This window comes from Miniopterus natalensis, chromosome 14, assembly GCF_054644295.1.
Source record: "Miniopterus natalensis isolate mMinNat1 chromosome 14, mMinNat1.hap1, whole genome shotgun sequence".
NCBI lineage: Eukaryota > Metazoa > Chordata > Mammalia > Chiroptera > Miniopteridae > Miniopterus > Miniopterus natalensis.
Window position 1 is genome coordinate 12,227,125 of NC_142094.1, and position 144,179 is coordinate 12,371,303.

Consider the following 144,179-nt stretch of genomic DNA (forward strand, 5'->3'; position numbering starts at 1 on the left):
TAGGAGCATGGAACAGATTGATGAATCTCAGAGGGAAGGCAGGGGTGGGGCGGGTGGATGGGGAGACAATAACCTAAGAGCTTATATACTTATATGCATAACCCATGGACAAAGGCAATAGTGTGATGAAGGCCTGGGTGGTGGGGTGCAGGGAGGAGCGGATCAAAGAGGGGGAAAGGGGCATTTGTAATACTTTCAACACTAAAGATAAATTAAAACAAAAAAATAAATTAAGTTTTTAAAAAAGAATGTGGTTGATCTATAGCAGACTTAACGACAGCAATAATAGACAATAGAAGACGCCAGAATAATATTTGCAAAGTGATGAGAGACTCCAGTACAAATATAGAATTCTATATTATGTAAACTGTCATTTAAGAGGAAAGCTAAAAGAAAGACATTTTCACACAAAACTGTGAGAACTTTTATTAATAGACCCTTGCTGAAAGGACTAACAAGTGTGCTATATTTTAGGAAGAAGGCAATTGAACCCAGGAGGAAGTGAGATGAAATAAGAATGGTATAGAAAAATGCTGTAAATAGATGGGTATTTCTTCAAAGCTTTAGCTAATACAGCAGTACTAATAATATAATAGTGATTATAATAGTAACAGCTTTGAATGAATAAAAACAAGTGGGAAAGCTGGTCAGAACTAAATAGCTTAGACTCATTTTTCTTGACCCTTCCCTCCACATACAACTATAAACCATGGAAATAAAAAAGAAGCAACCAGAGGAGAACTCTGATAGATGGTAGCGAGGGGGTAAGCTGATTTTGACCCCAGAAATGGAGGGACAGCACAGTGGCAGAGAGTCTTAGGTCCCTCGCCAATCGGAGAAGGCTACTTACATCCAGCGTTTCCAACCCCCAACCTTGCCATAGAAGGCAGCCAGAGGAGGCTCGTTCCTCTCCTTAATCTACAGGAGTCTCTCCAACAACACCTGATGTATTAGTTCTATATGGTTGCTATAACAAATTACCACAAACTTAGTGGCCTAAGGAAATGCAAATTTATTGTCTTCCGGTTCTGAACAGCAGAAGTCTGACACTGGCTTTACTGGGCTTTCTCAAGGTGTCAGCAGAGCTAGGGCTGCATTTCTTCTGGAGGCTCTAGGTGGGGATCACTCTCCATGCCTTTCCCAGCTTCTAGGGGCTACCACACTCCTTGGCTCATGGCCTGCTCCTTCCATCTTTAAAGCCAGCAACATCAGACTGAGTCCTTCTTATGCTTCTGCTTCTCCGACTCTATCCTGCCTTCACCTTCCATTCATAAGGCCTTTGGGATTGCATTGGATGCTCCTAGATAATGCAGAATGATCTCCCCATCTCAAAATCAACTGATTAACACCTTAATTCCATTTGTAACTTTTGCCATTTAATAGAACATATTCATAGATTCTGGGATTATGATGTGGACATTTTCATTTGGCGGGAGGGTGTTATTCTGTCTGCCCTCTGCCCCCAAAGATAAACATCTATCCTGCATGCAAAATATACTCTACCCTAAGGCCCTCTGGATTATAAACCCATTACGGCATCAATTCAAAGTCCAAAATCTTATGTAAATCTCATCAGCTCCAGAGTCCCAAGTTGCATAATCCAAATCAGGTATGGGTGAAGCTCTGGGGAAGATACATCTTGAGACACAATTCCTCCCCATCTTTGAATCCGTGAAACTAAAGAAGCAAGTAAGGGTCTCTCAAAATACTGTGGTGCAACAGGCATAGAATAACAGTTATAGACATTTCTTTTAAAACGAAGGAAAATAGAGTCACCAGTCTCAGGCAATTTCAAAATCAAGCCAAGCAAACTCTTTTCTGTTTCAAGGTTTAGACTAATCCTCTGTGCCCTCAAGACTCATCCCTCTGAGCTAGTGGTCCTGCCCTCAGAGTCATCCTTTCTTTATGTTAAAGAGGAGTTTTATCTGCCCACATCTTGCCTGTAGAACCGTGGCGGTCCAACAGCCTTCTTTCATTCTGTATTCTCTCTGAACTTTTCAGTCCAACTGGCGGTGTTTCTACCGGTGTAACATCATCCAGAACCTTCTGAGTCTCCCAGGCAGTTGTGGGAATTCACACCATTAGAAAAGAGGCTCCCTCATGGATCTTTCTTGGAACTCAGCACTACCTGCAAGGAGGGCTGATGGGAGCCCACCATCAATAAGTGGCCAAGAGACGTGCTCACCTTCTCTGCAGGCCTGAGACTCACCCCCCTGTCCAGAAATGGCAGGGAAGGGAGTTCATTTCTCTTCCACTCATATCCTACCTCCTGCAGGGAGGACCAACCACCCCCGCTGGGCCAGGATGGAGCGCTTTCCTGACTCGAGGGACTTTCAGTGTTAACACCGGGGAAGTCCTAGGCAGAGACTTTCTATGCCCACGGGGTCCCCCACCCCTGGTCTTGTGCTAGCTGTTGCCTTAGCCTGGATCACCCTCTTCCCTTCGAGGCCTGCTCATCCTGTCCCAGGACTCACCCAGGGGAGCCTGTTGCTCCCTCCCCGAGGGGCAGGGTTACAGTGTGCTCCCACAGTCCCCAAGAACTTACTGCCTTGTCCCCATATGCTTTGGTTCCTGGGAGAAGGGGCCATAGATTTTAACTCTGCTCCCCCCATCTGGTTAGTGCCACAAGCACAAGAAGGCGTCACTTACAACTCGTCTAATAAGCATGAGGCTGAATTTGGTGTTTCTCTGACCTCAGCTCCTGGTCACCTGTGGGAGAAGTGGAACCACGGAGAACGTGGTACAGCTCAGTGCTGGACCCTCATGACTCGCATCTACCTACAGGGGGAAGCTCAGCCTAGGCTGTGACGCCTCAGAGCCTGGGAAGGGGTGAGGCCCAAGCGAGAAGTCCCAGTGCCTTCAAGGATGGCTCTGAGTCCCTAGGTTTGAGGCAGATACAAGAGGACAGGACCACCTGTCTGCCCAGAAAATGGCAAGCAGCCCATGACACAGATCTCAGGAGGAGATGTGGGCAGCACAGGGCGGCCGGGCAGCTATGCACAGGGGTCAGTCATCTCCATCTCGCCCTGGCCACAGCGGAGGACAGGACCAAACGGAGCCTGCAGTCAGCACACAGGGCTGACTCTGCAGGGAGTAAGCAGGGTCTTGTGCACTCCAGACCACACTGTCCTCTGACATGAGGATGTCCCCGGACAGCCTTAAGGACACTGGCCTTCCATCCCTGTGATAAGCCCACCTGCCACTATTCCCAGCACCCAAGGGACACTTCCAGCTGTCACCACTTAACTAGTGACAGGGGCATGGGAGTCAGGATGTGAAGACAGGAGCTGCCCCTTGGATCTCCCAGGGGTGACTGCAGGCCAGAGGCAGGCTAGTCCTCAGGTGATGCCCACTGAGGTTGCAGCAGGGGCTCATCCCAGGCACCACACCTGTACTGAGGGACTCTTGAACTCTCCTTGGCTAAGGCCTTATGTCATTTACCAGGCCCTCAGCTACACTCCTGACACCTGCTAGGGTCCGGGCAGACTGCAGGTAACAGCACAGTAACAGGTGAGGGAGTACAGCTGGGCACCCTGAGGCTGGGTGAGAAGCATGATACTGCAGTGTGGAGAGGAAAGTGGAAGGGGCTCCAAGGAAGGGAAGGGAGGGCGGGATACTCCAGGCCTCGGAATCCACAGGCCAGAGACCCAGGCGCTGCGAGGCCTCGGGGCCTGCCGGCCTGCCCCGGGGGGTTTCTGCATCAGCACCTCCTGGAAGATGCAGTCTGTCAGTTCAGTCAAGCGCACTGCCCAGGGCCACTCCTGGCAGGGCTGGCAGCTCTCCCCAGCCCTGCTGTTCTGTAGGCCTCCCAAGCTTTCCGGTTTTCCCACCTGGAAGCTGTCTCCAGGAGGCAGATGGCGCCCACCGTGCTCTGGCCTCTGTGCCCTGTGCAGATGTCTGTCCTCAGCTCCCCACTGCCGGGGCCCTGCTGTTGCCTGCACAGTGCCCACCTTCGGCCCTTCGCTGCTCATCCAACAGTTCACCACCTGTCTCCCTCAAGAACCCAAGCCCCACAAGGACAGATGGGTGGCTGGTTCACCCCTGGATCCCTGGACCAGGGCCTGGACCTGGAGGTGCTCAGTGGGTGTTTGCTGGATGTACAAACTGGGACGATTAGTGCTTAGAAAGTCTTCCTGTTTAATTCCAACGAAGATATCTCATCTGTTTTGTTTTGTTTGTTTCCTTGAGTGACTAGGCTGTGTTGACCACTTTCATATCGTTATTAGTCAGTGTTCTCCAGAGAAACAGAACCAATAGGAAATCACATATGGAAGGAGATTTATTATGAGGAATTGGCTTATACAATTTTGGAGGCTGAGAAGTCTCATGATCTGTCATCTGTAAGGTGGAGACTCAGGAGAGCCAGTGGTGTAGTTTCAGTCCGAGTCCAAAGGCCTACGAATCAGGGAGCTAATGGCATAAGTCCCAGTCGAAGGGCAGGAGGAGACCAATGTCGCAGCCCAGCAGGCAGGCAGGAAGGGAACAAATCCTCCCTCCCTTTACTTTTTGTTCTATTTAGGCCTTCAACTGATCGTATAAGGCCCACCCACACTGGGGAGGACAATCTGCTCTACTCAGTCTACTGGCTCAAATGCTAATCTCTGCTGGGAACACCCTCGCAGACACACCCAGAAACAATGTTTCATCTGGGCAGCCCATAGCCCAGTTAAGTTGACACATAAAATTAACCACCACAGTAGTTAGTTATCCACCTCATGCCTCATGCTCTTGAGTGTCTTGGTGGACTGGCTGTCCTGCTGAGACAGGCTGTCAGATTTTCAGGATCATGAACAACCAAAGGACCCTCTTCCATTAATCTAAACAACAGTCCCAACACCGCATACTCCAGGCTCACGTGGCTCTGAGAGGACAGCACTGAGAGGGTAAGTCAGACAGCTCTCTAGTGAGGAGCTGCGGTCTGACTCAGGTCCAGCTGGCTTCAGAGCCAAAGCTCCCAACTGCTGGGCCCCTGACTCAAGAGGCATGCCCACCTGCTGCAGTTTGCAGCGTCCCCTGGCCGCCTGACAGCACTGTGCCAGGCAGAGCGCAGCCCGGAACAGAAGCATGCCCACGGGGCTCTCACACGCCTTCCGGAATCCTGTAGCCAGGCACTTAGATATGTTTATGTCTTTATTTATCTGAATGAATTTGTGGCAACTTACGATGTAACACAAGCATAAGGAAACTGAAAACCATCACAGCTAGACAATGGCTTGTGTATGTTTATGTAATCGGTCACACAAGTACCTATTTGTTGGCATGTGGAGGCACGTGTGTGTCATCCACACACCCACACACACAGCTCCGCCCGGGCCTCTACCAGGAACGGTGCAAGTACAGCTTCCGAACAGCTGGGAGATGGCTGTCACCTCTGGACTTGCTTCGCATTTGGAAAATGCATTTGATGGGAAGGCCTCGGAACAGAAAGTGCCATGTGGGCTTCAATGATTTCTTAAGGACATGTTGCTGAATGATTTAATCCCTTCCTGAGACACTGCCCATAAATCGATGACCTCTGCGCTTCCTTGCTCCAGTCTGATGAGCAATGGTTTTTCTGACAGGCCAGTAAATTTCTCCCATCGCTTCTGCTAAGAAATTTTTTTAAAAGATGATGAGGAGAAAGTGCTTTATTGCAAAGCACCCCGCCCCCAGCCCCCTTCCGTCGCGGAGTGTAAAGCTATGGGAAGAAAGGACACGCTGGTGGCAGCGCTCCCAGGATGAGCCGAGTGCCTGCCGTTAAATTAAAACAAATGAAAGCGACTTCCAGATGGTGACTCACACACAAAGGAGGCCGGAGACAAGGGGACGCGACGGCTGGCTGCCTTCCTGAGCTGCGCCCAGGCTCTGAGTTGAGGCAGGAAGGGAGCACCTCAGCCTCCCACCCCACCCGCAGCACCCTCAAATGCCACTTGCACACCTGAAGGGGGACCAGAGGCGAACCTCACTTGCCTGCAGGAACCTGGGGTCTAACCATTCAACACACGAGTTCAGTCTGACAACCTCCCACTGCGCCTTTCTTTGGGCCAAGTACAGAGCCAGCTGTGCCTACAGGGACACCTCTCCCAGGAGTCCTCCGGGATGCAGCACCAGGAGGTGCTGTGCAGAGGCCCGGAGGTTGACAGCAGCAGCCAGCAAGGGGGGGCTCCTGGAGGAGGGGATGGTGCTTGGGCAGTGGCACTGACAGGTAACCAAGGCACCGGAGAGGAGAGCACAGTGGTCAGGAGGCTGAGGAGATGCTGAGTGTGAAGGTCCTTAGTACAGGAAGAGCTGGGGGTGAGGGGTCTTGCTCAGCACCTTGACAGGCCCTTCCCTGTCTCTGACCCTGCTTCACAAAACCCTCTGTTGGGGGCATGCTCCCACCCACCCCAGGGTGACCCTCCTGGTTGCTGAGGGATATATCCTTGGGACCTCCCTTCTCATGCTTGGATGGGTCTTAAAGAGCCTCAGAACCAGGTGAAGGAGCCTGTTGTGGCTGCCCTCCTGGGGCTGAGTTGGGGGTTCACCCATCCTGGCCCTTCAGATCTAAGGATGGTGCTTCCCCCAAATCCTTGTCTGCATGTGAGCGTGTCACAACTCCTGGGCCTCTGAAGCCCAAGTGGCAATAAAGCACAATGCAGGGCCCAGGTATGGGCCTCAAATGCACAAGACCTGCCTCCAAGACCACTCCCAGCCAGACTTGGCAGCCCCTGGGTTGGCCTAACAGGTTGGAGAACTGCGATGGGACAGTCCCCTTTCACCGCAAAATCAGGGCCCTGACTTGACTGGAAAACAATCTGAATTTCTGGGGGGGGAACTAAAATAAGAAGGAATACAGGTTAGACACCTCTTTATATTAAATGTGACAGACCTACCTACAGCTAATTTTATAATATTTAAACATTTCCCTCAAATTTTAATGAATTCATTAAGTCTTTGATTGATAAAGGTGCAATGAGTATGAACAGATAGCTTATGAAAATGAAACACAAATAGCAAAAAAGAAGGCAAAAATGAAAACCTAAGACAACAACATCAAAAGACATAGGGAAGACAGTCAACAATGTTGTAATAACTGTGTACGGTAGCGGGTGTCCTGGAAATCTCAGGGGAGCACTTTGTAAAGTATATGATTATCTAACCGCTGTGCTGTACACCTGAAACTAATACAAAGTAACACTGAATGTAAACAGTAATTGAAAAATAAAATAGAGTGAACTGTTCAAGCACGTAGCAAAGAAATTCAGATTGAGTGATAAGTTCCAATTTAATACCAAATTAATGTCTCAGTGCCAAACCCAACAGTGATGAGATGGGCGTGCAGGAGAAAGGCTCTGGGGCCAGGGCCTTGGGAATGGCCTGGTCTTTCAGGCCAACCTCACACACTAGTGCATTCAAACACTCTCACTCCGGGTGCTAATTCCACATTTGAGAGATGCACAAATGCCCAGGGGCATGATTTAAAAGAAGGGAAAAGCTATACGTGCATAGCAGGCTCACTGCAGCACTATTTTCATCATTAAAAAAATAAGGATAGTCTAGGTGAGTCCCAGCAAGTCGTTGGCTCGTGCAGAGCCTGGGCTTCTTTCTGCCACAAGGCTAGTAGGGGAGGCCCATAAACACAGTCACCACCGCCTCAGGGACAGGCCAAGAAGCCCAAGGATATGACAGCGGCCACAGCAGAGCAAGGGGCTGTGGACGGTTTTCCCGTCTGCACGTGAGGTTCATGCTAACTTGCGACACGTCTGTTTACTTTAAGTGTCCGTGTCACACGACACGCCATGATGTCACCACAGGTGTGCGCTCCCTGCTTGCCAGCACTGAGCCCCTCTGCCCCCTCTCCTCCCGGCCGCACGCCTGCCCATCCCCTGCAGAGCCCTCTAAGGACACGGTCGCCTCCCCTGACTGCTTTCCCCCATCTCACCCCCTTCCACTCAGCGTGCCTCACTCCAGGGGGACTGTCCCACGATCGGTGGTAATGGGCACTACGTACAAATAGTACAGACAGGCTCGTGCAGCGAAGGGGAGAGAGACCAGGGCTGTGCCTGAGAACCAGCCAAGGAAAGCAGGTCTGGGGTTGAGTATGGAACTTAGCACTGCGCCTCCTGGAAGCCAGAGTGAATATATTGTAGCCCTATTATCCCGGACAAGACGCCGTTCCACTTGCTGGGAAGACCACTGTGCCCCTGCCCCTGCCCCAGGAGGCCCGTCACTGTGTTTGCGCATACAAAGCTCCCGGGACACCTCAGTCTCCAGGGGCTCCCTGGTGAGGTGAGAACACGCTTCAGGCGGCCAGATCTCCCCTCCGCCTCATCAAAAGGCCGTGGTGAGCTCTGGTTCTCCGACTCGTTCCTGTGGGAACTGCAATGTCATCAAGGTGGGGCACTTTCTGAACCGATCCAAATGTGAAAGCTGTCAAAAATAATGACTGTCCTGGCCACCGCCCCGGCTCCTGACACAGCCTTGTTTTCATTCCGTGATAGGCATGAACTCCAGGGAGGCCTGAAAGGACAGAGCCGCAAGTCACTCTTGGGCTTCTGGTCCAGGAGGTGGAGGGTTGCCTGCCACTCAAGGGTCCTGGCTCCTTCTAGGGAACAGGATACCTTGCCATCAGGAGGCCTGAAGGTGCCGGAGGTTAAGGTTCTCGGGTGGGAACTGCCAGGCCCTGAAGCTGTCCCCATGAGCCCCACTGTGAAGCCGCTGGCAGGATACAGGGACATGGCTCTCCTGAAGGAGCTGGTGCTGCCCTTTGCTGACACCCCCTTTCCCCTCACAGCACAGCCCCACGGAGAGGAGGGAGGTGCCTGGAGAGACCTGGCTCCAACCCCAGTGCTATTTCCCCACTGGCTGTGTCATCTGGGATGGGTCACATGTAGTGGGCCACTGAGCCTCCTGGAGCCCCGTGTCCTCCTGTGTCACCTGAAGGGTTAGGGAGCATAATCTGCATGACTGGCTTAGGGTTTTGATGATTTGCAAAGCTCCCGGCATGTAGTATACTCTCAAGATGTGGTAACGGTGTTTTTTTCTAATTTCCTGGGTTACATCTTGACCCACAGAGAGAGCAACTACCTCCACCCCCTTCTCACCACAGGCCAGGAGGGAAGGAAGGGGTCACAGGAGGGACTTAAAATGAGTTGGGGGAGGATTAGCAGAGAAAATTAATGAAGATGTGGCCGTGTCATCAGCATCCTCACCATCATCTCCCCCGTGTCCAAGGCCCTGCCAGTTCTCCATCCAACTAGCAGCTACTCTGCATGGCTGGACAGCGGGGCCGTCGGTGAGTTTGCGGGGAATTCTGCTAAAGTCATTGAATCTGCTTGGGGACCCTCACCCATGGGGCAGATCCAGACGTGGAGCCCAGCTGGAAGAAGCCCCTGGGGACTGCTGACATCACTGGACATCTTCCTGCCAGCTCTACTCACAGAAACCACAGGGGGCCTGCCAGAGGGACCAGGAGCACTGCCCAGCCCCACAGAAGCCAACCTGGAGGGAACTCCATTTGGTTCACAAGGCCTGGGCACATGGGGCAGGTGAGCACATGAGGGGGGAATCAGGCCTCGTGTGCCTTCTGCACGTCCAGCCACTTGGATGCACTTGGAGAAGCGGTTCTTGGGCAGCTACCTGGGAAACCTGCTCTCCTGCAGCATCCTCAGCTCGAATTCTAGTTCCTGCCTCACTGGGAAAGCCCACACCCTCCACTCGTCCCCAGACCCTGACTGATCCCCACCTGCACCTGCCACCATTCATGCTCATCCCTGTCTGAAGGCCCCACCCCCACAGTTTCAAACCCCATGACAGTGAGGTGCCTCCGAGGTCAGTGCTGGGTGCAGAATGGGCTGGGGGGGGGGGGCACAGCAACACCAGGGAGCAAGGTGTATCCCTGGTCTTCTCTGAATCTACTTCCTGAAACATTTGACCTCAGTCCCCTCCCACCCTGACTCCCACAGTCTGCTGACACATGCTAGGCCATCCTGGGAGAGAAACCACCGGAATTAACAAAACTCTTTGGTTCTGATTACAGCTTATTTCCATAGCGGAGAGAATTTTTGGACTCTCCCCAAATTTCCTCTAGTCTTAAAATTTTCAATTAACCTTGATGGAAAATAACTTTTCTGGACTGTTCTCCAAAGTGCTGATTCCTCATTGCTGAGTGTTTTTCTAAAAGAATGAAGACTCTCTACTTACTAAAATCAGAACCAAGGACCTCACTCAAAGAGGAAGGGTGGGGGCAACCACAAGGCACTGAGGTGAGGCGGTGCCAGAGCCGGCCTCTCCCTGTGGGCACCGGCCTAGTTAGGGGGGGTCTATGAGGCCCTCCCCGCCAGGAGAGACGCTGTGAGCCCACGAGCAGCGCCGGCTGCAAGTGAAGCAGCTGGAGTCCTGAGGAAACATTGATGAGGTGGCTCCACCAAGGACATAATCAAACTTCTCTGGAGGACGTGGCTTCCGGAAGGGCTGCTGCTCACACCTGGGAGAATTAGCGCCACCGGGGCCAGCCAGAGTGGAAGGAAGGAAATTCTGTGCTCAGACCCAGGGCAGAAGGTCAAAGAGGCTGCCCCACTGAGGCCCCTGACAGCACAGGGGCCATGAGCCGCGCTGGTTCCGGGCCCCAGGATGCAGCCTTTCCCAGCAGCCAGTGCGGAGGCAGCTGGCACGCAAGACCCTGTTGCCTGCGTGTCGGCCCCATGTCACAGGTAAACAAGGGTGCCTACAAAAGCTGCACGCTGCAGGTGGGGGTGGCTCTGAGCCCACTCTCACACCAGGGCGGGGTGGGGCGGCTCCCCTTTGTGCTGGGGAAGAGCTCTGCACTCAGAGACCAAGGGAGCAGCGCCCATTCCAGCTCCATTGTCCTCGCTCCAGCAGCCTCTGCACCTCAGTGGGTCAGGGCCAATCACATCTGCTTATCAAACTGCTGTGTGGACCACATAAAGCCCTGCACAGAGGCTGCAGGATGCAGGGCTGTGGGTGTAAGCGTCAGCTCTGCAGGCTGGGCCGACCGTGGCACTGCCACCTGCTGGCTAGGAGAGCCTGGGGGCTCTGCTTACCTCTGGGGCTCAGTTTCCTCAGTGGGGATCATCAGAGGGCTGCTTCGAGGTTTGAAATAACAGAATGTATGCTAAGCACTAAACACAGAGCCTGGCCTGGAGAAAGCACCCAGTGGATGACAGTGGCTGTTGCTAAGTTGACTGTTGTTAAAAAGACAAGATGACCATTCCCACCAGAGTTGGTGGCTGGGGCAGGGTGGGGATGATCTCAAAGTCTGACCCCTTTGCTTGGTAGTTCCAGCACCTCCCCAGGAACACAACTTCAGCTAACCCAACCACAGGATACTGAGGGGTACCCCCAAGGCCAGGGTACCACAGTGATGTCTCCTGGTTTCTTCTCTGAGAATGAAAGTTCAGGGGCAGCTAACTCTGTATTCCTATGTCCCGACCATGGATATAAGATTATATGAGAGTTTCTCAGCACAGGTTCGTCAAACACATATACTAATGTGCATGTGTGTGTGCATGCAGAGATAAAGGGACACACAAGATACGACACAAGGCGGCTCAGCAAGCCTGCTGCTGTGCAGGGGGGCGCACTGTGGGCCTCCATTCCTGCCAGCACCCCAAGGCCTGTCCTATCCAGCTTAGCCTCTGTCACCGGGGCCAGCCTTGTCCTGCCTTTCCCACCTCTTACTCCTCTGGTTCCTGCTCTGGGACTCCAGGAGGCCTCCCTGGATGCCCTCAGCTTTCTGCTGTCCGCTGGCACAGCCCTGGAGCCAGGCGCCTCCTGGAATGGGCCTGGGCCCCACCCCCCTGAGTTAGGGGAAGGGCATTTGTCCTGCTCACTTGTACACAGCAGGGGCCTGAGCAGGGACCCGGTTCTGTTAGCAGCCTCTCTGCCTCCCTCTCCTCTGTCCGCCGAGGACCACCTCATGCTAGACTCACAGAGGAGCCTGGCTTGGCACACACACGCGTACATGCAAACACACGTGTACATGCAAACACATTCACACGCAGTTATGCTTTTAAAAATCTATTTTATGTAGAAGAACCGCAGGCTCAAAAATATGTCCAAAGTCACACAGCTCCTGCGTGGCAGAACTCGGATCTCTGGCACGTTCAGCTCTCCCCTGGGTGTGCTTCAATAACAAATTTACAAAACACGGGCTCGGAATCCTGGGAAGTAGCGAGGGACCGCGCGGCCGGCCTGGCGCCCTAGCTGCCCTGCCTGACCATTGCGCTTCCCACTGTCGGGCTCCGGCGTGGGGGGGGGCGCCCCCAGCCCCGGGCCCCGCCCCCCGCTGTGCCTCCGCGTCTGCTTGTCTGTGGCGCCCCCTCCTGGTCGCGAGCAGAGCCGCAGCGCAGCGCCGCTGACTCCAGAAGCGGGGCCCCGAGCCGGCCGGCGCCCCTCCTCTCTCCCCGGGCCTCGCGGGGGGGTCTCCGCACCGCCGCGAGCCGGGGCTGCCCCGTCTGAACCCACAAACGAGCGCATTTACACGCGCGTGCGCACGCCCCGCTCGCGCGCTCACACTTGCACTCACCCCCCCCTCCTGCGGGCTCAGCCCCCGCTCGACATGGCTTTTACCATCACAAAGGCGCCCAGCAGGATGACCCCATTTGTTACATTATAGGTGGGGAAACTGAGGCCGGGAAAGAAGACGCCTTGGCGGAAGGCACCGGGCCGCGCGTCAGGACAGCTGGGCCCTTGGCACCGGGGCGGGGCCGCGGCAGGGAAGCGCTGGGGCCCCGCGGCTGCGGGCTGCGCAGCCGAGCGATCAGGGAAGTGCCCCCTGGTCTGGGCCCGTGACAACTGGGGTCTGTCCAGGACCTGAGCACTCAGGGGAGCAAGCAGGTGTCTCAACAGACAGATGCGACGTCGCGCGCTAGGAGCGAGAATGGACACCTGCGCGGAGCCCGCTGGGCAGGGTGGAGGCACCTCTAGGCCAGCTGGGGAAACCTGTCAGAGGAGGCGGCGGCAGGAGGGCTGCGCGGGAGGGGTGCTGGTGCCCTGGCAGGAGCCCCTGTCTTCTCCATTCCTGTGTCCCGTCTCCTCGCTGTGGGCCTGGGCGCGGCAGGAGCCCACACCAAGATCTATCAGGACGCGGGAAAGAGGGTATCGTCTCAGCTGCAAAAGCAAATAGAGGTGGATCCCCCACCGTGCCCCCCAGGGAAATGCACCTCAGCTGTAACCACCGCCACCTGCGCTCACTGGGGTGTGAGACCGGAGAGCACTTTCCTGACAAGGCACAACTAGAGCAAATGGAAATGTACCAGCCCGGCCACAGATGCCCGGTTTCTCTCCACTCCCTCCTTCATCCTAAGGGTGCACACACACACCCTGGATATATTAAAAGATCCACTAGCTCCAAAGATCTCAGCAAAGTAAACAAGTGAAGCTTTTAAAAACAGGAGAACAGGCGGTAATATCTCTAACTCGTTTTACAGAAAGGTTTGAACCCGTACCCAGCACAGGATACATGTTCTCACCGAGCTCATTTGGAGCGTTTGGAAACACTGACGCTGAGCTGGATAAGCACGGATACCTGACACCTTCCACCAACCTCACCCTTACCAGGTTGCAACAAAACTAGAAACAATAAGAAAACTATTAAAAATGCATTTTGGAAGCAACATTTCTACAATGAAAATAATAAAATGTTTGAAACTCGATGGCAATAGATGTTTATATAAAAATGATGAAATTCAACAAAAATGGTATTTAGAAGGAAATTAAATCCTCAGATGGACTTGTGATAAACAGGATAAAAGGGTCAAAGGAGAAAGCTAATGGCAACTTGGGTGAAAGGGGGAAAAAAAGTGAAGTGAAAAGCTCTTCAGAAACAGACGCCAATAAGAACACGACCTATCAAAACTAATGGGATGTGTCCAAGTAAGTGCTCAGGGGCAACTGCACAGCCCTGAGTGTATGTGCAGGTACTTAAATAAATGGGAGATATAACTGAGCAAATAGCACAAGAAGCTTTTGTGAAAAGGAATAAATGAGACTTAAACTAATTTAATTTTTTAAAAAACATAATAAAAGCAGACTTGATAAATAAAACCCCGAACCAATTCTTTGAAAACACCATTAAAATAAGCAAATCTCGCCTGGCCATTGTGGCTCAGTGGTTGAGCATTGACCTAGGATCCAGGAGATCAAGGTTCAGTTCCCAGTCAGGGCACATGCCCGGGTTGCAGGCTCGATCCTCAGCAGGGGACGTGCAAGAGGCAGTTGATCAATGACTCATCATTGATGTTTCTCTCTCTCTCCTCCTTTCCCTTCCTCTCTCTGAAATTGATAAAAACATAATTTTTTTTAAAATACTAAAAAAAAAAAAAAAAAAAAAAGCAAATCTTGCCCAGCAGCATGGCTCAGTAGTTGATCAGGGACCTTGGATCCAGGAGATGGAGGTTAGATTCTCAGGTGTGCAGGAGGCGGCGGATCAATGACTCTCATCATTCATGTTTCTATCTCTCTCTCTCCCTCTCCCTCCTCTCTCTGAAATCAATAAAGATACATTTTTTAAAAATAAAAAATTAGCAAATCCCTGGGAAGTGAAGCAAAAAAAAAAAAAGAAAAAGTAAAGTTAGGTTAAAAAAAGTGACATGACTACTGCTATGAAGCAGATGTTTTAAACCACAAGAAGATAGTAGGTACAGCTCCATTCTGGTTGGTTTTGTTTTATCTGGATGAAGTAAAAGATTTTCTTGGCATATACATACCACTAAAGTGGCTTAACAGGAAAAAGAAACCCTGAAAAAACAATAAACAGAGAACAAACTAAACAAGTAACAAGGTGTCAGAGTGGGTCCATCTGCCCTCAGAGACAGGATTTCTGCAACGGATGTCACAGGAGAAAATGGGACGCTCCGCAGTTCTTCCCAGGAGATCAGCAAGCTGAGCGAGGGCTCCACACACCCACATGCACAGACTGCAATGATACAGGAAATCTCCCAAGATACTTATAATAGTCAAAAACAGTTTCCAAATTTAAAAATACTATTTGTGTGTGTGTTTTTAAGACCCTACATGGAGGAAAATAACAGAGTGTGACCGTAAGTGCCCACTAGAAAGAGATTCATCTGAAAGGTACACAGGAGACAGACCAGCACAGTTAGTAATGGAGACGGAGAGAGATGAGAGGTTTGGGGGAGAGTTAAAGAGGAAACTATTCCTATCTTGCTGGGATGCTTACAAACTAAATATATTCATATGCTAATTCAAAATCATTAGATGAAACTAAATGTAAATCAATCAATAAAAGTAAATTAATATAACCAATAATTTATAATAATATCAATGTGAAAGAAGAAATAACACTCCAATAATTGCTAATTAAATATTTTCAAGCTAAAGAATAAAAATTAAAAATTTAGAAAAGATGTTAAAGAACTTTTACAATAGGAGGATATTTAAAGTAAAAGGTCATTTTTGTAATGAGAGAGGTAGGAATGATTCACCCAAACAGGATGTAAAAGCCTAAAGCCATAAAGGAAAATACAAAATTTGATTGTATGAACATTCAAAACCTTTATGCAAAGAAAGGCACTGTCGACTTGTCAAAGGACAAGTGTCACACTAGGGAAAAATATTTATGAGATTTCCAAACAGCCACAGGATTTATATCCGGAATAAAAGGATCTTTGACAAAATCAATATGGTACAAAACCCAATAGAAAAATGAACAAAGGACATGCACAAGAGACAGGAGATGTTAGGATGGCTAATAAACACTTGAAAATATGCTAAAGCCTCCAGTTATCTAATAAAAATGCAAATTTAAACAATAAGGAAATGTTCCTTGTGCCTACCAGACTGGCAAAAATGAAAAGCATTGGGCCCGCTGGGCCTGGCAGGCCCTGGGAAAGTTCTGCTGTGCGTCAGGTGTTTCCTCCGTCTGCTGAGCGCGTCTCCCCCTCCGTCCCTCTAAATTGACTCTCGGCCTCACCGGCCCCTTCCCGTGCCCCTGACCCGCAGCGTTCATTTGCTCTGCTCTTGGCCCTTCCCTCGAGGTCATCCGCTCCGCCTGACCCGCTCGGACCCGCCATCCCAGCTGCCTCTCCGTGGCTGCCCGTCGGGCCTGGTTCCCGTCCGGCACATGCAGCTGCTTTTTCTGTCTTGTCTGTCTGTCTGCTTCCTCTGATGTTCAGCTTGGGGTCTTCCTCCGAGTTTCCTCCTCTTGCGCCCCATTTTTCCCCTCTGGCCACTCACTTTCCAGGGAAGGTCAGCCACCTTGGCTAGTCGGGTGGACGTGGGAGGAGGGGCAGGAAGCCTTACCCCCAGGCGGTACCTCCCCTGCCAGGTGCCCTGAGGTCAGGGCAGAGGGCGAGGTAACAGGGGTCAACCAGCCTTTTTTGCATCCTCACGGGGCTATTCTGGCCCTTGGGAGCCTCCCTGTCCTTTTAGCCTGGGTGCTGCGTTTGTCCGGGGCTGCCAGCCTGCACTGTAGCTGACTGTCCCTTAGTGCAGGGCGGGCAGAGGCAGCCAGCTAACCTGGGTAGGGTGGCACTCACTCCAGGTGGGCTCTGGAGCGCTCTGGCACTGCCTGGACCCCTGTGTCTGGTACAGGGTCTCCTCACAAGAGCAGTGCTGGGTGGGCGGTGACCGCAGGGTAGTGCAGGTAGGAGAGGAGTTGCTCCAGCCTGACCCTGGGTGGGCTGAGTAGCCACTTCCACTCAGACATGTGCCTCACCACCTGTCCTGGACCACACTGGGCTGTGGCTCCCCAGGGACTTCTCTTGGATTTTCATCTTAGTTTCTGGGATTTCATCTTATGAGGAACCAAAAGCAAAATTTAAAAACAAAAGTAGGTTAGATGTTTTCATGGGTGAACGGAATGGACGCATACAGACATTGCCGGCGGGAGTATAACTCAGCATGCCCTCCTCAGGGGACGTTGTAGCAGCACGTGCCAAATGCTTGAAAACTTGCCTGGGCGTCCACGACAAGATGGTGTGGACTTGCCTGTCCCTAGTCCTTCCCTCTGAATGGCTACATGCATGGAAATAGCCTGACAGACAATCCTAGCAGGACTCTGTGAGGTGGACAGAGGAAGGCAGGCTGTCCAGGAAGGATGGACGTGAGGAGTGACCCTGCACTGAATTCCTGGGTTCTCTTCTCCCATTGTTTCAGTCCATTCCATCTGCTATAATAAAAACACCATAAACTGGGGGACTTGAACAACAGAAAGTTTTTTCTTTCCGTTCTGGAGGCTGAGAAGTCCAAGATCAAGGCACTGGAAGAAGATAAGGGGTAGGGAGAGAAGGGAAGGACTAAGCAGGGTTTTTAGACTTGACACCAAAAGTACACATAAGAAAAAAATTGATAAACTGGACCACATTAAAATTAAAATTATTTTTCTCTGCAAAAGATCCTTTTAAGCCCAGCTGGTGTGGCTCAGCAGTTGAGCATTGACCTATGATCCAGGTCATAGGTCAATATATATATATTTTTAAATCCTGTTAAGATAATGAAAAGACAAATTAGACTGGGATAAAATATTTGCAATCACATATCTAACAAAGAACTTGTGTCTGGAACAGATAAAGAACTATCAGAACTGAACACTAAATAAACAAAATGGAAAATATACAAAAGATATGAAGAGATATATAACCAAGGAGGATATACAGATGGCAAAAAAACACATGAAACTATGGTCATCATAGTTATCATTAGCCACTAGGGAAGGGCAAATAAAAACCACAAAGAGATATGACTACACATCTATTAAAATTGCTAAAAAAAAAAAAAAAAAAGTGGTAACACCAAATGCTGGTGAGGATGCAGAGAACCAGAGCTTTCATACAAGTCTGGTGAGAGTGTAAAATGTGCAGTCATTCTGGAAAATAGACAGTTTGGCAGTTTCTTTTAAAAGTAAAAATAGACTTACCATATGGCCCAGAAGATGCAATCTTCGGTTTCCATACTGAAGAAGTGAAAACTTATTTTTACACAGAATATTTCACATGAATATTCATAACAGCTTTATTTGTAATACACCAAAATGGGAAAATATTCAAATGTCTTTCCATGGTGAATGGTTAAACAGGCTGTGGTACATTCATATTATGGAATACTATCCAGGATTTAGAAAGAACAAACTAATGATACATGCATGTAGCAACTTGGATGAATTCAAGGAAATTATGCTGAATGAAATAAGCCAATTTAAAAGGGATATATAAAGAATCATATATATGTATATATACACTTTATGATTCTGCCTCTATGAGTTTTAAAGTAACATAATTATAATTTCCATAATAGATGGAACACAGACTAGTAGTTGCTAGAGGTTAATACTGGGGTGAGGAGTGTGTGGCTATAAAGTGGTAGCATGGGGAAGCCCTGTGGTGATGGTAGTTATGTGTCCTGACTCTGGTGGTGGGTACACAAAGCCACACACATGATAATATTGCGGAGAGCAACACACACATACACACAAATGAATATAAATAACTTGTGAAATCTGAGTAAGTTCTGTAGCTTGTATCAAGGTTGATTTTCTAATTTTGATATAACATTATAGTTACGCCAGAAGGTAGCATTGGGGAAAGCTGGGGAAAGAACACAAAGAACCTCTCTGTATTATTTTTGTCAAACTTCCTGTGAATCTATAATTATCTCAAAGTAAAAAAGCACTTTTAAAAAATGGCTTCAGGATCTCAATTGTAGGAATTTATTTTAAGAGGGGGAAAGGACAGCATTCAATTCAGGGAAAATGGAGTCAGCCCATTTCACTGTGTTTCCCACTGCAATGCAACTATAACATCCGGATAGGATGAACGGCAACGCTATTTGAGGTGTTTTAAAATCAAATAACAGCATGAGAAGTGGGAAAGGAGAAAATAATTCAAAGTAAAACTGAGCTGGTGGTAAGTTTTACCATTTCCTTTCCCCACTATCCCACAGCCTGTCCTCAGGCAACCTTAACCATGAAGGTGGCATCAGTGGAAGCAGACAGCCAGGAAAGCCCTCCATTCAGGGTGAGCAGAAAAGTGTCTGCAAATGCCCAGAGAGACTGCAAGAAACTGTCCTCCCAGTCCCCCCTTATCTTTATATTTTCATGCCTTAGCCCCCTGCAGCCCACAGGCACCTCCTTTTCTGACAGCTAGAGCTGTGATCCAAGTAGGGTGGGTTTTTTTAAACTATTGTTTTTTTACTCTCTCTGTTCTTTTACTCTCTTGACCCTGGATGCAGGCATAGTCTTGGTAAGGACGTTGCAGAGTGAGATAAGCAAACCCCCAGTTTCTTGGATGCAAAAAGGGAAGCCCAGGGGCCTGGAAAGTATCAGGAAAATACAAGAGTGGGAGGTTTTCAGGACATTGACCCCAAAATGTTGTCTATGAGCTCCTGGGCCCCCTCCTGAGCTGTGCCTGCATAGATCAAAACCCTAAACAGCATGTCTTTGAGCATGGACCTAAGAGAGATCCATGTCCAGGTCCCACTGGACCACTGGGTAGCACACACATGGGACTGACCCAAATAACAGTGCCAGGGCTTTTGTAAAGGGAACTGATATTGTGACCACAACCCACAGAAGGCTGGTTGCTACTTACAGCTGAACCGCAATTACAGGGATATGTATAGAATTAAATGTTTATGTTAGAAAAGAAGAAACATCTCAAATTATTAATCTAAGCTTCAACCTTAAGCCATTAGAAAAAGTAGAGCAGAATAGAATCATGGCATGCACAAAAAAGGAATAATAAAGAAAAGAAACCAATGAAATTAAAAACAGAAAAATCAATGATACCAAAGTTCATTCTTTGAAAAAAATCAATAAAATTAATAAACCTCTAGTAAGACTGACAAAGAACAAAAGTAGAGAACAAATTACCAATATCAAGAATGAAAGAGGTGATAGCACTAAAGATCCCAAAGACAATAAAAAGATTGCAAGGGAATCCTAAAATTAATCTATGCCCCGAAAACTGATAACTTAGATGAAATCAATTCCATTTCACAATCTATCACAATTCACTCAAGGTAAAATAAATAATCTGAGACTCCAAGATGGTTGATGAGTAGGTGGAAACTACACTCACCTCCTCCAGGCCCCAAACCAGATTTACAGCTAAATTATAGAGCAATCAGCCTGAATAACCAACAGAAGGCTGGCTGAACTGATTACATTAGAACCAAGGATTTGCAGAATAAGCAACATAGAGACTGGTAAGAAGGGTGGAAAAGTGGAAAGGGGTGGGCCCCCTCACCCAGGAGCAGCAGCTGAGAAGCTGGGGGGATATGGTGGCTTCAAAACTCCCTTTCCCCAGGGATCCCCAACCCAGAGCAACAGAGATGGGAAGAAGAGCGCTCATAGCATCTGGTGGTGAAAATGGTGGGGATGCAGTCCACCTGGGAGACCCAGACGCCACCTTCCAGGGACGAGCACTCCTACTGTTACAGCACCAGTCTTGGGAGTGCACTGCCAGGCCCCCAACTGCTGGTGAGGCCACTCTGCCATGCTTGGGGGCCCTGCAGAGGGGGCTGCTGGCTGCACCCAGCGGTGCCTTTTGGGGCCCTTTTTCTGGGGAGGCTCTTGGCAGAGACTCAAACAGTGATTAAACTGTGGCTTTGGAAAGAGGAACATCTCCCCTACCTCAAGGGCACAGACAACGCCCGGGCCCAGCCTGTTGAATCACTTGGCCAGCCCCCTCCTGCTGAGTTCAGCCTCACAGGGGGACCAGAGTGCCATACAGAGCTGGGACTTTCTGAGTGTGTCTCCTGAGGAAGCTTTTGTCCAGGAACCAGACAGGTGGGTGCTGGGGTATGTGGCTACATCGCAGGGTTGGGGGCAGCTCAGCCTATACTACCCCAGTAAGGGGAAGACGCGCCCAATCCTCTCCTACGGGCTTGCAGGCACCACCCCCTTGGGAGACTGTTTGGATCAGCCTCCCCAAGTCCCGGATACCATATCCTGTGGGCTCAGTTCCATGGAGGGAAGGGGCAATGGCTAAGAACCAGGAGGCTATTGCCTGGGACCGGGATGACGTGCTCAGACTCTCCGGCTGGCTGGGTGTGCACTGTGCGGGTCTGCTTATACATGTTTTTTTTTTTTAATAAACACCGTAAATGTATTTTCTCTTCCTTATGCTTTCTTACCATTTTCTTTTCTCTAGCTGACTTTGTTGTAAGACTACAGTATATAATACATATAACATACAAAATGTGTTAATCAACTGTTTATCGGTAAGGCTATCAGTAGTTAAGTTTTGGGGGAGTCAAAAGTTATACGTGGACATTTGACTGCATTGGGGGCATTGGTGCCCCTAACCCCCACGCTGTCCAAGGATCAACTGTACTGGCAATACCAAGGGTTGGTGAAGAGGCAGAGTTCTGGAACTCTCCATCATCGCTGGTGGCCATGTAAAATGCACAGCCAGCCCGACCAGGTGTGGCTCAGCGGTTGGTTGAGCATCGACCTAGGATCCAGATCAAGGTTCAATTCCTGGTCAGGGCACCTGCCCGGGTTGCGGGCTCGATCCCCAGTAGGGGGCGTGCAGGAGGCAGCCAATCAATGAGGACTCTCTCATCATTGATGTTTCTCTCTTTCTCTCCCTCTCCCTTCCTCGCTCTGAAATCAATAAAGATCTATTTTAACAAAAAAATTAAACAAAATAAATAAAAATAAAAATAAAATGCACAGCCACTCTCCAAAATCTGACAGTTCTATGAAACCATATGACTCAGCAGCCCTACTCAGGGGTATTCATCCTGGAGTAAGAAAAACCTATGTTCACATACAAACCTCTACACAAATGTTTATAGCACCTATATTCTTAATTGCCAATAGTAAAAAGAAACACAATGTTCTTCATTGATGAATGGACAAGCAACTGGGGCCTATTTGTACATTTGGGTACTGTTTACCACTCAAAAGGAACACAGCATTGATCTACAGAACAATCAGGATGAATCTCAAAGGCATGATGCTTAGTGAAAGGAGCCACTGACAAAGATTACATACCGAACGGCCCCACTTACATGCCATGCTCAAAACGCCAAAGCTGTAGTGATGAAAAATGCATCAGTAGTTAGCAGGAGTTGGGGGTGGCGGATGGTTGGACTACATAACAGGAGGGAGCACTTCAGAGATGGGACTGCTTAATCTCTCAGTTATGGTGCCAGTTACATGAATCTATATACGTGTTAAAATTCATAGACCTACGCATCTCTTTAAAATGACACAGGAGGGGAAATAAAATATTTTAAAAATCTGTTTTGTACTAGACACTTTGCACAGTCTCATTAAATCCTCACAACCTGCAAGACTGGTTTCTTATCCCATCTTACAGACAAGAAAGCTGAACCTCAGAGATACTCAGGAACTTGCCCAGTCACATCCTAGTGAGCCCCTACCCAGACCCTCAGTGCACCTCAGCCCTGGGATAGCCGTCTGTGTGTTACTGAGTAGCTTAAGACGTTGGAAAGACAGGCTTCCATCCCTCTTGAGATCACTTGCATGTCTGGCTTCTGTGCACAGCCTTGCTTAGATGGACTTGCTCAGCTTTCAGTCAAGTGAACCTCGAGGGGCTCGCTGGGGTTTCTTGAGCACTGGTCTGCATACATGGGTTGAATTTGGAATGTGAGGGTATTGAACTAATGGAAAGAATGCTGGACTGAGAACCACATGTGTTCAATCTCGACCCCTCCCTTAGATGATTTCATCCAGTAGGAACTGATGTCTGTCAGAAGTGCATTTTAAGCCCAAATAATATATCAACCTGAGGTTCAAACAGTATTCCTGTCTCCACAGATGTCTCCATATGGCTATCCCACAGTTCTGTCCCCAGTGCAGATGGGAGTGCTGGGGTCTTCCCTAAAAAGCTCTTGTTCCTCACAACCCCCAGATCCAATACACTTCCAAAGCTACCTCCTAAAGCCCTAGCATCCACCACTTATGCCTCTCTGCAGCACCCTCCAGCACTCCTGTGTCAGCCTCCTTCCAGGAGTCATGCCTAGACTCCCTCCAAACTATTCTCCACCCAGCAGTAAAGGGAATTTTTCAGAAATGCAAAGCTGACCATCTTGTCCTAGCTAAGTGTCCTCTGAAGGCTTCCCAGTATATTGGGATAGATAGCACCTTAATTCAGCCTCATAACCCCAGGCTCTCCATCTCCCTCTCTCCAGCTCCCTTCAATCTCTGCCCTATCCTGACTCCACCCACACTGGTTCATGCCACAGGACCTTTGCACAGACATTCCTGCTGCCTGACACACTACACTCTTCCCCTTCCCCAAATCCTACCCTTTGCCAAGTTAACCTGCTTCTTCAGATCATGTGTCAAAGGCCACTTGCTTCCTTTAGGGAAGCCTTCCTGACCTATACTATCTACAGCCACACTGTCCTCAACATAACCTCTGGCCACACTGGCCATTAAGAAATTGCAATGTGCAACTGCTGCTGGGAACTTAATTGTGCTTAATTTCTATTTCAATAAAAACTGGTACTATGTTGTTATATTTGAAATAGCTAGGGTTATGTGAATCTTACTTTTTCAACAGCAAATTTTATGAAATCCACGTACAGCTCAATTATCTTCCCCAATATTTAGCATCTGAATTGAGAAGTGCTGTAAAATACACACCAAATTCAAAGACTTGACAAAATATACAAATGTCAAATCTCACTAATGTTTTTGTATTGCTTATATGTTGCAATCCTATTTTAGATATATTGGCATAAAAATAAAAATATTAAAATTCATTTCACATGTTTCCTTTTCCCACATGTTAATGTGATAGCACTGTGTCCCTATCAGGTGGCAGGCAGAGGCCATCGTTTAGAAGGGAAAAGTCTGATCATGCGGGTCCCCAGGCCGCGGCTCAGCAGAAGGCAGCGTTTGAGAGGCTGGGCTCTGTCTCCTTGAGTCAAGCCAGCTCTGTGCACCAGGGCTGTTCTCTCCAGTCGGGATTCTTTGAGAGGGAAAGGAAATTTAAGACAATGGTGAAATAGCTCCACTTAAGATAGCAGCTGCCCTAAGGTCTTCCCTCAATGCTAGCTTTGCCAAAACTTAAGGTTTTTAAAGCACACTATCACATTCAAGCCCTCCCTTCAACCCTGAGACTGGCAAGCCCCCCACTGCATCTGGGATCTTGGGCAGGTGGAGCACGCTCAGAATGGCACGGGGGGGAGTACAAACTGGGTAGCAGCTCGTTCTCCTGTGCACGTGCTGCCAGGCCGCAGCATCCTGACAGGTAGGGAAAAACCGAATGCACTCAGTGACAGAGCAGGTGCACTGCTTCATCCCTGCTTCATCCCTGTTTATCGCACACCTCTGAGGTCCCCGACACTGACAGTGAGGTTCTGGAGCCTGGTGGTGAGCAGCAGGGAGCGCCGCCTCAGGAGGGAGTCGGTCAGGGCGGTGGTTCCGACACTTGGATCTCAAGGTTGTTACTCTTAGATGATGGAGGTCCTCAAAGAGTTTTTCTTCATGTAGGTTCTAGCTATCAATTTTTACTACGTAAGAAATTAGAGCTAAGAAAAATTTAGCGATTTGTTTTAAAAGAACAAAAAATAGTCTATTATATGGTAACATAAATAGCATATTCTTGAGAAAAATATTTTTCAAAGCAAAAACCATTTGCAGGAAAGTACCAGTTTTACATTTTTGCAAGTCCTTTAAGTCTGGCCTCAGAGAAGCAGCTGGATTCCCCTACCTGTAGTTGGGCTGCTGCACTATTGCACACCGCACAGCCCTGCACCCACGGCCTTCCCCAACCTTACACCCTTCTTTACGGCTGAGGTGTCAAGTTAACGTTCTGCCCCCTTCTGGGAGACTCACCATGGAGGTGGCAGAATAAGTACCCACAACCATCAAGCATTCGTCCCTAATGAAAACTACTAAGCCAACATTCACGGGAAAATACTTTAATGATGGTTTATAGTACAAAAGAATTAAACAGACGTAAGAGAAATGTGAGGGAGCCTGCAAATCCATAAATTATATTGCTTTAAATCTTGACGTAACCGAGATGCTGAGAACAAACAGGTGTCCCATCAGCAGGTTTCCACTTCTCTTCTCAACGGCAGAGTCTGGGTGACGAGTCCAGCAGAGACCTTGCTCGGCTCCAGTGCTCTGCGTATCACTGACAAGTGCTACATATCAGAAAGCACCCATCTCTGCAGACCCAAGCGACAGTCCATCTGTCTGCAGCTCACTTCAACTGCTCCGTAGGCCCCTTCAGGCTGGACTTCTGATTTCTTTTTTCTTTTTGACCCTGAATTCGAAAGAGCTTCTTCCTGAGCTCCTTCTGCCGCTTCAGCTTCTCTTCCTCCTCCTTCTGCTTTGCTCTGAAGTGCTCTTTATTGAGCAGGTGCCGCTGCTCCTTGGCCTTCCTCACCTTCTCGCGGTGCACTGTACTCAGGGCGTCCAGCAGGGCGAGGACCTGATAGGGACAGGGCCAGTGAGTGCCAGAATATTCCTACCGTTACAGCGTGCTCTCCTCCTAAGTGTCACGGGGCCTAACCGCCTCAGCTGGATCAAAGCTAAAATCAATTCGTGATACGAATGACTGTTAACCTAGTGAAAACTTCTCCTTAACTAGGGAATTAAAATCTGCATGAAGATACACATAGGAGCCTAGTTACTTAGTAAAATAATAATGGCCTTACCACAAAACTACCTTTGTTAATCACTCTTGGATACTATGTAGAAACAATTAAGACAGAGTGACTGGCCAGCTGGGTGCCTATGACTCCCCAGCAAAACCCGTGGGGCAGAGCACCGCTAAACAAAAGGCGGGAAAAGGGCCCAGCCCTTCCTCTAGCTTCCAGCTCTAGTGCCTTGAATTACTCTGGCCCATATCCTTTCCTGATGAAAAGCGAAAATATGGTGGAAATGCCATGTGCTCAGAGCATTATTTTCACACCTAAATGCAACACTCAGAGGAAGCCATTCGTTGACAGTACCTTTCTTTCGTGAGGTTCCCGTATGACGGCTGGTCTCAGCCGGTCCTTTGGCACCTTGCCTGCCTTTGCTTGGGTCTTAGGCTTGTTCTTAAAGGGCAGGGCCTTCTGCAAGGCTTTTGGAATGTGCAGTGAGTTAAAATGTTTCTTTTGCCTCACAATCAGCTGAAAAACAAACAAAGACATAAATTATTATCTATGTGCATTTAAAACTTGCATTAAATCTTCTCAATGGATTGTTGACTTTTTCCACAAGATCAGTAACATCAGAATCTGCTGACCATCAGAAATAAGGATTCACTCATCTATCAAACATGGACTGCCTTGAAAGACATGCACAACTCTAGGCAAAACAGGGAAATATATAGAATATTTATAATTCTTCTAAGAATTCAAATGTGCCCACTTCTACAGTATGGACTATGAGAATCTCAACAGAGTAGATTAACAGATCCAAAGTTTCTTCTAATGGAAAATTCAGGCCTTACCTTTGGGGCACCGAGGTGGTTTTTTCTGGCCTTACAAGAATAATCTAGCTGTTCATCTTGTCTATCAATCTCTCTGGATTTAAAGACACAGTTCTTCCTCTAATCAGAGCCAGTGACCCCACCCCTGATTCTCACTGGGAAATTTAACTTTATTCTGTTTCTAATGGAAGGCCAGCTGAAAAATTTGAGATTTAAACAACAAATGAAGGCAAAGCACACTCTACATTCAATTTTTAAAGTAATCTAAATTCTGTGCTTAAATTGAAATGACCAAAATCCTTAACTGCCTCAGAAATAGTTAATAAATAGAGAGTTTTGACCTAAGCCTTTGCCAAGGTCAACATCAACTATAATAAAGAATATTTCTACCCAGCCAGTGTGGTTTAGTGGTTGAGCATCAACCTATGATCCGGTCAGGGCACATGCCAGGGTTGCAGGCTCGATCCTCAGTAGGGGGCGTGCAGGAGGCAGCCAATCAATGACTCTCTCATCACTGATGTTTCTATCTCTCTTTCTCCCTTTCCCTTCCTCTCTCTAAAATCAATAAAGATATGTATATATTTTTAAGTATTTCTGCTATGTCCTTAAATTTATTATTAAAGATACCATCTACAATAATATTCAATACGCTGTTTTAAGAACCTAAAATGCTTTAAAAATGAAAGAATCAGAGAAATCACCTTCTAAAAGGAGTAAGCACTATAGACTAGACAAGAAGTACCACATCAAAATTTTATTAACTATTTTATAGGAAAAAGTAATGGCTGGAAAAACTTTTGTCTCAAGCAGAATGGCAGACTGATATCCTGAACTACCATCTTATTACAAAACAATTAAATACTCTGCATTAAAAAAAAAGCAAGTGTTTCAAATGTACTGTTAACCTGTGAAGAAAATAATGAAAGTTTTGAGAACAAAATCTAAATGAAAATGAGACTCTAGACAGATACTAAGAACTTAAAATAAAAAAATAGCGATGAGGCCAAATTGGCAAGGACATGGACCAGCAAGAAGGTAAGCTGCTAGTGGGATTCTCACCAGGTATGACTTCAGAACACTATAGGCATCACACACTGAGGTTGAACACATGCATACTCTGTGATCTGTCATCCTTGGGGATCTATGCAACCAAAATGTGTGCTCATGCACACCAACAAGTCACATATATGTGTTCAGGGCAGCATTTACAATGGCTAAATATTGGAATTAAAGTGCATCAGTATATAAACTGACATCATCACATAACAGAATTCTACTCAACAATAACGACAAATGAATGTCTGCTATATACAAGAACATGAGTGAATTTCATAATACTATTTAAAGGAGCCAGGCAAAATATACGCTGTATTTTATAAAACTCAAAAACAGACAGACCTAATTTATATGTCAGGAGTCAGATAGTGACTATCCTTGAGGTAGAGAAGGAGTAGTGACTGTGAGAGGTCGCAAGGGGGCTTCTGTTGTGCTGGTAATTCTATTGCCTCATCCAGGTGATGGCAATCTGGGTGTCTTAAAAATTCACTGAGTTAGCCCAGCTGGTGTGGCTCCAGTGGTTGAGCATTACCCCATGAACCTGGAGGTCACAGTTCAATTCCCAGTCAGGGCACATGCCTAGTTGCCAGCTGGATCCCCAGTAGAGGGCATGCAGAAGGCAGCCAATTGATGTTTCCCTCTCATCGATGTTTCTCTCTCTCTCCCTCTCCCTTCCTCTCTCTGAAATCAATTTAAAAAAATAATAATAATAAATGTATATGGTCGAAAAAAATAGTCCAAAAGAATAGTAAATGAAAAGTTTAAGTCTCTTTTCCAAATCACAGAAAACAACTACTACCACTTTCCATGGTTTCTTCTAAAATAGCCTATGACTCTACAACATGTTCATTCAAACTTAATGTTAGACTTTCTATCTGAAAATTCAAAGCGCAGGAAATATTACATACAAGGCATCTGGACGACCCATACAGAGCCCATGTGTGACTGTACCTTATAGAGAGAATCCTTGTTGGGCTTTAGTTTGACATGATGGGCGAGCCGGAGTTGACCAGTTGTCCGCATTCCTGACCAGGTGTCCTTCTCACCAACTGGTTTCAACAAAGACGTTACTGGATTATAGAAGGTTGGAATGGAGACAGGATACCAAGTTCTCAGGAAGACAATGTCTGGAAAGAGAGGAGGAAATTTACTTTTACATTTTCAGAAGAAGGTTCAGATCCATATGTCAAACAAAAGAACAAAACACTTAACCCAAACTTCTCTAGTTGGCTACACAGTACTTGGAGACAGATTTTACCAGGTGAGCTACTCTTGAATATCACAAAACTTCTACTGGGTGTGAACCACGTGGCTCCAGGTACAGTGGGACTTGGCACACTGCCCAAGATCCTCCAAACCAGGGAAATCTGGAACTGACCTCAGCTTTCTATAGACCTGAACTATACCCTTAACCCACACTAGCTAGAAATCAAGAGCAAATGGTAACACGCTGCTGTGAACATAGCACCGGAGATATTTACCGCTCATCAGCAACTTATCCTCAAAGGTGGCCCGGAAGGCTCCTTCTGGAGTTCGGAGTGCTTTCTTGATCTGTCCCCTTATTCCGCTGACAGTTCGAATCACAGCACCTTCAAACTTGGCAACTTCTAAGGCAGAGTTAAACATTCCCTACAGATATATATATTAAAAAATATATACACACACAATCAGATACTTTACTTTTTAGTTCATAAATACATCCTTGGTTATAAGACATAGAACAACTCATTGAGGGATGATAAAGGTAATAATCAAAATGCATGTCCCCCCTTAAAAGTAGAATTACTAGGTCAAAAAGAATACAACTCTAGCTTTGGCTGGTGTTGCTCAGTGGTTAGAGCATTGGCAAGTGCACCAAAGGGCCATGGGTTCAATTTCTGGTCAAGGGCCTGTTCCTGGGCTGTAGGTTTACTCTCCAGCCCTGGTCTCTCACACATCGATGTTTCTCTCCCCACCCCCCAACTCACTCTCTAAAAATCAATGGAAAAAATATCCTCGGGTGACGATTAACAAAAAATAATACAACTCTATTTTATTTTCCCCAAAATAATGTTAATTAAGACTCTACTGTGCACTCATTAATGTGCACATCACTGACATCGCTGTAGAGTAGATCAAAAGACAACTGTTAGACTGAATCAGCCTAGACAGCCTCTGCTGTCCTCTCACAGGGCTGGACTGCAGCTTACTTCCTATCACTTAGGTGCACACACTCAGAAAATAGAGAGCTACATAAATGCTACATTATAAGAACATTTTATCACCACCTTAACTCTGTGTTAAAGGAAACACCCCCACCAATGAAATTTTCAATAAATGTTCAAGTCACCCTCCTGTGTTATACTGCATAAGGGTCCGTTTCTTTGTACACTTGCCAACGAGTATTTTGAGAACTGCTTTGGCTATTTTTCTACTGATCTGTTTGACAAACCTATGATTTTTCTCTTTTCTTAGCACAAACCAAAAAGGCAAGAAACAAAGCCTAGTGAATGATTACACATTTCAATGTTAGCTCTATGAGTCTCACATGGAAGTAACAGTAACAGCCTCAATTACTAAATATCTCTATTTTACTTCACCTTAAGATTTCTGAGCATATTTAAGTAACAGAAACCAAGAGAAAAAACTAAACTAAAAATATCAAAGACCAAGTTTATAAAAAATTTTAAAAGCCTTTTCTGAAAACATTAGACCTACACTTCAGAAGTATTTCATTCCTCCTTTAATAACACATTTATAAATATGTAAATATACAAATATATATTTATACAGGCCTTACATAAATATACAGACCTTAATGAATGAAGTATTCTTGAAAATTTTATATGGAAAACCAGTTAGCTTTAATTTCTTCACAATTTTTATGGATTTATCCAGATCAAGAACAATTCCTGTGGCAGCTATTCGGAAATCGGGCTAAAAAGGAAACCCCCAAAATTTATGTCAGCAAGAGAAAAACTACAATCCTCTGTGATACAATAAATTACCAAAGTACATTTCAGTTACAATCAGCTGAGAGAAAACAAGAAAGAATATCTGAACATGCAAAACAGTATTTTAAAAAAGCAATCTGAAACTATAATAAACTAACTAAAGCTGATGTCTTCAGTATCTTCCTAAGGGTGATCTCCTAGTAACATAATTTCATGACAGTGACCTATTTGGGATAAAAAGGAACATGAAAACTTGGTTATAATGTTTAAGAAATTGAACTGTGGACCTCCAGGGTGGGTTCCATCTGCTCATTGTTCTCTCTTCTTTTCTGTTAAATGGGGCCACTAAAACCTGCTCTGATTGATCAAAGGAAGACTCAGTGAACATGCTCTGTTAACCCAGCATTACAGGGGGAGTCTTATGTTTAGCTAGTATCTGATATATCCCCAGAACCTAGTATAGCACTTAGCACCTGGTGAACACTGCTTAAATATTTTTAGAAAAATAAGTCCAAAAAGTGCATAAAAATATAAAAATCAGTACCATTACAATTCTTCTGTTATCTCCCTCTTCTCCACTCCCTCAATCTACTTAAAAAGATGTAGGAAAATTTTAAAAAAAGATAAATTTACTATACACACTAAAAATAAGCAATTTTCCACTTAAAAGTTCCATATACATATTCCATATTCAAAATATATCTCAATATGTAAAATAAAACATCCCAGATACTTACTGTTACGCCATCAACAAACTGTATTGCCAAGAATCCAGTTCCTTGTGGAGTGATAGGACCTTAAGTAAACAAAAAAATAGTGAACCACAAAATTCAGAATCTGTTTTACAAAAATACACACTCCAATCCAAAAAGAGAATTGGGATTTCATAAAATGAAAAAAGCAAAACTATAATGATAAAGCCTAAAACGTTTAAATTACCCTAAAGGCAAATTATTCTAACCACATCTCACCCCAAAAGGCTGCTCCACAATGCATGTGCTGCGGCGTGTACTTCAGAAGCCTCTGTCTCCCGTTGTGGTCCTCAATGTAATAGAGCGGGATGGTCTGAAACCTCCTCCACCCCACGGAAAAAATGAGCGGATCTCGGCACTTGAGAATTTTCTTATACCAACGATGTTTCTTCAGACGCATCTGAGAAGAGAAAATTTTTCAATAGAATTATTCAGTGAAAGTATGTCCAAAAAACCTCACTGTCAAGTCACACAGCAAAGGGTACCTACCTGTACATATCCAACACTGCCCTCGCTATTGCCCAAACCACCCAAAATAATTGGGTAATGGGGGTCAAAGTTAAGCACGAATTCACAAGGGATGTTCTCTATCTCAATTCGGACATACATCCCAGGTCGAAAACCCTCATATTGAACTCTTGCTTCATCATCTTGATCTTCAAATTCTGCCCGGTTAAGCTATATATGAGAGGGGGGAGAAAAAGACAATAAAAAACCCACCACGCTGTCATCTTTAATAAATGTAAGATTAATATTTAAAAAATGAGCAATTTCAAAATAAAGGAACCATAAACAGAATTATCTAAGCTTTATCCCAATTAAAAATAATATATATTGTATCTGTACAGTTTGTTCAGAGTATGTCCCAATAATTTTCTTCTCTGTTATTCCAAGGTATAGTAAATTGGGCAACTCAGAAAGAAGCCCTAATGCTGGTCAGCAAACACCCTCAACTTGCCCAGTCCACACTTTCTTACTCACCAAACAATTATTTCATACTCTTTATCTTTTCTTCAAACACCCAATACTCACCCCCTCACCCTCATTCTTAGCTGTTGACTGTTTCCTAATTCTCCCTAAAGTGAAGCAATCTACAAGAATTTCAACAGTCAATCCCTCTACCTGGGTTTACTCCCACATCTAGCCTTTTATTACAGCTCTACACTGTTCAATATGGTAGCCACAGATGGCTTTTTAAATTGAAATTAATTAAAATTAAATAAAAAATTTTAATTCATTTCCTTAGTCACATTTCAAGTGGCCAGGATCAGCATGTGGCTAGTGGCTACAATACAGTACAGCAGAGAAATACATTTCCCTCATCACAGAAAGTTCTGCAGGGTGGTTGTTACAGATTATCCATCAGTCTATTTAATGTCGAGTTTCACTTGCACACTAGGTATCACCTACTCTGGGACATCATTACCTGTTTTTCTCTCATCTTAAAACCTGCTTCCCACTTCCTTCAACTAGTCTCCCATTTTTCTGCTTCTTTCTGAGAAAAATGCCCCAGAAGTTACCTATAGTTGCAGTCTCCATTTCCTTTTCTCCCATTCTCTTAAATTCCCTAAAACTGGACTTGAACTCACACTCCATAAAAATGTGTGCCAGAGTCACTTAAAGGCCTCAACATTCCTAATCCAGTGGTCGATTGTGTCTTAATTGCAGTTAACACATCAGCAAGATCTGAAATAACGTATCACTTCCTTCTACAGTGGCTCTCAGCATACCTCGGATTCTCCTAGATTCCTTATGCCTCCTGAGCACTGCTCCATCCCCACTGCTGCTTCTTCCTCTGTCCAGCCTCTTACAATGGAGTACCCAGGGTCAGTACCGGTCCTCTCCTCTCCTGTCTCTGCACTCACTCCCCATGTCATCCCATCCATTTCATGGCTTTAAGCAGCACCTAGACCTAAGTCCTTGGACCCAACCTCTCTCCAGAACTCCTCACCGACTACTTGACACTTGTCTGAAAGATAACCCAAAACTCAAACACAACAGATCTAAACTTCATCTTCCCAGACAAACCTAAACCAACTAGCTTTTCCATCTGACTTATGAAAACCTAATTCATCCTTATTATCTCTCTCACACAGCTCACATTCAATCCATCAAGAAATCGTATTGGTCTACCTTTCAAATAAAGTATACCCAGAATCTGATTCTCTCTTTCACCTCCACTGCCACACACCTCCCCATCCCAAGTGTGAGTTACTTTAATCGTACTGAACTCTTGCCACAACAACCCTCTCAAAGGTCATAACATCACACATATCCATCCTCCGCTCAAATGGGCCCATTTCACTCTGAGTAAAAAAGTCAAGTCTGTTAAAATAGCCCACGAGGTTCAAGGTGATTTTAAATTGTAAATGCCTGGCCCTAGCTGGTTTGGCTCAGTGGTTAGAGCGTCAGCCTGTGGACTGAAGGGTCTTGGGTTTGATTCTGGTCAAGGGCACATACTTTGGTTGCAGGTACAGTCCCTAGCCCTGGCCAGGTGAGTGCAGGAGGCAACCAACTGATGTGTCTCTCACATCGACGTTTCTCTCTCTCCCCCTTCCACTGTCTGTGAAAAAGCAATGGAAAAAATATCCTTGGGTAAGGATTAAAATAAATTGTAAATGCCTGAAGAGAAGACTTCAGAACTAGCTTTACACTTCTTAGTCACTTTTGTTAAAGGCCAGTACTGACTTGGGACCACTAGGTTAATGACTAACCAGCAGATACTTCTTTGACGATATGACGGCCTACGTTGAGAAAAGCCTGTTGACCACAGTTTCACAAATTATATACTTAACTTGCATAAGGCATACTGGGGTATGTTCCAGCTTACAGAGATCCTTGGTGCCCCCACTTGTCAAGGCACCCACCATCAGCTGCATACACATCTTTGTGGGTCTTTCAGAATGAGTTCAGCATCCTAGGCAAAGAGGCTAGACTATCTCCCTTTCAGCATTCCACATGGCCTCCTTATTTCCACATCTGACCTTAACTTGAAATATCCCCTGAACTCTGACCAAGGTAAGTTTTCAGAAAACCCTTCCTGAAGAACACTAGTGTGTGGATCAGCCACACAGGCCAAGAATCACCTACCCATTCAAATGATCTGATATGGTTCCAGGGAGCAGTCATAGGAATGCTAAGGCAATGTTGGAATTTACATAAACTCACTGTCTCAAATAACTACACTGTGAGATCCTCAAAAGCGGTGGGAGCATCTCGGCATTTCTATTTCCTCAGCACTTAATGCTTGGTACAAAATAGGCTCGGATAGCTTCTGATTTCTTCTGACTGAAGAAACAGATGACTGCATGAGTAAACATGAACAAACACACTCACCTCGGAGTCCACACGAGAGGCACAGAAGGAGGTCAGAGAGCAGGGAGCTAAAGAAGGCTAAGTATGCACAGCACTGTCTACAGCCTTGAAATAAGGCGGACAGGATCTGAGTTTTCTTACCTGCGCTTGTTTCTGCATTTCCCCTTTAAGGTCATCAAAGTACGTGCTTTCTCCTTCATCATATTCTGCATCAAACATCTCCTTCAATTTCCTCTTCTTATCCAAATGCTTTTTCTTGGCACTTTCCTCTGCATCAGGGTCAATTTCTTCCTTAACTTCTTCTTCTGTATCTTCAATCTTAAATTTCCAGAAGAGAAAATTTTGCAAAAGTTTGTGGAGATGTTTTAAAGATTTAAAAAGTTTTATTGAGCTGCAAAAATCTAAGTTATGATCATCACGAAAACAAAACAAAACATAGCCTTGGGCTCTAAATAACATGTTCTGTTACAGAGACACTTAGACATCTGTATTACAGTGAACTGCTCTCCTCAATCCATCTGGGAATGCCAAGTGTGAGTAAAGGAACAGCACATGTCCCCAACCCAGATGCCTCCCAATACTGTTCTAAAGAAATTTTAGGGAGAACAGGGAATTCGTTTTTCTAAATGGCATTATTTATTTTTGTTTAGATATGAGTATTTTCTTTTTTCCCTCTTTTTATTGAATTTACTGAGGTGAAATTGGTTAATGAAATTACATAGGTTTAGGGTGTATAATTCTGTAATACATCATCTGTATATTGTATTGTGTGTTCACCACCCAAAGTCAAGTCTCCTTCCATCACCATTTACTCTTCTACCTACCCCCATCCTCTCACCCACCCCCTCCTCTGGTAATCACTATACTATAGCCTGTGCTCAAGAGTTCTGGAGTTTATTTTGTTTTTACTCAATCGCTTTACCTTTTTCACCCAAACCCCCTCCCCTCTGACAGCTGTCAGTCTGCTCTCTATCTACGTCTGTTTCTGTTTTGTTTACGAAGAGGCGGATGACAAAAGGAATGGTGGAGAGAAGACAGTGACCCAAGAGCTAAAACTTTCAATGACTGAAGAATCATAATGACAAGAAGAGGTAATAAGTGTTATTTCAAAGATAAAGAGTAACAAGTAAACCAATAACCTCTGACCTGTCCCCACCCTCCATGTTTTCAGGAAGGAATCCATCCAGTCTCTAATCTACACAGACAACAAGGTAAGAATTTTTCAAAATAGGCCTCTTTCAGAATATACTGACCACAGATGAAAGACCAGTGGCTGACAGCCAGCCATGGCAAAGTCATACCTGAGTATCCAGACCTGATTTTCCCTTGTGCACGTCTCCTGTTTCCAGGTCTTCAAAGTCACCATAGAGCTCCTCTGGGAAAAGAACATCCAGATGACTGCTCTGTGAACAGGGTCTGCATGTGACAATCTAGTACCCAACTCCAGGTGCAGCGTGTTCTGCATCCCAAACTTCATTTTTACTATTCCCACCGTTACACACCCCAGAAATATCCTGCACTTATAGAGGCAGGATTGTTAAACTGTATTTCATCACCTGCTTGGGTTAAGTAAACAAGCCCAATCCACATTTCCAAACTTTACTTCAACATCCCACACAGCCAAGAGCTACTTTTCCAGTATAAGTATAAGACACTGTAGCAGAGATGCACAGAGACATGGTACGCATGGCCCTGCAGGTGAGACCCAAAACCCAAAAGTTCAAAGAGTGACTTGAAAAGCCACGGCTTAGATAACAGCACATGTGAAAAAGAGCCTCACCAGTAAGCTGAACACAATACAACTGTGTGACACACCTAAGGAAAAATCAGATTACAAAAGAGCAGAACCCAATACAGCGCTGAGCCCACATGAAGGGCCCATTCATTCATTCAGTTGTTTTTGAAGCTCTAAGTTTAGTTATGAATATTACCCTTAAAATAAACAGACAAGTTAAAATTCTTCTGGGGGGCAACTTTAGAAGGGTATTAAAACATTTTCATATAAGAAAGAGTCAAAGAGCCAAAGAGCCAAAGGAAATAGACAAAATGGGAAGATTCCATTGTATTAGAAACAAAAAATATTTAGAAATAATAAATGTGCTAGATCTTTAATTAAGTATTATAAAGGTTTTACTATGTTACCAAAGGACACATGGAATAACTGGCTAACACTTTCAAGCGTTTTACACTCCAGGCACTGCTCGAAGTACTTTACATGTCTTCACTACATTTTCCAACATGATCCAGAGAAGAAGGTATTATTAACATTATCTACTGAACAAATAAAGATTACCATGTGTTTGGAAAGGAAGACTCAGTATCACTAAGATGCCAATTCTCCCTTTAACACAATTACAAGAAAAATAACCACCAAGGCCCGGCCGGTGTGGCTCAGTGGCTGAGCATCATCCTATGCACCAGGAAGTCACCAGTTTGATTCCTGGCCAGGGCACATGCCCAGGTTGCAGGCTTGATCCCCAGTAGGGGTTGCACAGGAGGCAGCTGATCGATGTTTCTCTCTTCCACGTTTCCATCTCTCCCTCCCTCTCTGAAATAAGTAAAAACATATTTTTTAAAAAAATAACCATCAAGGATTTCTAGTCTGGAAAAGATGGTGTAGACACATTTCCTTTGTTATGTATGTAACATCAGCTATGTACATAACATTAACTCCAGAAATAATAAAAGAGCACAAACAATTGAAAACCTCAGGGAAAAAACCTGAAGAACCACATGGAAATTACAGAACTGAAAAATACAATAACAGAAAAAAAAAAAAGCAAAACCTAGCGAGATGGCTCAATAATAAGAGCAGAGATAGAGGACAGAATCAGAGAACTCGAGGCCCAATCAATAGAACTTATCCAGTCTGAACAACATAGTGAAAAAAAGCCTAAAAACAAATGATCAGAGCCCCATGGACCATGGGACAGAAACAAACGATCCACCACTTACATCATCAAAGTCTCAGCAGGAGACTGAAGCTGGAAGAGAGAATGGCTCAAGATTTGGTGAAAGACACACTTACAGACTCAGGAAGCTGAGCAAATCTCAAATAGTAAATCCAAAGAAATCCACACCAAACTTCTGAAAACTAAAAACAAAGGAAAACAATCTTGAAAGCAGCCGTAAAGGAATGACAGATTACTTGTAGGGGCACAAAATTCCATTAACAGGGTATTTCCTCTCAAAAAAGTGGCATGTTTTTCAAGAGCTGAACGAAAGGAACTGTCATCTATGATGAATTCTATATCTGGTGAAACTACCGTTGGGAAATAAAGACATTCTCAGACAAAGAAAAACTACAGGAATTTGTCATTAGCACAATCACCTTTAAAAATGGCTAGAGAAAGTTCTTAAGCAGAAAAGAAATTATAACAGGAGAAATCTAGGAACACCAGGAACAAAGAAAAAACAAACAAACAAAAGATCAGAAATATGAATACCTAAACTATCCTTCTCGTAAGTTTTTAAAATCATATTTGATAACTGGAAAAAAACCAAACTATAGCATCATCTAATACTCAAGCCAATGAATGACATTTTAAAAAGGGGTCTGAATGGAAGAAGCAAGGTTTCCACATGTTACTCAAAGTGGTAAAATGTTGGTGCCAGTGGGGTATTATATTACAATATATATAATGTAATACCCAGAGTAAACATTACAAAAACCATACAAGGAGATACACTAAAAAACACTGTAAACAAATCAAGATAGAAGGAAAGAAAAAGGAAACAGAAAAAACAAAAGAACCAGAGTAAATAATAAAAAAATAATAAAACAGACTTACAAATTACATAAGCATAAGTACCTTAAATGTAAACGGCATAAAAACACATTAACCTACAAGAAACTCACTTTAAATTTAATGACCTAAGTAGGTTGAAAGTAAAAGGATGGAGAAAGATATACTATGCAAACTCAACTTTTAAAAAAGCAAAGTGCTATATTGATATCTCACAAAATAACTTAAGAGCACAAAAAATTATCAGACCAAGAGAGGCAGTCCAGTGTCAGGTGTTGGCTGTCTGACCATAACCCATAACCTTAGGGCTGGAATCCCTCCCTCACCAATGGACTGACTAAAAGGAGACCGTAACATATAATGACAAAAGAATCAATCCACCAGGAAGATGTTACGATCCTAAATGTGTATGCACCAAAATAGAGCAAAAGCTGAGAGAGCTGAGAGAAGAGACAGATAAATCTACAATTACACTGGGTGACTTCAACATCCTCCTCTCAGCAACTGATAAAACTAGACAGAAAATCAGCAAATTTACAGAAGATTTGAACAACACAGTCGACCCATCAGAATCTAACTGACATATATAGAACACTCTACCCACCAAAAGCAGAATACACAATTATTAAAGTACCCACAGCACATCTACCAAGATAGGGCACATTCTGGGTAATACAGCAAATTGCAACAAATCTAAATAGTCCGAAATCATAAGAATATGGCCTTAGAATATAATCTAATTAAACGAAATCAATAACAGAAAGACAATTGGAAAATTTCTAAACATTTGATAATTAAACAACACACTTCTAAATAAAGCATGGATCAAAGAGAAGTCACAAAGGATACATAAAAATGCATAGAACTGAATGAAAATAAAAATACAACTATTATGAAAATTGTGGAGCACAGCTAAACAGTGCTGAGAGGGCAACTTACAGCACTAAATGCTCACATTAGGAATTAGACAAGTTTTCAAACCAAAAACCTAAGACAACTTAAAAGTGCAAAAAACCAGAAGTAAAGAGCAGAAATCAACAAAATTGAAAATTAGAAGAGTGCGTGCACCAAGGACAGGCCATGTGAAGTGGCCATCTACAATCCAAGGAGACAGCGCTCATCAGACGTTAATCCTTCTGGCACTTTGACCTTGACTTTCCTGCCTCCAGAACTGTAAAATGGAGAATGATAAATCTGTTAAAGAAAATCCATCAGAGATGGATTACTTAGAAAATACACTGTGATGATAAATCTACAACAACACATAGCATGGCCAGGCTTGAAGCAAGCAGAACACTTAGAAAGCGATCACATCTTCTGACCTGAAAGAGTATACAGTAAGTACTACATTGTTTCAGTTATTTGGAGAAAATGCCTGTTTGATAACTTTTCTTTCCCAAGTACAGCTCTTTTTATTTTTCTTCTATTCCTAAGGCAAAGACAGCATTTATTGTTCCTTACTTCCCTCTTTCCTTTCTTTTCTCTCTGTTTAGCTAATCCTTACATCTGTGAGTCTGACTTCATTTATTCATCCCAGAGGCTTACAAACTATGGCCTACCCTTGTGTTTTTTAAATTGTGGTAAAACACACCTCCTTGTTTTTGTAAACAAAGTTTTACTGGAATACAGCCATGCTCATTTGCTTACATACTGGCAGCTTTTGTGCTACCAAAGCAGAACTGAGTAGTTGGTACAAGGAATATATGACCTGCAAAGCATAAAATATCTACTATTTACCAAAAATAAAATATTTACAAAACTACCACTTTGTCCTTTATGGAAGAAGTTTGCTGGCCTTTGGTTTATTTACTCATCAAGTAGATACTGACTGCTTGTTATGTTCTAGGCAATGTGCTAGGCATTGAGCACTTATTGGTGAAAAGGGCAGTTTCTGCCCATTAGAAGTTCTCAGTTCATCTGGAGAGACAAAAATGATCTTCCAGACGCCCTCCTTTTCCCCTGTGCTCTTCTCTCTTTCCCTCTCCTCTTTCTCCTCCTGTATTTACTGAACATCTGTGTATTAGGACTGTTCTAGCCGTTGGTGCCTTTTCCTGAGTACCAATTAACTTCTTTTTTATTTTTAATCCTCACTCGAGGACACGCTTAGGAAGAGGAAGAGGAAGAAGAAGAGGAAGAGGAAGAGGAGGAGGGGGGAGAGAGAGAGAAACATCAACCAGAGACAAACATCGACTGGCTGCCTTCCCTACATGCCCTGACCGTGGACCAAACCCACAACCTGGGTATGTACCCTGACTGGGGATCAAACTGGCAACCTTTCGGTGCACACAAAGTTGCTCAACCAACTGAGCCGCTTTCTTCAAGGTCCGTATCTAATGAGTCAGTTGACCAGGGAAAGAAATAAGATCACTATGAAAGGAAGAACCAGAATATTAACCATAACTCCTGTCCGTGTTATCCAAAGCATCTCCCAATTGACTATTATTTTCAACCATTAAACATATGAAAGAGCCCGGCCGGGCGTGGCTCAGCGGATGAGCATCAGCCTAGGATCCAGGAGATCGGGGTTCAATTCCCGGTCAGGGCACATGCCTGGGTTGCGGGCTCCATCCCCAGCAGAGGGCGTGCAGGAGGCAGCCGATGAATGACTCTTTCATCATTGATGTTTCTCTCTCTCTCTCTCCCTCCCCCTTCCTCTCTTTGAAATCAATAAAGACATATTTAAAAAAAAAAAAGATATGAAAGAAATGACAGAGAAGGTGGCCCCACTGAAGAACATGGCCCCTCCTTACCATCCTCTGCCAAGAGCTTAGCAGCATCTTTGTCGTCGTCCCACTTTCCGGTCACGAAGCAATCTCTGATGCTGTTCATGACCTTACACAGAAACATGGACACTTAATTACACACGGAGAGTCCTACTAGCCACCGGCCTCATAAGTAAACAGATATTTACTAATTCAATGGATTTTCAAAGTTTATTAGTGTTCTTAAGGCAATGCAGTTAAACAGCATTTTAGAAAGTTGATCTTACTATTTGCTACTTCAGACTTATTGTGGCTCTCTGAAAACTTAATTCCTTTGACCAATGACAATACTCTGACAAAGAATGAATGTCTTGTATGGGCATTGTAGTGTAAAGAATACTGATGAGGGACTCGGTCTCAGATCTGCCAGGCCATCTAGTATACACACGTAGTGGGTGTTTGGTGCACCTCTCAAATATAGAATTAAACCTTGTACACAACTCTCCATTTCAGAGTCTGTCTCCTGGGGAACCTGACATACAAGACAGCACATGTCGTTCACTGCCCAGGCCTCAAAGCCACACTTGCAGAAACCTTACACAGGTCTGGGCTTTCATGTGAATCATATTTTGGTTATGAATCACACTTTTCATACACAACCTAACTCTCAGAGTAGCCTCAAGCTACCATGATTACAATGGGTGCAAAGGCAAATCTGTCGCCTTACTCGCTCCTTTATGGCTACAATTGTTCACGAAACATTTACTGAATACACCCATTTTAAGACAAGAAATTCTGTAGGCAAACTGTTCCCAAATGAACCTTAGATCATTAAGCTTACTAACTGACAGGGGAAACAAAGATCAAACAAATTTTTTAAAAATTAGAACTTCCATGAAAAGCACTCAACTTACTAGGAAAAGAATGGAACGTCCTCAACGTCATAAAGGGCATCCATTAAAAAACCCACAGCTAGCATCATATTTAACGATGAAAGACTGAGAGCTTTCCCCCTAAGATCAGGAACAGGACAAGAATGTCTGTTCTCACTTCTATTCAATATTGCACTAGATGTTCTAGCCAGGGCAATTAGGCAAGGAATGGAAATAAAAGGCACCCAGTTTAAAAAGAAAATCTGGGCCCGGCCGGGAGTGGCTCAGGGGCTGAGCGTCGACCTAGGATCCAGGCGATCGAGGTTCGATTCCCGGTCAGGGCACATGCCCGGGTTGCGGGCTGCAGCCGATCAATGACTCTCTCATCATTGCTGTTTCTATCTCTTTCTCTCTCCATCTCCTTTCCTTTCTCTGAAATCAATAAAGATATATTTAAAAAATAAAATAAAATAAAATCTGTCTCTATTCACAGATGCTATACTCTAGTATAAAGAAAATCCTAAGGAATCCACTGAAAAACTATCAGAACTAATCAATCAATGAGCTCAGCAAGGTTTAAAATATGAGATTAATATAGAATAAATTTTATTTCTATATATTACCAATAAAAAAAATCCCAAAATGAAAATGAGAAAAAAGTTCTTTTTATAATAGCAACAAAAATAATAAAATGTTAGGAATAAATTCAACAAAAGTGCAAAACTTATACTGTGGTAACTACAAAACATTCTTGAAAGACATTTAAGATCCAAATAAATGGAAAGGTATCCCATGTTAATGGATCAAAAGGCTTAACATTGTTAAGATAGCAATACTATCCAAAGTGATCTATAGACTCAACGCAGTATCTATCAGAATCCCAGCTGGCTTCTTTGTAGAAATGGAAAATTGATCCTAAAATAGAGAAAATCCAAGAGATCCAGAATAGACTAAACAACCTTGAAAAAGAAAACAAAGTTGGAAGATTTACACTTCCAGATTTCAAAACTTACTACGAAACAATGGGAATCAAAACAGGATTGTGCTGGCATAAGGATCAATGGAATTCAATTAAGAGTCCATAAATAAGCCCATGTATCTATAGTCAAGTGATTTTTTTGTCCTGGGTGCCAAGGAAAGGCACTGGGGAAGAAACAGTCTTTTCAACAAATAGTGTTATAGGGCAACTGGATCTCCACATGCAAAAGAATATAGTTATATTCATCTCACATCAAATACAAAAATTAACTCAAAATGGATCAAACACCTTAATGTTAAGAGCTAAATTATAAAACTTAAATGAAAACATAGGAGTAAATCTTCATGACCTTGGATTTAGTAATGGTTTCTTGGATATTATACTAAACACACAAACAGCAAAAATATAGACTGGGACTTCATCAAAATTTAAAACTTTGTGCTTCAAAGGACACAGAAAAAGACAACCTACAGAATGGGAGAAAATATTTGTAAACCATTTCTATTCTGAGTATATAATCTACTCTTACAACTCAACGACAAAAGACAAATAACCCAATTTTTTAAATGAACAAATTATATGACTAGACATTTCTTCAAATAATATATACAAATGGCCAATAAGCACATGAAAAGGTGCCTGACATGATCAACCATCAGAGAAAGGCAAGTGAAAACCACAATAAGACACCACTCACATGCCTTGGGTGGCTATAATCATCATCATAATAATACAGATAATAGCAAGTGTTGGTGAGGATGTGGAGAAATCAAAAGCCACATACACTTTTGTTAAGAAATGTTAAATGATGTAGTCACTTTTGAAAAGAGAAATGGGAGAACATATGAGGAAAACAACTTTAACTGTTTTAATCATATTAACAGTAACATGTAATGTCCTGCTGAAACTGTCTCATGTATAATGTATCAAATAAAGCAAATGAGTGATTATACGATTTTCTAATTTCACCAAACAGGGAATAATTTCTCCAGTGAAAAAACAGTTACAAATGTAAGATAAAAGAGATTCAGTAAAAACCCTGTAGTTCTGAATCCTAATTGGAAATACCTGTATGGAGCCTCTTCAATTTGGCCACTGAAATGGCCTAAAAACAATGACCAACCTACAGCAATGACTATTCCTATGTCTAGACTGTGATGCTGAAATGCCATTTTGTACTAAAAGAAATCAGGGCTTTTTATGACTTCCACTTCTGGCATCAGAAATATAACAAGGTGATGCTGGAACACCTTGTCACATCAGATAGTAAAAAAGCAATCAAGGATCAGTAGGACCGTGTCAGAACATAGGGACCAATGTGAAAAGATTCCCACTGGGCACCGATGGAATAAACCTGAGCATCAATCAGGTTAACAAGTGCAGTGGAAGGAAACACTCAACTATATTTAAGTCTGTGAGTTCAAAATGACACTTAAAAAAAAAAACTGAGTCATTTTTGGAGAATCATTCTGAAAACTGATAAAGAGAATCAAGCATTTATCCTGCTTATATGCGACTGGACAAGCAAACAGTAGATGAGGGGAAGCTTCTCTTATAGAGGTATGCTAGGTAATACACACCACAGAGAAACTTGAACCATTTTACATCCTCATAAAATAATGGATCTAGGCACCAAGGATCAACAGCTTTTAACATCACAAGATGATTTTATGTGCCTCCTAATGAAAAAACATCACCAACTAGGAAGCAGTCTTGCTGAAAATAAAAATCAAACCTAAATCCAATCAAACTTCTAGATGTGTTGTCCACAGGGTAGCTACAACCATGTGGTTATTTAAATTCTAATTAATAAAGATTACATAAAACTTAAAATGAAAAATTTAGTTCTTCTGTCTCATTAGACATTTAAAGTGCTCAACAGCCACAAGTAGCCACATTGGACAGTTCATATATAGATTATTTCCACCATCACAGAGTTCTATTGCTATTTCTCTGTACCAATTTATAGGAAAGACAGAAGAGATAAACTGCACATACAGTTGCAATGGAATCCATAAAGTCCAGAATATGAGAAACTCTATACACCAAATACTTGGTTCCTTAAATTAAACGTAAGGGAAGGGAAAAGATGAACAGAGAAAAGGATTGCGTATTTAAAGACTTAAAAGGCACAGTGAAAACCAACCCCCCCCCCAAAACCTGGTAAAAGTAAACTATGGTGTATATGATGCAAATGTGGAGCATGAAATGATGAAGGAAATGATTACCACAGAGTCGTGGTTCCTTCTGCAGGGAGGGGAAAGATCAGGACTAGGATGGGCACATGGTGGTCACAAAGGTCCTCACCTAGTAATCCGTTAAGTTAAACAACTATTTTATGTAGTCTTCTAAAATCTGCGTTAAATTTTACCATAAAAAAAGGTTACATGATATCTCATAAAGTACATAAGTGCTACTCAGTAAATTAAAACAGCTAATGAGATAATGACTGGACTTCTCTGAGGCGTGACATTTAAGCTAAACGGAATGATCAAAAGAAGCCAGCTTGGGAAGATCAGAATATTCCAGAAGAGAAAACAGAGGAGCCAGAGGTGTAAGATCAGATTAAGCCTGGCATGTTTGAGAGCTGAATGAATCCAAGTGTGACTAGTGATGAGCAAGGAAAGAAAATTTACCACCAGTGTCACAGATTCATTTGTTTACAAACAGCATAAATTAGAACTGCTAACTCAGGGACACTAGATTTATTCAAATTATAAAACAAAATACTTTAAATGTATAAAACTTAAGTGCAATGCATCAAATACTATCCATACTAAAAGCAGAACATTTTCCTTTTCTCTATCACATAGGCACATGGTCTGACTAAACTCAGAACATTTCATTGCTTAGGATGCATGTAATAGTCACTCCCACATCTGGGAAAATATTCTGTTATCTTATAAAATAACAAGTAGGCAAGACTGAAATCACATCATCTTCTTTTACAACAATTCTCTAATTCTCTCATAAATCAAACACACTAACCATATTCAGCCTTACCTCCTCTAAGTCCCAATCATGGGGCACCTCCAAGTGAAATCTGGAACAGTCCAAAGAGTCAGCCTTGTACTTACACTCTCTGGCAGGCTGGCTGACACGAAACAACCCTCCAAGCTCCTCCTTGGCGTCACCATCTTCTTCATTATCCTCTGCCACTAAAGAGAACACCGAGATGGAAGAGTGAGAAGAAATCTACAGCCTGGAGAACTTGGGACTGAGGGTCCCTCCCTGTGGTAGCAATGAATGGTGGTGCCCTGAGCACGAGCCAGAGAAAAGCCAGGGAAGTGCTGCTTAACATGTCGGGGTGACTCCTGCCTTCCTGCAAGGCAGCAGCAGAGTCCACTGAGGAGGGAGAACAGGGTTGGGAAGGGAAGCGACATTTACAGGCAGAACTTTCAGTTATCAGTTCCTCTGGAAGAATGCTGAGTCTCTAATCACTAAGAGTAAGTAAGCAAACGCTGAATGGAAATCAGTCCACACCAACCTCTTGAGTCAATGTCCCTAGCTCACACAGACTCCTTTAGCCTTGTTCTAACCATGTAGTAACTAGGGACCACAATATAAAGCCCACCACTTTACATTTCCTTGGCACTAAATTCTACCCAAAAACATTCTCATGAAGGACTTCGTACAGAGGGTACAAGATGACGTAATGAAGAGTATTCTCGTCACGGTCTATGGCAAACCCAAAAATCTGTTTCATACGGCCAATTATGGTTCTCATAAACTGATCATTAAAAACATCTGCCAAATACAAACTATGACAGCCAGAAATATCTTATGGAGATGACAAGTACCACTCAAATCTCCTGCCAATTTCCTCATTGCCTTTTCAGAAAAGTCTAAGAAATTATAATGCTTCTAGATCCGAACCAGAGCTCTTTTACCTGTCCCATAAATAAGCTTTTGAAGATTTGGAGTTACTTGTTGCTGCCTCAGAAAGGCCTCAGCTGCCTTCCTGGAGAGGTCTTCCTTCCACTTGAGGGCACCTGAAAGGACCAATGCCAACATCAATTAAGTCTATTGCCTCTGCTTCAAGCTCACTGCTCATTCATTCTGAAATCCTTCCATGAGGTACAACATTTGAACAGTTAATATCCAAATCAGCAGATCCTCAAATGCAGACATTCTATTTGTAGAACACTTCAGTGCCAAGCTTATAATGGCAGTGAAATTAAATTTAAGCATACCTGAAGTTTCTGTGGAATAATTATTTTCTTCCTTGTAATCTTCCTCTTTGAGTAAGTCTTCTATATCACTGGTCTCATCAATTAAGTCCTCTGACCCCTGTTTCTGACCAATGACCACTTGAGAAGGCTTCGGAGACTTTTTCCTAATAACCTCTTCATTTTCTGAACCCTTTTCCTCTGCACTGAGAGAGGAGCTTTCCTCAGACTCATCTTCAGATGCAAATGCCTCTTCAGCTGCGCAATCACCGGAATCTGAAAAGGTGAGGGCTGCTTTTTTCATTTTCTTCTCAAGATTCAAACTGTGACTCAGACCATTACTTTGTAAAAGACATGGTTTACTGCCTTTTTCTGTCATCTTAGATTGTAAAATATCCCCCTCTTCCTCTGCAGTGGAGCCCTCATCTTCACTGCTTTCATCAGCTTCCTCTACTTCTCCCTCATCCTCTGAGCTCCTCTCAAGGTCATCGTCACTGTCAGCAAATGCTGGCAAATCTATCTCAGTGTCTTCTTCCACCTCAAGTCTCTGCCGTTTGACACCATTATCAGCCATATATACTTCACCAGTCATCTCAGCATCTTCTTCCTCTTCTGTTTCATCACTAGAGCTATTTTTCAACCTGTCACCTTCAGACATTTCTTCATCATCTTCAGTATCACCACCTCCAGACTCATCTCCCTCACCTCCAAAAACAGCTTTTCGACGTATTCGACCAGTTTTTAAATCCATCTGCTTTTCCTCTTTTGGCATCCACAACCTACATAACCAAGTAAAGCAAAATAATTGAATTTGTGCAACAATCCACTAACCTAGAAATGTCAACTCAATAAATATGCAAAGTAGAAAACACTGTCAAGGAATGGTTTTAAATGACATAGCATAGACAGGAATGATTTGATAAATACTACAATAGTTAATAAGCAAACTCATATATAGTTTCCTAACAACACTCTTCCAAAAAACTTAGAGAGAGAATAAAGAGATAACTTAAAAAAGAAAAAAAAGACAGACTAATTTTAGGGGAAAAAATGCTCAAATTGGAAGTATTTAATAGATTTTTTTAGAAGATTAATCACTTCCAAGCTTGAAACAGATGATCTTGGAATATGGCTGACTCCAGGTTCAAGGCAGGTCCAAAGCAAGCCTGGAACATCCTGTTGTGTCAACAAGCCGGGAAGTGCTCAAGGAGCAAAAGGAATATGCCAAAAGGACCCGAGACAGGCTAAAAGGATGATATAGGCATCAGAAAGAATAATAATAGGAACAGGACAATAACAAATAAAATAAACAACAAAAGTCCACTAGTTAACAGTGATACTAAAATAAAGGGGTGGAAGGGAAAGCTCCTTGTTAAAGAATGCCAGCTAACAAATACAGAAGAATAACATTAAGAATATTGCCATTTTGGCCATTTTGCCCTGGCAGGCTTGGCTCAGTGGTTAGAGAGTCGGTCTGTGGATTGAAGGGTCTTGGGTTCAATTTCCAATCAAGGGCATGTACCTCAGTTGCAGGCTGGATCCCTGGCCCCGGGCAGAGCACCTGTGGGAGGCAAACAATCAATGTGTCCCCCTCACATTGTTGTTTCTCTCTGTCTCTTCCACTCTCTTCTACTCTCTCTAAAAAAAAAAAAATCAATGGAAAAAATATCCTCGGGTAAGGATTAATACACACAAAAAATCATATTGCCATTTGCCCAGGCCAGGTGGCTTGGTTGGGGCACATATAGGACGCAAGCAATAGATGCTTCTCTCACATCAATGTTTCTTTCTCTTTCTCTCTCTGAACATCAATGAAAGAATATCCTCAGGTGAGGATTTAAAAAAAAAGAAAGAAAAAAGAATATTGCCATTTTGAAATCACCAATGCAGTACTTGATAAAGAATCACTAAGACGCTAAATCAAGTCCTGGCCAGTGCGGCTCGGGTGGGCATCCGTGCACTGAAAGGCTGCCAGTTCAATTCCCAATCAGGGATATAGGCTTGATCCCCAGTAGGGGGTGTGCAGGAGGCAGCCAACTGACGTTCTGCTCTCACATCGAAGTTTCTCTCTCTCCCTAAAAATTAATAAAAAATATTTAAAAAAGTAAAAGATGCTAAATCCACAGGATGAAATAAAAAATTATGAAGCTATTTAATGTAGTTTATATAAAATTGTGAAAAAAATCAGGAAAATACTAAAAATGTATTAAGAGAGAATGGACAAGTTAGAATACACCAATAACAAAATGATGACTATATAAAAAGATTGCAGAGAAAAAAAAAGAAATACTCACAATACAGACATAGAAATTTTACATGAATTATGACTATGTTAGAAAGACTGTCCATGTAGATGAGGAAGACCAGAAGAGTACTTAAAAATAGCTAATAACACTGACCGTAACAACAGGAATCTTTTAGTTAATACTTGTTATCTGCATCATGAGAAATAGTTTATGTACACTATTGTATTTAATCATCACAATTCCTATGAGATTATGAAATTGTGGCTTAGAGAGAAGTTTTCCCCAAATAGTAGGCCTACTATACTCTACCATGCTATACCACCTGTTAGTTAAGGGGCAGCAGACGATTTTCATTTGTATTTATTTATAGTAAGTTATAAACTAGATAATCCGAATCATTTTCAGAATGATTTTTATTGAGAGTCACAAATCACTACATTAAAACCTAAATGCCCACTAAGTACAAGGTATACAAATTCCCAACCCAGACTGAAAATAATTCACACACATTAATAAGCCACACGGTACTGGAAACTGACCCACAGGAGATACCAACACAACGTAAGTAAAACTTTGAGAGATAAGGTGTGGCTTCTGGACAGCCACATGTACAAGCTCCCTGACTCTGCTTGTTCTACTATCATGACCACTAAAAGAGCACCAAGTGGCATCAGGTCTTCTAAAAAGCAATCTACGGAAAAGGTTTTGTGATAGTTAAGAATATTCTGGGTCTCTCCCGACCGGGCGTGGCTCAGCGGTTGAGCATCGACCTAGGATCCAGGCGATCGGGGTTCGATTCCCGGTCAGGGCACATGCCGGGGTTGTGGGCTCAATCAATGACTCTGTTATCACTGATGTTTCTGTCTCTCTCTCCCTCTCCTTTCCTCTCTCTGAAATCAATAAAGATATATTTAAAAAAAAGAATATTCTGGGTCTGTTAAAAACGGAATTCTCCATATTCTTTCAAGAAATGTCATGTACCAAAAAAAAGGTAAAAGTCATGTAATGTCACCTAAGGGAAGAGTATATGCACGTACAAAACAAAGCCAAACAAAACAACCTGGAATGAATTCCAAAGTGTACTATGATGGCAGTTATGGGTGATATAATCTTCTGTAGTATAGTTTTTAAAAAAATTAAAAACAGAAAAATAGCAAACTTACCCTTGATTATCTATATCCTCTGACCCCAGTGGTCTGGAATTGGAAAAAAGTGTCACTCTACTTGAAGCCATCTTGGCATCAATGGTGGAATGGGTGGAAATGAGACTCTGGACCAGTTCATGGGTGGGCTTAGTCTCGTCCTGTCAAGGTGACAAAGAAAGGGAAAGTGAGGAATGCACAAGGATTCTCAAGAGACACATACTGGTTTCAACTACTTTCTCAAAATTACCCTAAACATAACTCCTGAAAACCCTTCTTACTGCCTCAAAAAGAAAATTCTTTCAACAAAGCCTAAAATTGATTTGTCTTCATTTAACTTTTTCAAAGTGCATGCAGTATTCAACGTGGTAACCTAAATACTTAGCTAGGAAAACCCTAGGTGCTGATGCTACAGAATGCACTCATCTTAGCCCAATAAAAATCCCATTTTAGAAAAAGGAAAGAAATAAAAATCTGGAGTCCATTAAAAAAAAAAATTTGCTACCTTTGACCCCAAAATTTCACTTCAATGAATTTATTGCACAGAAAGATCCCTCCCAGTGAGCAAAGCAGTATGTACAAGGTCTCACTGTATCACTGTTCAGACTAGGGGACAAGGGATGAGACCATCAGCACTCCAAAAACTGCTTCAGTAAATGAAGTTTATCCATGCAATGCAATACTACACAACTGAACAGAGACAGAGGCAGCTCTGCAAACACTAACAGGGAACAGAATTACATATTCGTAGGTGCCCCCAAAACTTGTAAAAGCATTTATATTTAGATCCTCTATAACAAATATTATTTCTCTCTCACACATACACACGCACAGATAACACATTATGGTATTTACATACAATATATAATAATCTAAATAAACAGAGCTATGAAACACATTGATTTTATATAAGGAGAGATGGAAGTATAGGCACTAAACTGCTTACAGTGCTCATGTTGGGAGATGTGGGATACCCTGTGAATCTTGCAGCAGGGAGGTACAGAGTACATGACTTTTACTTTCTGCTTGATGCAGTTAAATATTCTGCGTATTTACAATGGGTATTATCATAAATATGAATACAGATTAAAAAGCTCTGACTAGATTACTTCCTGTGACTGCCCTCACCAATTCCTGGAAGCCATGGCTGCCACCAAGGTCGACATAGACAGCATCTTTGTCATACAGCACACCACCAACTCCAGAGAGAGGGGCATAAACCAACTTCTCCTTTTCATTCAAACAGCGCTTCTTTTGTTGTTCAGGAAGGGCACAGGGGTCTGGTAGGAAACTGATGTCACTCACAGCAAAATCTCCTACACCTGGAAGACAGACAGGAAGATGGCTTCAGCTGACAAATCTATCAACCGTCGGCAGAAATGGCCATAGTCGAAAGGCTTCAATCATAAGGGCATCTTTGACACTGGCACTGCATCTCTCTAGCTAAACATCAGAGCAGAGGGGATTTGGTCAATTCAATATGTTTGCTGGCCAATGCAGAGCTGAGTTACTCTTAAAACGTTCAGCAAGGTGGCTCTACCTTGTTTGGCCATTTTTCAGTTTTCCTCAGAAAATGTAATCATCTCAAAAATTCTACAAACATAGTACATTTTACAATGAAAGAATACCTGGTATGTGAATCTGGCTTTTATTTTTCAAATGTGCTCCTCTTAAATAACCATAAAGAGACACCTTTCGGTCACACTTGATGTTTGTTCGGATATCTTCTGGGTTTGTCAAATCTTCCATCCTAGAAAAATAAAACCCAATCACATGGCAGAAATGAATGTCAAAGTTGGCGTACCCCCTTCACGTGTCAGTAATTTATCACACTCACTAGTTCACCAAACACGTTTAGAAAATTATAGAAAATAAGAAATAAGGAAGCCCAGTTCCCCACTCGCCAGAGGAAAAGCAACAAACATATGACTGCCTATCTCTTAGGCTCTATGTAATACACACTCTACAAGATCCCAGAAATGGGAAATGCATGGCCCTGGGACCAGGGAAAGATAAACAACTTATCTAGAAAACCCTTTATGGAAGAAGATTAAGCTTTGACCTGGGTTTTTTTTAGTGTGGCTTGGGTTCTGGCAGATGGAATAACAGTATTCCAGGCTGAGAAAACAATATAAAAGAAAGCATAAAGGAAGGAAAACCCAGGATACAACTGAGTGACTGGAGCACCACGGTCCAAATTAAAGTTAGAAAAGCAGGATGAGCCACATGCTGTAGCCTTAAATGCTTCAAAATCCTCACATTTTCCTAAACATTTCAAACTTTATTCCCAAAGCCACAGCATCTTTAAGTAATGATATAAAAAAAAAAAAAAAAAAGCAGGTATTTTCCATCAACCACATTTCTCCCCCTACTATTCAAAAATAAGCACAAAATAAACTCTATTACTGTTCTTTTCCTAATTTCCTTAGCTTTGAAATACCCGGGCAAGGAAGAAAACATGCACATTCACTTTTTACCTGTCTGCCAGGATGTAAGGGTGAGAGGTTTGCCACGTGAGAGGCCTGAACTTCATAACTGTAATAAAACGGCCCAGATTGTGAATTTCTTGGTTTTGATATTCTCCATGTACCATTCCAGAAAGGTAGAACAGCTTGGCACCCTAAATATTAAAAAAAAAAAATGAAAAATTTTAATTTCAACTAAATGCTTGTTGATACTGCAGTAAAATAAAAGCCTCTAAATAAGAAGAAATTCTAAGAAAGGGAGACTGCTAGCAAACCAGTGCCAATGCTTCCAGAACCTCTCTGGCCTCTTTCAGGAATCATCGTGTTAGGGCTTTATAAGGGCAAAACTGTAAATACATTTAATTTCAAGACTGTTCTGCTGTCAAGCAGTGGCATCTGTCTGGAGTACTGCAGTGAGTCTCCTGGGCACAGAAAACATCCTGTGACCAATGGGCCACATCAGTGTGAGGGGAGGGAGGAGTGGCAGTATGTGTGCACTATAATTCCTGGTCCTGTAACTATGAGAAACTTTAGACAAATGATTTAAGCCACAAATCTAAAACACTTAGACCCAGACACTGCCTGGTGCTCGGGAATGGAGTCGAAGGAAACACACCAAGAGGTCCAGAATAAAGACTATCTTGAGGGCCTAGCCAGAGTGGCTCAGCTATTGAGCACTGACCTATTATCCAGGAGATCACGGTTCCATTCCCGGTCAGGACACAAGCCCAGGTTTCGAGCTCAATCCCCAGCAGGGGGCATGCAAGAGGCAGCCGATCAATGACTCATCATTGATGTTTCTCTCTCTCTCTCTCTCTCTCTTTTCCTCTCTCTGAAATCAGTAAAAATATAGTTTAAAAAAAAAAAAAAGACTATCTCAAGGAAATATGCCAGGGACTATCAACAGATATAATGGAAAGTCAGGAGGTGGATCCTACAGAGATGCTTGTTAATCTCTCCTACTCATCCAGTCTATTTTTACAGGATTACAGTGTTAGTATTCAATAATTAATTCTCTTCCTACCGGGTAGACCTCTGTCCAGAACCTGTGCTTTAATCGCTTCTTTGCCTTCTTCAGTTGTTTATTATACTTGAAGGAATCTAGATGAGTGAGAACGCCCATAATTTTAGGAAAGCCGTGTACTTGACAGATGTTTAGAAACTCAAATGTTTCCATTTCAAACCCAAAGCTGGCATCTATGAGCATCAGAACCTAAAAACAGAAGACACAATTTCTCAAGGAAACACCCAACACACACCATCAGCAAACTATGGCCAAATATGACCCATCACCTGTTTCACAATTAGAGTTTTACTGGAACACAGTCATGTTAATTCATTTATGTATTGTCTACACCTACTTTTAAGCTACAGCTGCAAAATTAAGTAGTTGCAACAGAAACTATGACCGACAAAGCCTAAAATATTTACTACCTGGCCCTTTACAGAAAAAAGTGCTAACTCCTGCTCTAGGCTCAATCAAGTGATTAGTTAGGGATAAACATGAGAGAGAGAAAAACCACCCTCTGACTTGCTCGAAAAAGCAAACATAAAACAATATCTACCAAGATATAAACTTCCATTTCAAGAATTTCAATGTATGGGAAATAGCTCAGAAAAGACTGGATCTAAGCCCTTACCTGAAAAGTTCTTACTTCAAGAAATAAAGTGATGCCTGGCCAGGCGTGGCTCAGCAGTGGAGCATTGACCTAGGATCCAGGAGATCCTGGTTCGATTCCTGGTCAGGGCACATGCCCGGGTTGCAGGCTCGATTCCCAGTCAGGGGTGTGCAGGAGGCAGCCAATCAATGACGACTCTTTCATCATTGATGTTTCTATCTCTCTCTCCCTTCCTCTCTCTGAAATCAATAAAGATATATTTTTAAAGAAGAAAGAAGGGAGGGAGGGAGGGTTTGGTAAGGTGTTTTTAAGCCAAATAACAGGTCTCTAAAAAGGAAATCAAATAACAGGTCTTTGACATCCAAAAGATGGGAGGAAGAGGTAATAAATGAAAAATATAAAAAAATGTAGAAAAAACTAAGTATTTTTGTTTCAATCTTCTCGTATGAAAAACAAAAGTTTTTTGCTGGGAAGTATGTAGTAGAAAATCTCTACCTTATATATTAATTTATAACATGCAATTGCTCAGAAACTAAGAAAAGAAGGCTACCAAATTAGAATGGAGTCAAAGGATAGTAGAGTTATAAATGGTAACCTATAAGAAAATATAAGCAGATAAGATCAATTTTTAAAATGTATGACCCTTCAGATAATCAGCTGATTCCTAGAGACTTAGAGCTCTAAGATATTACATCCATGTCCTCATCCTTCTGTAGCTAATTAAAAATAATTTAAAAAACCCAGAGAAACTTATCTTTGATTAAATTATGGGACATTCATAATCCTGAAGTGCAAATTACATGAAGGTGGGCCACTGAGCACTGGCACAGAGTTCCCCCAACACTGCAGCAGCTGAAGACAAGTGGGCCGGCTGTGGCTACCCCCATACACCATTCGACAACATGGAGCACCAAGGGGCAAGCAATCAGTTGTAGGATCAGAAGAATAGGTGGCAAACACAATCTTTGTCTTAGCTACAACCTTTGTCAACTGAAGATAAATGAAACCTGTATAACTCCTCCAATGCACACGCATGGGCATGCAAACACAAATTTGTGTATTATGCCAGTGCTATGACTTAGAAGGCTTTATAACAACCCAAAGCAGAGCAACCAACATAAGCCAGGTTAAATAAATTATGGTATACACAACCGAACACATAGTAAGGTTGAGCTACAGAATTATATACCTACAAGAAATAGTAAATGAAAACAGCAAAGCACACAAGTATAATAAACACTGTGTGCTTTAAAAGGGTTGCCTGTGTATTTATAGATGTATCTGGAAGAATACTGCTTTGAGGGGAACTGAGGGATTAGGGGTCAGATCAAGGAAAGAAAAAGCATGCATTGTCTGTACCCTGTAGTACAGTTTGAATATTTTACCAAATGCTTGTGTTCCTTTTCAAACATTAAAAAGATATCTATGAAAGGCATCACTTAATGAGTATGCTTCTAAAATTAGGACTTAGTATATTTTACATAAGAGAAACTAATGACTCATGCTAAACTTTCGGTCATTTCAAATATACAAGATTAATAAGTCTGTACTATTTTGGTTGACAACACATTTTTATTAATGGTAGCATAACATGTTGAAATGTGAATAGCATTTAGCTTTCTGATATTAAAATGGGACAGCCATAACACCTATACTAAATTACCTTTATTCTATATTTTAGGAGATTTCCTGGGCCAAAGAACAAAATCTGTAGCTCCGTCACCAAACATGTGTTGATTCAGAGTGCTGAATCAAAAAAACCCACCAAGGTATCTGTTACCCCACACTTTCTAATCAATATGGCTTAACTTTTTTCTCTTTTGCTTTATTTTTGCTAGTTTAAAAAATAATTAACAAACAATACAATTTCTGTAAATTCAATCAAGGCTGCACAATTTCCATTTGCTGAGTACTGTATAGATATTTTAAACTCTGACAACTTCTCAATGGCAAACCACATATTTATTTTTCATAATCATTTAGAATAGAGGTTCTGCCCGGCTGGGCATGGCTCAGCGGTTGAGCACTGACCTAGGATCCAGGCAATCGGAGTTCGATTCCCAGTCAGGGCACATGCCCCCGGGTTGCGGGGCAGCTGATCAATGACCCATCATTGATGTTTCTCTCTCTCTCTCTCTCTCCTTTTCTCTCTCTGAAATCAATAAAGATATATTTTTAAAAAAATAGAATAACGGTTCTGGCACCATCCAAGAGCAGAGTTCCCACCCTTTGACAAATTATTTAACTTCTGGGAGCCTTGATTTCACCATATGTAAACTGGAGATAATACCTATTTACCTCTGAAGCATCCTGGGGGATTAGATGAGCTAAATTTGTAGAAAGCTGTTAGCACGGTACCCAGTAGGGGTCCAAGAAATGGTATGGTACTTACTATTATATGTATGTATGTATGCATGCATGTATGTGTATATCTTAATGAGCTTTTATTAGCTATGTTCATTAAAGGTTTTCTCTGTCCTGTGATTTGCTTTTAGCTTTTTGAATACATTTCATTGTGCACATTCCACTTTTATTATATCAATAACTATTATGGTCATCCTCATCAATTCAAACATATCTACTGCATCCCTGATAATACCACTTCTTTAATAATTATAAACCTTTCTTCCCTTCAACATGGGATAAATATCCTACCACAATGCTATAAGTCCCTGTCAGAAACCCACACAGCCCACACTAACTTACCAAATCTGCTACTTTAGCCAGGTCAATCATCATGTTAATGTCACATCCACATTCAATAAAGGTGAGTCTGCGCTTTTTACCTATAAGTGAAAAATTGAAAATTATACTTTTTTTAAAATCTTGAAAAAATATATATCCATTAACTCTAATATTTTTAACTGCATTAAGTAAAGAGCCATATACACTTACAGGAGTATGCCAATTCAAATTTTCATAAGAGAAAACTGATAAAATATATTCCATCTTGGTTTTCTTGCTACGGTTCTCTAACTTTAAAATATCACCAGAAGCCTACTCATATGAATAAAGTGCTCAAACAGGTAAAATTCCAACTAGAACGGGCAGACAAGTAGGTTTCATGATGACCCTGATCCTGCTGTTCGGCAGAGGGCCAGTGCTTCTATCTCTACCAAGCTTCCCATGTTTCTGATAGCTAAGAGCATCCTCAAACCTAATGTAACAGAATGTTCACGGAACAGTCATTTCTACACTAAGTTTAAAGAAATCGTCACTAAAACAAAAATGCCTTAAAGACAAAGAAAAGCCTCAGTCTGAACTACAGTTGACCCTTGAACAATGAGGGGGTTAGGGCTACCAACACCCTGTGCAGTGGAAAATTGCATATAACTTCAACTCCCTAAAAACTTCAGTCGTTTCTTGGTGTCCATGTCCCCTGGTATCCAGGAGGATTGGTTCCAGGACCCCCATGTATATCAAAATCCAAAGGGGCTCAATTCCCTTACATAAAATGGTGCATAACAATGCACAGAGTTGGCCTCTGCATATGCAGACTCCCAAATGCAGATGGAAAGTACTCTTTTTGATCTATAGTTGGTTGAATCGGCAGATGTGAAACCCAGGGATACAAAGAGCTAACTGTATATTTATCCAAAAAAATTGACATAAGTAGGCCCATGCAGTTCAAGGGTCAACTGTATATTATTGCTAAAATGAGAGTTCAGATTCTACCACTGTCATTTGGGAATCTGTTTCATCTTCCCTAAAATTTAGAAAGGTCATCATCTCCCAAAGCAGATAAATTCTCACAGGAAAAAGAGAGAAAAAACTCCCTTACTTCCACAAGAATGGATAGCTCTATAAAATGAAGGTGCTCACCATGATCAAGCCAGCCTGCCCAAGCCAGCCAGGCCTTTCAGAGAAGCAGACCTAGCAAATCCATGCTGCAGTCAGAATAAGATATACATCTGTATCATTATTATCTCTAGGAATCTATCTTTTTCTGAAGCTACAGCCAACTCAGTAAAACTACAAGAGAGGTAATATGAAGTGACAATATTACTTTGGCATTTAGCAGTCAAAAAAAATGTTGAACAAAGACATGCATGCTTCTCAGATGACACCACCTGCCATGTCAATGCGAGGTAGAACCCTCCTACCTGACACAATTGTTACTGGGCCTCTGATCTCCGTTAGCTTCTGCCTGGTGAAGTTCCGAATGAGGCACTGAATCAAAGTGCTCTTTCCAACTTTTGGAGGCCCCATCACCACCACCACTATTGGTGGAGGCTCCAGTGGAGTTCGATCAACCACTGGAACATGATGCTTTTTTGTCTTCAAATCCTGAGTCCTATTTGTCAAAAAAAATAAATTCATTTTCAAAATATAAAAGGCATTATCCTTATAAGTAAAGATTTTAAAGAGAGCAGAACAGACAATATATAGATACAATGAACTTGTTAACTACTGGCTCCAATCCAAATAACCACTGCAGTAAATATATAACAGGTTGACTTCAACAGTGCAAACTGCTGAAAACTATACAAACCTTAAATCTGATTGCTTTATTAGTTGGCTACAGTAGTTTAAAAAGAAAACAAAGCAAACATGGAGACAGTGAATCATAATAAATAAGAGCAGAGGCTATGGAATTAAATTTGGCTCTCCTACTGGGAGAATTTAATTCAATGTTTATAGTCCACTGCTTGGTATATAATAAGGATTCATTAAATAAAGCTATTAGTATTACATATTGCAATTATATAAAACATCCAGAAAAAACCACAAGCACACCTATTATCATAGAAACTGTTTGAAGTTTATAAACAAAAAGGTCTATTAAAAAAAACTCAAGCTTTTTCCTTAAGCAGTAAAAGCCAATCAGTATATGGATGTTGGAGACAAGGCAGCTTCCACAGGAAAGACTTCTTATGTTTTAGTAAAGAAATATGGCATGCATCTCCATGTCCTTCAGAGCTGAAAAGACTTGTGACTCCAAACATCATCTGGAGACACTCCTACTGTTTAAAAAGAAAAAAAAAATGAAAGAACCATTAGAATCCAGCTAAACATACCTGTGAAAGGATCGAGCCATCCGCACAGCAGACTGCACTGCAAAAGCTTTGGGGTTTCTTTTCCGGGCATCTTCCTCATCTCCAAGTTGGAGATCCTGCAGATGCCGTTTCTTTTTCTTCTCAGCTTTGGGCCCGCTGTTTTTCTTTCTGTGTTTCTTCTGGTCTTTGGTCTCCATAGTGGCTTTTTACCAATTCACAAGTATCTCTAACCTACACTGAATGAGATGAGGGTGGGGGAAGCATTTTATAATCCAGACAACACCCAGGCAAAAACAGTAAATTTCACTTATTTCTTTAAAAACAGATATGTATTTGTTCACCCGGAAGGGGTAGGGATGGCTTAATATTATGCCTAATTTCACTGCTCTGCTATGTTATAAATTAGATTAGTTATCTCTGCTTAGGTTACTACCTATTCATTTTAAGCTTCTACATCAGCACTGTCCATTTCTGTAACGATGGAAACATTCCATAGCTACACTTTTCAACACAGTAGCGACTAGCCATGTGTGGCTACTGAACTTAAAACGTACCAAGTAAAACTGAGAAACTAAAATTTTATTTTAATTAGTTCAATTCTAAATTTAAATTGTCATTGTGTCTAGTAGTTACCATATTGGGCAGCTCAGCGCTAAATATCAATTGGACTAACGAAGTGGCTTCCAAACTTAAAACTATTTTTAAGATATTTTATTTTAAAAATTAAAGCATTTTAATAACATGATAGCAGTATTACTTTTAGTTTTACTCTGTAAAACTTTCAAATTGTAATTACCTATATACACTTTAAAAAACAGTAATATCTACCTGTGTGAGATATGACTGGTTGTGGATGATGCCTGGAGACCACAGAGATTTGCAGAAACCTTTACGATTTCTGAGTGTCCCAGGAATTCATAGCCCATAAACTGGGAACCACTGGGTTAAGTTTTTTAAGGAAATCAGGCTGCATGCAATAACAGCACATGGCTAACAAAAAAGGGGATCAGGTCATCCAATTAAGGTACTGGGATAACTTCAGTTCAATAAATATGCCTGCCCTCGATGCGCTAGGCTCTGTGCCAGGAGACGGCTACACCTATGATCTGACTAGCGGAGGGAATTCAAGCTCATGTCTTGGGAGCCGTGCAGTAAGGGCCACATCGGAAGGCCGCGCTGTGGTGAGTTCGACTTCCCACACACACCGGCGGAAATAGTCCATATATACCAGCATAATGTCAAGAAATACTACTCGGGAGGCAGGAGAGCTGGGCTCTAGGAGCACTTAGAAGCTAAATAGCTGTGTGGGCCAGGACACTATTTTTCTTGTCTACTGCATTTTGGTTTCGAGCTTGTACGTACTTGATCCTTTCTCCTTTTCGGGTGGGGGAGAGGAAGCACATTTTGGAAACAACAGATGCGCTCAGGTCTGTCACTGGCTAAGGTTACTCCGCACTGAGACGACCTCTCCGCGCTCCCTGCCACCTCCTCTCCGGGTCTAGACTCTCAACGCGAACCCACTAGTCACTCTCCCGACGACCTCGGAGCACTGGTCCGGCGGGTACGAAATCTGCCCGGGCAGCGCCTGAGGCACTCCTCGGGGCCGACCGCCCCCCACACCGAGGCGGCCCTTACTGTGCGCTTGTCTCGCGATCCTCCCAGACCCCGGCCCGGCAGCCCGCCCCCAGCCCGCCGCCGCGGTCGCCTCCCAACCCCCAACCCGCCGCCGCCGCCCCCCAGCCCGCCGCCGTTACCTCCTTCCCAGCGGCTCCTCTCAGGCCCGCATGGACCACACCGGAACCGGAAAGGCGCCCTACGCGTGGACCCTACCGGCCCGCGGGAAACAAGGCGGGCGCAGAAGAAAGAGACCGGCGGAGGGACGGCTTTCCGAGCCGAGCCGCAAGGAAGGCTTGTGATTGGCCAGTGGTGGGTCCGGCGACGGCCGCGCGTGGGGGTGGCTGGAACCTGTGCTCACAGCCGCGCAGCGTGCGCCGGGGACGCCGGAGTGACCCCGGGGGCCCCGGAGTGACGGCCTGACACCTGTTCCTTGTTGCGGGACAAAAGCAGGAAGCAGCAGTGTGGTCACCCTTGAGTCCCCGCGGCCGTCCGCCGACCGGCCTAATGGACTGTCTCTCGGCTGGGAGGCGCCGTGGCTCGTCTGCTCGCTCGGCCTTATAGAGGACACAGCTGGACCTGTCTCGGGCTCCGTTCGTACTAAGATTCCCGCTTTTGCCGGGAGCAGCGTACTCCGAGGGCAGGGACAGGCCGACCCGGCATGAAATGCCTCGCCTTTCTCTGTTCCTGGGAAAGGGGCTTTCCATCGGAGAATGCGGCCTCTCGGTTTTCTTCGAGCACAGGGTTGCCCATTCCCACCTGAGGGAGTGCCTTGGGGTTCATCCATCCCCCATCTCGGGTGGCCTGGGTGCCCTTGTGCCTACAGAGGTGGTATCTCCCTGTTGTCTTGGAGGTTTTCTTTCTGGTATCCTACCAGTGCCCCCCAGGGCTCAGTTCTTCTCCCTCACTGAACTAGGCGCACTCTAGTAATTGAGACCCCCCTATACTCCATGCCTTTACAGCACGCTTGTGTTCTCCCTCAGTATCCCGCAGGTATTCCCTCCGCATCACTATACACTCGGCTATGCTAGGGAGGCTGCCCTCCAGGGCACACACTTCCCTCATCTGTGCAGAACTTATAATTTTATAACACTGCTGCTCTTCTTGTAGCTTTCAGTATACAGGTAGATCAGGGGTCATTTGGATATTTATATTATTATTCGTGGGCCATACAAAATTATCAACTTAAAAATTAGCTATGAAAAAACCTCCTAGATTTATTGAATTTCGAGCCCTGCCCGCAGTTGCCTTGGCAGGACCAGACGTTCCCCACCCCTGATGTAGAGGTATTGTGTAGTTTTATTTTGCTTTTGTGTCTCTGTTTGATTTTGCTAACAAGGGAATCTAGGCCTCATAAAATTAATTGGGAAATGTTGCCTCCTTTTGTATTTTTTGGAAGCAAGTGTGTATGTAGAGTTGGTGTAATTTCTTCTTTAAGTGTTTGGTAGAATTCACCAGTAAAACCATGTAGTTTCATATATTTCTTTGTCAGAAAGCTTTTAATTATGAATTATGTGTGATTATAAGGGGGTTGCATGAGGGAGATCTTTATGGTAATTGAATAGTTCTTTAACCTGATTGAGGTCAAGGTTACACGTGATAAAATGCACCGAATTAACTTTGTAACAATGATAATATTTTGGTTTGGTGTTATTACATAAGATCTAACTATTAATGGCAACTAGGTGCATGGTAAACGGAACCTCTGTGCTGTCATTACAACTTGCTGTGACTCTATAATTTTTTTTTTTTTTTTTTAAGTTTTAAACAATGTTGTAAGAGGTTTTGGTTGAGGCTCACATTTTGCAATTACAAATAGAGCTCACGTCCAGCATTCTGTGTGAATGTAAATTTTCATTACAATTATTTCATCTTGGGTGACTTTTAATTGCTTGTGGTTTTTGAGAAATTGTTCACTTTCATTAAAGTTTTTAAATGTATATGCCAAAGTTGTTTGTAGTATTCTTATTTTTGTAGTATTTCTTTTTCATCTACTTAACACCTGTGAGGTCTTTGGTGTTATTCCCTCTTTATTCCTAAAATTTCTAATCTGTCATATTTTTATCAATTTCATTCACTTTTTTGCAAAGAACCACCCTTTTTCACTAATTTTCTCTACTGCTTCTTTCATTTTAATTTCACTGATTTCTGCTCTTATTTTTCTTATTTTCTTTGTTCAACACACGTAGGTTTTATTTTCTTTTTCATATTTCTTAAGGTGGATACTTTGATTATTGATTTGAGATCTTTCCTTTTTTCCTAATATAAATATTTAATGCTTTAAATTTTCTCCTAAGGGTTAGCTATTGTCAACTGATGGTCATTGGCGCCAGACCAACACCAACAGAAATTCCCAATTAGGGGTGCAGTGAAGAAGGAAACTGTTCAGTGCAAAATTTCAGTTGCAATACAGCATGGCTGTAAAATAGCATGGCTATGAACAGGCCCCAGGGTGAGGTAGCCCTCCCTGGCTTGGCAGTTCTGCTCTGCCTTGCTCTTCTCTACTTTCTCTTCACTGCTCTGGTCCTTCAAGCTGTCTTTGGTATTTCATCTTTGGTTTTTCAGCTCCAGCCAGGGAATACAGTCTTCAGTCTTGGGTGAAAATGGAAAGCATTCTAGGCCCCAGAGGGGAGCTAATTTATATAGATAGAACTCCCTGATTGATCTGTCCTCAGGCAAATGAGGACTCCAAATCTTCAGTGTGATTGGTTCGAAAAGGCACTGTCTTGATTTGTCAAAATGGAGCTGCTCTAACTGGTCAGTGAAAATGCTGATGGGTATGTAGCTGTGGCAGCTCAGATTGGACAGGAAAAGCCTCAGTTTTATTCGTTAAAATACAACTCCAGGAACTCCTTTATAAGGGCTGGCTCAGATGTCAGGAACACAATGCAGGCAGGCAGTTCAGTTCAGGCTTCTTCCTGAAGTGTGATTTGTGGGAGACGCCCCTGTGTAGAAATGGCTGCTAGGCTGTTTTTTAAATTTGATCCCAATTAGCCACAAGGAGCTCTTCTTAGTAGCTATCTTCTTTCTCAGGGTCCATACTATATACCACAAATGTTGATATATTTTTATGTTTTTCTGTTCCAGATAGTTTCTAATTTCCCTTCAGGTGTCGCCTTATCCCGTTGATTATTTAGAAGTCTTTAATTTACAGGTATATGAAGATTTACCCATTATCTTTTGTAGTTGATTTTCAGCTTGGTTTTATTTGTGTCTAATAACATACTTTGTGTTTTCAATTTCTTTTAAATGTAATATTTGTTTTATCTTTGTAAACTTGAAATAAATGTTATTTAACTGTTATTGGGTATAGTGTTCTGTAAATCAGATCTAGTTTGTTGATGGTATAATTCAGTTCTATGTCCTTGCTGACTTTTTTGTTAACTACTTTCATCAATGGTAGACAAATATTGAAGTCTCCAAATATAACTGAGGATTTGCCTACTTCACCTCTCAGTTCTTTTAGTTTTTGCTTCATGTGTCTTGGAGCCCTCTTGTTAGGTACATACACATTTAGAATTGATATGCATTCCTGTTTATTGACTTTTTTATTATTATGCAATGTTTCTCTTCTGGTAATTTTCTTTCCTCTGAAGTCGTTTTTGTCTGATATTAGCATAGCCACTTGAGCTTTATACTGAATTGTGTGTACATGTTATATCTTTTTAAAAATCTGTTTTACTTTTGATTTACTTATGTAATTATATATTGAAAGGAGTTTTCTATAGACTACACATAGTTGGGTTGAGCTTTTTATTCATTCTGAGAGGGTTGTTTTGTTTGTTTTTTAAATTTTATCTTTATTGTTGAAAGTATTACAGATGTCCCCTTTATTCCCCCATTGATCCCCTCCATGATGTACCCCTCCCCTTAGGCCTTCACCCCACTATTTTCTGTGTCCTTGGGTTCTGCATATATGCATATAAATTCTTATGTTAATCTCTCCCCACCCACCCATGCACCCCCTGCCTTCCTTCTGAGATTCATAAGTCTATTCCATGTTTCTATGGCTCTGGATCTATTTGGTTCATCGGTTTATTTTGTTCATTAGATTCCACATATGAGTAAGATCATGTGACACTTGTCTTTCTCTGACTGTCTTATTTCACTTAGCATAAGTGAAATACTCTCCAGGTCCCACCATGCTCTCTCAAATGGTAAGGGATCCTTCCTTTTTACAGCTCCATAGTATTCTATGGTGTAAATGCCTGGGAAAATGTTTGATATAATTTTAATCTTCCTGAACTTGTAGAGACATGTTTTGTATCCTAACATGTGGTCTATCTTTGAGAATGTCCCATGTGCACCTGAGGAGAATGCCTATTCTGCAGCTTTGGAATGCAATGTTCTGTAAATGTCAATGAAATCCATCTGATCTAGTGTGTCATCTAGAGTCACTGTTTCCTTGTTGATTTTTGTCTGGAAGTTCTATCCAGTAAAGTCAGTGGGGTGTTAAAGTCCCTACTATCACTGTATTGCTGCCGATCTCTCCTTTAAAGTCCTCCAGAAGTTTTTTGGTGGGTGTTTTTTTTTTTCCAGCCTGTGTGAATCTTTTGTTCTGAGGTGAGTCTCTTGTAGACAGCATATATTTGGGTCTTGTGTTCTTATCAATTCATCTACCCTCTGTCTTTTGATTGGGATATCTAATCCACTTATATTTAAAGTTATCGATAAGTATATTATCTATTGCTGTTTTAATTCTTTATGCCTATGTTTCTCTTTCTACTTCTAATTAGAGCAATCCCTTTAACATTTTTTGCAGTGGTGATTAACTCCTTTAGCCTTTTTTTGTCTGGGAAGCTCTTTATTTCACCATCTATTTTGAATGATAGCCTTGCTGGATAGAGTATTCTTGGTTTCAGATCCTTGTTTTGCATTACCTTGAATACTTCATGCCATTCCTTTCTGGCTGTAGAGTTTCTGATGAGAAATCAGCTGACAGCCTTATGGGAGCTCCGTTGTAGGTAACAGATTGCTTTTCTCTTGCTGCCTTTAAGATTCTCTCTTTGTCTTGAATTTTTGGCATTTTAATTATGGATGTGTCTGGGTATGAGCCTCTTTGGATTCTTCTTGCTTGGAACATTCTGTGCCTCCTGAACTTGTGTGACTTTTTCCTTTACCAGATTAGGGAAGCTTTCTACCATTATTTCTTCAAACAGGTTCTCTAACCCTTGCTTACTTTCTACCTCTTCTGGCACTTTTATGATGCAAATACTGTTACATTTCATGTTGTCCCACAGCTCCCTTAAACTGTCCTCCTGTTTTTTAATTGTTTTTACTTTTTGGTTCTCTGATTGAGTGATTTTTTCCTACCCTGTCTTCTAACTTGCTGATCTGATTCTCAGCTTCCCCGAATCTGCTGTTCATTCCTTCCAATGTTTTGTGTTTTTTTTTTATTTCTATGTCATTCTTAATTTCCTTCATAGTTTCTATATCTTTTTTCATGCTGTTGAGCATCCTTATTATCAGTATTCTCTGAACTCTATATCTGATAGATTTCTTACCTCCATTTCACTTAGCTCTTCATCTGGAGAATTCTTTTGTTCTTTCACATGGGGCTTGTTTTTGTCTTCCATTTTGTCTGCCTGTTTGGATTTGTTTCTATATATTAGTTAGATCTGCTAGGACTCCCAGTCTTTTGGATGATCTCTGGTGCAGGCCAACGTCAGATGCTGTTTGTGACTAGCCTTGAGTACCCTGTTTGAAATTTTCCACACTCCACAGCTTTTGGTTTCTTCTGCTGGCACTGGGTGTGTTTGGACAGGACCAAGATATGCACCAAGGACTGCTTTTCCAAGCCCTGGGTCCAAAAGCAAATCAGGCAAAGACTCAAAACACCCAGAGGCTGTTATTCAGTCACTGAAGGAGCCTCAAGCTGTAGAAACGCCATGGGGTGGGATCAGACGTTTTTCCAGCAGGGTGGGGCAATTGCTTCCCCCCAGGGCAAAAGCTGCGTGGAAGCTAAATATCTACCTGAGAAAGATGTCCTCTGCCATATAGGGGAATGGCTCAGCACCATGGTCCAGATGAGCACCTTCTGATAAATATTCCCCCAGCCAACCTCCCCGGATTCTTTTCACACTGCTCTAGCCCATTCTGCCTTCCCTCTCCCAGAGCGCCAGGTGAGCAGCTGCACACAAAAATTAGTGTGTTGCCTCTTTAAGAGGGTGCCCGCATTTCCAGCTCTCCCTGGCACAAAGAAACCTGGCTGCCTTTCACAGCCAGATGTTATGTGGGCAACTTTCTCAGTTCTGTTGCTCTGGGCTGGGGAGCCCAGCTTGGGGTTTAGGCCCCAGAGTCCTCAGTGGGAACTCCCCCCCCCCCCCCAGCTGAGATATCCCTCTGGACCTTTGGCTGCTGCCTCTGGGAGCCCAGCCAGCACCTCCACACTTTTACTGGTCTCTGTGTGGTTTCCACTTTTCCTCCTTGGTTATGACGGTGCTTTCCAGCTCGTCTTTAGTTGCAGTTGATTATTCAGGATGGTTTTTCTATATCTTAGTTGTAATTCCAGTTTGGTCCTGGGAGAGTGTCAGTGTAGCTTCCACTCAGTCTGCTGCCATCTTGGATCTCTTCTTACTCAAACCCTCTGATTAACATCTATAATCAGATACTGAATATATCCTTTGTTTCCAGAGTCTTTTTTTAATTAATGTGTTTAAATAAATAATATTTAATGTTATTATTGATATATTAAGTTTCAGGTCTACCACTATATTATTTAATTTCTCTTTTTGCCTTTCATTGTTTCTATCTGTTTTTCCCTTTATTGTCCTCTTTCTGGTTATTTAAATATTTTCTAGTGCCCAGCCAGGCATGGCTCAGTGACTGAGCATCAACCTAGGATCCAGGAAATCAAAGTTTGATTCCCAGTCAGGGCAAATGCCCGAGTTGCGGGCTCAATCCCCAGTCCGGCGTGCAGGAGGCAGTGGATCAATGACTCTCTCATTATTGATGTTTCTGTCTCTCTCTCCCTTCCTTTCCTCTCTCTAAAATCAATAAAGATATATATATATATATTTTTTAATTTCCTAGTATTTCTCTTTGTTGTACTTTTTACTATTATTTGTTTATAAGGTTTTTAGCAAGTTGTGCTAGGAAATACAAAATACATACTTAACTTTTTATAAACTATACAGAATTGTATTTTACTTCCTCAATTGTAATATAGCCACCTTGTCACTGTATTGGTTGTTTACTGTTGCATGTTACACCTACAATATTGAAAATCAGACCATATTATAATTTTACTTTCAATTGTGAAACATTTTAAAGAACTTAAGAATAGTCTATTATGTTTACTCAGATATTTATTATTTCTATTGCTCTTTCTTCATTGTGGAGGTACAAAGTTCTTTCTGCTATCATTGCCCTTCTGTCTGAAAAACTTCTGTTAGCAACTTTTTTTTGATGCTTGATTATAGGCAATGAATTCTTAGTTTTTCTGAAGGAGATTTTATGTGTGTGTGTGTGTGTGTGTGTGTGTGTGTGTGTACATATAAAATTCCAGTCCGGCCGGGCGTGGCTCAGCAGTTGAGCATCGACCTAGGATCCAGGAGATCAGAGTTCGATTCCCGGTCAGGGCACATGCCCAGGTTGTGGGCTCGATCCCCACTCAGGGCGTGCAGGAGGCAGCCGATCAATGACTCTCTCATCATTGATGTTTCTAACTCTCTCTCTCTCCTTTCCTCTTTCTGAAATCAATAAAGATGTATTTTTTAAAAAAATTCCAGGTTGACAGTTCTTTCAGCACTTTAAAAATGTGCCACTTCTTGCTGAGTTCCATTTTTTTTTATGTGAAATTTGTAGTCATTCAAATCATTGTTTCCCTTATGGTTAATATTTTACCTATTTTGTCTGTAGTTTTCAGCTATTTGATTATGATGTGTCTTGGTATGTATTTATTTGGGTTTAACCTATTTTGGATTCACTAACCTTCTTGGGACTGTAGGTTTATATCATATGCCAATTTTTAAAAAAATACCAGACTTGTTCTCCTTGCTCATAGGACTAAATGTTAGGCTTTTTTTTAAAAATTTTCCTACAGGAAAATTTTCCACAGACCTCTGTTCTTTGGTTTTCTTTTAATACTTTTTCTCCCTATTCTTCATACTGCATAGCTTCTATTGATACATCTTCAAGTTAATTAACTCTCCCACTTATCTCCATCCTGCTATTGAGCCCATCTAGTCCTTTATTTATTTTTTTGTTTGTTTCAGTTATTACTGGCATCTTTCATTTTGGAATATACATTTCAGGGTTCTCAATGTTTTTTCATGCCTTTTTATTGATGAGTAATATTCCATTACATGGGGGCAGTTTGTTTATCTTGTAATGGTTTCTTTTATTATTTTTTAATTTTCTTAGTGATTGCTTGCCCTAAAACAATATCTGAATTTATCAGAATCTACTTTAAATTTGGCCATTTGTATGTCGTCTTTGGAGAAATGTCTATTTCCTCCATCATATACACACACACACACATTGCTATGAAGATGTATGAGTTTTTGATATGTTCTGGATACTAACCCCTTATCAGATAAATGGTTTTGAAAATATTTTCTTCCATTTCATAGGTTTAATTTTTATTTTCTTTCTTTTGACATACAGAAGCTTTTTAGTTGAACATAGTCTACTTGACTTTTGCTCTTGTGGCTGGTGCTTTAGGTGTCATATCCAAGAAATCATTGCAAAGACAAATTTCAAAAAAACTTTCTCTCTGTTTTCTCCTAGAAGTTTATGGTTTCAGGCCTCATGTTTAAGACCTTAATCCATTTTGAGTAAATTTCTCTGAGTGGTTTAAGATAGGAGTGCAATTTCATTCTTTTGCATGCGGACAATTTGTTTTTAGTTGTATACTTTGGTTCCCTTCTTTTCATCTTGTATCTACTATAGGTATTTTTTGTTGCTACTCTGAGGTTTTACTTGAAACATCTTACTGACACAACTGTATATTTTAAACTGATAACTTTTATCACATATAAAAACTACCCTTTTATCCACCTTCCCACCACTTTATGTTGAAGTCACAATTTACACAATACCATAGATAGTTATTACAATATTGTTGACTCATCCCTATGTTTTATTTTACATGCCTGTGCCTACTACCAATTAGCACTTCTTAATTACATTCCTACTACCAATTAGTACTTCTTAATCCCTTCACCATTTTCTCCCTGCCCCTAAGCAGGCCTCCCCTCTGGCATTCATCAGTCTGTTCTCCATATCTGTAAGTCTGTTTTATTGTTTGTTTATTTATTTATATTCTTTGATTCCACATGTAAGTTATATGATACTTGTATTTCTCCCTCTGGCTTATTTCACTTAACATAATACCCTCTAGGTCCATCCATGCTGTTGCAAATGGTAAAATTTCATTCTCTTTTATGACCAAGTAATATTCCATTGTTTATATGTACCACCGCTTTTTTATTCACTCATCTATTAATGGGCACTTGTGTTGCTTACATATCTTGGTTATTGTAGATAATGCTGTAATGAATGTGGGGTGCATATATTCTTCCAAATTAGTGTTTTGAGTTCCTTCAGATATATATCCAGAAGTGAAATTGCTGGGTCATAAGCCATTTCATTTTTAATTTTTTGAGGAACCTCCACACTGTTTCCCCAGTAGCTGCACCAGCCTACATTCCCACCAACAGTCCACGAGAGCTCCCCTTTCTTCACACCCTTGCAAACACTTGTGGTTGATTTATTGATGATATCCTATCTAACATATGAAGTGATATCTCATTGTGGTTTTTATTTGTATTATCTGATAATCATGCCGTGCATCTTTACATATGTCTATTGGTCATCTGTATGTCCACTTTGGAAAATTGTCTATTCATGTTCTTTACCCACTTTTTAGTAGAGTTTGTGTGTGTGTGTGTGTTCAGTTGTTTGACTTTTTAATATATTAATCCTTTATCAGATGCATCATTGGTGAATATGTTCTCTCATTTAGCAAATTGTCTTTTCATTTTATTGTTTTTCTTGCTGTACAAAACCTTTTTAGTTTGATGTAGTTCCATTTGTTTATTTTTTTTCTTGTTTTCCTTTCCTGAAGATACGTCAGAAAAAATATTGCTAAGAGAAATATATATTTTATTGCCTTTGTTCCCTCTAGGAATTTTATGGCTTCAGGTCTTAAATTTAAGTCTTTACTCCATTTTGAGTTTATTCTTGTGCATGGTGCACAGAAGTGGTCTAGTTTTATTTTTATTTGTTGCATGTATCTGTCCAATTTTCCCAGCACCAATTTATTGAATAGATGTCTTTACCCCATTGTATGTTCTTGCCTCCTTAGTCATATAATTGACCATGTAGGTGTGGGTTTATTTCTAGTCCATTGATCTATGTGCCTGTTATCTGTTGTCTTGATAACCATAGTGTTGTTATAGGATAGTTTGATATCAGGTAGTGTGATACCTCTTGGTTTTTCTTTCTGAAGATTTCCATGGGTTTTCGGGGTCTTTTCAGGCTCTGTATAAATTTTAGGATTATTTTTTCTAAGTCTGTGAAAAATACCTGTGGTTTTGATAGTGCTTGCATTGAATCTATAGGTTGCTTTGGGTAGTGTGGACATTTTTAATGATGTTAATTCTTCCTCTCCATGAGCACGGTATATGGTTCAACTTATTTGTATATTCTTCAGTTTTTTTATTCAATGTCCTGTAATTTTCCAAGTACATACCTTTTAGTAACCTTGGTTAAATTTATTCCTAGATATGTTATGGGGGGGGAGGGGGGAGGATGCAATTGTACATGGGACTGTTTTCTTAGTTTCTCTTTCCCACAGCGCATTATGGGGTATAAAAATACAACTGACTTCTGAATATTAATATTGTATCCTGCTACTTGACTCAGTTTATTTATCAGTTCTCATAGCTTTTTGGTGTAATCTTTAGGGTTCTCTATATACAGTATCATAAGTAAATAATGACAGTTATGCCTCTTTTCCCCCCCAATTTCTTCTGCTTCTACTTTTTGTTGTTGTTAATCCTTACCTGGGGATATGTCCTCCACTGATTTTTAGAGAGACTGGAAGGGAGGGGGTGGGAGAGAGAGAGAAACACGGATGTGAGAGACACGTTGACTGGCTGCCTCCCACATACGCCCCCGACTGAACCCAGGCATTGAACCTGCAACCCAGGTGCGTGTCCTTGCCGGGGAATCGAATCCATGACCATTCGGTGGGCAGGCTGCCGCTCTAACCACTGAGCACACTGGCCCGGTCTTTTTTATTGCTGCAGCTAGGACTTCCAGTACTGTATGGAATGAGAGTGGTGAAAGCTGACATCCCTGTCTTGTTCCTGACCTTAAGGGAAATGCTTTTAGTTTTCCCTCGCTGAGTAGGACATTAGCTGTGGATTGGTCATATATGGCCTGATTATGTTGATGTATATGAAGTTCTCACTAAGTTCCTTCAGTATTCTTAAAACCATTGTTTTGAACTTGTATCTAGCAGATTGCTTGCCTCTATTTCATTTAGTTCTTTCTCTGGCTATTCCTCCTGTTCCTTTATTTGGAACATGTTTCTGTCCTCCCATTTTGGCTGCCTCTCTGCGTTGGTTTTTATGCATTCATTAGGTCTACAATGTCTCCCAGCCTTGTTAGGGTGGTCTTATGTGGCAGGAGTCCTGCGGGTCTCAGTGGTATGGTCTCTCCAATTCCCTGAACTGGATTTCCAGGGGTGTCTTTTGTGGGGGTTATGTGAGCCCTCTCCTTGATTGCTGTTTGCCTGACCATGGGTGGGGTTGACCTCCATCTGTCTGTGAGAATTCACCCCAAGCAGTGTACAAGCTGATGTGTGGGCCTGACCTCATGAATTTACCCTGGCATAGTCTTGTGCCTGCCAAGACCTCCCTTTCGGTGTGCCACTTGTGGAGCTAATCAGTTCGTGTTCTGATGCGGTCTGAAGCCAGCTACTGGGTGTGTTGGTTCTGGGGCCTCATGGACTCTGGTGCATGTCAATGTCAGGTGCTGCTTGTGACCAACTTCAGGCAACCTATTGGGAGCTACAAGGCAATCCCTGGGTGGTAGCTGCCTGTGCTGGGACTGGATTCTCATGAGATTGGCCAAGCTATGCACCAAGACTTGCTGTCATCCATACTGGGCCCAGGACAGGTCAGCAAAAGCACCAAGGCACCTGGAGATCCATTGCTATTTGCTGGCTGCCCATTAGGCTTAGCCTCTGAAAGATCTTCTGGTGTATTCAAGTTGTGTGAGGCAGGTTCTCAGTAAGTCACCAGATAGGTGCTACTGGTGCACACTAGGTGTATAGAGATTCTAACTCAGCACCTGTGCTGGGTCTGAGGCCACTCAGCAAAATTTTCAGGGTACACAAAGCTTAGCCACTACCTGTTTGGGGACTCTGGATCTTTGTGGTGGGGCTAGTGCCTCTGCCCAGGCTGATGTTTTGGGGGGATTGGGATGTGCCCAACACAGTAATGATTGTGTCATTCAGACATGGGGGGGAAAATGTCTCTTCCAAAAGCCACACATCTCAGTTTCTTCCTGTGTGTCTCTGGCACTCCACAAGCCTTCCCAAACTTTCTCGAGAGCTCCTCAATAAAGGCTGCACCATGGACTCAGGCTGGAGGATGAGATAGACCTGTCCACCTGGAGCAATCCTGGTTGGGGTGGGAGGGGTCTCAGGGGCTTGGCTTGTGCCACTCCCCAGAGTGATGCCTTGGGGAGGTGGGGGCTGTCCAGCACTAGAATGGTGGCACTGCTCAGGTGCACAAGGAAAAAATGGCCTGTCCTTAACAGCCACACAACTCAGTCTCTCCATGGGTGAATTTGTGTGTTACATGGAACAGAATCACAGGTATATAAAATTGTTGGTTATACATGTATGTGCATTGCACACACACACACTTCCTTCAGATACCCGAATGGCTCACTCTCTCCACTGTAGCCTTCCTAGGGAAGCCTTCCCCTCTCCGTGCTATTTAAAATCAAACCATCTTTTATTTTATTTTACTGTACTTTATTTTTTAAAATATATCTTTATTGATTTCAGAGAGAGGAAGGGAGAGGGAGAGAGATAGAAACATCAGTGATGAGAGAGTCATTGATCAGCTGCCTCCTGCAAGCTCCCAACTGGGGATTGAGCCTGCAACCTGGGCATGTGCCCTGACTGGGAACCGAACCTTGATCTCCTGGATCCTAGGTCGATGCTCAACCACTAAGTCATGCCTAGCCGGGCTAAAATCAAACCATCTTTTAGATGACTTCTCCTATTTTTATTTTCCTTTATAGCACTTCTCCCTTATAAATGTATTTTCCTGATATGGCTGCTGGTGGCAACAAGGACACAAGCTATGTAGTCATGGTGAAAGAATATTCTAGGGTGGGTTCTCATTGGTCTATTTTATGACAAAAGATCATTTCCAGATTAATACAAATGTGGGACCAAGATTTTCTCACAAGTATTGGACATATTACTAGAACACAAAAATGCTGCCTTGAGCAGACAAAATCAATAGCCACTACATAATAATTAAGTACATGAAAAATTAGTGGGCACTTGGTCCTGTTCAAATGTCCATTGAGACATTTGGTCCATGCCAAAAGTTCTTTGAAATGTGGTCCAGTCCCTAATGTGCATGGAGACATTTGGTCCACACTAAAAGGTCTTGAAATCTGTCCAGTCAAAAACATTCCATGAGCATATGTGGTCCATGCCAAATGATCCTGGAAATTTGGACTTGTAAAAAAAGTTCATGCTTAGGAAACATCCCTGCGTTCAAACAGCCTATGTTTATTTATGCTTTTGGTTTACAGGATTAATATATAAAAAATACTATCATGTTTTATTGGTCCAGTAATTTTGTTGTGGCTGTATTACCAATAATAACCTTTCTTACCTTGATATACTAGCTGGTAAAGGCACATGGGACTAGGTAGATGGATTGGGGTTCAAATTGTGCATAAGAGTGGGATTTGAACTACCTATGGGTACGGAGGAAGAATCCGACAGCTAGAGAAATGCAGAGGAGACAAGTCACGGATGGGATCTCGTGGTGCATGGTGCCATTCACGTGACTGGGCATTTGTTTGGGTATGGCTGTTGTTCAAGAACGGTAGAGTATAAAAGGAGCCTAGTCAGAGCATCTGGCTTGTTCAGGAGTGAGAATGGGTGTGGCTCTCCCTACCACACAGCAGTCAGGTATAATAGCTCTTATGGGGTAATGCTGGATAGCCAATTAATCCCCTACAGCCATCCCATTGCCCAGGGTTAATTTCTGATGCTTCCCTTGAATTAATGTCCTACAAAAGTATGATTGCAGCAGACTGCAAGAAGAGTCTGCCGTTATTTGGAGAGAGGTTTTAGTAGGTCTCCCACACTTACCTGACAGTGTGGACCGCTACGCCCTTACCTGGTGCCTACCTACTGGCTGGTCCAGAGACCAAACCAGGTATCAAATCCATAAGACAGCCCAGCTGGCATGGCTCAGCAGTTGAGCATCTGCCCAGGATCCAGGAGATAGCGGTTCAATTCCCGGTCAGGGCTCATGCCCAGGTTTTGGGCTCCATCCCCAGCAGGGGGCATGCGGGAGGCAGCTGATCAATGACTCTCTCATCATTGATGTTTCTCTCTCTCTCCCTTCCTCTCCCTAAAGTCAATAAAGATATATTTTTTAAAAAATCTGTAAGACAATAGTAAGATTTCCCCTACCAGTAAACCAGCAATCATTGATCAGCTAGAAAGGAAAAAAAAAAAAAATCTATTGCTTGGCAACATGGTATCTTTATTTGAAAATTCTCCGCACAATATGGCAGAAATCTTATACTCACATGAAGGAAAGCCAATGCTACATTATAATGGTTTTTGTTGCCATTTCCATTCCTTTAACAAAGATAGTAGTAGAAGATATTGCTGCTGTGAAGACAGGAGAGTGCGGTAGCATTCGAGATGGGAAAGGAAAACAGAAAGCTGGTATTGAAGGAGACGTAAGGAAAACCCTGAAAAAGTTAAAACATGCAGAAGAACCAAAAGTAACACCATCACAGGTACTTGGAAGAGTTCTCCATGATATTCTTGATAAAGAGATCCTGTTACTACTACCAGAAAGCAGCTCATTTAAGGAGGCAAGTAAAAAATTCAAAACAGGTATCGACCTCCAAACCCCACTTTCATTGCATGAAATTGAAATTACAGAAGAGTATAAAGTGACCAGGCTCAGAGAACCACTTACACACAATTCTGGTGCTCAGGATGATGAAAGAATTGTTTACACAATTTTGGGCAATATTCAAGTGCCGGTACATTATTCAATGAAGGAACCTTCAAGACAGCACCTGCACAGTTATTTACTATGCACGGTGTAGTATTGGGTTACACTATGCCATTGATTTATGCCCTAACAAAGAAAAAGACAAGAAGTCACATTATATTTGCACAGTAAAGAAATAGCATTAACCCTTCATTGTACATGATCGATTTTAAGACTGCAAATACGATGCGACCTGACTACTCCCAAATGTAAATGCACAAGTAAAAGGACACTTGTTTCACAACCTCTGTAGATGCTGGGGTCTAACACTCAAGTAAATGACGATGTTTAAAAGTCACTCCCGTAACTGCATACACATTGTTTGGACTTCCATTTGTGCCTTTGGCAGATTTAAATAAAACTTTACATTGTAGAGAATGCAGAAGAAAATTTAGATGACCTAACAGATTATGTTGAGAGAGGGTATGTCTGTGGAAGGTGGGGCAGAGGCAATAAACCAGAAGCTCCAAGATTTCCACCAGAAACTTGGAATGCAGATGATGCTGAAGGCCAATCATGGGACACACAACACAGTGGAAGGGTGGTATGGCAAGTTTCAAAGCTGATGGTAGTGTATCATCCTTCCATTTGGAGATTTCTTGAAGTGTCGAAAGATAAACAGCAAAGCAATGAAGTTACCACCCAGATTCTTGGTGGTCACATACTTCACAATGATAACAAAATCAAATTTGCATAACCAAAATTATTAAGAGATACAACAAATACAACCCCAATAATCAAGTTGATTATATATCTGTGTGTGTGTGTAATGTTTTTATTGATTTGAGAGAGAGGAAGGGTAGATAGAAACATGAGTGATGAGAGAGAATCATTGATCAGCTGCCACCTGCACGCTCCCTACTGGGATCAAGCCCACAACCTGGGCATGTGCCCTCACAGGGAATCGAACTGGGGAACTCTTGGTTCATGAGTCGACACTCAACCACTGAGCCATGACGGCCAGGCAGGTTGATATATTCTTGAGCTGTTCAACTTTACAGAGTAACCCTGCTAAACTTCATGATGAGGAAAAACAAGAATATGAAATCTAAAATTCATCATAAATTTAAAATATCAAAATTTTAACAAAGTTAAATGTGTTATTTAATGAATCATAGACCAAATGTCTCAATGGACATTTTGGACAGGACCAAATGTCCTGTAAAGATATAATAAAAATACTGTATCAAGCCAACAAGAAAGAGGGTGAGTTAATCAAACAGTGCAGGGGCAACTGGCTATTTATTCGGAAAAACAGATGGCTACTTCCCTCACACATGTAACGAGAAACACCATAGATGGTTATATGAGAAATGTAGTTATATGTGTCTGCTTCACACGCTAAAGGAGACATACCTGCCACAGTGCTCGGTTTCAAAAGGAATTTACTTATGACAAAAAAGCACAACAAAGCAAGCACACAACTTTCAACTAGAATACATTTCTAGTACTGAACCTTTACATAGGAATTTTTAGGAATTAAAAAAGCACTGTGATGCCTATTCTCCATTGGCTCCACCCAGATCCTCTGCGCCCATGTGGCCTCCTACAGATGGCATCTGCTTGGGTTCTCCAAAGGGAGGCACCAGCAATTTGGAGTCAGTTCTGGTAGTGACAGTATCTCCTGTATGGTGGCCCCCTCCTTCATGAGAGCAAGTCTCACTGGGCTCTGGTAACACCTGTTTCCATCCTTTGCCCCTGTAGGATTTAGAATGGTAATGGCTTCCTGCTGATGCTAGTCTCTAGGTGCTTCAACAGCCCTTGTTTCTGGCCCACATCACTGTAAGTTTGCCATTAAAATATTCTAGAATTAGTTTTTACCAGAACCATGGCTGACACAAGACCCATCCCTATATGGACTTGTCAAAAGAAAGACTTCTTCCCAAAATTCACTGTATATAACATTCATTCACACTTAGAAAAGAACTCATCTCTATTGGGAATGCCTTCAGCTCTAAATAGCCCTAAGAATAAATAAGAAACCATTATCATCACAGTAACATAAGGTCTTCATAGAGAGCAGGTCCATAGAGTTGCACATCTCAGTGATGTTACCTCTGAGCCAGGGTTCTTCTGTACTGTTATTTTCAGGCTATTGCCCTTAAGGGAAACCAACTATAATTTGATATAACATACAGACATGAAAGAGTCCAGTAGAATAGACAGTCTCTTCTCATGTCATGACAATATTTTATTGCTGAGATCTTTCCCAGAAGCACTGCAGAATATTTTCCAAACATCTCATAGCTCACATGGCCACCCAACAAAATCATTACCATATCCATAATTAACTCAGACTAACCTAGATTTACCCTTATATCTGGGGGAAAGATGGGCAGACAAAACAGAGCCCGAGAAGAAGAGTTTCTTGGAACTGTTTATCAACATGTTGCAAGGAAGCATAGGAAACAGGACAAAGGCAAAAGAGACAGTATATGACACAGTATTATATGAAATACAAATACATAGTTCTTGGATTACATAAAACTCAGGTTACACATATCATGCCTAAATAGATACAGCAATGAAATACCAAGAGTATGAAAGAGGCATTTCATTACATACCACTATACTTTTATTTGTACAGTGCAGTATTACTGTTTATAATTGCTATTAACCTTTGTGGAATTTATGCTAAGTACCAGTAACAGCATTTACAGTATTGACTGACTGAGAGACAGCTTAAAAAACTCTGAAAAAATGTTTGGCTTTTTAATGGAAGTAGTTCAGTAATAATGGCCATACTCATTCACATATGCCAAAAAAAAAGTCAGAAGGAAGGTAGGTGACATGGCTGTAAAATAACATATATTGGCCATACTCTAAAGCAGGGGTGGGAACCTTTTTTCTGCCAAGGGACATTTGGATATTTATAACATCATTCGAGGGCCATACAAAATTATCAACTTAAAAATTAACTATGAAAAAGCTCCTAGATGTACTGAATTTCAAGTCCTGCCTGTGGTTGCTTCAGCAGGGCCAGACCAAATGATTTCATGGGCCATATCTATAAGTTCTCCACCCCTGCTTTAAAGAGGCTCAGTAGTGCTGAGAATAGAAATGATGCAGAGGTAGTTAAGAACCTCACAAAAACATATTTTGTCGTCTTTGTTGAAAAGGCAGTACAGCAAAGAGCATAGCCGGATAGTTATGTCAGGAAATAGGGAAAGGGTATGTGGTTTTCACTTTAACTTTTCCAAGCATATTTTCTTATATCCATAGTGGTGTGCTGGTAAACATTTGGCAATAGGTTCTCTGAGAAAATAACCCTAGTGGCTCAGTGGCTGAATGTGGACCTATGATCCAGTAGATCGCAGTTCAAGTCCTGGTCAGGGCACATGTCTGGGGTTGATCTCCAGTAGGCGTGTGCAGGAGGCATCCTATCAATGACTCATCAAAATTCATGTTTCTCTCTCTCTCCCTTCCTCTCTCTAAAATCAATAAAAACATTTTAAAAAAATAAAGAAAATAACCTTGATTTGTAGAGTTTGCCAATTTCTATGGTGTAAATACTCCCACTAAAGCTGTTACCAACATGACGAAGCTGAATGTAGAGCTAGAAAACGATGTGCAGTAGCACACCATTATACAGTATTTTCTCCATGCTGATTCAATAATAAGTAACCTAAATAGCAAAATGTTATAATTAGGAAGTAATGAGTATTGAGTATTTATTACCTTTGTTTTTAATGTAATTTGATTGTAACTTTATATAATTTAATTTTTAAATAATGACTGTGTTTAACAACTGGCCCACAAAATTCTGAAAATTTAACAATCAGTGGTACTTCCAGGCCAGTATGAACTTACTCTAGCACACTACTATGTGTGTAAATATATTTACATGTACATATATAAAATTATGTCAACCTACAAAGATACTGGTGGTATTTAGTGTTGGAAATATTAATATAGACCACAATAGTTGTAACTAAGTGTTCATACTTTCTCTTCACAAGCATGTTGGGCTCTAATGTACAAATGATGCATACCTCAAATTTGTTACGTTAGTACACTTACTTACATAAGGCCTGCACAAGAGGGACTCTTCACATAAATGTTTAATGCTATTGTCATTCAACGTTTTTTAAGCCTCAAATTACACTGTGAATATCAGTACACTAAGTGAGTACCACCCATTATTTTTACAATAAAATTTTGGTATCACCTTTGGAATATGACACTAGACAACATAAATTCTGTATGAAGGTTTTTACATTACTTAAATGAAAAAATTTCCCCAGTACAAATTTTCTTACAAAAACTTTTCTTAAAAGCAAATATTTAAAACATTAATAAGGTTTTATTCTAATATTATCTTAGGTACAATAAGACATAACTTTTGAGTAATTTGTAATGTTCTTTGGGTTTCATTAATCTTATTTTTAAAAACTGAATAATGAATTTGAAAGGGTGGACAAAGGTTTCTGAATATTCAGGATGTTGAAAGAGCTTTCACCCTTGTGTGAATTCTCTGATGTTTAGTAAGTACTGACCTCTGACTAAAGGTTTTCCCACATCCATTACACTCATAGGGCTTCTCCCCTGTGTGAGTTCTATGATGCTTAGTAAGAGCTGATTTCTCACAGAAGGTTTTTCCGCACTCATTACATTTATATGGTTTCTCCCCCGTGTGAGTCCTTTGATGTACAATGAGGTTTGACTTCACACAGAAGGATTTCCCACATTCATTACATATGAAGGGTTTCTCTCCTGTGTGTGTTCTCTGATGTACAGTTAGTGCTGACCTGTGGCAGAAGGATTTTCCACATGCATTACATTCATAAGGCTTCTCTCCTGTGTGTGTTCTGTGATGTTCAGTGAGGTTTGACTTCACACAGAATGTTTTTCCACACTGCTTACATTCATAAGGTTTTTCTCCTGTATGTGTTCGTTGATGGTTGGTAAGGTGTGGTTTCTGGCAGAAGGATTTCCCACATTCAGCACATTCATAGGGTTTCTCTCCTGTGTGTGTTCTCTGATGTTGAGTGAGATTTGACTTCTCCCAGAATGTTTTCCCACATTCGGCACATTCAAAGTTTTTTTCTCCTGAGTGAGCTCTTCGAGGTTGGGTGAGGTGTGACTTCTTGTTGAAATGATTTCCATTTTCCTTGTGCTCATAAGGTATTTCCCCCATATGTACTACCTGATGTTTAAAGAGGGCTGATGTTCCCCCTGTTTTGTGACTTACTTTATATTCATGGGGAATCTTTCCGGTGTAAGTTCTCGGATAAATAATGAAAGCTGAATTGTCACAGAATATTTGCCCATATTCATCATATTCATAAGGGTTGTCCCCTGTATGAGCTCTCTGATGTCCCAATCTTAAATCCATACAGAAGGAATTCCCACAAATACTACATTCATATGGCTCCCTTTCCAAATGAGTTCTCTGAGATAAATTGAGCTTTAAACTTTGGATGAAGGTTCCTTGACATTCATTATATTTACTGAGTGTCTCTCCTATCTGAGCTCTCTTGTTTGAGAAAAAGGCTGCCTCCTCTTGGAAGCCTTGTCCATTTTCATGATACCCAAAAGGCTGGTCGAAAACTGGCTGAGTGAGATCCTGGCCATGAGTAAGGATATTCCCTTTTTGATTATAGTTATAAGATTTCCCTCCAGTAGGAGTTTTCTCATGCCTAATATCAAGCAGCAATTTCTCATATAAATTAAACTTATCAGGCTTTGTTCCAGAATAGTTCTTTCTACTAATAATTAAGCCTGAAATATTCTTCAAATTCATTTCACAAGAGGAACATATCTTATATGAAAAGTTTCTTGAAGGAACACAGTCTGTACCTAGACTGAAAGTTTTCCTTACTCTGTCATCACCATTTATAGTTACTGTTTTGTTGGTGGTGAGAGCAAATTGCCAAAAATATTCACCTTGATTTTCTTGGCTGCTCTCTGTCATGTCATCAACTTTCCAGTCTCCTAGAAATGAGAAAAATAACCACATCTTATGAATCTCAATACATTTATAATGGAATTGGACTTTTACACAAATGCCCTATTATATAGTCAATCCTTTGTTTTAGACCCACTTTCCTGGTATGAACTAAATCCAAGTATACATTTCCTTTACCTTTCTGGTTTGAGTGGGAAATACATGCTGCAGTGGAAGCAGGGAAAGGAACCTGGCAATGGCATTTAACACTTGATAAACATAAACTTCAAAACTAGACAAAAAAAGGGAAATAAAATTCAAAGCACAGGGAACTGAGGAGTGGTTGATTCAGAAACAGGGAAACTCAGAGAATGGGGTGAGCCCAAATGAGACATTAAACACTGAGTAAAGTGACAGTGACGACGAGTAGACAAGGGCTTTCAGAAGATGAACTGTGTTTGGTAGAGAGAGAACAGTTTAGTCCTATTCCCCTCATACACAGATTACTGGGGTGGGATTCCTAGTAGAGTACGTGCCTCCACTGTAAACATCATTCTGAAAACACCAACTTGCTCAGGTCCAAAAGAAGAGTCCTATAACCCAGAATCTAGATTTTCCTTTAATATAAGTCATACAAAAGTAATTATTTGTAAACATGCTTTAAGAGAGACAAGTTAGAGAAGGTGAAATAAACTGAAAACATGGTGAGAGCAAACAGTAGAGATTTTCTGAGAGCTGTTCATTTAGAAAGCAAGAAACTCAAAACTGGATGAGTTCAACAAGGGAAATTCTTGTTTTGTTTTTGTTTTTAAGGAAAAGAGAGTAAAAAATGTATTAGTGGAAGATCATGATTTACATCCTTACCTCCTCACAGCTTGATTACTGTGGTAAGATCCTCACTAATATGCATATTGCCATTTCTTACTCTCCCCATTTTATGTCAACATCAAAATAAATTTCTGAAAGCATCTATTTCCTCATGTATTAAGGAACACTGCTTTACCCCGGACTCCAACTCTCTATCTAGCTGTGATTTATAACACCAATGTTCAACAGGAAATACAACACACAAGAATAACAGGCCATCTCTGCAAAAGGATCAGGTTCACTTTGTTTTCTCACAGCTGTTAATTAATTTGTACTGACCATCAAGTCATATGATTCTTCACCTCAATGTGCTGGCTTCTCCCCATAATTTTGTTCTGAAGCAATGTTAATTTTTACGTCTGCTTTTATTTCTAGGTTTATCTTTTATATTGAGGTTTTCTGCTTTATACCTAGCCTCATCTGTGGATTTTACTTACTTGTAATACCCATAAAGATCACATTTCTCTATATGGTTCTGAGACGTTAAGTAGACATTATCTTAAAATTTTTGGCCCTACTTCACCTAATGCAACAATATTTAAAAAAACATGTTAAAAAATACCTATAACAGTCCTGAGCCCAATGATCCAAGGACCAACAGATGATAGTTATTATCCTGGCAAAAACAAATCAAAACAAAAACAAGCTAACTTTACACCAACTGGATTCACATTTAGTGTTCAAGCCACCATTCCACAATCCATTTAAAATATCTCTCTGTGGCTCTAGCTGGGTCTCTTATAAATTGCTCATTCCCAGCAATACACCTTTGACTTAACTAGCTGCATTCCAGTCTGGATCTCCTTGGAATTTGGACATCCTTCAGAAAATGCTACTTTTAAAAATAATAATTATTAAAAAACAATGTGCATATGAATTATTTCCAATCTGTACCTGATGAGCTGTAATACACAAGGACAAAACTTGGGAATGTGCATTTAGAAAAAGTACTCTAGAATGCTTTCAGAATGACTCAAAGAGAAGGCCCTCTTCTAAACCTGACTGCATAGATAAATAATTACTAAAATACCATAATTACTTTTCCTAAAAAGTAAGAAAGGGCCTTCTGTTTAGGAAATAGGAAAGAAACCCTTAGCAACAGACTTATGATCAGGTCTAAGTTTTGGGGGATACAGCCACTAGTGGGTTAGGGTAATCAAATTTTTTGTTATAACTATTAAGTTATAGCAAAAAAGTAAGCTCTAACTTAAAAGAAGTGAAATAAGCCCAGCCAGGCGTGGCTCAGTGGTTGAGCGTCGACCTGGGATCCAAGCGACCGGGGTTCAATTCCCGGTCAAGGCACATGCCTGGGTTGCAGGCTAAATCAATGACTCTCTCATCATTGATGTTTCTATCTCTGTCTCTCCCTCTCCTTTCCTCTCTCTGAAATCAATAAAGATATATTTAAAAAAAGTAAAATAAAATAAGTGAAATAAAAGCCATTTCTATGTACCATGCAATGTCTGAATACTTTATATGTACAATATTAATTAAAGTATCTGAAAAGGCAAAGTGAACAAGAATGAAAGTTATAGATAAAAAGAAAGCATTTAAGGGCTTCCAGTCAAGATGGCAGCATAAGTAAATGTGGAACTCGAATCCCCCCACAACAATATCAAAATCACAACTAAACTACAGAACAACCATCATTCAGAACTGCCTGAAATCTAGTTGAATAGAAGTCCTACAACTAAGGATATAAAGAGGCCACATCAAGACTGGTAGGAGAGCCCTGGCAGGTTTGGCTCAGTCGTTAGAGCGTTGGCCCTTGGACGGAAGGGTCCCAGGTTCGATTCCAGCCAAGGGCATATACCTCAGTTGCAGGCTCGACCTCTAGCCCCAGTCAGGTGTGTGCATGTGTGTGGGAGGCAACCAATCGATGTCTCTCTCTCACATTGATGTTTCTCTCTCCCTCTCTTCCAAGGAATGGAAAAAAATATCCTTGGGTGAGGATTAAAAAAAAAGGAAGAAGAAAAAAAAAAAAGACTGGAGGGGTGGAGATGCGGAACAGCGTGGTCCCACACCCACATGTGTCGGATAAACATCAGGAGTGGTCCTGATGTTTATCTTGGATGCAGTGGTCCTCCCTGAGGAGCAAGGGGGTCCCAGACCAGAATTCCAGTGCCAGGAAGAGGAGTCCCCATAAGTTCTGGTAGTAAAACCCAGCTTGGACTGTGGCTGAGTGAGACAGAGGGCTGCTGGAGTCCTAAGCATTCCCCTTCAAGGGGCTGTGCATGGACTTACTCAGACTCACTCATTCAGAGTTCCAGCGCTGGGCACCGGGGATATAAGGGGAAGAACTGAGTTGTCTGGCATCAGGTAAGAACTGAAGGGGCAGCTTTCTTCCAGACAGAAGTGCTTGGCAGAGGCTATTGTTCATTTCCTGGGACCTCCCCCACAGACTACAAGCAGGAACCATATCTGAGTCTCCATCAATTTGGCTAACACTGTTTGCCCCCCCATGTGATTCCTAGACCCCACCCCTCCCAACTTGTAGACCTGCCCAAGCTGTTTCCAGTGCCTTTTCCATACAAAAGGCCTCTCTTGGCTCATGCTTCAGGCTTTCCTAAAGTCTCTCAAAGAGAGACTTGGCCTTTCCTGGGTACCTCAAAGCCATGCATAAGTAATAAGCAATTGCAGATTGCTTCATAGCTCATGCTGGGCAGCCCCAGGCAAGGCACAAATGGTGGCTGACCTGGCCTGCACCACTCAGGAGGCCCTATGAGCCAGCACATCCAGTGGACAGCTTCAGACCACATCAAAGTACCACCTAACCTCTTCCACAAGGGACACACCCAAGGGGCGAACTCAGCAGGCACCAGAGCCTTGTCGAAGTTAAGTCCTGCTCCATGGGGTCAGCCCCTGCACAGCTGATCCTCCATGATGGTCAGAGCTAGTCCTCGCAGCCAATCAGTTGCAAAAAATCTATCCCACTGAGGTATCAATAGCAATCAAGGCTCAACTATAACAGGATGGTGTACAGCACCCAGGTGGGGTGAGACACACCTGTAATGTCCAGCTGCAGTGATTAGGGAGGCTGTGCCACTCGACCCTACAGGATACCTACTACATAAGGCCACTCTAAAAGCCTGGGAGATGTAGCAGCTTTACCTAATACATGGAGGCAGCCAAAATGATGAGACAAAGAAATATGTCCCAAATGAAAGAACAGACCAAAACTCCGGAAAAAGAATGAAATAAAATGGAGACAAGCAATCTACTAGATGCAGAGTTCAAAACACTGGTTATAAGGATGTGCAATGAACTTAGGGTAAGATAGATGAACTTAGTGAAAACGTCAACAAAAAAATGAAGAATACACAAACTGAAATGAAGATTATGTTATAGGGAATCAACAGTGGAGTACATGAGGCAGAGGATCAAATCAGAGATTTGGAAGATAGGGAAGCAGGAAAAACCCAATCAGAACAGAAAAAAGAAAAAAAATGAAGATAGTATAAGGAGCCTCTGGGACAACTTCAACATACCAACATTCACATCATGGGGATGCCAGGAGAAGTGAGGGAGCAAGAAATTGACAACCTATGTGAAAAAATGATAGAAAACCTCCCCAACCTGGTGAAGGAAATAGACACACAAGTCCAGGAAGCACACAGAGTCCCAAACAAGAGGAACCCAAAGAGGACCACACTAAAACACATCATAATTAAAACACTAAAGTTCAAAGACAAAGAGAGAATCTTAAAAGCAGCAAGAGAAAAGCAATTAGTTTTCTACAAGGGAGCTCCCATAAGACTGTCAGCTGATTTCTCAACAGAAACCTTGTAGGCCAGAACAGACTGGCAAGAAATATTCAGTGATAAAAAACAAGGACCTACAACCAAGATTACTCTCCCCAGCAAAGCTATCATTTAGAATCAAAGGAGAGATAAAGAGCTTCCCAGGCAAGGAAAAACTAAAGCAGTTCATCACCACCAAACCAGTATTACAAAAAACGTTAAAGGGTCTTCTTTTTTTTTTTTTTAAATATATCTTTATTGATTTCAGAGAAAGGAAAGGAGAGGGAGTGAGAGATAGAAACATCAATGATGAGAGAGTCATTGATCAAGCCCACAACCGGGGCATGTACCCTGACCAGGAATCGATTGCCTGGATCCTAGGTCGACGCTCAACCACTGAGCCATGTCCGGCTGGGCTAAAGGGTCTTCTTTAAGAAGAAGAAAAAAGTATGGATAATAAAATGGCAAGAAATACATATCTATCAACAATTACTTTAAATGCAAATTAATTAAATGCTCCAATCAAAAGACATATGGAAGCTGAATGGATAACAAAAACAGACCCTTATATATGCTGCCTACAAGAGACTCCAGATCAAAAGACATACACAGACTAAAAGTAAAGGGATGGAAAAAGATATTTCATGAAAACGGCAACAAACACACACACAAAAAGCTGGGGTAGTAATACTTACACTAGACAAAACAGATCTAAAAAAAAAATAAACAAGCAGAACAGAAACAGACTCACAGATATAGAGAAAATTTGATGGATGCCAGATGGAAGGGCCACTGGGGGGGACGGCTAAAAAACGTGAAGGATTAAGAAGTACAAATTGGTAGTTACAGAACAGTTACGGAGAGGTAAGTACTGCATAGGGAATATGGTCAATAATATTGTAATAATTATGTATGTTGTCAGATGGGTACTAGATTTATATGAGTGATCGCTCAGTAAGTTATATAACGTCTAATCACTGGGTTGTACACCAGAAATTGCATGTCAACTGTAACTGAAAAATAAAATAATTATTTAAAGTAGGGAAAAAAAAGGGAGAAAGCATTTATAAGTGAAATTTAAGACAAATAGTTTGGAATTTAGTCTAAATTCTGGAGAACAGAAAGAAATTAAGATAGGCAGAATATGCCTGGCTGGTATGCTCAGTGGTTGAGTGTCAACCCAAGAAGTGACCAAGTTGGATCCCCAGTCAGGGCACACGCCGGGGGTTTCGAGCTCAATCCCCAGTAGGGGGCGTGCAGGAGGCAGGCAATTGACGATGTTTCTCTCTCATTGATATTTCTATCTCTTTATCCCTCTCCCTTCCTCTCTCTCCCTAAAAATCAATAAAAAACATATTTAGAAAAAAAAAAGGTAGAATAGGATCACATTATAATAGTCAATGAAAGAAGACTTTAATTTCATTTATTAATAAAAAGCAGGCTAGTAAAAGATACAGTGGATGCTTTAAGTTAAAAAACAAAAGCCGTTTAGGAGTTAGCTCAAGCCAGGAATGAAAATCACAGGCACAGTTCTGGTTTTTAGATGTATCAGGGACAAGTGAGAAAATTAAGAGATACAGTAGATGGTTTTGAAAACAACAGGAGTCTGAATAGACTAGTAATAGGAGATAACAGGCTTAGTACAGTTACCCGTGGTTGCTACTTAAGGTAGTAAAAGGATGGTAGAATGTCCCTTATTTGATTCCTGAAAAACCTGCCTCTCTGGTTTTCATATTACTCACACTGTTCTTTTTCAATCTCCTCTAATGATTAGACTTAATAGATCCGCATGCCTTGTAAAAGTGTATTGTCCCAACACTACTTCTTTCACAAACAACTGTTCTCTAGAAAAGGAGTCACATGCTATTGTCCAATCCAACAGCAAATCCTCTTAGTCTCATCTTCAATACATCTGTCCAAATCTATCACTTCTAGGCACTTCCAGCATAACCTTAGTTAGCCACTATCTTCTCTCCTCTGGAGTACATAATAGCCTCCTAACTGGTACTTTCTTTCTCATGCCTAAGTACTACTCACCCACCACAGTTTATTCACTGCCTAGATGTCAGAGAGACCCTTTTAAACTGCAAATCAGATTTGATGACATACTTTGATTTACGTTTACTAAAAACCAAAAAACAAAGGATTTTTCACACCACTCAAAATAAAATTAATGTATCTACCAAGGTCCATGCTACTTCTTATGACATCATCTCCTATCAACCTCCCCCATGCCCGCTGGTCCCAGCCACATTGGCCTCCTTGCCATTCTTTATCTGAAGAATACATCTGTCTGAGAGGTTCATGAAGCACCCAATGTTTCCTGCCTGGTATACTCAGAATCCACGTAACTCACACTTTCCCTCTAGCAAAGTCTCATCTCTACTGATCTCATCAAAAAGGCTTTCCTTGACTTTCTTACCAAATAGTACGTGCCATCATTCTCCACCCCATTCTACTCGGTCTCTTTACAGTACTTACAAAACCCAACATTGTATGTACACATGCACATACAGCTATACATACACACACACAACACACACACATACACACACACACACACACACACAGAGCGTATGCTTTGTGTCCCTCACTGTAATATATACTATATGATAGCAGGGACATTACTCTTTTAACTACCTAAAAACATAACTGGACCGTAGTGAGTGCTCATCATACATTTGTTAAGTGAATATACAGAAGTAGGGAATGAAAACACACCAGCTAACAGAAGGTGTCCAAAGACAGCAGAGGGAAGGTGAACAATTCTAAAAGATACTAACCAAGAAACATTATCCTAAAATGAAGCCAACTGAGTCTGGATTATGAGCATGGGTAAATCACTCTTAAAATGCCAAAGAACAAAGGAAAGCACTTATGAGTGAAAGTGACAGATGGATGAATGTGATTAAGGTAATGGTGGGATGGGGCCAATTGTCCTTAGTCACTTCCAAGGGTCTAGGGCTACAAAAGGAAATATCTGAAAACTATCTGAAAGGTGATAAGCCCTAAACCAATGGCTTAAGAGCTCATTTCCTACGGCTTCCATCTGCTTGTGAATTCATGAACTCACCTGGGTGGCACTGGCTTGGGAATCCTTGCTTTAATATCCAGGGCTCTTCTCCTTGCTCTATCTTGATGATCACTTCTGGCTTAGTAATGCAATACCCTGTAAGAGAAAATAATGCAGCACTATGGCTGGACAGCCTGGTTTTAGGGACTCTGAAAAAAATGATGGAGAAGAAAGGTACAGCTTAAGGAGCTGGTCAAAGGAAGTGCCCAAATGAACCAATCCCTGAGAAGGTAAGAACACAGCATTCCTTATGATGGCCAAAATCTCAAACTTCAAATCAGAAAATTCTACAGGAAGTTCATACTTTTCAACTAAGAGATGCATAGTAATGGTAGTAACATGGAAAAAAATGCTTACCTACTGAGACAAGGTGGCTGTAATTTTCCAGCATCATGTCCCTGTACAGTATCTTCTGAGAAGGATCCAGCAGATACCACTCTTCCTGGGTGAAGTCCACACATACATCTTTGAATGATACTTGTTCCTGTAATGGTATATTCCTTTTCTACATGAAGCCGTCAGAACTATATGATGAGGAAAAGACCTGAAAACTCATCCCTTTAGAGTTTACTAAAAATTGTCATATAGGATGCCTTCTTTTGTGCTATATTATGTAGGATAAAATAATACAGTGGTACCTCGGTTTTCTAATGTCTCCATTAACGAACATTTCGGTTTATGAACGCCGAAAACCCAGAAGGAAATGCTTTGGTTTTTCGAACACGCCTCGGAAGTCGAACATGCCACACTGCTTCCGCTGAGGGCAAGATCCTGAGACCTAGCTGTCGGCTGTTGTTCCCTCAGTTTTCAAACGTTTCAGAACTCGAACGGTCTCCCGGAACAGATTACACTTGAAAACCGAGGTACAACTGTATATGTACAAATTGAGTTTCCACTAAGGGCGTAGAACTGTCCTAACTGCTACCAATACTGCTGATGAAAATAAACACAGTTTCTGTTCTCAAAGTGCTTATGACTTGATAAGGAGACATATACATTATCATTTACTAAATTAGGCATTGTAGGAGCCAGCAGTGTGCACAAAGTAGACTGGGGTTACCAAGGAAATGGGGTTACCATGGAAAAGTTCATTCTCTTATATTATTAAGTTACCTTTCACTGAGAAAGTAAAACTTTCGGTTGTTGAAATGAGGAGTGGGACTGAAATGAATAATGTGCAGGCCCTGACCAAGCTCAACCCACGACTGATTCGAGTGGCCAGCCCTGCATTCGACCCACCCAGCAGAGAAAAGGATGAGTCCTCTCTGCTAAAAGAGGTCATTTTCTGGAGCCTGTACTATTTTTTTGTTGTTAAATATAATGTTTGGCATCAATAAAAAATTTCATGTTTTGTGAAAAGGGTAAGAACCAAGAAAAAAATAGACAATAAAAGCAGACTCGCAGGGGACCTAGATATTGAAATTGATAAGCAAGAACTTCAAAATAAATTATGAACAGTATGTTCAATAAAACAGATAAAAATATAAACAAAATAAATGAAAGATGGGAGTTCAGTAGATACATGGTATGTGCATTGTGCAGAAAAGAGCAGGCTGAGACCACCAGCCCTTGAAAGGTCTGCCACAAGGGTGTCCTTTGGCTGGTTATCTGGAAATGTGGATTTCAGGAGGGTTCTCACCATTCCCTGATAAGAATGGTTCACTGAGCATAAACTCTCTGTGTAGACAATATGCTTTACGCTGTACATGTGCATTCCTTCTGGAGCCTGGGATTTTATGTGCTAAGCAGAGAGTACCAATGTGGCCAGCCCCTGATAAAAACACTGAGCACTGAGTGTCTACTGAGCTTCCCTGGAAGACATTTCATGTTTGCTGTCATAGCTCATTGCTAGAGGACTAAGTATGTCCTGGGAGAAGACTCTTAGAATCCTGTGCCTGGTTTCCTCTGGTCTGGGCCCCATGTGCCTTTTCCCTCTGCTGATTGTGCTTCGTGTTCTTTCACTTTAATAAGTCATGACTATAAGTACAGCTACATGGTGAGACAACCTGGGAATGCTCTTGGGGACCTCTGATACATGTGTATACACACACACATGTGCTATATACACTCACACATACACAAAAAGGGCATTCTAGAGCTGCAAAATACAATATCTGAAATTAAGAACTCATTAGGTGGGTTCAAAATCATACCACAGAAAGGAGACGATGTGAAACACGTATGAGTCTAACAGAAGAGTATCAAAATATGCACAAGGAAAATGGATAGAACTGAAAGGAGAAACAGACAAATCTATGATCACAGTGAGAGATTTCAACACTCCTCTCTCAGTATTGAGAGATCAGTCAGTAAGTATATAGATGACCTGAACAGCACTATCAATCAACATGAGCTAACCGACTTCATCCAAAACAATAAAATACATATTCTATCACTCCATTCTGGGTCACATGGAACATAGTCCAGGCCACAAAACACATCTTAATGAATTTAAAACAATAGCTAATCATACAAAATATGTCCTAAGACCACAATGGAATTAAACAGGAATTAATAAGCAAGTTGGCAGCTGGAAAATCCCCCAAATACTTGAAATTAAACAACACATTTATAATTATCTTATAGGTCAAATAAGAAGTCTCAAGATAAATTTTAATATTTTAAAAATAAAACTGAAATGAAAATACCATTCATCAAAATTTGTGGGATCCAGTGAAAGCAGTGCATAAAGGGAAATTTATAGCATCAAAAGTATATGTTAGAAATAAAAGTTTTAAAATCCGTAACCTGTGATGTCAGAGGAATGACGGCTTGAGAGTTCCCTTTGGTCTCTCCCCTTAAAGTTTCGACAATTTGAACAGCTATAATTCAACAAAGAATTCCTTTCTCAACACACAAACATGTCTGGAAGATCTATCTGTGCACTGAAACATCTAAAGGTGGGCAAGTGGGAGCAAACCAGGATGGCGAGAAGGGAGAAGAGTTCAGAGGAGCCATGGACGCAGCCTGCTGCTGCCCGGAGCTCACTGTGGGGCTGAGCCCAGACAGAGGAGAATCAGGCTGTGAATGACACTCCCTTCAGCCAAAAGGAGCAAAGAGATTTAGTTAGCATTCCTACAGGAGTGGGCAGTCCAAGCTGCAGCTGAGTCCAGTGTCCACGACAAGCACGAAGCAGAGGTGCAGCCATGGTTGTCTGGCAATCGGTATTCCAGACAGAATAACAAAGCCCAGGAGCCTGGCCACCTTTCCCTAACTACCCAGAGTTCGCCTCCCCTCACTCTTCGTGTTGAGTTGCACAGCACATTATCTGCAAACCTGAAAAAATGGTACTACAGAAACACCTTTTCCCTGAGTAAAGGGTGTACTCTGTGACTAACCCCAGGGCAGGTAAAAGCACGGGGGGATGCCTTAGAGGTCCGCTGGTCACCATTGCTGGAAGGGCAAAGCAACAAAGGAGGCAGCTAGGTTTCCTCAACTCACCTCGTCCCAAATATTCAGGCTGCACTGCCAGCAGTGTCAGGCAGTGGAGGACAGCATTAAGATTTCATGGATTTGGAGCCCCATAGCCCACCATATTCCCCCACGGGGTTTGTTCATTGAGACCGAGGCAACCTGAACACACAGGAGACACCCATCTTTCCAGGGAACATAGGCCATTTTTCCACCACCCTGCAGATATCTGAAAAGCCAGAGAAGTTCAAGAGAGCTAAAAAGCTTGTGATTCAGTGCAACCTACGGGAAAATAATAGAAAGAGTTCTTATCAATCTACTATAGAAAAATGTCACTCATACATAGATGCTTAGACAGAATCCATAAATACCATAATAACCAAGGTAATAAGGCAATTCAGAAAGAAAATTAAAAATCTTGAGAAAATAAATTTAGGGACATTGAATATGTGATTTAAATGACAGAGAATTCAAGAGTGTAGTTCTGAAAAAAAGAGCCTATTCAAACAAATAGTTGATGAAAACTTCCCAAACCTATGGAAAGAGCTAGATCCAGAAATCCAAGAAGCAAACAGAACACCGAAATACCTCAACTGAAAAAGGCCTTATCCAAGGTACACTGTATTAAAACTGTCAAAAATTAATGACAAATAAGGAATTCTCAGGTAGCAGGGATAAGAAGAAAGAGATTTATAGAGGAAAGCCTGTTTAGGCTATCATCGGACTTCTCAGGAACTCTACGAGCCAGAAGGGAGTGGATCAAAATATTCAAACTACTGAAAGACAGAAATTACCAGCCAGGAATAATATATCCAGCAAAGTGACCCTTTAAAGAAGAAGGAAAAATAAATACTTTTCCAGACATACGGAAGCTGAGAGAACTTATTACCAGAAGAGGTTCATTGTAGGAAACACTCAAGGCAGTTATTCTACCTGAAACAAAGAGCACAAGGTGACAACACTACGAGTAAGAGTACCAACAAACTAACAGCATAAACAGGGATAATATGCGACAACAAACATAAAAGGAGAGGGGTAAAGGTCTGAATGTTGGGAGGAGGGTGGGGATCAGATGCATTCAATAGAGAGGGCTACTATATGTATGAAACTTTCTTTTGCATCAACCTAATGGTAAACACACACACACACAAAAACTAAGACACATAGCTTAAAAAAATGAGAAGCAGCCAGGCTGGCGTGGCTCAGCGACTGAACATCAACCTATGATGCAGGAGATCGCAGTTTGATTCCCGGTCAGGGCATATGCCTGGGTTGCAGGATCGATCCCCAGCAGGGGGCGTGCAGGGGGCAACCAATCAATGATTCTCATCATTGATGTTTCTATCTCGCTCTCCCTCTCCCTTCCTCTCTCTGAAATCAATAAAGATATAAAAATATATATGTTTATTGATTTCAGAGAGAGGAAAGGAGAGGGAGAAACAGAGAGAGAGAAACATCAATGATGAGAGAGTCATTGATTGAGCCCACAACCCGGGAATGTGCCCTGACCGGGAATCGAACCCCGATCGCCTAGATCCTAGATCGACGCTCAACCCCTGAGCCACGCCCGGCAGGGCTCAATAAACATATATTAAAAAAAAGAGAGAGAGAAACAGAAGAAAGACGTATGGCCACCAAACAAAAATGAAAGAAACACAAAAGTAAAGAATCAATGGAGGCACAGAGCTACCAGAAACAAAAGATAAAATGGCCATAAGGAATCCTCATACATCAATAATTACCCCAAATGTAAATGAGCTGAATTCACCAATAAAGAGACACAGAGTAGCAGACTGGATCAAAAAACAAAACCCAACCATATGCTGCCTTCAGGAGACACATCTAAACTACAAGGACAAAGTTAGACTCAAAGTGAAAGGGTGGAAAATGATTCTCAAAGCAAATATCCACAGAAAAGCACATGTATCCATAGTTATATCTGGCAAAATAGATTTCAAGATAACAAGGGTACCAAGAGACAAAGGTGGATATTTTATAATGATAAAGGGGATACTACCTAATGTATATACATCCATTTAGGGACCACTGAAACATATAAAGCAACTACTAACAGAACTAAAGGGAGAAACTGACAAAAACACAATCATAGTTGGAGACCTCAATACTCCATTGACAGCTGTAGATCATCCAAACAGAAAACCAATAAAGAAATATTGGCCTTAAGTGACACATTAGACCAAATGGACAAAGTTGACATTTGCAGAGACTTTCATCCCAGAACATCAGATTATACAGTATTCTCCAGTGCACATGGCATATTCTCAAGGATAGGCCATATGCTGGGTCACAAAACTAGCCTCAACAAATTCAAGAAGACTGAAATTATACCAAGTATATTCTCTGATCACAATCTTTTGTAATTAGAAATCAACTGCAAAAAGGAAGTAAAGAAACCCACAAATATGTGGAGATTAAAGAACATACTGCAAAAAAATGACTGGGTCAAAGAAGTAATAAAAGGTGAGATCAAAAGATAGAGAGAGCCTGGCTGGGCGTGGCTCAGCGGTTGAGCAGCGACCTGGGATCGGGGTGATTGGGGTTCGATTCTCAGTCGGGGCACATGTTGCGGGCTCAATCCCCAGTCAGGGGCATGCAGGAGGCAGCCGATCAATGACATCATCGATGTTTCTCTCTCTCTCTTTCCCTCTCTCTGAAAACAATAAAGATGTATTTAAAAAAAAGATACAAATGAGAATGACAATACAAAACTTCTGGGATGCAGTGAAAGCAGTAATAAGAGGGAAGTTTATATCATTCATTACAGGGCTATCTCAAGAAACAAGAGAAATCCCAACTAAACAACCCAGTATTACTTCTTAAAGAACTAGAAAAAGAAGAAAGCAACCCTTTCCTTTCAGCAGAAGGAAATAATAAAAATTAGAGAACTGAATGAAATAAAGAACAAAAAGACTATACAAAAAATTAATAAAACAATTAATTTTGGTTCTTTGAAAAGATTAATAAAACCCCTGGCTACACTCACTAAGTAAAAAAGAGGAAAACCTCATACAAACAATATCAGAAATGACAGCGAAGTCACCACAGACATCACAGAAATACAAAGGATCATACTAGAATACAATGAAAAACTATATGCCACCAAATTCAATAACCTAGAAGAAATGGCTAACTTCCTAAAAGTATATAACATTCCTAGACTGAATCATGAAGAATTGAAAAATCTAAATAGACCAGAGAACAGTGAGGAAATTGAAACCACCACCAAAAATCTCACAAAAAATAAAAGTTCAGGACCAGATGGCTTCACTAGTGAATTCCACCAAACATTCCAACAAGATTAGATACCTGTCCTTCTCAAGCTTTTCCAAAAAACTGAACGAGAGGCAATACTTCCTAACACATTTTATGAGGCTAACATAACCCTGATACCAAAACCTGGCAAGGATAACTAACACACAAAAAAAGACAACTACACATATTTAAAAAAAGACAACTACAGATCAGTATCTCTGATGAATACAGACGCAAAAATCTTAAACAAAATATTAGCAAGCCGAATACGATAATATGTTAAAAAAATAATACATCACAATCAAATGGGGTTCATTCCAGGGGCACAGGATGGTTCAACATACGCAAGTTGATTGATGTAATGCAACATATTAACAAAGGATAAAAATCATATGATCTTATCAGTAGATGCAGAAAAAGCATTTGATAAGATACAATATCCATTTATGATTAAAAACTCAAAATAGGTATAGAAGGAAAGTACCTCAACATAATAAAGCCCGTATATGACAAACCCTCAGCTAATATCACACTCGATGGCGAAAAACTGAAAAACAAGACAAGGATGTCCACTCCCACCACTCTTATTCAGCATAGTTCTGGAAGTGCTGGCCAGAGCCATCAGGCAAAAGAAAGAAATAAAAGGCATCCAAATTGGGAATGAAGTAAAAGTATCGCTTTTTGCAGACATGATTCTCTATGTAGAAAACCCTAAAGACTACACCAAAAACTATTAGCAACAATAAACAAATATGGGCGCATCTAAATTTGAGAAGCATTTAAGGATAATGAATTTCTTTTTAAATAAAGAGAGAAGGCATACAAGAATATATACATGTTTTCTTTTAACTGAAAAAAGAAATATTGGGAGGACAAATAAGAAACTATTAATAATGGGTATCAATAGTAGGGTGACCAGTCCTGCTGGTTTGGCTCAGTGGTTGGAGCATCAGCCTGAGGACTGAAGGGTCCTGGGTGTGATTCCTGCCAAGGGCTGAATCTCTGGCCCGGTGTCAGGGTGTGTGTGGGAGGCAACCAATCGATGTGTCACTCTCACATTGATATTTCTTTCTCTCTTTCTTTCTCTCTCTCTCTCTCCCATTCTCTCTGAAAAGCAATGGAAAATATATCCTCGGGTAAGGATTAAAAAAAATTTAAAAATAGTAGGGTGAACCTACACTCCAGTTTGTCTGAGATTGTTCCAATATCTGCCAGTTATACCAGCATAATTGTTTGTAGAACCTCTTTCACTCTCAGTGAAAGTGTCCCAGTTTAAATGATAAATGTCATGGTACCTAGAGGAAGCATCAGGTACAGAGAGGATGGAAGTGTGAGTTTTTAAATTACTTTCTGTATCACTTTTTAAATCATGTTAATATATTACCAATTCAAAGATATTTTATTTTTAAAAAGATAATACCAGTCATAAAGAATAGACAGACTGAGGTGAGCAATGGTCCAAGAATAGATAAACAGCCCGGCTGGCATGGCTTAGCGGTTGAGCATCGACCTAGGATCCAGGAGACTGTGGTTCAATTCCTGGTCAGGGTATATGGCCAGGTTGCAGGCTCGATCCACAGTGGGGGATGTGCAGGAGGCAGCCGCTCAATGACTCTCATCACTGATGTGTGTCTCTCTCTCTCTCTCTCTCTCTCTCTCTCTCTCTCTCTCTCTCTCTCCCCCTAATATATATTTTTAAAAAATAATAGGTAAGCAATGGATAAGCAATAACCTATGGATAAGTAATACCTGGAGGAAAAAGAAAACACACTTCATGGGGGATAGAAAGAAATTCTATCAGAGTTAGGAAAAGATAGCAGGCAAAACAAAACCTGGATTTTACTACAATTTGGTGGCCTTTTCCAGAACTGATTCAAGTTAGCAGTGGTAAAGGAGCAAGACTGCATACATCAAGTTGAAATGTAAATGACAAATGCAGAAACAAAAGTCAGAGCTGTTTACTACTCAAGCCAGAAATACAAACAAGCTGACACAAACATTTACGGGGAGTTATTCTGGTGACATAAAGTCCCTCCATTCGGCTATATCTTCAAGGTTTTCATTCCTGGATCGAGCAGGACCATGAGAGAGCTGTTGCCTCAAACCTCACTGTTAGGTCTCCTGAAAAGTATATGCATTGAGTTCTGCCTTAGCACTGTGCTATTTCCACCAAAAAATGATTACCGGCAATAAAATGCATTTACTTCAGTGCTGTTAATGTAAAATTTTGCCTATTTCTACTTTTTCATTTTAAAAATATGAATCCTTATAAAGTTTACAGAACACATTTTAAAACAACTGGGAATAAATAAACAAAAAACTCACCTGGGATTCGTTCATTTTCTCTTCTTAGTGGAGGAGGCAGTGCAGAGTGAGAGGGAAGAAGGCAGTCAGGAGACCTTGACCTGTGTCGCGGTTCCTGGATTCACCTGCCTACACAGCTCCACACACAAGGTAATTACATGTCCACGAGCAGCTCCAAAGTGTGTTGAGTTTAGACATGATAATCTTCACTGAGTGAATGTAACATTTTTTGTACTGGTTTATTATCAATTTAAGTTCTGTGACACAAAAATTAAAAACATAAGAAGATGAGTTTAATATAGAACAGTAAAGGAAACTACGAGTTTGTTAAAACTGATGTAGAGAAAAAAGAACACCCTCAAACTACATTGCTTATCTATATACCTGCTAACACCATTAATCCCTTGAAGTCAAATAACCCAAGAAACCTCTGAAAAAAGGGGATGGGGATGTTTAAGACCAGGTAAATTTCGTAATGTTCGTTCTAACCTGCTTACAATTTTCGAAAGGACCCTTTAATAAGAAACTAACTTTGACCTAACAGTGACGAAATGGGCTCCTGCTCAGGAATCTGCAGACCTAACTTAATCTTGGTTCTGCCACTAACAAATTGCATGATCTGAGCCAGTCACCTTCTCAGACTCATTTAAAAAAAAAAACAAAAACCTTTCAAACAAGGTCCAACCAGATAATGCACAGGGGACCTGCCTGCGTGCGCTACCATCCTGCGCGTGGCCGGGGGAGTGGGAGCCTCAGCATCTCCCTGGATGCCATCAACAGCCCACGAGCGGGACGCCCAGGGCAGCTCCCCGCTGGAGGGAATGCACGGAGCGAGCCAAGGGGAGCAGGGGGTGTCGGGGGTCAGGCCAGAACTTCCTTAGCTGTCGCTGGGGAGCCCTTCATCCCCCTGTAAGGTCGCACACTCCCCGCGCAGCCCGCGCGCCGCCCCTGCCGGCTCCAGCTCACCTCGCGTCTCGCCCAGGGCTTCAGGGCACCGTCGTGATTGTACACAACACACAACAAACGAGAACGTAACGAACAGCAGCCTGGGGCGGGGAAGGCTGCCGCCGGGGAAGGGCCGCGATCGCGCCTGGCCCGGCCCTTTCCCTCTCCACTTCCCCGAGAGTTGGCCGAGAAATGGAGGCCTCACGACTCGTGCGAGCGCCAGCCGCGCGTGCCGCACGCGCAACGCACGGCCACAAAGCGGCCACGAAACGCAGGGCGCGGGACGGCGCCGAGCAGCGCGCCCTCCCGGTGCCCGCGTCTGGCGGAGGAAAGCCGAGTCTCCGCGGGCCGGAGGCGCGACCGATTCATTCACAGCCACCCCCGCCCGGCGCGCCCGCTCTCCCACAGCCGCCCGCGCACGCGCGCGCCGCCCCCGCCCTCCACGCGGGCCCGGCGCGAGCGTCACGCACGCTCACCGCCCCCCGGCGGCCACACGAGGGCGCCGCCCGTTCAGCGCAGGCTGCACGCCCGCGGACCCCGCCAGCCCGGGAGCCGGCGTCCCTCGCCGACCGGCCGCTCGGGACCGAGCAGCCCCCGCCCGGCGTCCCTTCAGCTCTGGGCGCCGCAGCCGCCCGGGGACCCGGCGGGCTGCGCGGGGCTCCTCCCCACCCCCGGGGCCGCCGCACCCCGAGCGGCGCGGGCCCCCTCGGCCCTGCGCCCGCGCTCCGCTCACCCGCAGCTCCCTCGCCGCGCGGCCCCGGGGCCCGGGGTGGCTTCCCCGGAGGGCTGAGGCCGGGCGGGACGAGCGGGAGGAGGAGGCGGGGATGCACATGCGCAGAGGGCGGGCCCGCGGGCGGGCGCGGGCGCGGGGTCCCGCGGCTCCGGCGGCTGCCCTGCCCTCGCGGCGCCGGCTCGCTCCCGGCCCGGCCGCCGCGGGCGTGGGAGGGCGTCTCGAAGGCGGCGCCGCGGTGGGAGCGCGGGGGACGGTGTCTGCGCGGAGCTGCCAAGTACGCTCCTGGAGGGGCCCTTCCCCGGGCGCCAGCCCGCCCCTCGCCCCGGGGGCCTCCGCGGGCGGACGGGCCGCGCCGGGTCCCCGCCCGCCGTCCCGGAGGCGCGCTCGGAGCAGCGCCCCTTCGCGCAGACCAGGGGGCACCGAGCCTGAATCCCAGGCTGAGCGCGAGCGGTTCTTTAGGTAAATTTTTTGACACTTGGAAAATAAATTTAAACTAATGGGATATTTGTCACCACGTGGCTCTCTAGAATGAGGAGTAAAGCACGCTAGAGTTTGGTATTAATTATAAAAATCGCTCACATGCGGTAAACTTCATATGAGGGGAAGGGCGCACGTCATTTCCCCGGCCCGGCCAAAATGCCCCTGGCGCCATATGTGCATTCTTTTCCGTGCACATCCCCCTGACATTTTAAATATGTATATATATTTTTTCCTCCTCACCCGAGAATATTTTTCCTAAGAGCGAGTGGAGGGGGAGAGAGGAACATCAGTGTGCGATGGGCACTGATCGGCTGCCTCCAGCCCTGACCCAGGCGGGGGTGAGCCTGCAACCCCCGCGTGCCCTTGGCTGGAGTCAAACCCTGGGCCCTTCAGTCAGCTGGCCAGGGCTCTAACCACCCAGCCAAACCAGCCAGGGCTGCTGTTCCTTTCTTTAGGTCAGCTCTCCCCCCCGCCCCCACTCTTTATTTTATCCAATACTATTATGTTGCTCCAATTGTTCCAGCTTCGGGCACTGAGGGCAATGGTAGATTAGCTTTTGAATCCTTTTAACAGACCCTTACAATTTTGTGAAAAAGGACTTTCTTTTTGACACCACAAGATGCTCCAGGTTCATCTTGCATTTGCTCTGCCCCTGCCCTAATATCAAAGCATTTTCCCAAGGAACCCTGGTTCCTTTTATTGGAGAAATCAAGGTTTGAGTTCTAGGTGTGCTTATTGACACTGGGTTTAACTGGAACTATCTTCTAGCCTGCATTTCTACCCTGGCCTTCAGGCAAAAGGCTCCCGCTGTAGATACTAATTATTAGAGGAATTATACTTGAGGCTGAGCTTTTGGTAAAAATTTGCAGGAGTCTGAAAACTCAGATTAGCAGGGGTCAAAGATTCAGGAAACAAAGAGATTTAGAGATTTTGTACTCTTTCTTGGATCCCTGTTGATGCGTGGATGTCACATAACTCTTGCCCTACCCATTTTCTCCCTTCCCTTGACATAAAAGTGCGTGAGCTCTGGGTTCTTTTGAGGAAGCCTTAAAACTGTTTCTAGACTCTCTCAGCAGATAGAGCTAAGAAGTACTTGTATGCTTACAAATCCATGTTAGCAGTCTATATTACAATACCTATATATACACATGCATCTATCTATATACAAATACGCACATATAGGGTGGGGCAAAGGTAGGCTCACAGTTGTGAGTATGCAAAACAAAGAGTTTATTCTTGTATTATTATGTATTAACTGTTGTATTATTTTCCATATTGTTAATGTGAGAAACTGACCTGTGAAGAATTTTTGTGAGTTTATTTGAGCCAAACTGTCAATACGTGCAGGGAAGCAGAATCTCAACAGATTGAGATAATGCTCCAGAGAATGGCAGTTTTGCACCTTGAGGGGACGTAAGTGGGCGACAGATTAGGGAGGCTGGAGAAAGCAAATGGGGGGGTGAGGGGGGGCCGCGACCTCATGGATTGGATAAAAAGTAAAATAATAGACCACACACTTCTTTTACTTAGGTGGGTGCAGGATAGTTAACAGTCAACTATTAACGTGATAATGATAATGAGGGGGGTTTGTGGTCTCTGCTGTTTGCTTTCAGGTGCCAGAAAAGGGGAAATTATAAAGTCATGTTAATCAGTTATGTTATCTCAGATGCAAAAAGACAACTGACAGGCTTAAAGTGAAAATTAACCTTTGTTAGGGAAAAATACTGCCTTAGGACATGGTTCCCCACCATAGACTGCTTTTAGTTAAAAAAGTTTTAATTTCAGGCCATCTTTCGTGGTTACTTTAGGTATCTTAGTTTGCAAGGCCACCATGCAGGCCTCCCCTGAGCTTGTCAGGTTTAGCATGTAGCCTCTTTTTGTCCACAATATGAACAACTGTAAGCCTACTTTTGGTCCACACTGTATATGTGTAAATATGTTAATATGAGTTCACGCTGACATCTTTTACTCTAACTCAGAGTTCATTCTAGCTTTCCCTTTGCTTATTTTTAGCTTCAGTAACTCCCTGAGATACCTGGCTACCATTAGCTAAATATATTTGCTTATTGTTTTAGCCCTGATGTTGCCAGTGGAAATGGGGTCCTTTCATGGAGTCACCAGAAAAACACTTCTGGGGACCCACTCATGGGAGGTTGAGGAGTTGTAAGATTTACTGTAGAAGCAAAATCAAAGGACTGCCCCGGGTTTAGCTCCATCCCACTGTGAAAGAAGTCTAGCCTTTTCTTCATCAAGTCCAGAAGAAAGGCAGTGTCCATAAATTCTGTGCCATTGGTTCAGTCCAGTTCAGTCCCTGTCCTTGTCGCCAGCTTAACCTGCTCCTGGCTGCACTCTGGCTGGCGCTGGGTTGCTATACCCAGCCTCGTGCTTGGGCCCTGCACTTGGAGTCTGCGGCTGCCGCATGACTGTTATGGAAAGAGAATGCAGAAACAGGGCGGGTGTGTGCTTTGGGGGGGGTGGGGAGCGAGCTCTGCCTTTGTTAGGCTGATTATTTATCTTGGGCTTGGGTAAACTAGGCCCCGTGTTTTTTTTCCTCACCCAAGGATATTTTTTCCATTGCATTTCAGACAGTGGGAGAGAGAAACATAGATGTAAGAGAGGCACATCAATTGGTAGCCTCCCACACGTGCCCCGACTGACGGGAGCTGAACCTACAACCGAGGTATGTGCCCTTGTCCGGAATCCAACCGGAACCCTTCAGTCTGCCAGCCGAAGCTCTAACCACCAAGTAAACTGGCTAGGGCTAGGTTCCCTTTCAGACTAACCTATCAACTTCCCAATCTTTCACGGGATGGCATTGGGTTCTCCCCCTAACCAATCCATTTCCTTGATCTTCCAGGGTTCTGTGTCCCTTGTACAGTCCCATCCTTTGCCCAGGCTAGACTGACAGGCCTCTATGGTGCCATCTCGGCTCCTACTGGGCATCCACCCAGCAGAGGACTTGCTCCTGCTGTTTTTGTTCCTCCCCTGGTAATGACCAGTAACAATCCCTCCTGCCTACTTGGGGGATTAGGTCCCCAGGGCAGAGGATGCCCTGGGGAGTGTGTGAGACTGTAGCTTCCTAGTGAAGCAGGCTTATTGTTTGATTCAGGCTCCTAGATTATTATGCTGAATAATGTTTGGTGCCTTTGCTTCCTTTCATTGTTAGTATCTAGTTACCTTCGCTCACACTGTGATACATGTGAAGTAGTCTCAGAATTGCTACACCCTGTGAGAATTTACCAAAGAGACTGCAATGTTTATGTACTGTTCTTTTTGTTTTCAGTTTCATATTATCCAGTAAAAATGTTTTACAAAGTTATTTAGGATAGCTCCTTACTCCCTCCTTTTTCATTTAAGTTATGTTATGCATTTATTTGTAAAAAAGAGCGACTCATCGCAGTCTGCATTCCATTCACACCCTGTTTGATTTTATTGGAATAGAGTTAGTTTCTCTCTTGGTGGTGCATAGCTTTATGGGTCTTGATGAATAAATACCAAGCGAAACAGTTCTATTATCATAAATATTGCCTTGAGCGACCTGCTGTTACTCAATGCCTACTCCTCCTCCCCCCCCAGCCCCCACCCCTGCCCTGGCATCCACTGATCTATTCTTTTTTCTATAATTTAACTGTTGCATAATGTCAAATAGATGGAATGATATCATATGCAGCTTCCAGGTTTGACTTCTTTCACTTAGCAAAAATCATTTAAGATTTATTCATATTGTAGTGTCAGGTATTAATTCATTCCTTCTTCTTACTGAGTAGTATTCCATTTGTAGGTGTTCCACAGTTTGTTTATCCACTCACCTGATTTGGTGGTTATGAATAAAGATACTATAAACATTTGTGTTCAAGCTTTTGTGTGAACAAAAGATTTTAGTTCACTTGGGTAAACACGTTGAAGTGGAATTCCTGCATCAGGATGGCGCCTGGGGAGAAATAAATCGGATTAAAAAGATCATGGAAACTTACATCATAACCAGTCCACATAGCCTATGAGTCTGAACCTTTCACTCATGATTTTCCCCCCTTCTTCCCTTAAAGACCTCGGATGTAGACCATTGGGGAGATTGGGTCTTCGAGCATCAGGAGCCTGTTCTCCTTTCACTGGTACCTTTGAAATATATGCTCTTTTTCCTTTCACTGTAACACAGTGTCAGTTCACTTGGCTGTCTAGGCGCCAGACTAACAGATCTCACTTCAGGGCTGACAACAGTCCCAGCGTCATTTGTTGAAAAGACTATCCTTTCTGTACTGAATTGGCTTTGTACCTATGTCAAAAACCAAGTGGCAATATTTGTCTGGATTTATTTCTGTGCTCTATTCTGTTTCATTGATCTGTGTGTTTATCCTTTCATCATTATCACACCGCCTTTAATATTATAGCTTTATAGTAAGTCTTGAAATTGGTCATGTAAGACCATCAACTTAATTGTTCTTGTTCAGAATGTTTTTGGTTATTCTAAATCTTTGACATTTTTATGCTAATTTTAAAATGTTTTTCAGCTTGGCCGGTGTGGCTCAGTGGTTTAGCGTCGACCTATAATCCAGGAGATCGAGGTTCGATTTCCTGTCAGGGCACATGCCCAGGTTGCGGGCTCAATCTCCAGTGAGGGGTTCATAGGAGGCAGCTGAGCAATGACTCTCTCATCACTGATGTTTCTACCTCTCTCTCCCTCTCCCTTCCTCTCTCTGAAATCAATAAAGATATATATATATTTTTAAATAATTAAAAAATAAAATAAAATGTTTTTCATATTTGTACAGAGACTGAAATTGCATTTAGTCTATAGGTTAAATTGGGAATAATTATTGCATAATATTAAATGTTACAATCTATGAACATGCTATATTCTCCATTTATTTAGATTTTTTTTTTAATATATCTTTATTGATTTCAGAGAGAGGAAAGGAGGGGGAGAGAGAGAGATAGAAACATCAATGATGAGAGAGTCATTGGTCAGCTTCCTAGCCCACAACCCAGGCATGTGCCCTGACCGAGAATCGAACCCCGATCGCCTGGATCCTAGGTCGATGCTCAACCGCTGAGCCACGCCCGGCCGGGCTAGATTTTCTTTAATTTCTTTTATCAATGCTTGTAGCTTTTAGCATACAAATTCTATACATATTTGTTAAGTTTATATATGAGTATTTTGAGTTTTGACACTTTTAAAATTCATACATGCACATATTTACAAAAATTACACACATAATTACAAAAGCACAAAATATATAACAAACAGGGTGTTCCCCCAAAATGTATACACATTTTAACAGCTGATGGCTCAGTTTTAAAAGTGAAATATATTTTGCCCAGCCAGGCGTGGGTCAGCGGTTGAGCATCGACCTAGGATCCAGGCGATCGGGGTTCGATTCCCGGTCAGGGCACATGCCCAGGTTGCGGGCTCAATCCCCAGTCAGGGGTGTGCAGGAGGCAGCCGATCAATGACTCTCTCATCATTGATGTTTCTGTCTCTCTCCCTCTGCTTTCCTGTCTCTGAAATCAATAAAGATATATTTTTAAAAAAATGTTTAAAAATGAAATATATTTTAATAAACACTGCCTTTAGAATTATTCAACGTGTGTGTATACATTTTTTGGGACACCCTATATTTACTACATATATGTATGTATATGTATATATATATATATAAAATTTCAAATTTCAGTCTCTCATTTCTAATACATAAAATATAATTTTTGTGTGCTGAATTTGTATCCTATAATCTGTTATGTTTAAAAGCTTTTTTGGTGAGTTCCATGGGATATTCCACATGAACAAACATGTCCTCTACAAGTAGAAATTGTTTTTATTTCTCATTTTTTTGTCTACATTTTTTTTTCTTGCCCTATTGCACTAGCAAGAATTCCAGTAAAATGTTTTTAAAAGTTGTAAGGGAGGTCATCCTTGCTTTGCTCCTAGTGTTAAAGGGAAAACATTAATTTTTTTCACCACTCTTTACTATTAAATACCATGTTACCTGGGCTTAGCCAGTTTTGCTCAGCGGTTAGAGCATCGGCCCTTGGACTAAAGGGTCCTGTGTTTGATTCCAGCCAAGGGCATGTACCTTGGTTGCAGGCTTGATCCCCAGCCCCATCCAGGCACATGCAGGAGGCAACCAATCCATGTCTCTCTCACATCGAGGTTTCTCTCTCCCCCTTCCACTCTCTGAGAAGCAATGGAAAACATATCCTTGGGTGAGGATTAAAATATAAATATATATATGATGTTACCTAGAGGTCTGTTTTGATGCCCTTTATCAGGGTAAGGAAGTTAATTTCTGTTCCTACTATTCTGAAAGTTTTTACCATGAATGGATGTTGAATTTTGTCAAGTGTTTTCTCCATGAGTTCTCTATGGAGATGAGCATGTGGCTTTTTTTCTTAATCTGTTAATATGGTGAGCTACACTGATTACTTTTTTAAACTTTTTATTTTAGAGTAGTTTTGTTTTATTTATTTATATATTTTAATATCAGTTGACATTCAGTATTATTTTGTATTACTTTCAGGTGCAAGCATAGTGATTAGACTGTTATATAATTTACAAAGTGATCCCCCAATAATTCAAGTACCCATCTGGCACCATGCATAGTTATTACAATATTATTGACTATGTTTCTTATGCTGTAATTTACATCCCCATGATTATTTTGTAACTACTAATTTGTACTTCTTAATCCCTTCATCTTTTTCACCCAGTCCCCCAAATGCAATCCCCTCTGGCAACCATCAGTTTGTTCTCTCAATCTATGAGTCAGCTTCTATTTTTTTTTTTTAACTATGTTTTTAAGATTCCACATATAACTGAAATATTATAGTATTTGTCTTTCTCTGTCTGACTTATTTCACTTAACATAATACTCTCTAGGTCCATCTATATTATTGGAAATCATAATATTTCATTTTTTATTTTTATTTTTTGTTAATCCTCACACGAGGATATTTTTTCCATTGATTTTTTAGAGAGAGTGGAAGGGAAGGGGAGAGACAGAGAGAGAAACACTGATGTGAGAGAGACACATCGATTGGTTGCCTCCTGACCTACAACTGAGGAATTGAACCTGGGATCCTTTAGTCCATGGGCCAACGCTCTAACCACTGAGCCGTTTGGCTAGGGCTATTTCATTCTTTTTTATGGCCAAATACTATTCCATTGTAGATATGTACCACGTCTTTTTTTTTTTTAACATATCTTTATTGATTTCAGAGAGAGGAAGGGAGAGGAAGAGAGAGAGAGAGAAACATCAATGATGAGAGAGAGTCATTCACCCGCTGCCTCCTATATGCCCCACACTGGGTATCAAGCCCACAACCTGGGCATGTGCCCTGACCAGGAATCGAACCATGATCTCCTGGATCATAGGTGGATGCTCAACTGCTGGGTCATGCCGGTCGGGCGATTGCTGGGTACTTAAGTTGCTTCCATATTTTGGCTGTTGTAAATGACACTGCAATAAACATAGGGGTGCATTTTTTTTTTTAATTAGTGTATCAGATTTCTTTGAATCTATACTCAGAAGTGGAAATGCTGGGTCATAATGTAGTCCTATTTTTAATTTCTTGAGGAAACTCCATTCTGTTTTTCATAGTGGTTGCACAAATTTGCAATCCCACCAAAAGTTAACAAGGGTTCTCTTTTTTTCCACATTCTCACCAACACTTGATTAATTGATAGCCATTCTGACAGTGTGAGGTGATATCTCATTGTGGTTTTAATTTGCATTTCTCTGATGATTAGTGATGTTGAGCCTCTTTTCATGTGTCTTGACCATCTGTATGTCCTCTTTGGAAAAGTGTCTATTCAGGTTCTCTGCCCATTTTTCGTTAGATTGTTTTGTGGGGTTTTTGATGGTTTCCTTTGCTGCTGTGCAAAAATAAATAAATAAAAATAAATTGATGTTGTCCAATTTGTTTACTTTTTCTTTTGTTTTCTTTACCCAAGTGGACATACACCCAAAAATATTACTAAGAGCAATGTTAGATTTTACTGCCTATGCTTTTTTCTTGGAGTTTTATGGTTTGGGGTCTTGCATTTAAGTCTTTAATCCATTTTGAGTTTATTCTTTTATATGCTATAAAAAAGTGCTCTAGTTAAAAAAAATTTTTTTGCATATATATCTGTTCACTTTTTCCAACACCATTTATTGAAGATTATTTTTACTCCATTTTATATTCTTGGTTCTTTTGTCATAGATTAATTGACCATATCGGTGTGGGTTCATTTCTGGGCTCTCTCTTCTGTTCCATTGATCTGTGTGTGTTTATATGCCAGTGCCAGGCTCTTTTGATTACTATAGCCTGGTCTTGTATTGCTTCATAACAGGCAGTGTGATCCCTCCAACTTTGTTGTTCTTTGTCAAGATTGCTGTGGCTAGTCGGGGTATTTCGTGGTTCCATATAAATTTTTGGATTATTTGTTCTAGTTCTGTGAAAAATGCCATTGGTATTTTGATAGGGATGGCATTGAATCTATAGATTGCTCTGGGCAGTAGGGACATCTTAACACTGTTAGTTCTTTCTGTCCATGAGCATGTCATGTGCTGCCATTTATTTGCATCTTCTTCAGTACCTTTCTTCAAGGTCTTATAATTTTTTGAGTCATGGGCTTTTACTTCCTTGGTTAACCTTATTCTCAGGGGTTTTTGTTTTTGTTTTTAAAATATATCTTTATTGATTTCAGAGAGAGGAAGGGAGAGGGAGAGAGAGAGAGAAACATCAATGATGAGAGAGAGTCATTGATCGGCTGCCTCCTGCTCACCCCCTACTGGGGATGGAGCCCGAAACCCTGGCATGTGCCCTGACCAGAAATTGAACCTCGATCTCCTGGATCCTAGGTCAGTGTTCAACCACTGAGCCACGCTGGCTGGGCTGAGCAGAAGGCATTGTTATCACAGCAGATGTCAGCTCTATAAATGTTGTTTACCACCCCCCCCAGACCTTCCAGTGGGGAAGATGTGGAGATGAATGACAATGACACTGATGATCTTGGCTCACCTTTTGTAGGCCTAGGCTATATGTATATTTGTTTTAGTTTCTAACAAAAAAGTTTAAAAAGTAATGGATAAATAATTTAAAATAGAAAAAAGTTTCTAGAATAAGGATAGTATTTTTGTACAGCTGTACAATGTGTTTGTGTTTTAAGCTAAGTGTTATTACAAAGGAATTAAAAAATTAAGTTTATAAAGTTAAAATGTTAGAGTATGCTAAGGTTAATTCATTCGTGAAGTAAAACTTTTTATCACTTTAGTGTAGCCTATGTGTACAGTGTTTGTATATAAAGTCTACGGTGTTGGACAGTAATGTCCTAGGCCTTTGCATTCACTCACCACCCACTCACTGACTCCCCCAGAGCAATGTCCCATCCTGCAAGCTCCATTCAGTTGTACCAGTTTTATATCTTTTATACTGTACTTTTATTGTACCTTTTCTATGTTTAGATACCCAAATACTTACCATTGTTTTACAGTTGCCTATAGTAATCAGTACAGTAAGATACTGCACAGGGTTGTAGCCTAGGAGCAATAGGCTAGATCATATAGTCCAGGTGTGTAATAGGCTGTACCTTCTACGTTTGCAAAGTATGCTCTACAATATTCACACAATGGCAAGATTGCCAAATGAAGTGTGGTAGGCAGACAGACATGAGCAGAGCAAGGATGATGGGCCAGGTACAAAGGTCACCAGGGTGGAAAGCCCCAGGTGCCTAGCAAGGGACAATTGTAGAGTAGGGTGGGACCTTGCCCCCCAGGGTGGCCTTTCTTCCTCTAGCATATTGATGTTCACTCGGTTTGGACTCTCTGACGTTTCCTCCCTAGAGATAACATCTAGGCCTCAGTTGTATTTCAGCTCCAGGCCCCAAAAAGCAACAAAACCAGCCACAGCTCACCTCAGGACCAGCTGCATTTAATGATGGCTCCTGCCCTGGTGCCCACCAATCAATCAGTGGAGACCTCTGACCCTGAAAGGACATGCCTGGAAAACTGCTGAATATTCTCTTGAGATCTTCCCCTGGGACCTCCCCTAAAATCTCCACCTTTAAAACCATTAGGATGGAGGACTTGACACACTTCCTCCTTGGAGCATGCTGCAGCCTTCCCCTCCCTCCCCCAGGCGCCTTAGCACTAGCATTAGCATTAGCATTAGCTTCCTCACTCCCAAGCTCCATTGGCCTTTCCTTTGCCTCTATAACTTGTTTCCTAAGCCCATCTATTCTAGGAATAACTTTTGCACCTCTGTGATTGACCAAATGTTCTCCTTCAGTTTGGGTCTTGGCTCTGAATTCTTTCTTAGCCAGAACCCAAGTACCGAGGTTGCTGAACCCAGGTCCAGTCAGACACCTGGCGCCACTCTCACCGCCTACAACGGAAGCATTTCTCAGAGGTAGTTTTCATCATTAAGCAACACATGACTGTCTCTGTGGAGTTTTGACAACCTGAGGCCAGGTACCAGAGAACTAGAGATAGTTGTCTTATAGCCCAGAGCTATAATTCTGTATAAGGGAGGGTCCCACACCTGAACTTTACCTGTAAGGAGATTGAGCCTGCAACCAAAGTGAGTGCCCTTGACCAGGAATCGAAACCATGACCCTTTGGTCCACTGGCTGGTGCCCTAACCACTACGCCAAACCAGCTAGGGCAATTATTATGAAAGAGGAGACTAACCATTCAATATCTGAAACAAAAAGCTTGATTTATTGCTCACTTTCTGTTTCAGTTATCTATTGTATAATAAAAACATTCAAAACTTAATGGCTTAAAGCAACAATTATTTTTCTGCAGGTAGGGGGTGCCTTTGTTTATAGCATAGTAAGAAGCTAGGAAAATTTCAGGACAAGCAGAATAGGGAAACTAAGACATAGTAAAACAGTAGTTTTCAGCCACCCAGTAAATCCTATCTCCCTAAACCAAGGACACTTGAGGGTGAATGGGTTGCACTTCTCCCCAGCTGGAGGGTAGATAGCTTCAGTCGCCCTATTCATGGAGACAGATAACAAACCCAATTAGTACCATTTGCCAACCTCACCCAAAGACAAAATGAAATTAAGAATAAACCTCATTTTGGTATATCAGCACATAGCTGAAGCTTATTCTATGGATCCTCCCCTAAACACCCAGCATTTCAAACCCCTGAAAATGAATGTCCCAGTGCCCTCTCTCCTCCCAGGGGAGCATGCCAGCACCATCTCCTTCCCCCTTCTCCCCTTCAAGGGGACCCCACGAGACTTGCAACCAGGGGAGCAATGGGCAGCAGCAGCTTGTCCTGGACTTACCCCTTGAATCTGTCTCCAAGGTCCCTGAACCTGTCTCTAAGGCCCCCTTTACTCTGACCGCTCAGTGAGCCAAAGCAGCCCAGCCTAGGCTCTCCTGTTGCTTCCTCTATGGGCTTCCTAGTTTCACCGTCCTAAATATATTTTTGCTGTGACCAATAAATTCTTGCTTGCTTTTCTACACTTTGTCTCCTGATTGAAGTCTTACCGAGGTCTCCTCATCATCTCCCCGGTAACAGTTTTTCTGCTCCTCATGGCATTAACTGAAGCCTCTCATTTGACTAGCTACATTGAGCAAAGGATGGGGCTTGGATGGAAGGTCTTAAAAAACTTCACTCACATGTCTGGCATCATAGGGTTTCACCACCAGTAGCTTGAGTTTCTTCACAGCTTGGTGGGCTCGGTGAGACTAGTAGAGCCTTTACTTGATGATTTGCTTCCAGAAGGAAAGTGGAAGCCGTCACACTTCCTAAAGGGCAGGCCTGGAGCTTCTGCCACATTCCAATGAGCCAGAGCAAGTCACAGGCCAATTCAGATTCAAGAGGGTTGGAAAAAGAATCGATCTCTTTTGAATAGAGTGGCATGAGGGAAGGTATTGATATTTTGTACTGTTGACATAAGAACATCCAACCTGGCCAGGCCGGGCATGGCTCAGCAGTTGAGCATCGACCTATAATAGAGGAGTTCAAGGTTCGATTCCCGGTCAGGGCACGTGCCCAGTTTTGGGCTTGATCCCCAGTAGGGGACGTGCAGGAGGCAGCCGATCAATGACTCTTATCATTGATGTTTCTATCTCTCTCTCCCTCTCCCTTCCTCTCTGAAATCAATAAAGACATATTAAAAAAAAAACAAGAACATCAACCTGTAGATGATTTTTATAAGAGTTTATTAGTTTATTTGAGCCAAACAGAGGACACACCTGGAAGCAAGATCTCAACAGATTGAGAAAAATACCTAGAATGATAGTTTGTAGTCTCTTTTTACACGTGGAATTAAGAAGGGGATGTAAGAGAGGTTACATAAACTTGGACGAAAGCAAGGCAGAGAAATCTCTAGTATTGGATTGCAGTATAGTTAACAGGATTATGTGCTCTCCTGAGGGGGTTTAAATTCCCAGGTATGCCTGGAGCATGACTGCCTATCATGACCTGCCCAGTTAGGATTTTATGATCAGATTGCCCTGGGAGGTTTCTGTCACTGAATTTGTACATAGCTTTTTCGTTCAGACTGTCTTTGACCACCACACTAGCCAGAGGAATGCCACACTTGTAAATCAGCCAAAGGAGGAAATGATGCACAGCTTTGGGAACTGAAGGATTCAAGCACTGGAAGGCTTTTGAAAGAGGAGTGTTGAGGGCCTGAAAGACTCAGTCATGAGCGTGTAGCGACTGGGGTGAGGCTGTCGCTCCCTTGCTCCTTTGTAGTATGGTTGGAGCGAAAGCTGTGGATTGGCTTCCAGAAATGTGCTACTGTCATAGACCGGTCGACCTTCGTGAGCATGTGTGCTGATGAAACACTGTTTCTGATTAATTGCTATCAGTGTCTGACCGCTTGTCTTTGATCCATCAATTCTGGTGCTTACTAATTCAAGGCTTGAGGTTATGTCCAAGCAGTCAGTCCTAGGCTTCCTTGGAGACTAGGAATATTTTTATATCTATTATGTAATTTATTTTTAAAGTATATTTTTTTATTAATTTTATTTTTACTGTTGACAGTATTACAGATGTGCCCATTCTGCCCTCTTTGCCCACATCCACAAAGCCCCACACCCCTCCCTCTCCCCCTGGCCCTCACCAGTGTCGTGTGTGTCTGTGGGCTGTGCATACATGTTCTTTGGCTAATCCCTCCTTCTTTCCTCCAGTCCCCCTCCCCGATGGCTGGCTGGCTGTTCCATGTATCCAGGCCTCTCTATTTTGTTCATGTTTGTTGTCAGATTCCACATATAAAGGAGATCATATGGTATTTGTCTTGCTCTGACTGGCTTATTTCATTTGTCATAATGCTCTCCAGGTCCATCTACGCTGTTGTAAGAGAGAAGATTTCCTTCTTTTTTACGGCTATGTAGTGTCCCATCTTGTAAATGTCCCACAGCTTTTTTATCTACTCATCTACTGACGGGCACTTGGGCTGTTTCCAGATCTTGGCTATTGTAAATGACACTTCCATGAACATAGGGGGGCATATATTCTTTCAAAATGGTGTTTCAGGATTCTTAGGGTATGTTCCCAGAAGTAGGGTTGCTGGGTCAAAAGGCAGCTCCATATTTAACTTTCTGAGGAAACTCCATACTATTTTCCAAAGTGTCTGCACCCGTCTGCATTCCCACCAGTATGCACTGGGGTTCCCTTTTATTATTACAGGCTTTATTCTTTTTTTAATCCTCATGCAGGATATTTTTCCATGGATTTTTAGAGAGTGGAAGGGAGGGAGGGGGAAGAGAGAGAGAAACATCAGTGTGAGAGAGACACATTGATTGGTTGCCTCCCACACGAACCACGACTGGAGAAGGAGCCTGCAAGCAAGGTATGCATCCTTGACTGGGAATTGAACCCGAGACCCTTAGGTTCACAGGCCGACACTAACCACTCAGCGAAAGCAGCCAGGGCAATACAGGCTTTATTCTTAATAGATTTTCTATTATTGGGATGTCTTTGGAAAGTACTAATTAATTTTTATTTAGTTTTTATTTGAGAAGACTGAGGAAGTTAGGAATGTATTTGCTTTCACAGCAGGTTGAAATAAAGAGCAACTCTAAAGGCATTGCCTTGCCGGGCGTGGCTCAGCGGTTGCGAGTCGACCTAGGATCCAGGCGATCGGGGTTCGATTCCTGGTCAGGGCACATGCCCACGTTGCAGACTTGATGACTCTCTCATCATTGATGTTTCTCTCTCTCTCTCTCTCTCCTTTCCTCTCTCTGAAATCAATAAATATATATTTTTTTTAAAAAAAGAAAGGCATTAAGTTTTCTCTTAAACCTCTATCAAGATGGAGTGCTTGTGTCAGAGCTGAGTAGAATATTGGTAACAATATTTTACCATGGAATATTCAGAAGTTCTATAGCCCTAGTCAGTTTGTCTCAGTGGTTAGAGTGTCAGCCAGTGGACTGAAGGGTCCTGGGTTTGATTCTGGCTAAGGGCACATACCTTGGTTACAGGCTCCATCCCTGGTCAGGGTGCATGTGGGAGGCAACCAGTTGATGTCTCTCTCTCTCCCCACCAACACTCTCTCTGAAAAGCAATGGAAAAAATATCCTTGGGTGAGGATTGAAAAAAAAAAAAACTTATATAAATATATACTTTATTCTTAAGGTACAAGCAATCACTAAATATCTCCACACTAGGTGATGACTAGTGTTAAACATCAGATGTCAGAATGAGCCATGCTTAAAAAGTGGAACATCACTGAAAGTCATCTTCATTAAAAAGGGTAAAGAAAGGTGGCAGGATTTAGACTGGAGCAGCATTTGACAATTATATGAAGTATGGACAGTAAGTTAGTTTTATTAGCAATATAATATTAGTAATGTAGATTACTAGTAATGTAATTGGTGGAGCTGGGTATTATGAGTTTTTTGTCTTATTGGGTTAGGTTAGTTAAGTATGACATAAAGATGGTATTTTATCATGGGATAGTGAAAAAGTTATAAAATGATATAGGGAAAACTGGCAATTCACTTAGAAAATTAATAATGTGGATAGTGATCCATAAACAGTTCAATTTAGACAATGTTTATTTTGTATATTTACTGCTAAATTCCATCAGGAAATTTCATGATGTAATGAAAAATCATCAAGTAAAATACATTTAAAAAAAATTCTAATGCTTAAGCTTTTCACATGTAAATATTACTACACAAAATATACAGCATAAAACTACCCAACCACAAATTGCTGTCTGCACCATTTCTGAGACACATACCAAACAGAAAAGTGCCTTTTCATTGGTTGTAATGATTTTAGCTCTATGTAACAGAAAACATTAACCATGTCAAGTGCCAGACAGTAACTGTGTTAGGCTGTATGGGCCATAAGGCCTCTGCTAGAACTACTAACCTCTGCTCTTGGAGTGTGAAAGGGGCCACAGGTAAAACAGAAATGAATGGTTTTTGTCTGTATTAGTGTTCTAGTAAGACTTTATTAATGGGAAACTGAAATTTGAATATCTCATAATTTCACATCACAAAACACTCTTGAATTTTTTCAACTATTTAGAAATGGAAAGCCATTCTTAGCCTTCCAGCTACAAAAATGGGCAGTGGGCTAGCTCTGAATTATTTATGGGAAAATGTACAACCAAACCAAAGGATACTACAGCAAAAAAGTGGGGGATGAATGTTGGCAGCTAATCTTTTTCCTTCAGCATAATTCAAGAAATACAAATTACAACGAGGATAATATCTAACATATAGCTCTTTTTCTATCTCAGAAACTATTCTAAGCGCATGAAAAATAACTCATTTATACTCCAACCAACCCTAACCTATTATCACTTCCCCTAAAGAGGAAAGCTGAGGCATCGTGGGTAAGCAGCTGGCCCAGGCTGGAATCTGTGCCGACGCCATGCTGCTTCTCCCAGGAAGAAAGGCAATGCAGAGCATTTAGGACGCGCTGTAAACTACAGAACAGACAGCTCTGTACCTGCTAAATCATCAGTAAGAAAGATAACATTTCTTTACGTATCATTTGTTTTTACTGTGTAGAGTATTTTCAGCTGTTTTAAAAAATAAACGTGGGCTTTTCCTATAAATAAATGTGCCCCTAATGTAAAATGTAGCTGACAGCCCTGGCCGGCTTGGCTCAGTGGTTAGAGCGTTGGGCTGAGGACTGAAGGGTCCCAGGTTCGATTCTGGCCAAGGGCACGCACCTTGGTTGTGGGCTCGAACCCTGGCCCTTGTCAGGGTACATGTGGGAGGCAGCCAAATGATGTCTCTCTCTCTCTCTCTCACATTGATGTCTCTCTCTCTCCTTTCCACTCTCTCTGAAAAGCATTGGAAAAAATATCCTCAGGTGATGATTAAAAGAAACAAAAAACATAGCTGACAGTTGAAAATTTTACAAAAACATTTTTAACTTCTTTCTGAATGTTAGTTCAGTAACAATATACATAACCATTTAAAAATAACAGAAACAGGAGAAAATGATGTTACAATTTTAAAAAATTATTGTACTTAAATACACATTAATAGGAATCACTGCTGGAACTTAATGTGGATTATCTTCATGTACATAAAGCTATTGAACTAATGTTATGTATTTCCCTATGTACAGTTATGGACTCCACAGGCACATCAGACATCCACAGTCCATGTTTCATAGCGTACTCACTCACACGCACACTCACGCACACTCACACGCACACTCTACATACTACATACTACAGGACTCTCCACCTGCTTAATCATGTTGCTGGATTATTCATCTGTACTTTTCAAAAGCCTCCTATGTCTAGACATTTGTAGCTTTCTAAAAAAAAACAAACAACCACCTTACAATGAGATCTCTAACATGACTTCTAGTATAACTACTTCCCGCATTACAGATTCTCTGAATTTTCTTTTGAAAGCTTTCACATATTTCAAGGCTCTCAGTGTCGACCATCTGACCTTTGCTAAGACATCCCTCCGACAGAGGCTCCTGTATCTGTCCCAGTCTTCGCAGGTACCCCCGAGTGTTCTGAGTCTAACTAGTGTGAAAAGGCTTCTGAATGCTCAGGATACCGACAGGAGTTTCTCACGCATGTGAGCCTTTGGCTATCTAGTGATGGCTGCCCTGGCAGGAAATTTCCTGGCCTTCATTCACTTACAGGGCTTCTCTCCTGTGTGATTTCTATATTGTACAATAAAGTATGACTTCTCAAGGGTTTCTTCATGTTTTAAGATTTGTAGTGTCTCTGCCATCTATGCTGTCTGATATTCAGAAAAGTCTGACATATGGTAAAATTCTTGCCCTTATAGAATTTCTCTGTGTATTTCTTCTCTGTGAAGAAAGACTGTGGCTAAATTTTCCCATATTGATGATATGCATAAGGGTTTTGCCTTATGTAAATTATCTAATTGTTCTGAAGAATGCATTCAGGCAGAATTTCCCAATTTATAGTAATTTATTAGCTCTTTCTTGCTCTGTGTGTCTTCTGATGTGCAGTGAGTTCTGATTTCTGGATAAAAGTTTTCTTACAATCTTGACATTCATAGGGCTTCTCCCCTGTGTGTTTTCTCTGGTGTATAATAAAATGTGACTTCTGAGAGAATAACTTCCCACACTCCTTACATTCATAAGGTTTCTCCCCAGTGTGAGTTCTCTGATGTAACCTCAGGACTGAATTCACAGAGAAAGATTTACCACATTCCGTACATTCATAGGGCTTCTCCCCTGTGTGTTTTCTTTGATGTTTAGTGAGGTCTGATTTATAGTAAAAGTGTTTTCCACATTTATTACATTCAAAGGGTTTCTCTCCTGTGTGGGTTCGCTGATGTACGGTGAGGGCTGACTTCTGGTAGAAGCATTTCCCACATTCACTACATTCATAGGGTTTCTCCCCAGTGTGAGTTCTCTGATGAGTTTTGAGGTGTGTGTTTCTAGAGAAGAATTTCCCACATTCCTTACACTTATAGGGTTTTTCCCCTGTATGTGTTCTTTGATGTACTGTAAGGTGTGATTTCTGGGAAAAGTATTTCCCACATTCTTTACATTCAAAGGGTTTCTCCCCCGTGTGTGTCTTCTGATGTACCATTAGGTATGCCTTAACGTAGAAGAACTTCCCACATTCAGCACATTCAAAGGGTTTCTCTCCTGTGTGTGTTTTCTGATGTTCCGTGAGGTGTGGCTTCTGGTAGAAGGACTTCCCACACTCACCACATTCGTACGGTTTCTCCCCTGCGTGAGTTCTCAAGTGTCTACTGAGGGATGACAGGTGGTAAAAAGTTTTCTTACATTCTTGACATTCATAGGTTTTCTCTCTATTGTGAGTCTTCTGATGTCTTGTGAGGTCTGTATTCTTAGGGACAGATTTCCCACCTTCACCAGGTTTGTCCTTCGAGTGAGTCTTCTGATGTCCTATAAGGGTAGACTCCTGGCAGAAGGACTTCCCACATTCATTGCATGTATAGGTTTTTGCTTTGGTATGAGTTTGCTGACTTGTGAGTTCTCCAGTCCTAGAGAAAAATTTCCAAATTCATTAATGCATAAGGCTTTTTTATGTGTCTGATGTGTGTATTTTCCAAATAACTCTAAATGTGGTAGGCAGTTAGACGTTAAGCAGAGCAAGAATAATGGGCCAGGTACAAAAGATCACCAGGGCAGAAAACCCTGGTACCTAGCAATGGGAAAAACTGGGTTACACCCAGTTTAATCCAGTGTAACATTTCCTCACATAGCATATTGCTAGTTATTTGGTCTAAACCCCCTGACCTTTCATTTGCTTGTGTGGTTCAGATCTTCCCTTGATCTCCTCCCCCAACCTCCTCCCCCACCTCTTGCATGTCACTAGTCATACAGTAGACCCCTCAGAGGAGGAACAAGTAGCCAAAGAGAGGCTTTATGCAACTCCCATTCAGGCACTTGCCCAACCACTCCCTTAAGCATTAACCCCTAGAGATTACATCTAGGCCTCAATTATGTTTCAGTTCCAGGCCCAGAAAAGCAGCAAAACCATACAAATGCTGCAATTGCTGACATCAGGACCAGCTGCAATGACTAATGACTCCTTTGATTGGGTGCCACCCAATCAAATGACACAACTGGAAATCTGATGAATATTCTATTGGGATCCTCCTCTGAGACCTGCAGATAAATACCCGCAAGATGGAGGGCGCAGGGCAGCTCCCCATCCTGGGAGCACACCTGAGCCTTTATCCTCCCCCTCTTCTTCCACCCAGGGGCATTATCTTTACCTTTCTCTCTCCTAAGTTCCAAGGGCTCTTCTTTTGCCTTTGTAACTTGTTTCCTGAGCCAATTCCTTCTATAGCTCACATCTTCTATCTCTGTGACTTACAAAATAAACTTTCTCTTATAGTTTGAGTCTTGACTCTGAATTCTTTCTTAGCCAGAACTCAAGTACCAAGGTTGCTGAACTGAGGTCTGGTCTGACTTCACCAGTGTAACACCTGGTGCCGTTCTTGTCGCAACGTAAGAACCGATTTCTACAGATTTGCCCGTATTCGTTAGATTCACAGGGTCTCTCCACTGTGAATGTTCTCTGATACACATCGCGGTTTACTGTTTCATAGAAGGAACTTTCACCTGCATTATATACACAGGGTCTCTCAACCACCTGAACTCTACTGTGTATAACAAAACCTCCCTGACTGTCAACTCTGAACAATCAGAAGACTGCTTCAATATTTGAATCCCCTGATCCTAAGCAGGGCCTCCACTACGAGAAATGGCTTTCTCACTTGCATTATATTCTTTGGAACTTGCTCCAGTATTAGTTTTCTCACATTTAGTACTAACTAGTGCTCTCCCACTTCCCGTGTCCTCATCAAGACCCTCACAAAGCTTCTAATCTTAAAATTGAATTCTTGACCTTACCTTGAATTTTCAGCTTGGCTTTTCTGGTGTCTTGCTCCTGGGTCACGAATATTCCGTGGGTCTGCAAAGGAATACAAAATTTAATACCCTATAAATCATAATACAATATTACGATCATAGGGTTGGGTTGATTCTTAGGCTCAGGTCAGTTTCCACAAATGCAGCAACTCCCAAATGCAAATTTCCACCATGTCATTGGTTTAGACAAAAATAACAAACACTAAAAACTGCTGTATCAGAAAGGGGAAGGAACATGGTTATAAACCCAAGTACCTCTGACACTTTACAAATATAACATGACCTTAAAAACTCAGAGGAGAAAGTTAAGACCAAAAAAAAAAAAAAGAACAGAGCAGAGAACAAAAATATTTAAAGTGTTGCTGAACAGGAATGTGAGATTCATTCAGAGTGCTGTGAGCCCATCAAGGACAATGAACAGTAGTACGGTGCTAAAAATCAGTAGGCAACTATGTTCACTGGAAATATCAGGGCAAAGGTTAAACTGGATGAAGGAGCTAAAGTATTAGGTTTTTATCTGCTCACATCTAGTTTATTGTGTTAGGATTCCTAGTTAGCAGGCTATAAACTTCTACTTTATTTCCTCTTTACCATACACAACAATCTAGATGTCAATACTAAAGTGACTCACTCAGAACATCAATTTCCTCATGTTTAGAGGAACAGCTCTATAGCTCAGGCTTTCACTCTATGTTTAGTTGGCTTAATTTTCACTGGGACAGGGGAACCAGGAACATATATGTTCAAAAGGAAAGATTTTTAAAAAGGAGAGTGTAAGCCATCCATCTAACAGAATGAATTCCCAGTTATAGCACAGAGATGTTCAACCCCGACCACCAAATACTGCATCTTCAACAGAGATGTTCAACCCCGACCACCAAATACTGCATCTTCAAAGCAATGTTACCTATGACTCAACAAGTCTTATTCTACTTTCATGTCTTAGCTGCCACATGTCTACTTCAGTTTACTACATGATCATTAAAGATTAATTGTTCAACATCATTCTGGAACCTTTACTGATCTTCATATTTATTCCTGTTTAAATGCTTAAAAGAAAGTCAAAGATTATGAGCAGAGGCTTGTAGTTGGAAGTTCATGGCATTTGTAAGGGAAAAATGAAAGTTATTTGGGACTTGTGCAAGGTTAAGTTGGATACACATGAAATAAGATTCTATTTATGAAAGACACTTAAGAGAGTAAGTGAAGTGATGATTAGCATGTGTTTGGGGGTCACAGGAGAAAGAAGATGCAGTTGGCAAGAAAGGCCTGGACTAGTTCCTGAGAGAAAATTAATTTCCCCGTGTTTTGTAATAGTGAGTCAGTGTATGTTCACTGTGATAGGCCAGCAGCAATGTGTTTGCAGCATGACACAAATACTATGAGGTTTTAATGAAAAATTAGCTCTGAGAAAGAAGGGATTTAGATCAGTGGAACTATCCTGTAAAATAGTAAAATGTGGTACCAGAATACAAATAAGGTAAAGATGCTGGAGACGTCAATTTTAGGCCTAAAGCAAAGCTTTGGTCTAGAAAGTTACTATACAGGGCAGAAGACAGAGAGTGTCTGTCTCTTGTTAACTGAAACTGAATCAACAAATATCTAGTGAACAACGAATATACACCAGGCATTGCTTCTGCACATGAGTGTACACGTCAGAAAACACACGAAAAGCACTGAAGGAAGCAAAGTGAGATTATCTTTTTTGGTTTGTTTTATTTTTTATCTTAGTGCTATTTTAGGAAGGATGATCAGTACTTTGTGTAAAAGACGAACACCATCTAGAAGTATCAACTCTGAAAGAATAAAATTGATGAAAGGCACAATGATTTATACTCTAATTTCAGAGTTTAAAGAAAGGACAGGAAGTTAAAACATGCAGAAAATACTGAAGGCATTTTATTGCTAATAAAAGGAGGGAAATGGCATTTGAAAAAAATGTATAAGTCAGATTTATAAACACGTTAGGATCATAGCTGCATACTTTGATGGCAGAGGGTAACTAGGAATTCTAGAAAAAAGACAAAAGTTTAAGTCAAGGTCACTGTATAAGAAAGGTAAACCTATATAAACATTGAGCAAAGGAAGGACTTTCACTGGTGAGAATAAAACTTGGAGGTGTGATTTACGTCGCTTACATGTGCAGATCAAGGGTCCTCATTCATTTCCAAACATACAGGGCACTTAAAGATTCCTGAAAAATGTTTCAAAAGGCAAAAGGCACCAGGAATCCCGCCACTAGTAACAAGGGCTGTAATTTCTCACTCACCAGGGCCATTCCGATGGACAAATTCTACTTCTAATATCCACGGCTCCTTTCCTTGCTTCAGCCTCAAGACTGCATTTGGCTTATTTGCAAAATAACCTATTAATGGGAAAGATAAAGAAAATATAAATTGCTTGGAATTTAGGGACTCTGAAGGACAGGAAGTACACTTTTCAGAGCAGAACAATGAAGGTCCCCCTAGGCCTGGCAAATTTAGTCTTTCAGTTGGGAGGGTGGAGACACAGATATTTTTTCTGGTACCCAAAATGGATCCATCAACTTTGACCCCTGAAGCAAAACTACTACTATTCAAATCTACATGTTCCACAGGTGGGAAGGAAAATGTAAGCTACTGGGAGTCACGGAGGGGCATTTTTCTCACCCACTGAGACCAGGTGGCGGTAGTTCTCCTGCATCACCTCCCTGTACAGGGTCCTCTGAGCAGCGTCCAGTAATTGCCACTCCTCCTTGGTGAATTCCACAGTGACATCTTTGAGTGTTACTGGTCCCTGTAACAACATGTTTCAGTTCAAACGGAAGTAATCAGAATAGAGAACCACTGAAAAGACGTGTAAACGAGCTATTAATGTGCCAACTGTAGAATTTACTCTGGAAAGTTAAGATACACTGCTACTCTGTACCCGGATTTATACATAGATAAAATATTTGTCTGTTATATACTCACTGGGACATCATTCAATGCCTAGATCTCTGCTGGAGACACAAAGGTGAATGAAAACAACTATTCTTGGTACCAAGGAGCTTACATTCTGACAGGGAGGCAAAGATGTAAATTCCCAAGTGCAATATGCACAGCAGGTGCTGTGACGGAGATACGCACAAGATGTAAGAGGTCACAAATGGGGATGGGTGTTTTGCATTATCAAGTTAGATTCTATTAGGTGGTTCAACTGACTATGTAAACTTCAGGAATTAAGAAAACAGAACTGGCAAAGGCATGGATGCATAAAAAACGGCAAGTTTAGGAAACTATGAATTAGACAGCATAATGTGAGAACACAGTGTAGCACCCAAATTAGTTAGTTATGTGACAGTCAAGTCAGGTTACAAAACATGGAGTAATTCTGAATTTGCCATTTGGGACATTAAAATATATTTTGTACACCCACTTAATTAAGGTCTGTTTATTTTTATCTTTAAAAATGTCTTTATTGATTTGAGAGAGGAAGGGAGAGGGAGAGAGAGAGAAACATCAATGATGAGAGAGTCACTGATCGGCTGCCTCCTGAACGTCCCCTACCGGGGATGGAGCCTGCAACCCGGGCATGTGCCCTGACTGGGAATCGAACTGCGATCTCCGGGATCCCACGTCGATGCTCAACCGCTGAGCCATGACAGCCAGGCATAATGTCTGTTTATTAAAAATTGCCAAGTTTTCTTTCTTGTATTTAGGTGAAAAATAGGAATCAATATTCTGCTATTTCACACTACATGGACTGACTTACGTACCTTTGGGACGTTCACTCTTTCGCTTTGGAGACACAAATACAGATAATGGGGAGCCACTGAAGAGACAGATGTAAGGATTAGGGTCATCTGAGATTAGTAATTTAGAATAAAACTAAAATAGAAGAGGCAAATGGCACATCAGAAAGATGGAGTGTTAGAAAATTTAGAGACATATGTAAGCAATAAACATTTACATTAAAGTAGCAGCAGTGGGGGAAAGCAGCATCATACAACTTTGTAAAATTGGAGATTAATAACTGTGAGAAAAGGCAAGGGTAACTCACATAGTGTCTATATGGTTAGGTAATGGCTACAGCCATAATGCTAATTATTTTGTTGATAGAACTATTTAAGGCTATAAAACTTCCTCTGATAATTGCTTTATTTGTATTCTATAGAATCTGAAATGTATTTTCAAATGAAGAACATGCTGGCTGGATATAAATTCTTGCTTCACACTTTTTCTTCTTGCAAATACTGTTCTGGCCCTGGCTGGTGTGGCTCGGTTGGCTGAGCGTTGTCCCACGCACCAAGAGGTTGTCGGTTCAGTTCCCAGTCAGGGCACATGCCTGGGTTGTGGGCTCGAGCCCCAGTAGGGGGCGTGCAGGAGGCAGCTGATCCATGTTTCTCACATGGTGGGAAGGAATGAAAGGGTTACTCTAGTTCTTAGTTGAAAAGCTCTCCCTTCTGTTGGCATAGTATGTTCCCATTCTAAAAGAACAGCATCATTGCAGGTGGCGCCTTGAGATCCTGTGATACTGCATTCTTTTCTTAGGACGCCTGATTTCAGTTGCTTGTTTTATTTGCCTTCACCACCAAGCGTGCAAGGTGTTCCTCCTTTCCTGAGTTGCTACCTGCTCCAGGCTGCTCCTGTGTTCCTGCACACATTCTAAGTCCCTTCTTTTCTAGTCCAAGTCTCAGTGCTTAGATCCCACAGGTCTCAAACCTCTTATCCACCTTTCTCCAGTCAGGGCAAGAGCCTCTGCTTCTGGAAGCATGCCGACTGGATCTTTTGTTCCTTTACAGCTAGAACACCAGCATCTCTGCTCTCCCATCACAGTCCTCCTGACCTCCTGCTCTGGAGTGAGGTTCAAGCTGCTGCTGCTCTCCTGACAATGATCTCCCAACGTATATGGAAACTGAAGTTTCCTGTCTCCTAGCGATACAACAGGAGTAGGTTATGGCGTATAGAAACTTTTGTATTTTACCAACTAACATTATTCTATGGAAAATAGGAAATCCATAAAAGAAAACAGGGGGAAAAAAGAGTAAGTTGGGCAGATGGAAGCAATGATTTCAATTTTGTTCATGCTGTGCTTGAAGCGACTGTGGAACATACAGCTGGAACTGTCCATTTGGGCAGCTATACATATATTTCACAAATATTTTATATGTATGAACAGTAGGGTTCTAGAAGTATCAAAAAAGGGGGGGATCTGTGGGATCCCTTAAGGGATCATTTAAGATGATTGGCAAGACCATGAAGCCTGAGAAAAGGCCAAGAGGAAAGTGTGAGGAAACTAAATAGAGAGATTTACAAATAACAAACAGCTAATGCTCAAAACCAAAATGTAAAATGTCCAAATTAGTATAACTCAATAAAAGCATAGCAAAAAAATAAAAGCTGCAATCAGTAAATAAGACAACTTGAGGAATTTTTGGAAGATCTAGAATTCATAAGAATCAGAAAAGAGAAACCAGCTTTTGGACACATCCAAACAGCTCAGGAAAAGTTTTATGCTTAGAGCTGAAGGGCTGCAATTTGACAAGGACAGTAGAGTGAATGATTTGGCAAAGAAATTAATCACATTCAAGCTTAAATGACTATTAACATTTTTTTTTTTTTAAACAAAGAGCATCCGGTGTGTTCAGGAGTAACGTCAGAGGAATGGTGGCATGAGAGATCCCTTTGTTTTCTCCCCTTGAAATTTCAACAGCCATAACTCAAAAAGGGTCCCCTGCTCTACATACAGGCATGCCTGAGAGATCTGCACATTGAAGCACCTAAAGGTGGGCAAGTGGGAACAAAAAGGGGGAGATGAGAAGGGAGGAGAGCACAGCCCTGCGGCCAGGCTCATGATGGGGCTCAACCTGGAGAGGGGAGAAACCTGGCTGTGACTGGCGCTTCCTTCAGCTGGAAGGAGCAGGGAGATTCAGTGGGCATTCCCACTCGAGTGGGCACGGGCACAGCACTGGGGTGCCGGTGCAGCTGTTGGGCCGCTGGCATTCTGGAGAGAGAAACAAAGCCACAGAGCCCTGCCACCCCACAGACTTTCAGAACTCGCTCCTCTCTGCCCTTGGTTTGGGGTTGGGGAACACATTATCTGCGTACGTGAGAACTGGTGTGACAGATCACTGTTTCCTGAGTGGAGGGTGCACTCTCTGATCCCCTGGTGGAGGTCCGAGGTGGTATCACTAGGAGGGCAAAACAAAGGCGGCAGCTGCTTCCTCCAGAAGCCCCACCCCACACATCTTGGCCACACTGACGGCAGCCGGAGACAAAGCTGCTGGGATCAGCATTAGGGTTTCACAGAGCTGAGCAACTTGTGATTCGGCACCGGCTACGGGAAAGTAATAGAAAGACCTCCTCCTAGCAATCTGCTAGAGAAATGTCACGCATACATAGATGCCTAGGCAGAGAAGGAACCAACCAAATGCCATGAATAACCAAGGTAGTGAGGCAGCTCAGGAAAAATAAATCTCCAGAAAGCAAACTTAAACATGCAAAAATATGGGATATAAATGACAGAGAATTCTGAGTGCATTAAATTGCCTGTCTGTATGCAAAAAATGCAGACAGGCAATTTAATGCACTCAGAAAACAAAAAAAATTAATGAACAAAATGAGTACTTTACCAAAGAGTTTGAAAGTTTTAAAAAGAACCAAACAGAAATTCTGTAAATAAAGAACTCAGTAAAAGAGATCAAGAATGAACTAGCAAGCATAGAAAATAGAGCAGACCAGACGGAAGAAAGATAGAAATCTAAAAATGACATAGAGGGAAGAAGAGAGAGAAGTGAGCTTAAAAAAAATTAATACAACAAAGAGCTGGTTCTTTGAAAAGATTAATAAAGTTGACATACCCCTGGCTACACTCACTAAGTAAAGAAGAGGAAAGACTCATACAAACAATAACAGAAATGAAAGCGAAGTCACCACAGACATCACAGAAATACAAAGGATCATACTAGAATACAATGAAAAACTATGTGCCACCAAATTCAATAACCTAGAAGAAATGGCTAACTTCCTAAAAGTATATAACATTCCTAGACTGAATCATGTAGAATTGAAAAATCTAAATAGATCAGAAAACAGTGAGGAAATTGAAACCACCACCAAAAATCTCACAAAAAATTAAAGTCCAGGACCAGATGGCTTCACTAGTGAATTCCACCAAACATTCCAACAAGATTAGATACCTGTCCTTCTCAAGCTTTTCCAAAAAACTGAACGAGAGGCAATACTTCCTAACACATTTATGAAGCCAACATAACCCTGATACCAAAACCTGGCAAGGGTAACTAACACACAAAAAAAGACAACTACACATATTTTTTTAAAAAAGACAACTACAGATGCAAAAATCTTAAACAAAATATTAGCAAGTTGAATACAATAATATGTTAAAAAAATAATACATCACAATCAAGTGGGGTTCATTCCAGGGGCACAGGATGGTTCAACATACGCAAATTGATCAATGTAATGCAACATATTAACAAAGGATAAAAATCATATGATCTTATCAGTAGATGCAGAAGGTAAGTATCTCAACACAACAAAGGCCATATGTGACAAACCCTCAGCCAGTATCATACTCAGTGATGAAAAACTGAAAGCTTATCCTCTAAAATCAGGAACAAGACAAGGATGTCCACTCCCACCACTCTTATTCACATAGTTCTGGAAGTCCTAGCCAGAGCAACCAAGCAAGAGAAAAAAATAAAAGGCATCCAAATTGGGAAGGAAGAAGTAAAAGTGCCACTTTTTGCAGATGACATGATTCTATACATAGAAAACCCTAAGGACTCCACCAAAAAACTATTAGAAACAATAAACAAAGTTGCAGAATACAAAATCAATGTACAAAAATCCACTGCTTTCCTATATACTAAAAATGAAACTTCAGAAATAGAAATGAAATACAAAACAAAACACCACACACCAAAAACCCAATTCCTTTTGCAACTGCAATGAATAGAATAAAATACCTAGGGATAAACTTATAAAAGGATGCGAAGGACCTATATGGTGAAAACTACAAAGCATTATTAAAAAGAAATTTAAAAAGACACAACGAAATGGAAAGATATTCCATGTTCATGGATCAGAAGACTCAAAATAGATTAAAAATGGCCATATTACCTAGAACATCATACAGATTTAGTGTAATCCCGACCAAATCCCAATGTCATATTTTATAGAAACTGAACAAAAAATCATCAGATTTGTATGGAACCACATAAGATCCCAAATAGACAAAAAGCAATCCTGAGAAAAAAAGAATGAAGCCGGAGGTATCACATTACGTAACTTCAAATTATATTGCAGAGCTACGATAATCGAAACTGAATGGTGGCGGCGTGAACAAGGGAAAGCAAAAGAAAACAAGTGTGGAACCATGACGCAAATGCTTAGTCTCAGAGATCAGAGCCTTAAAGAGAAGGATAGATTAAAGCCTAAAAAGAAAGAAAAGAAAGATCCCAGTGCACTCAAAGAAAGAGAAGTCCCCCAACACCCCTCCCGCTTATTTTTCCAATATAACACACAGCTGGGCCCACCTTACCACATCCTGGTTGATACCAACTTTATCAACTTGTCCATTAAGGCCAAACTGGCCTTAGTGCAGTCAGTGATGGGCAGTCTCTATGCCAGCTGTATCCCTCGTTTAACTGCCTGTGCGATGGCTGAAACTGAGGAATTGGGGCAGAAGCATCGAGTGGCTCTAAGGATCGCCAAGGATCCTGGATTTGAACAATCACCATGCACACACAAAGGGACCTATGCAGACTGCTTGGTACAGAGAGTAACTCGGCACAAGTGTTACATTGTAGCCACAGGTGACTGGAGACCTTAAATGAAGAATCTGGAAGATCCCTGGAGTTCCCATCATGTACATTTCTAACCATAGGTACAACACTGAGCGGATGCCCGATGACTACGGAGCCCCTTGGTTCTAACACTTAAAAGACAAAGTTCCTCTGCTTCCCTTCAACCAACTACTTCTGCTGCCAATTTATTAAACATGCTACAGCATGAGTTATTGCTCCACTCACCCACTTGCTCTGTTATGAGCTGACTACGGTTAAATACCCTTTCTTTTTGATGTTTTGAAAATTTTTTTAATTTGTTGCATCTTTTTATAAATCAGATGACTGCTCACAAACAAACAAACAAAACCCAGAATGGTATTGGCAGAAAAACAGGCGCACAGGTCAATGGAAGAGAATTGAGAGCCCAGATATAAAACCACACGTATATGGGCAGATGATTTTTGACAAAGGAGCCAGAAACACACAATGGAGAAAAGAAAGCCTCTTCAATAAAAGGTGCTGGGAGAATTGGAAAGCCATATGCAAAAGAATGAAACTAGACTACAGTTTGTCCCCAGGTACAAAAATTAATTCAAAATGGATCAAATACCTAAATATAAGATCTGACACAATAAATTACATAGAAGAAAACATAGGCACTAAACTTATGGATCTTGGTTTGATTACCACAGAATTCAGGATTAGTTTTCTCTGGGTAATAATGTAAGAGATGAAGGAGTGTCACACAGGGGCTTCAAAAGTACTAGCAAATTTTATTTCTTAAGCCAGGAAGGGGATACACTGCTGTTTACGTAATCAATGTTCCCTAAATTATACATAAACATTATGTACATTCCTTTGATTGTATAAAATGATTTAAATATTTTTAATGGACCAATAAGTAAAATAAAAATTCACTGTTTTCTACAAACTACAAGGTCCTACATATTCTAGCTCCTTTTATTTCTTTGACTTTACCTCTCCCCTTTCTTCCCTTAAGTCACGGCTCTCTAGCTTTGATGTCCTAAACACTGTTTCTGGAACATGCTTCATGGTGTTTGTACTTGCTGTTTCTCCTATCTAGAATGCTCCTCTGACATATTTCTGCTTGGCTCCCTGTCTCATTTTATTCAGAACTTTCCTCAAATATTACTTTTTAAAAAAATATATCTTTATTGATTTCAGAGAGAGGAAGGGGGAGAGACAGAAACATCAGTGATGAAAGAGACATTGATTGACTGCCTCCTGCACGCCCCGGACTGAGGATCGAGCCCAAAATCCCGGCATGTGCCCTGAGTGGGAATCAAACTGTGATCTCCTGGATCATAGGTCGATGCTCAACCACTGAGTCATGCCCAGCCTGGCCCTTTTTTTTTAATCCTCACCTGAGGATATTTTTTCCATTGCTTTTCAGAAAGAGTGGAAGGGGAAGAGAAAAAGATAGGGAGGGAGAGGGAGAGAGAGAGAGAGAGAGAAACATCGATGTGAGACACATCAATTGGCTGCCTCCCACACGAGCCCCAACCAGGGCGAAGGATTGAGCCCGCAATAGTGAGGTACGTGCCCTTGGCTGGAATCGAACCCACCACCCTTCAATCTGTAGGCTGATGCTTTAACCACTGAGCTGAACCAGCTAGGGCAAATATTACCTTTAAGAGTGGACAATCCCTAACCAACTTATTCCCTGTTTTTCACTTCACTGTATTCCTCTGTCCTCTTAAGTTGCTTGAGTTTGCCTCTGAGCATGCATATCAGAAATATTAATCAAATGTTGACACATTATATAACATAAAAAAAGGTATCACATTTGTAAGTATCCTCACCAATCTCATCAGAAAAGTCTTTAAGTATTAAAAGTTGTCAAGTTCATAGTGAAGGATGCATGTTTTCCAAAATTCTAATTTTCACTTAAAGCTTACATTTTAACATTAGCAACAAATAGTGACAGTTATTTTCATTGACATGCTCACTTCACTCACTTTTGAGAAAATGTTTGTTAAATACCCAAGTCTGAATAACCAGTTTGTCTGCCAGTTGCTCTTTCAAGTAAAAATAGTATTCCATGAAAAAAGGGGCTAGCCCGGCCGGGCGTGGCTCAGCGGTTGAGCATCGACCTAGGATCCAGGAGATCGGGGTTCGATTCCTGGTCGGGGCACATGCCCAGGTTGCAGGCTAGGCAGCTGATCAATGACTCTCTTATCATTGATGTTTCTGTCTCTATCTCCCCCTCCTTTCCTCTCTCTGAAATCAATAAAGATACATTAAAAAAAAAAAAAAGGGCTAGATGGGCTCACAAATCAAACAGTCACACAAGTGCTTTTTTCTCCCCTCCGGACAACCAACTATCACACTTCTGGGTCCAGCAAAAGTAGTTTATGTGAACTTCCCATTTTGTCACACTGAATATTAAAAAGATGTGTTCCTAATTTATTAATATTAATAAAACTTTTGTTAATATTAATTTTAAGCACACTGCAGAGGAATGCAGTGTCATTGGTGTCACTGTCTTAATTCATGCCAAACAGATGGCAATCTCTTCACTATTTTTACACCATCAGTGCAAATGTCAACAGTGTAAACTGCAATTTGCATCTTACTATTACATGCTGACTTCACAGATCCCTTCCAAAGGGGTCCCTTGCAAAGGTCTTGGGGCTCCCAGGGGTCTGCAGACCACACTGTGAGAACCTCTGTGCTAGTCAAAGAGTATTTTCCCTAAGGTGATTTTTAACCTTTTAAATTTAATAAAAGGTCTCCCTTTCATAAAACTCCTTGAAAACTCACACAATGAAACAAAGTAAGGGCTAAGTAAATGACTCACCTTGAACTTGTTCATTTTCTGCTGCTCCTGGGAAAGGATAGAAACTATGAAGCCAGAATAGAGGAAGTTGAAAGACAGAAGTCATGAGACTTTATCTTGCAGCTCCAGGAATCACCTGTGAGAAATTTTCAGACAACAGTTTAGAAAAAGGTAAACCTCTGGAAAAACATTTCTTGGAGCCATGAGAAGGAATAGGAAGGGCTATGATTAAGGAGTACCCACCTATCCACTGGTGACCCTGAAAAAATCTTGATGACCTTGGGACATTTGTGCGTGAATTTAAACATTTCTTTCCTATTGACTGCTTTGAAAATTATGTCTGTTCACTAAATACCACAAAAGAATTGAAAACGTAAAATTCCAATACTAGACTAGTAGCAAAAGGTAACTAGATGCCATAAGGCTGAGATCCTTCCCCCAGGCAGCAAGGTGTACAATATATACCCAAAGTATGGAACGTTGTGTTGGTATTACATAAGATGGTGACGAGAAATATTTATTGATATGGAAAAGTGTTGAAATTCAAGTCATAACAATTTTTCCTGTTACCACTATAAACCCCACAAGTTTAGAAAGTCTCCAAAGCTCTCAAAAATAAGATGTTTCTTCTCCCTAAATTGCAGTTTCTCAAAAATCACTTCTCCAAGAACCTTGTGTTGACTTAAATACAGTGGACCTGCAGTCTTCTGGTCCATGCTAGGCTGTGCTATTAACAAACCTAGTGACTGTCTTATTTTCAATGCTATTATCTTTAACATGAGGAAGAATTAGATAATTTTGAACAAACTTCATGTACCATTTTGACTCTGTAATTCTTGACCCAGTGCCACAAACCCAGACAGTACCATGGAATTCACTGTCCCCTCCAAACTTGGGCTGGGCCTAGGATGAAATTTAATTAGGAGTTAATGAATTTTGGCACGGCCATCTAATCTGCTCACGTCACAAACCTAACTTCTAAAATAACAATTTGGTACCATAATCCCCAACAGGCACTCTGTGTAGGTAGCAAAATGTTAACTAGATGGCCTAAGCCTCAGATCCTTCCCACGAGCAGCAGAAACCCCTTCCAGTTGCCTTGGTGCTCACAGAATGCTTCCATAAGCCCAGGCACACCAGCCAATCAGAGGCACTATGACGTCACTTTCAAAATATGGAGCATGGATGAAATTGCAGTTTTCGAATTTTTTTTGGCAATGTCTGTCTCACTTCCCCTCTTGCCTGGAAAGGTTTCCCAGCTTCTCCCGTAAAACTTAAAAGTCAGGGCTTAGGTTATGGCTTCAATGTACACGTTGAACGGCTCTGTGCGGGCAGGGCCGGGCTGCAGAACGCAGGGCAACATTGTAACACGGGCTCTGAGGCAGCCTCCAGCGCGCTTGCAAACAACGCTACGCGGTGGGACGAGGTTGTCCTCAGCCTCGCCGCCCCGCTCCACTCCTCCACTCCACTCCTCCACTCCGCTCCACTCCACGTAGTGTTCTGGGCAATTACCGTGCTAAGTGCAAATTTTAGCGTGGGAAACTGCAGAGGCTTGAAAGCCCATCTGCCGATGCTGCGCAAAACAATCTCTGAACCGTTAGCACTCGAAGTCGTGGAAACGGAGGGGCGACGCCCGGGGAGGGGGGCTGGCGGTGAAAATGGCCCGAGGCAGCAATGAAAGGACCGGCGTACCTTGCAGCGACGCGCAGCTCGCCTTTACTGAGTCCGCGCCTTCGAGCGCTCTGCCCCGTCCCAGACGCGAGACCGCCGGGCGCGAGCGCCCGCGGGTTAGGGACGCGTCCGAGCCGAACCGAGACCGCCGCCCGTTCACCCGCGGCGCTGGGCCGGCCGGGGCCCTCGGGCTTTGTTCGCCACGCTGGCTCCGGGACGCGCGGGGCTGCGGATGCCGGCCGCACCGGGCGCCTCGCTGTCCCCGCGGCCGCGCGCGGCGCCGTGGGCGGACTGGCGGCCTCGAGGCTCCCCGCAGGGCCCTCGGCCGGCCCGCGGCTCCGAGGGGGCGGCGGCTCCGGGTCTCGGACCCGCGCGCGGCTGCGGAGCCGCGGCTCCCGCCCGCCTCGGCCACCAGACAGGCCTCGGACACGCCGGCCGCGCTCGGCCTCCACCGCCGCGCAGCCCGGGTCGGGGGCAGCCGCGCACCGGGGCTCCGAGGCCTCCCGCGGGCGGGGAAGATGGCGACTCGCAGCGGAGGTGATGGAGCAGCGCAGGAGCCGCCCGCGCCCCACTCGCGACCCGCCGGCTGCGAGCGCCGACTCCCTTTGTGACGTCACGGGCCGCCCCCCAGCGGCGGAGCGCGCGGCCGCGGTTTCTGCGCGGGCGCCGGGGCCTCGCGTTCCCGCCGGCAGCTGGGAGCCCGCGAGCGCAGCGGGCGGGAGGCGGGGCCGCCCGCGCGGGGGTCGACGCGCGGGACAAAGGAGCTGGGACCGCGCTCGGGAGCCGGGCGCCCGGAATGATTCAAACGACGCGGGAAACGCGCGGGGAAGAGAAGCTGGAGAAGCTGAGAGCGCGAGGGCCACACGCTCCGCTGCGGGAGGGAAACCCGCCCAGCGCCCGGGGCCCACTCCTCCGAGATGCTCACTGGTGTCATCCCAGTGGGCCACGGCGCTGTCGTTTCACTAGGGGCCAGGCGCTGAATGTGCGCTGATTTCCTGCTCAGTAACTTCATGGCAGTAATTTCCCCACGTGCGAGCAGTAGACATGTGTCCATTCCAAATAATTACAAAAATGTTTTCCATAAAGTAATTTTAAACCGTGGAATTCATATAAGAAAAATACGTACATATATTTGAGAGTGTGTGTGTACCGGGTGGGGCAAAAGTAGGTTTACAGTTGTGAGTATGCAAAAGTTTATTCCTATATTATTATTTATTAATTACTGTATTATTTTCTACACTCACAAGTGTAAACCTACTTTTGCCCCACCCTGTATATGTATGCGCGCGCGGGCACACACACACACACACACCCCAGTTTTCCGAATGAGAGGTGTTGGGGAAATGATTAAAAATGTCTCTTGTCAACCCAGAAAATCCTGTCCACAGATGGATAATAGAAGAAACAATTTTATGATTGAATAAGCATTAGAGGGAACTGTGGTACCATCCCAGGACATCTGTTAATGAGTTCGCAAAGATGGAAATACCACAATTTTGCATAGCCAGGTATATACATCCCATTGGACAGGACTTAACCCATTTGCTACATAGTTCATCCTAAATTCCCCTGGTAACTAGAGTGGTTATCTGGGTTAGTTACATCCTAAATTCCCCTGGTAACTAGAGTGGTTATCTGGGTTAGTTATATCCTAAATTCCCCTGGTAACTAGAGTTGTCTGGGTTAGTGGCATCCTAAATTCCCCTGGTAACTAGAGTTGTCTGGGTTAGTTGACCTAAATTCCCCTGGTAACTAGAGTGGTTGTCTGGGTTATATTACATCCTAAATTCCCCTGGTAACTAGAGTGGTTGTCTGGGTTAGTTGCATCCTAAATTCCCCTGGTGACTAGAGTTGTCTGGGTTAGTTGCATCCTAAATTCCCCTGGTAACTAGAGTGGTTGTCTGGGTTAGTTGATCCTAAATTCCCCTGGAAGAGCGGTTGTCTGGGTTGCTTACATTTCAAAGTCACAGCTTCGCGGCCTCTACAGAGGTGTCCTGGGGTGTAAAATAACAAGAGGCCGTGTTTACTTTTGAGAAGATTTGCATTCGTATGAGAAGGACAAAGAGAAGATTCACAGTTTTCTCAAGGAAATGCTCTAAGAAAACGGGAGCGAAGGCCTTTCCCACTTTTTGCACCGGGGAAAAGTCTATTGTTTCATATTTGTATTTACCTTTACAGAAAATTCTATAATACTTAATTTCAATCAAAACCACGATAAAAACTTTTGATGGGGAGTTTGGTTTTGTTCTACTTGACAAATAATTCTTAACCTTGTCAGGAAATATATAACCTTAAAGAATAAGCAGGAATTTTCTTTTGGGAATGTGTATTATTATAAAAAATAATTTAAAAGAGTGGTGCTGGCTTCCAAAAAGAACAGAAACAGATCTAAATATACATAAGAATTTAGTATATGTTAAAATTGTCATTTCAAATAATGGAAATAAGATATAGCATTCAGTTGATGTACAGTAGATGATGTTGAGAAAATAAGGTAGATTAAATAGTCATCTCACATACTCCAAAAAATAAATGGTACATGGATTCAGTATGTAAATTTTAAAAAATGTGGATGAAAAAGGGTCACATACTAAACCTGACAAGCTCAGGGGAGGCCTGCATGGTGGCCTTTCAAACTCAGAGACCCAAAGTAACCACACAGGATGGTCTGAAATTAAAACTTGTTTTAAAATATACATATTTTTATTGATTTCAGAGAGAGGAAAGGAGAGGGAGAGAGAGAGAGAAACATCAATGATGAGGGAGAGTCATGGATCTGCTGCCTCCTGCCCACCTGCTACTGGGGCATCGAGCCCGCAACCCGGGAATGTGCCTAGATGGGAAATCGAACATCGATCTTCTGGGTCATAGGTTGATGCTCAACTGCTGAGCCATGCCGGCCGCGCTTAAAACTTTTTTTTTTTTTAATATATCTTTGTTGATTTCAGAGAGAGGAAAGGAGAGGGAGAGAGAGAGATAGAAGCACCAATGATGAGAGAGTCATTGATCAAGCCCGCAACCCGGGCATGTGCCCCGACTGGGAATCGAACCCCGATTGCCTGGATCCTAGGTCGACGCTCAACCGCTGAGCCACGCCCAGCTGGGCTTAAAACTTTTTAATGAAAAGCAATCCATGCCAGGTGGTCATTCATGTCCTAGGCCAGCATATTCCCTAACAAAGATCGACCTTCACCGTAACTGAGCCTGCCTGCTGCCCTCTTACATCTAAGATAGCATACCTGATAACATACCTTTGGAATAGCGAAGTAATTTCTTTTTTCTGGACCCCTCAAAGCACAACCACCAGAGCAGAGCCCTCAGCCCCAATTAACACACCAGCAGATATACAATAAATAGGAAGTCTCTGCCTGTAAGTCCTTACAAAACTGGGAAGATTTAACTAGAAATGATATCAACTTAAGATGGCCAAAGCGGAGGTGTTTTTCTGGCACCTAAATTAATTTCTTTGCATGCAAAATTAGAAAATGCCAGCTCTGAAACTGAATGAATGAGAAGCATATCTTGATTTGGAAATCAGAAGCTTCTAGGAGGAGCACAGATAAATTCTTTAAAAAAAAAAAAAAAAAAGTGAAGAAATTTTAGAGACTGTCTGTGAACTAAAGGAGGCTTCTGAAGCTAGGAAATGCCCGCACCCCACGCCTCCCCTTCTGCGGTTTCTCCACGATACCTGCTCTCTGAGCTTCCCTGTCCAGACTCCTCTCCTCCCTTCTTCCTTCCTGTCTGTCTCCTCTCCATCTCCTCCGCTACCACTCCCTACTGAGAGGAGGCAAGAACAGACAATAGGGGAAACACATGTCTTCACAAAGTGTGTTGGAAAAGCTCGACAGATACATACAAAAAATAAAACTCGACTACGTTCTTACACCATATACAAGAAAAACTCAAAATAAAGAATTAAATGTAAGTCTCAAGACTAGAAAACTTCTGGAAAAAACATAGGCCATAAACTCTATGGCATTTCTCTTAGTAATATTATTTTTTTGATATGTCTCCCCAGGCAAGAGAAACAAAAGGAAAATTAAATAAATGGAACTACATCAAACTAAAAAATTTTTGCACAGTGAAGGAAACCATCAATAAAATGAAAATACAACCTACTGAATAGGAGAGATTATTCACCAATGACACGTCTGATAAGGGGCTAATATCCAAAATATGTAAAGAACTCGTACAACTTAATACCACAAAGACAAGAAATCTGATTATAAAATGGGCAGAGGATGTGAATATACATTTCTCCAAAAAGAACATACAAGTGGTCAATAGACATATATAAACATGCTCAATGTCACTAATCATCAGGGAAATGCAAATTAAACAAAATGACATATCACCTCACACCTGTCAAAATGGCTATCATTAATAAAAAGTGTTGTGGAGGCTGTGGGGAAAAGACAACCCTCATGCACTGTGTTGGAAATCAGATTGGTGCAGCCACTGGGGGAAACGGCGTGGAGGTTCCTCAAAAAATTAAAGCTAGAACTACCACATGACCTCAGACTCTCACTTCTGGGTATTTGTCTGAAGAAATCCAAAACACTAATTCAAAAAGATATATGCACCCCTGTGTTCATTGCAGTATTATTTACAGTAGCCAAGATATGGAAGTAACCTAAGCATCTATGGATAGATGAATGAATAAAGAAGTGGTGCAGGTATACAATGGAATATTTCTTGGCCATAAAAAAGACTGAAATCTTGCCATTTGTGACAATGTGGATGGACCTAGAAGGTATTATGTTAAGTGAAATGAGTCACACAGAGAAGGAAATACAGTATGGTTTTATTTATATGTGGAACCTAAAAAACAAAGTAAATGAACAAAGCAGAAATAAACTCATAGGTACAGAGAACAAACTGATGGATGCCAGCTTGGAGTTGGTTTGGGGGCCGGGTAAAAAAGGTAAAGGGATTAAGAAGTACAAATTGCCAGTTATAAAAATAGTCATGGGGATATAAAGTACAGCATAGGGAATACAGTCAACAATATTGTAATATCTATGTATAGTGTCAGGTGGTACTAGATCTATTAGGGTGATCACTTTGTAAGTTATATAAATGTCTAATTTCTATGATGTGCATCTGAAACTAATATAATATCGCATGTCAACAGTAATTGAAAAATAAAATAATATAAATAAAAATAAACAAGAAAAACAAAGAAAAAGTCACCTGAATAGGTCAGAAACACAAAGAAAATCTTTTTTAAAATTATCTTCAATTCAAAATAGAGTCTTTAATTATAGATGCAAAATTTCTTCATCTTTGCCATAATTATGAGAGTTATATCCTATTACTTTTGCCATACTTTATTGGTTAGAAATAAATTACAGGTCCTTAGTGGTATGGGTCTTTGAGGGTCATGCTAGAATTCTGCCCAAAGAAGTGATTTTATTATTATTATTTATTGAATTCAGAGAGAGGAAGGGAGAGGGAGAGAAAGATAGGAACATCAATGATGAAAGTCATTGATCAGCTGCTTCCTGCACGCCCCCTACGGGGGGTTGAGCCCGCAACCAAGGCATGTGCCCTGACCGGGAATTGAACTGTGATCTTCTGGTTCATGGGTTCACACTCAACCACTGAACCACACCAGCTGGGCCCAAATAAGTGATTTTAGATGTTGGCCTGGGGAAGTAGGGAAGTAATTACTATTTACTGGTAAAAGATAATTCACACATATAGATACGTATTTTCACATAACAAATGTGTCACTTTTATTTATTGTTATGTTTGTTTAGTACCAGCCTTATTTTCAAGAGAGCTTGAGGTGATCACACTCAAAATTGATGGATAGAAACACAAAATATACAAGTCATCTACAGAAATAGCCTCTTTCACAACATATGCATACACACAGGCTCACTGATACAATAAATACAACAAAATACAATAAAAAGTTCACATAAGCTGACTATATATTACAGGTACCATTTATTAGAGTGCTTACCTTGTGACAGATTCTGTCATATCTCCACAAATACATACCACATATAGACTGCTTTGTTTTATTATTGGTGTGTCTTGTTTTTAAATTTTATAACATATTTTGAATATTTCTTGTTTAACTTAGTGTACTTTTACTTTATCTCATTCAAAGGCTGCTCCTTATTATTGTACCATGTGGTTAACCATAATTTATTTTACCCACAAAATCTGCTGAGTCCACTGACTTAAACTGAGAAGGACATTCTTGTATATGTCTTTGAATAATTATTATATTAGCATATAACCCAAGAAGTGGAATTACTTGCATAAAGAACTTGCTCATTAAAAACTTTGAAAGAGTAGCCTCTCGAATCTTTGATGAATTACATTGACCATAGAAATGAGTGAGGAAATTAAAGATGGCAGTGGACTGAGTGGAAGATACACTGACACTCTCCTGAGACAAAACTGGAATTACAACTAAAATACAGAAAAAACATCCTGAATAATCAACTGCAACTGAAGATGGGCTCCTTAGAGCACCCTCATAACCAAGGAGGAAAAGTGGAGACCTCATAAAGACTGGTAGGAGGTTCGGAGGCATGAGAGGGCTGGCTGGGCTCCCACAGGCAGCAGCTGAAGGTCCCGAGGGAGATCTCACTGTGGGGGGTTCCCACTGAGGACTCTGGGTCCTAAACCCCAAGCTGGGCTTCCCAGCCAAGAGCACCAGAACTGAGAATGGTGCCCACATAACATCTGGCTATGAAAAGCAGCAGGTTTCTGTCTGCCAGGGAGAGACAGCTGGAAATGTGGGCACCCTCTTAAAGAGCCAAGGCACAAAGTTTCGTGTGCAGCCACTCACCTTGGACTCCAGCAAAGGGAGCTCAGAGTGGACTGGAGCTGTGTGAGGAGAATCTAGAGTTGTGGGCTCTGGAGAAAGAGCTCAGGGGGCAGCCGTCTGGTTTCCTGTGCAGAGTTATTCCCCCATACTGTAGAGGCAGACGTTTACCTTCCAAGAAGCTTTTGCCTGAGGGGGAAGCAATTGCCCCACTCTGCTGGAAAACCTCTCATCCTACCCCTTGGAGTTTCTATAGTCTGAGGATCCTTAAGAGAATCAGATTAATCAGCCTGCAGGCAGAGGCAGACTTCAGAGTGCTTTGAGTTTGATCTGCTTCTGGACTCAGGTCTTGGAAAAGCTTACTTTGGGGTGCATCTTGGTTCTGTCCAAATGCATCCAGCCCCAACAGAGGGGACCTCAATTCGTGGGTTGTTGATAGCTCCAAACAGGATATTCAAGGCCAGTCACAAACAGCGTCTGACGTTGGCCTGCATCAGAGACTGTCCAAAAAGACAGAGTCCTAGCAGGCCTACCTAATACATAGAAACAAACCCAAATAGGCAGCCAAAATGGGGAGACAAAAAAACAAAAAACAAGCCCCAAATGAAAGGACAAGAGAAATCTCCAGAAAAAGAGCTAAATGAAACAGAGATAAGCAATCTATCAGATATAGAGTTCAGAATACTGACTGTAAGGATGCTCAACAGCATGAAAAAAGATATAGAAACTATGCAGGAAATGAATAACATAGCAGAAATTAAAAAAACATTGGAAGGAAAAAACAGGAGATTAGAAGAAACTGAGGATTGGTTCCGCAAATTAGAAGACAGGGTAGAAAAAAATCAATCAAAGATCCAAAAAGAAAAAACAATTAAAAAACAGGAGGACAGTCTAAGTGAGCTGTGGGGCAACATGAAATGTAACAATATTCACATCATAGGAGTGCCATAGGAGGTCAAAAGTAAGCAAGGGTTAGAGAACCTGTTTGAAGAAATAATGGCAGAAAACTTCCCTAACCTGGTCAAGGAAAAAGTCACAGAAGTTCAGGAAGCACAAAGCGTCCGGAACAAGAAGAATCCAAAAAGGCCCACGCCCAGACCCATCATAATTAAAATGACAAAAATTCTAGACAAAGAGAGAATATTAAAGGCAGTAAGAGAAAAGCAAGCTATTACCTGCAAGGAGCTCCCATAAGGCTGTCAGCTGACTTCTCATCAGAAACTACAGGCAGAAGGGAATGGCATGAAGTATTCAAGGTAATGCAAAACAAGGATCTGAAACCAAGACTACTCTATCCAGCAAGGCTATCATTCAGAAGAGATGGTGAAATAAAGAGCTTTCCAGAGAAAAAAAGGCTAAAGGAGTTTATCACTATCAAACCAGCATTGCAGGAAATGTTAAAGGGACAGCTGTAATTAGAAGTAGAAATAGGAGGATTGCAAGAAATGCTAAAGGGACTGCTGTAATAGTAAGAAGAAATAGAGAGAGAAACATAGGCATAAAGAATTAAAATGGCAATAAATAAGGACCTATCAATAATAACCTTAAGGACTTTAAGAGAGAGATCAACAGCAATACTGTCACAGTCATGGATTTTAATACCTCACTGACTTCACTGGATTGATCTTTCAGATAAAAAGTGCACAGAAACAGTGACTGTAAATGTCGCACTAGATCAGATGGATTTAATTGATATTTATAGAACATTTTGCCCCAAAGCTGCAGAATATACATTCCTCTCAAGTGCACATGGATCATTCTCAAAGATAGACCGCATGTTAGGACACAAAACAAGTCTCTACAAGTTCAAGAAGATTGAAATCATATCAAGCATCTCAGATCACAAGGGCGTGAAATTAGAAATCAACTACAGTAAAAACACTAAAAAACATTCAAACACATGGGGGCTAAATAACATGTTCTTAAAAAATGAATGGGTTACCAATAAGATCAAGAAAAAAATCAAAAACATCCTGGCAACAAATGAAAATGAACACACAACAACCCCAAATCTATGGACACAGAGAAAGCGGTCCTAAGAGGGAAGTTCAGAGCACTGCAGGCCTATCTCAAAAAGCAAGAAAAATTTTTAGTAAACTATCTAACCCCACAACTTAAAGAATTAGAAAGCTCCCCTGTGAGGCTGTGTGGACCAGGGCCTTTGTTTGCTGGGAGTTTTTTTTTTATTTCTGCTTCGATTTCATCAGTTGTTACTGGCCTATTCATGTTTTCTGATTCTTCCTGATTCAGTTTTACATGATCTCACTCATATGTGGACTCTAATAAACAAAACAGACTGAGGAACAAAATAGATCCAGAGACAGAAGCATGGAACAGACTGAGGAATCTCAGAGGGAAGGCAGGGGTGGGGGAGTGGGTGGGAAGAAATTAATCGAAGAACATCTATGCATAGACGCATAACGCATGGACACAGACAATAGTGTGGTGAAGGCCTGGGGGGTGGGGGGGGGGTGGATGTGGGGTGGAGGGATCAATGGGGGACAAAAGGAGGGATATCTAATACTTTCAACAATAAAGATAAATTTAAAAAAAAATGAGTTAGTGAACAATTTCTCAAACTCATGTAAACCCTGGATAATACTTAGAATTTGTTTCCCAATTTTATATACCAAATATTATTTTCCTTTTAACATAGACTAGAATGTTTTTCCTCATCACTACTTTTTTATTGTTTTATTTTTATTTGTATTTTCTTTTTTCTTAAAAGCCTGTTCGTGGTTAGCCTATCTTTATTGTAGCATCGGTACTTGCATTGATTTGTAAAACCTGGTTTTTGAATTAAAAAAACCCTTATCTTTATTGCTGAAAGTATTACAGATGTCTCTCTTTTATCCCCCCATTGATCTCCTCCACCCCGTATCTTCTCCACCCCCATGCCTTCCCCATACTATTGTCTGTGTCCATGGATAATGCATTTATGCATGTAGGTTCTTTGATTAATCTCTCCCTGCATTTTTTTTAAGTATTGTTTTTAAACATGGCTTTATTGATTTCCAAGAGAGGAAGGGAGATAGAAACATCAGTGAGAGAGAATCATTGATCTGCTGCCTCCTGCATGCCCCCTACTGGGAATCCACTGGCAACCCGCATGTGCCTTGACGCGGAATAGAACTATTACCTCCTGGTTCATGGGTTGGTGCTCAGCCACTGAACCACACTGGCTGGCTGTAAAACCTGCTTTTTAATTAAATTACTTGTGTCTTACATATGTAACAAACATTTTTTTCTTAGTTTATTAGGTTTTAAACCTTTTTCATCTTTTCCCCCTGAGATTCAAGTTTCAAATATTTTTCTAATAACACTTTTTGGTCATTAACTTTGTGGTTTGTCTTTAATATCACACTTTCCTAATCAAGAATT

The 144,179-nt window shown here is 42.1% G+C and overlaps 3 protein-coding genes and 1 pseudogene across 6 annotated transcripts; 1 reads left to right on the forward strand and 3 right to left on the reverse strand.

Annotated features, from left to right (window-relative positions):
* Positions 1-24,824: 24,824 nt before the first annotated feature.
* On the reverse strand, positions 24,825-59,574 carry BMS1 (BMS1 ribosome biogenesis factor). Its single transcript, XM_016206973.2, has 22 exons — positions 59,360-59,574; positions 58,445-58,635; positions 57,048-57,127; positions 53,747-53,935; positions 52,735-52,877; positions 51,886-52,007; positions 51,386-51,579; positions 50,279-50,418; positions 46,894-47,648; positions 46,591-46,692; positions 45,704-45,858; positions 40,898-40,979; positions 35,703-35,776; positions 34,543-34,719; positions 31,576-31,764; positions 31,306-31,486; positions 31,072-31,130; positions 30,195-30,317; positions 28,883-29,030; positions 28,353-28,528; positions 25,882-26,043; positions 24,825-25,358 (listed from the first exon to the last, which is right to left on the reverse strand). Exons 1-22 carry the CDS (start codon positions 59,533-59,535, stop codon positions 25,128-25,130), a joined length of 3,849 nt encoding a protein of 1,282 aa, XP_016062459.2. The 5' UTR covers positions 59,536-59,574; the 3' UTR covers positions 24,825-25,127.
* A 20,069-nt stretch (positions 59,575-79,643) lies between these two features.
* Positions 79,644-100,544, reverse strand: ZNF248 (zinc finger protein 248). Of its 3 annotated transcripts, none has more exons than XM_087824269.1 (5): positions 100,470-100,544; positions 98,813-99,048; positions 90,161-90,287; positions 89,804-89,899; positions 79,644-82,170 (listed from the first exon to the last, which is right to left on the reverse strand). In XM_087824269.1, exons 2-5 carry the CDS (start codon positions 98,825-98,827, stop codon positions 80,672-80,674), a joined length of 1,737 nt encoding a protein of 578 aa, XP_087680395.1. In that variant the 5' UTR covers positions 98,828-99,048; positions 100,470-100,544; the 3' UTR covers positions 79,644-80,671. The 3 variants fall into 3 exon arrangements, with proteins under 3 accessions (XP_087680395.1, XP_016062458.2, XP_087680396.1); XM_016206972.2 differs by lacking the exon at positions 100,470-100,544 and adding an exon at positions 99,758-100,110; XM_087824270.1 differs by lacking the exons at positions 89,804-89,899; positions 90,161-90,287; positions 100,470-100,544 and having other exon boundaries at positions 98,813-98,839.
* A 17,360-nt stretch (positions 100,545-117,904) lies between these two features.
* ZNF25 (zinc finger protein 25) lies at positions 117,905-134,214 on the reverse strand. 2 transcript variants are annotated; one of them, XM_016206970.2, is made up of 6 exons: positions 134,033-134,214; positions 132,362-132,476; positions 123,416-123,542; positions 123,037-123,132; positions 120,750-120,810; positions 117,905-119,371 (listed from the first exon to the last, which is right to left on the reverse strand). In XM_016206970.2, the coding sequence occupies exons 2-6, from the start codon at positions 132,374-132,376 to the stop codon at positions 118,324-118,326; spliced, it is 1,347 nt and encodes a 448-aa protein (XP_016062456.2). In that variant the 5' UTR covers positions 132,377-132,476; positions 134,033-134,214; the 3' UTR covers positions 117,905-118,323. The 2 variants fall into 2 exon arrangements, with proteins under 2 accessions (XP_016062456.2, XP_016062457.2); XM_016206971.2 differs by lacking the exon at positions 134,033-134,214 and adding an exon at positions 132,584-133,647.
* Positions 129,129-129,687, forward strand: LOC107532562 (rRNA-processing protein FCF1 homolog pseudogene; annotated as a pseudogene).
* Positions 134,215-144,179: the final 9,965 nt, after the last annotated feature.

Excerpts from the sequence above, each read along its gene's own strand:
- ZNF25 (XM_016206970.2), bottom strand. Across the intron at positions 123,133-123,415 it reads CCGCCACCTGGTCTCAGTGG|GTTATTTTGCAAATAAGCCA; the intron begins GTGAGAAAAATG and ends TCCCATTAATAG. Across the intron at positions 120,811-123,036 it reads TGTCCATCGGAATGGCCCTG|ACCCACGGAATATTCGTGAC; the intron begins GTGAGTGAGAAA and ends ATTCCTTTGCAG.
- BMS1 (XM_016206973.2), bottom strand. The coding sequence starts at position 59,535 with ATGGAGACCAAAGACCAGAAGAAACACAGAAAGAAAAACAGCGGGCCC. Across the intron at positions 58,636-59,359 it reads ATGGCTCGATCCTTTCACAG|GACTCAGGATTTGAAGACAA; the intron begins GTATGTTTAGCT and ends TTTGACAAATAG. Across the intron at positions 51,580-51,885 it reads AAGCCAGATTCACATACCAG|GTGTAGGAGATTTTGCTGTG; the intron begins GTATTCTTTCAT and ends TCTGTCTTCCAG.
- ZNF248 (XM_087824269.1), bottom strand. Across the intron at positions 89,900-90,160 it reads CAGCCACCTTGTCTCAGTAG|GGTATTGCATTACTAAGCCA; the intron begins GTAAGCATTTTT and ends TTTCTCTTACAG. Across the intron at positions 82,171-89,803 it reads CCCAAGCCAGTGCCACCCAG|GAGACTGGAAAGTTGATGAC; the intron begins GTGAGTTCATGA and ends TCTCATTTCTAG.